The sequence below is a fragment of the Antennarius striatus genome, chromosome 6, assembly GCF_040054535.1.
Source record: "Antennarius striatus isolate MH-2024 chromosome 6, ASM4005453v1, whole genome shotgun sequence".
In the NCBI taxonomy this organism is placed as follows: Eukaryota; Metazoa; Chordata; class Actinopteri; order Lophiiformes; family Antennariidae; genus Antennarius; species Antennarius striatus.
This window is the reverse complement of record NC_090781.1, coordinates 11,337,378-11,481,556: the sequence shown is the minus strand read 5'-3', so window position 1 is coordinate 11,481,556 and position 144,179 is coordinate 11,337,378. Positions and strand designations below refer to the sequence as shown.

The 144,179-nt window shown below is 39.7% G+C and overlaps 7 protein-coding genes and 1 pseudogene across 8 annotated transcripts in view; 5 read left to right on the top strand and 3 right to left on the bottom strand.

Annotated features, from left to right (window-relative positions):
- The window catches only part of pitpnm3 (PITPNM family member 3), an 89,326-nt gene extending 49,881 nt beyond the window's left edge, over positions 1-39,445 (top strand). The window contains 16 exon segments of the mRNA XM_068317006.1: positions 7,686-7,875; positions 9,498-9,620; positions 12,497-12,684; positions 14,575-14,732; positions 15,911-16,081; positions 24,833-25,027; positions 25,171-25,319; positions 29,648-29,764; positions 32,937-33,053; positions 33,150-33,298; positions 33,534-33,683; positions 33,818-34,001; positions 34,132-34,260; positions 34,427-34,675; positions 34,677-34,837; positions 36,876-39,445. Coding sequence (XP_068173107.1) covers positions 7,686-7,875; positions 9,498-9,620; positions 12,497-12,684; positions 14,575-14,732; positions 15,911-16,081; positions 24,833-25,027; positions 25,171-25,319; positions 29,648-29,764; positions 32,937-33,053; positions 33,150-33,298; positions 33,534-33,683; positions 33,818-34,001; positions 34,132-34,260; positions 34,427-34,675; positions 34,677-34,805 — 2,398 coding nt within the window. The 3' untranslated portion in view covers positions 34,806-34,837; positions 36,876-39,445.
- LOC137596697 (MOB kinase activator 1A pseudogene) lies at positions 20,008-22,029 on the bottom strand (annotated as a pseudogene).
- A 10,707-nt stretch (positions 39,446-50,152) lies between the features above and the next one.
- slc47a4 (solute carrier family 47 member 4) lies at positions 50,153-55,148 on the top strand. Its single transcript, XM_068317790.1, has 17 exons — positions 50,153-50,298; positions 50,617-50,718; positions 50,928-50,996; positions 51,109-51,257; positions 51,591-51,633; positions 51,742-51,786; positions 51,901-51,998; positions 52,085-52,182; positions 52,286-52,399; positions 52,545-52,612; positions 52,698-52,806; positions 52,918-52,993; positions 53,069-53,138; positions 53,239-53,371; positions 53,462-53,556; positions 53,915-54,007; positions 54,578-55,148. The coding sequence occupies exons 1-17, from the start codon at positions 50,188-50,190 to the stop codon at positions 54,863-54,865; spliced, it is 1,761 nt and encodes a 586-aa protein (XP_068173891.1). The 5' UTR covers positions 50,153-50,187; the 3' UTR covers positions 54,866-55,148.
- A 6,952-nt stretch (positions 55,149-62,100) lies between these two features.
- Positions 62,101-71,137, bottom strand: slc47a3 (solute carrier family 47 member 3). The gene is made up of 17 exons (XM_068316924.1): positions 71,004-71,137; positions 70,063-70,164; positions 69,900-69,968; positions 69,666-69,814; positions 69,530-69,572; positions 69,312-69,356; positions 67,787-67,884; positions 67,595-67,692; positions 66,437-66,550; positions 66,289-66,356; positions 66,071-66,179; positions 65,661-65,736; positions 65,418-65,487; positions 65,189-65,321; positions 64,961-65,055; positions 64,824-64,866; positions 62,101-62,366 (listed from the first exon to the last, which is right to left on the bottom strand). The coding sequence occupies exons 1-17, from the start codon at positions 71,133-71,135 to the stop codon at positions 62,155-62,157; spliced, it is 1,656 nt and encodes a 551-aa protein (XP_068173025.1). The 5' UTR covers positions 71,136-71,137; the 3' UTR covers positions 62,101-62,154.
- Positions 71,138-77,867: 6,730 nt separating this feature from the next.
- On the bottom strand, positions 77,868-85,082 carry slc13a5b (solute carrier family 13 member 5b). Of its 2 annotated transcripts, none has more exons than XM_068316922.1 (12): positions 84,840-85,082; positions 83,734-83,862; positions 83,517-83,653; positions 83,094-83,314; positions 82,816-82,996; positions 82,588-82,710; positions 82,298-82,510; positions 82,106-82,212; positions 81,878-81,999; positions 81,147-81,308; positions 80,006-80,143; positions 77,868-79,283 (listed from the first exon to the last, which is right to left on the bottom strand). In XM_068316922.1, the coding sequence occupies exons 1-12, from the start codon at positions 84,936-84,938 to the stop codon at positions 79,158-79,160; spliced, it is 1,758 nt and encodes a 585-aa protein (XP_068173023.1). In that variant the 5' UTR covers positions 84,939-85,082; the 3' UTR covers positions 77,868-79,157. The 2 variants fall into 2 exon arrangements, with proteins under 2 accessions (XP_068173023.1, XP_068173024.1); XM_068316923.1 differs by having other exon boundaries at positions 83,517-83,610.
- Positions 85,083-92,267: 7,185 nt separating this feature from the next.
- Positions 92,268-106,321, top strand: wdr81 (WD repeat domain 81). The gene is made up of 12 exons (XM_068317675.1): positions 92,268-92,469; positions 93,070-93,550; positions 94,358-97,920; positions 98,002-98,109; positions 98,194-98,393; positions 98,515-98,696; positions 98,974-99,139; positions 100,157-100,322; positions 100,410-101,237; positions 101,357-101,502; positions 101,663-101,845; positions 104,614-106,321. The coding sequence occupies exons 2-12, from the start codon at positions 93,189-93,191 to the stop codon at positions 104,938-104,940; spliced, it is 6,231 nt and encodes a 2,076-aa protein (XP_068173776.1). The 5' UTR covers positions 92,268-92,469; positions 93,070-93,188; the 3' UTR covers positions 104,941-106,321.
- Positions 106,322-106,846: 525 nt separating this feature from the next.
- Positions 106,847-110,249, top strand: serpinf2b (serpin peptidase inhibitor, clade F (alpha-2 antiplasmin, pigment epithelium derived factor), member 2b). The gene is made up of 10 exons (XM_068317669.1): positions 106,847-107,017; positions 107,416-107,520; positions 107,634-107,698; positions 107,793-107,867; positions 107,997-108,282; positions 108,433-108,576; positions 108,748-108,936; positions 109,058-109,200; positions 109,319-109,523; positions 109,632-110,249. The coding sequence occupies exons 3-10, from the start codon at positions 107,645-107,647 to the stop codon at positions 109,982-109,984; spliced, it is 1,449 nt and encodes a 482-aa protein (XP_068173770.1). The 5' UTR covers positions 106,847-107,017; positions 107,416-107,520; positions 107,634-107,644; the 3' UTR covers positions 109,985-110,249.
- Positions 110,250-110,950: 701 nt separating this feature from the next.
- Positions 110,951-138,596, top strand: rpa1 (replication protein A1). The gene is made up of 17 exons (XM_068317410.1): positions 110,951-111,083; positions 111,388-111,435; positions 111,613-111,691; positions 112,912-113,020; positions 113,124-113,212; positions 113,307-113,381; positions 114,359-114,473; positions 114,979-115,081; positions 115,207-115,275; positions 115,594-115,786; positions 117,482-117,618; positions 118,160-118,308; positions 125,837-125,963; positions 132,241-132,417; positions 133,750-133,857; positions 134,137-134,223; positions 137,925-138,596. Exons 1-17 carry the CDS (start codon positions 111,054-111,056, stop codon positions 138,027-138,029), a joined length of 1,800 nt encoding a protein of 599 aa, XP_068173511.1. The 5' UTR covers positions 110,951-111,053; the 3' UTR covers positions 138,030-138,596.
- The last annotated feature ends 5,583 nt before the right edge of the window (positions 138,597-144,179 follow it).

Sequence of the window (144,179 nt, the reverse complement as noted above, 5' to 3'; positions counted from 1 at the left end):
GGGTGCATGTTGGGGACGGTAGAAATGGGATTGACTGGAAAGCAGAGGCAGCTGTGGCAACAGGTGAGGGGAGTTTGTTGGCTGGCAGGTGAGGAGGGGCAGGTTTCATTCATAACATGAAGAACAACGTGAATCAATAGTTCAGGGTATAGGTTAGTGATTCTGTACAACATGAATACTTCATAGAGACAGCACTACTGATGTGAATCCCTCACATTTCTTCTGATTTGTTTGTTCAGCTCTTGCCATAGGGGCATAAGCACCGTTGTACACTTTGATATTCTGGTGTTGTTCTCCTAGAGGGAGCGATCTGTACATTTCCTTTCAAAATTGATTGCTAAATAGTACAGTGTGTCTAATGATAGAGCTAATGGTCAATCCACCTCAGCACAAATTGAGTTTTTTTCATAACAGCAGCCTCTGTGAAATTGGGCACAGATTTTCCAGATAATAATAGTCACAAGGATAACTACTAATTGGAACATTTCACAATCGAAAAAGCGACTTTTAAGTGCTCCCCTCTTTTATCAGACAAAGTATACTTTTACCCAATCGACTCCAGGTCGTGAACATAACCTCACAATATGTTCAGCATGTAGATATTCATCCATACCCTCACAGCAGCAAACAGAAAGTATATCCAACTACATGTTCTCCACTTACTGTAACTTCTAACTCTTATAATGGTGTTGTTGGACTTGAGGTTGTGATGAGCCTCATTTATGCGCATGCATCAGATGAATTTGCTGCCCTTCAGGGAAGAATTGCTGCTTTGTGGATCATTTGCTGTTATTGTAAGTAACAGCTTGCAGCAAATCACACCATAGAGTGGAGGTAACACACACCCTCATTGCCTTCGAGACAAACTTTCACATAAACACAGCTTTTTCCATGTTGGATCATAATTTCTAATGTACTGTGAGGTGTCAGAATAGAGAATGAGTTTGGGCTTGTGTTGTCATTCTTGCCTTGTGCGATGAACGCCCGCTGTGCTCTGAGGTGCTCTGAGTGCTCATTATTTACTCTGCCTGCTAATCAACGTACCTGGCACTGCTGGTAAGGGGCCGGGTGTCAGGACAACACACACATATATTCCGTAAACACACTCCCACAAATACATCTGGTTGGAAAAGAGCACCAAATGTGTTATCCCACTGTAACACGTCCAATTAATTGCGACAGGGAAAAGGCTCCGATTTGATTCCTCCTCTCAGCCAACAAAAGATTCTGTCATGATCTAGACACATTTTTTTAAATAAAAGATTACATTTGAACATCAGTAAAGGAAAAGAAATGGAGCTCATTGTCGTGCAAATCTTTTTTCTCAAACCAAAGACAAGGAGGAGGAGGAGGATGATGATGATGATGATGAGGAGGAAGTGCATTTGTCGTGCACAACGAATGACCTCAGTTCAGGAAGATGGAGACTCATTACTGCGGTGCTGCTACAGCCTCTGAGCCTTCTCTCTAATTAAGAGGAGTCTGCAGGGGCCTGTTGCTGCTCATGTTAATTGTACAAACACAAACAGTGTGCAGTGTCACGCCAGCCATTAGAAAATGGGAGAACAATTAAGCAAGAATGTGACAAACTGACAGAGTTTTCAGTTTGACATTATATGGTGTGGGAAAGATGACACGATAGAGTCTATCCCAAGGTTACGCTGCGCAAGATTAGGCTGATTCGATTTTTAATCGGCTCAGTCTGCCTTATCTTCTCCCTGCTGTTGTTAATGAATCTCTTCACCATCCCTGAAAAAGCTTCTAGAAACACTAACGTGTTAATCACAGGAGAATCCAGGAACTGTAAATCTGAATGATAGCCTCACAAACCAACAAAAGCTAAGTGCTGCTTCTACTGAAGCAAATGAGGATTTGTGTCCAGTGATACTTTAAGGACAAAATGCTGCTGCTTCACACATCTTGAAATAAGAGTCAGACCCCTGGTAGTGACATGATGCCACCTTTCAGGACCCACAGGTGAGGCGTCTCTTTACGGGGACTAAAGGCCTCCCAGGTAGCATATTTTAATGTATTTCCATGTTTTCTGGCTGATGAATTTAACACTTGTCGTACCTGAAGCCTGTTAGATGGAACAGTGTGGATCTATACATGTGCTTGATTAAGATTTTAAACTGATGTAAAATCCACCTTATTAATTAATTCAATTATCAGTTTTTTCTTTGTGAAAGCTACAACCTAAATACCACAGCCACTAATATATTGATCAGTGGCATTTAATAAAATTATTATTTTCTATTACAAGATATAAATATTTAATATAAATTTCTATTTAATCATATCCTTTAAATGCAAGGATTCTGATGGTTCGGTGGAGCAGCCGCTGGAATATTTAACCAAAAGCGATTCCGACCAGTGAACACTCGTCTCATGTTGACCTCCATGACAGATGTGCCCCTAAAAGAAGCCCTGATAATAATATGAATTGTAAATACAAATTTAAATGCAAATTTCCTCCAATGAACATAAAATTGTGTGAATGAAAAAAAATGTATTACAACGTGAACTGATGATTCATCTATTGGGCAAATTAATGTTTTCTATTGACTCCAAAAATCCCCGACTTTTAACATTACTTATCAGAAACATACAATCCAAACATAGGAGGAGTAATAATGAAATAAATAATTTTCACATTATGTCACCATTTGAATGAAAGGATCTAGCGGACAATACTTTGCCTCTTGGGCACCGACTGGTGGCCGCTGGTTCAAGTTGTTAGTGGTGGTCACTGATGGATTAGTAATGTCCTTCCATTCGCCTCTGGGAAAGTCACACAACAGTTTGACTCATGGACACACAAACAAACCAATAATTAGTTGAGCTGTTCTAAATGTGAAACAGTGGCTACACCATAGTATTTATTCACGTGTAAATAATCAGTGACTGACTTGTTCTGCAGGTGTTAAAGTTCTCTTTCTGCCCTGTGATTTGTGACCTCCATACTATCCTCTATTCTGTTGTATAGGTGATTGGGGTGTAAAGTGAATATTTTACACAGTTGGTCCTTGTGATATTCTTCAGTTGAACCTTCTAGTAATTCACTTTTAACCTTTCCCTGTTTGAATTCCACCCAACGGTTTCTGCTTTGAAACATTTGAAAGAATTCTACAGAGTCAATAATCCTATGAGGCCAAACATCTTTCAGGAAAAATCTTGAAAAGTTCTTTCACCTAGTTTTCTTTCACTGAGTTATTCAGGCTGTTTAGACAGAACACATTTTAATAGAACATGTTCCAACCAAGAATTTCACCTTTACACTAAGATTTTGTCACATATTTGAATCTCTATGCATTTGACGGTAAACTCCATTATTGGAGTTTTGATCCCTGATGGAAGTGGCCTAGTGTCCCCAAGAACACTCTATTTATGGAATGAAACCAAATATGTATTTACTGGTATTTTTCGTGGATTTGGACTGATAACCCATTTTATCACAACCCTGCTTTTAACCAGCAGTAATTTAGATTCCAACAGCTTGAAATGAGCAAGGAAAAAAGCAAGTACAAACAGTGCTGCAGGCGATAAACTAGACTTCAAATCAGTTAATCTACAAAGCTACAGAGAGTTAAACACACAGACTTTAAAATGTGTTTCTTTTGTCTCTCGCAGCTTCGCATGTTCAAGGGGGGATGAGGAGTGAGGAGTATTTGGAGAAATTTTAATCTTAATATTAATTGCTTGTTTTTCTTCATTTGTTCAGGTCTGTATCTAAATTGACACGCTCACCAGTCTGTTAAGAGTTGTTAGTGCCGCATTCTGGAGTCTGCTTGCATAGATTCAACGGCAATGGAATACATGCAGTCCTTTCTGGATGTCTACAGATGTGACACGAGGACTTATGCCTGTCGGGGGACTCTGCTTACATGTGGACGTGGACAGTTTGATTTTGGCTGAATGGAATTAGTGTGGCGTGGTTTGAATTAGGGTTGGCCAGAAGAATGAACAGAAATGCCCAGTAGAACAGTTGTTCCAAACTGTCAGTGGTACTTTGTTTGGATGACGTTATTTCTAATGTCAGGTCCAAAAACCACCTCATAGAGCTGCCTCCAAGACCTCCATGCTAATTTATTCTGAGTTGAATATTTCACACAGTGGCTCCTGTACAAAGAGTGACATTTATGTAATGCAAAAACCTGTATTCAGTTCAGTTCAAGTAAATACGTAGCCACAGATTTCCTTTTATCCCGTTTTCTTATTTTCTAAATGTAAGCGGCTCAGCGTTTGTCAAAAAAAAAAAAATGCTGTCGAGAGCAGAGAACTGACTAAAACAAAAGTAAAGCAGAGTAAACAGAATAAAATTATGATTATTATTGTAACTGAAGTAGGAATAATCCCAGTGCCTATTTGCTAAATGTGATAATTGTGTTACTACATTATGATCATGTAATGTAATCACATGTTTTTCATCTGTTCCTGTGCCTTTAATCTGACCATATCATTTAACCTACATTTTAAATTTTCAAATCTAGTTTCTATGATGAAACCTTGTTTCAGAAGTAGCTTGCAATCTGTTTTAAGGTTACTCTGGTCACTGGTTACTAAATGTCACACTAGTATGCAGGAACAACATGACTTTTATTGACCGTTTAACTTCATTGAAGGAGTTCTGTCACTGAATGGCTTCCAACAACAACATGCTCTTTTCTCACACTTGGATAACTTGACATAAACTCAACTTTACCCTACTGGGAGAGGAGGGACAGCGTGGTGTGTGTCAGAAGCAATCAAAGCCAGTAGGAGCTCAGCGTCAGTGATCGCTGATATATTTCCTTGCAGGAGCCTCAAGCTCAGGTTAAGGTACAACAATGTTCTGTCATTTCATTAATGTGACTTTTACAAGCAAAACAAAGATAAATTGCTCTTGTTAAAAGGTTTACTAATCTTTATGGTTAGGATCATAGCCTTGTTTCTACATATTTATTTCAAGCCAATCTAGCTGCATTAAAAATTTGTTTAATATACAACACAGATCTGTGACTGTACCGTTGGTAAGAGGGATTGGACAAGCTGTTTTTTTATGCTGCAGATGTCGCAGACTGGGCTCGACTGGTTTCTCATGTCTGAATCATCACACTGTAATTGCAACAGAAATGGCCCCTGGCTGCTACAGCCACGTGTTAATGCAGAATAATGGGTGCAATTAGGAAAAAATGGATGATAATGGCTTAAAAAAAATTCTGAACACATTCTGAAATTCGAGCAGGTATGCTGTATATTTTTGGTTTGAAGCTGTTCAAACCTGAAAATATTAACATGTTATGACAAATGTACACATTCATTCCTTATCGCAACCGCTCAAGAGAATGGCTGAATCTGTCTGAGACTCAAAGACTGCTATGTGTGAAGTTAAAACTAAGTTGTCCTGATCCTGGTCATCTCGCTAGTATGGGAGATTTGGTTTTTGCTTTTTTTGCAGATGGACCACAATTGATTTTTCACTTTCATTTGTGACATAATAATATGTTACGATAACAACAATCACAATAAGCAATAATAACAACCATGACAACATGACATTGGTTACTGCCCTGACAAATTGTTGCAGTGTGATTCGAAGAAAGAAGAGCATTCTCCGTCCTTATGTTCCAACAGCATGTTGCTTTATTTACTGAGTGTTTTTAACCAAACATTCTTCCTGAGAATCACCTGCGGGCTTTTTTTAGTGTTTGTTGAAAGTGAAATGAGCCACCAAGTTAATAATGGTGGCAGGCCTTGTGTATAGCAACAAACCCAAACTCCAATAAGCTAGCTGCATGTTATAATGAATGAGGACTACAGCTGTCAACAGAAATCCAGCCCCTGATAATATTCAACATGGTGCTTTCATTCGGTATACAATAAAATTACTTTGTTTAAGGGTAAGGGATATAAATGATATAACTTCATGTAACACATCTTTACTAAAACTTAACATGTGTAGGGTATGTTTTTTGTGACTAATGATAACTTTTGTCTTATGCTGTACATTAATATAATGTGAGTCAGGCTGAAGGCCTTTAATGCCACTTTGTCCCCATTTGATACATAGTTTCTGCTAAACTATCCTGTTGACTTAAACATGGTGGACTGATCACTCATTTTTATGCTTCTGCTGTTTCCTTGTTCATAATGGGTAACAAATGATATTCACCAATTGATTTTACCATTGTGGATAAATTTGAAGTGACACAGTAATTTCAGCAGCATTGCAGTTGTTAAGTGTAAGGTGGTCATAAATCTCATTCATAGTTGGTGTAACCCTAACCTTAAACCCAACCCTACCCATACTGGAATAACTGTTAATGCACCCATAATATAAAGTGTGGTGTGTCTTGTGATTCCAGACTGAATAAAAATAACCGACATTACTTATCGGAAGTAATGCATGGGCAGAAGAACAAATGCCTTTCATGGTGAATGAAAACATACATTTGCAACTTAGTTTTGATGTATTCATTGAAGTTGATGACTTTAAGAAAAATATTGAAGAGATTTGGAGTTACGGGGGAAGCAGAGCCATTTCCTCCCTTTGCTTTCAGTTTTGGTCTTAAGCCCATCTTTTCCTGTATCGGATAGACTAGACACAGATTAAATTTTTTATTGATCTTGTAATCCAAACAGTATCCTGCAGAGCAGTCTTGTACTTCCCAAAAATACACACACATACATTTTTCATGACATGAAAACTGCCTCTGCACTTGTTAGGCCACGCTCTTTTGGTGTAGCGAGAGGCGTCCACGGTCAGTGACATGTTTCAGCCTTGTGGTGTGGCGCTGCTGCTTCATCGTGTAATCAGTGTGTGATGGATGTGACAGCCTGGCAGTGCTGCTCAAGGAAAGAGGGCAGGGCAGTACCATATTTTATCGCCTTCACATGGAGTGACTCACTTTATCACCTTCCACACTATAATTGTCTCACACATACGCAAATCAACATTCAAACATAATCATTAAAGGTTAAAGAGCTGTAAAGACTGTCTGCTATCCAGCTGGTTTACTTACACTCAGTTTCGTGAGATAATGTCCTCCTAGTTTTCCCACAATGTCAAAGACACGTGTCCTCAAATCAGAACAAATAATTTATATGATTAAGTTTTGATTTAGTCATCCTGATTCTGATTTAAAGAACAGAATTAATTCCTTTTCATCTTTTTAACTTTGACTTTATAGAATTCTGTCGAGATATAACAACAAATTAACTGAAAATAATCATTCCCAGTTCTGTACTTTAGTTTATTCAATAATATTATTCAATAATATATTATTTCAATAATATTTGGTTAATATGAAACTATTTTAAGCTTACAAACCATTAAATTTTATTTTTTTAATGCTGTCTTCTGCAATGCGGGTAATGGGGGTGCTATAGGCTAATAATATATTTTGTGTTTTTATTCTTATTTATTCTACATTAACATTATATTTTGTGCTTCTAATGTTTTAATAGTGATTATACAACTACAACATTTATGGGGGACAGATGTGATTAAAATGTCTATTATGTCTATTAAAATGACATAAACTTGATATTCATTTTTCTGTGTTTTTTTTTTTTTAAATTGACATGGATTTGAAAACAACATAACTCGAAACGACTTAAGCCGAGGTATGCCTGTAATTTATCACGTGTTGTGCTTCTTCTTACGACCCTTTTCATTCCTATTTCTCTCTGTCCTCCCCCTCCAGTCTCAACCCATACAGCTATGATGAGAGTTGTGTGTCCAGCAGCGTGGACCACCTGCCCCTGGCTGCGCTTCCCCTTCTCGCCATTGTCTCACCTCGCTATCAAGATGCGGTGGCAACTGTGATTGCCCGAGCTAATCAGGTCTACCACAGCTTCCTGCAGTCAGAGGATGGGCAGGGATTCACCGGCCAGGTCTGTTTCACCTTGGGAGATTAGGGGGAGGGGATGGTGGGAGAGGTGAGTCTTGTCATTAACCGAAAGGCACTTTAATAGAAGTCAGTCACTGTCAGAGGAGGTGAAGGTGGGCTTTGAGTGGGTTGTGTAATCTGTGAGTGCTCAGGCCCTCAGAAGGGCTCCAGGGCTCTAAGGTTTAAGTGGGCCACCTTTCAGTTCTTGTACATAGCAACCACTGGGCTCTTGGTAACTCGCTGTATTAGTTTGATAAGGATTCGTGACAAGGCTGTTCACAGTTTAATTGAATCCAACAGTGTTTTGTTGTGACTCTGAAACAGCTTCTCTTTGCTTGTCTTAAATCATACATGGTTCAGATACACTGTCGTTTTCTGTACAGATTCATTCATGTGATGCCAAATTTGTTGGGAAAAGTAGTTCCTGGCCCATAAAATTTGTATGAATGCCACTTCAAATCAACAACAGAGACATTTAATGAAAACCTTCATACACAACTTGCCATCTTGCCTTATTAGGTTGTCACGCTGACTTGTTTTCTACGTAATGTACAAAAGTTCTTTACGAGCCTTAACCCTAAAGACAGTAGATCTATGTGGCAACAGCTCATGAACATACAAGAATTGTACCAATGACATTCCAACATGGATGTGACAGTCATGCACTAGTATATAATGTAGATACAGTATTTGTCCTCTATTGTAGCTTGTAAAGATGAATAACTGCAATATTTTGTCTAATTATTTATAATTATTTGTGTGTTAAAGTGTCTATACTACAAAATTATTGCATTTATTTTACATTCCATCACTCTAGACTTTAAATTGATAATTGCCTGATGGTGTTCAACAGGGATCCAATTTAAATGGTGTCTATAGCAGAACATTCTGACTCACACTTAGAACTGAATGTGTAAATGAAATGTTAAAATAAATCAACAAAAAAATGACAAGAAAACAACACCAGAAAGACACAAACACCAAAAACTATCTACACAATAGCTTAAAAGAAAAGCAGGTATACCTCGGCTTTCATCGTTTCAAGTTACGTCGTTCTCGATTATAATATGGTTTTAAAAAAGAATCCATGGAAAAAATGGAAATCAAGTTTTTCTTGATTATATCTGTCTGCCACAAATTTTGGAATCATAAAATCACTAATATACCATGAAAAGCACATAATATCATGATACTGTAGAATAAATAAGAATTAAAATATATAATATCATATCATTAGCCCTTAGCAGACCACCTTACCTGCAATGTAGAAGAAGCAGCTGAAAAAGAGAAGGTGATGTTTACAGATATTATATAAAAATAAAATGGTTTTTCAGCCTAAAATAGATTCTTATTAACCAAATATTCTTGAAAATACATTCATAAATAAAGTACAGTACAGAACTGGGGATGGAATTTTCAATTTAGCCTGGAGACAAGTTAATTAGTTAACTTACATTGCGCCTCCTGGAATCAAGCCGAGGTTTACCTCTACCTGGTAAGTAAACGATTAGTATAGGGTTAGGGTTGTAATCTTTCCAACATCATTTTATTGATCCTCCTGTTAGACTGTTACTTACTCATGACACCACATGCGTAGGCCGTCTAATGGATGTGTTTCGTGAGCAGGTATGCCTGATGGGCGACTGTGTGGGGGGAGTGCTGTGCTTTGACGCATTGTGCTTCAGCAACCATCAGAGGCATGGCAGTCCCAACAACTGCAGCAGGATCAACAGCACTGAGAGCCTGAAGGTAGGAGCTCACTGTTAACACTGGTGATATGATGGAGATGATGACGGTCATTCGCTGGTTTAAACACATATATATATATATATATATATATATATATATATATATATATATATATATATATATATAAATATATATAAACGCACACACACACACACACACAACCCTCCTTTTGAGGGTTGTTTCTGGTCAAATTTATGATTTAAGTGCCGTTGGAATGTCTTGCTTTCTGTGCCTTCCACACTCCTAATCATGGCGTCAGCATCATGGTTTCTGGCCTTCACATCGAAACATTTTCCCCATTTCTCCAGCTTTTGGGTGATATCCTCCTTGAGCCGAGCATTGGACTCTTCATGCCGGTCACTCATCCTGGCTATGGCATCATTCAGCATGATAGCCATAGCCTCCTTATAGACCCTGGCCGTTGCCACTGCTGCTCGGTCAGAATCCTCTTGTGCTTTGGTCTGTTGTAATCTCATTTTTCTCAGTTTGTGGTGCAGCATGAAAACAGCAAACCCCAGTGCTGTTATCCCGGTTGTCATGAAGGTGAAGATTTACACATCCTCGATGTCTTCCACATCCAGTGGGGCCAGACACATAGTTTTGAAAGTATCCCAGCTGTCTAGCATTTAGCCAGCCAAAAAAGTCCCATCTGGACAATGGCACTCACCAGTTCCGACAGGTCTGGTGGAAAAAATTCTTTCGATCACGTTAAGTGACCAGCTCAGCAGATTCATCTTGGTTAGCAGACTTCGTATGATTATATAAAATAGTCTTTTGTGGGTAACACAGTGTCTTATGTAGTCTCCCAGCCACACAGTGTCCTTGTTTACTCAGCATACCTTTCCTTTCCACTTTCGTAGCAGTCATAAAATCTTGCACGTGCTCAGTTACTGCACAAAGGTTACAGTGACAATTGTTTCACAGGATTGACAACATGAAGTTTAATTCGCCATTTAGCACTGATATGTCTGTTTTCCACAAGAACATCTCTTTCAAGATCTGGCTTTCAGAAATGTCACTCTAAACTGGAGGGTATGTCCTCAGTGCAAAGCATGAAAGACGGTTTATATTGAAAAAAATACTATCGTCATGGCTTTGTCCTCTGTTGATGTTTACCTGGTTTATTATCTAAATGTGTTGTTTATTTTTACCATGTCTTGTCATTGCTTTTCTCATAATGTATTTTTCTATTTATTCTCTGTGTTCCTATTTCTTGTGTGTTGTTTGAACCTCTTGTGCTCTGTCATTTCTTTCATGTCTGGTTCATGTTTCTTGTTTTTTGTGTTCATCCTCTAACTTCCCTCTTTTTAGTTTCCTTCCCAAGATTCCACCCACTACTCTTCTGATTGCTTCCGCTTGTACCTTATTTTCTCACGTGGCACCTGTGTTCTATCATCTTATTATCCCTGCACGTCAGTTTGTGCAATTTCCTCCTTTCCTCTGTTAGTTTATTGTTTGATGTGTATCCAATAAATCATGTATTCCAGCTTCTTTCCCAATCCCTGGTGTTGCTCAATTAATTCCCAGTTATCTGTTCAAGCCATTTCAAATTGTTATGTTTACCCAACTAATTTTGTATCCCTAAATTCTTTGCCCCTTTTCTGCATTTGTATTTTTGAAATAGTAATTATTAAAAAGTAATTTTAAAATAGAGCACACAGAGGCTTTTAATGGAGAGGTAAGTTTTATGGAGGTTCATACACTCAGTGCCTCAAAGTCAGCCATGACTCCAGTAACAATTTACAATTACAACAATTACCTTGGGCTTCCATCGTCTCATAGTCACAGTTCCAGCGAACAAAGTTACCTCAAAGCCAGGGTGGTTTATGGTTTTTGGACCAGTCGACACCTGTTTGTGGCTCCCCGTTGGTGGACAGGCTGATTCGTGTTCCTCCTCTAGTCAGGACCAAATCCACCAACTCCTGTCCCTGTTTTCCAATGGAAGATGTCCCCGCTGACCCCTGTACTTTCCTTGCAGTCAGTTGCAGATAATTGTGCCGGGCCATCAATCTTTATACATCTTTGTATTACATTTTTATTCCTTTCTTTTCTTTGTCAGTCTGTTTGTTGCAGATCTATTTATGTTGCTTTCCAGCTTCTCCCCTCATGCTGTTGGTGTTATTGTTTTGTTTGAAATTCTGCTTATCAGTTTTTCTGGAGGATTTTTCAAACGGACTTTGGTTTTCTCTCTTTAGGTTTTATTATTTGGATTATTTACCTTTTGGACCCTTTTTCCATCTCTTGCCAGGACGTTTAGTGCCTTTATATGCTTATAAATTTCAACTTATTAAAGCACCAAACTGTATGCCACTAATCTTTTCCCATTCTATCTACCTTTGGTTTCTCATAGTAGCGCATGAAGTTTTATGTCAATCTGATAGTTTAGTAATTTGACAGTGAAGAATAACATAGTGAGGCATAGCAATGAACTCTCCCTCTTATATTACAGGCTACAAATTAGAGGTCATCTGTATTATCCTCCAGCGACAATAAATATTTCTTGATTTGAGAAAGCTCTTTTTTCTTTCATATTTTAAAGATTTCCTGAAGATTCTATGCAACATTTCCATCATATAATGTTGAGCTGCTATCCTGAAGCAGTTTGTAATATGACAATCATTTCTCTTTACTGTGCACTATGGGATTTCTCTTTCTGTCTATTGCTCCCTCCCTCTATTATCCACCTGTTTGCAATTCAGATCCACTTGCCACTTCTAATATATTCAGTCTCAAATTGACAGGTTGTTCCCCCGATTTAACTGTTCACCTGTGAAAATGCATCAGCTCCCGTTAGACTATATGTAATTTCCTGGTGCACTGACTGTTCAATATATCAGGCTTCACCTTATGTTGCACATTCTCCTCCATCCTCTCAGGATTGCTCGGTCCTCCTCGGGGAGTCCAGCCAGGGTCTGAGTTCCAGCAAGAGGCTGAGTAAAAGCAACATTGACATTTCCGCCCCGAACGAAGGTCATGGCCAGAGCAGGCCACCACTGAACCGCAAGCAGAGTGACTCGTATGATGGAGACACCTCGTCCACGGACAAGCACAGCTTTTTCTCCAGGTAGAGACATTGTCATGAACATACCCAGACTAATGATGATATAAACTATGAGACTTCATCCACGATGATGCAGCTGCTTTTTTCGACTAAAGATATGTGTATTTGTGAATTATATTGACTTTAGCTCAGTTGCGGAGGTACAACTTCCACATCAGCTCACCTATTAACTCCCAGCCATCAGTAGGGATTATTAAAGCCCTCTTTATCCATCCTGTCAGAAAAATCTCTCAGTTGTCTGTTTCAAGTGTTGATGAATGCTTTGTTCTGCTTTGGTTCTTGTTGTGAGTTCGTTGTAAGATCATGTGTAAATGGTCACAGCTTTACTCACATTTAAAATTCTAAATGGATATGTTAAGGTGCTCAGAATACAATTCCAGTGAGAGCTAATGAAGGGCTTAAAGCATGGTTAATGACCATGAAATCTATTAGCAATGCTTTATCTAAGAGAGGGTGTCTTTCTGCTGTTCCTTTAAAATCTCAGCAGTTGGAGGTGCGAGATTGTTGCTCGTCAGCCCTCATGAAGTAAGAAAGCAGCCAAACTTTAATTTACATCTTTCAGGCAGGTGCATTAAAGCATGTCAACATGAGGCCTGAGCCCTTTTGCAGATACTGACAGTCTTTTAATCCTGCTCATGCACTGATCATACAAAAACAAATAATTTAGTGGTTCACTCCCTCTTCAGCCACACAGACATCACTGCAACTACCTCAATCTTGCAGGTTGGAGAAAATTTCTAATGCTGAGGGTATTTTTACAGCAGTTACGAAGTAAGGCAAGCAGATTGACATGGATGGAAAACATGATGAAGGAGACACATTAAAAAAGACAAGACAAAAATTGAAATGGAATGTAGTCACGCCAATATTGATTTGGCTTCAAAGATGATTGCCGACTGCTGACTTATTTGTTCTCTCTGAGCAGGACTTGACGGAGAAAATGTTGCCTTGCTAGAGAGCAAATAGGTTTCATCAGTCAGCATAAGGTTGCGTGTCTGCTGTTCAAACAGCTGTGAATGTGATGCAGCCTGTGAAGGTTGTGTGAAGAGCAGCTCAGTCTGAGTCACAAAGGACCGGAGCTGACATCAGAATGTTGAAACAAGGCAACCATTAAATCAGAGAAAACGAAAAGCATCGCTGACTCACCCATACCAAGAGAACAAGACATTTCAGATTCAGCACAAAAATTTATGATTATAAGATTCCACATTTGCCCTGCTATTCTGTTCCAACACAAAACAAAACTTCTACAGTAAGTTTCTGTGAGCAGGCTTTTTTTTAACACTGTTCATTATCAGTGTTGTTCATTCATCCTTTTAAATGATATTTGAAGAGTGAGGCCAATTGATGTGTCAAATTTTTTTTTGGTCGGGCAGTGTATGTTCATCATAATTTGAAGTCGCTTCAGTGACAAGTTCTGTGACTGAGGTCATAAAATCAAACATTTCCCCATTTAAATTATTTTAATCCATTCCAGCCTTGTAAAAAAGCCCCAAGCCCCCTAAATTATAAAAAGAGAAGTAAAATTATCAACCGTAGACACGCATACTTTATCTGTAGATAATAATTTTATATGTAAGTTCCATAAACAGTGATAAAGTATGAAAAGAAACACAAAAGTCAGGAGAACACACGAGCTACGTCTTTACTTAAATGAGAACAAGATCCAGTCTCAGGTGATGTTGTATTCGTCCACCAACTAGTGATGGTGTTAGGGTCAGGGTTAGGGTTAGGAATAGGGTTAGGGTTAGGGTTAGCACGGCTCGCATCTCTAATTTTGCTTGCATGTCAAATAAAAATATGGACAGAGCGACAGCTTGTATCTCAAATAACTCGTATTCGTGCAACTTGTATCTCAAGGTACTACTGTTTGTTTCCATGTCTATTTCCCAGTTTGATGAAGGAGAGTGTGGAGGTGCGTGGCGGCAGTAGCACCAGTCTGGTGTTGAACCCTGGCTCCTTTGACTTTGAGGTCTCAGACTGCTTCCTGCTGGGATGTCCACTTGGCCTTGTGCTGGCCATGAGACGCACTGTCCTTCCTGCTGTTCAGGGTAAGAGCTAGATGAAAGCATGGCAGGAAAGTCTAGTCTATACTTGCAATTGACCTTACACTTTTGCAGATCTTTACCCCAACAGAACTGTAAGTGGAGCTAAAATAAAAGCCAGTGGGGATGCCCACCTGAGTTGTGACAGATGACATTAACTTCCAGTTAGTTTTTGATCTACACATTCACGGATCGATCTATAAATTTACGAATCTCAGTCGTCTTTCTTGGTATGTACTTGAACAATACACTGCCCGGCCCCCCAAAAAAGTCACCGTTTGGGTTTCAATAAGCAAATTACAGTGTTATGATCAGGGGTTGCTTCAGTTGGTCAAGTCTAGGCTCAGCAATATTATTCAGCAAAAAAATTAAGTCAGCTGAGTATCTGAATGTACTGAATGACCGGGCTATCCCACAAATGGGATTTTTCTCCCGGATGGCACGATCATATTCCAGGACAACAATGCCAGAATTTATCGGACTCTAATTGTGAAAGAATGGTCCAGGGAGTTTGAGGAATCATTTTGACACATCGATTGGCCCCCACAGTTCTGAGCTTAACCCCATTCAAAGTCAATGGGATGTGCTGGAGAAGACATTGCAGAGTAGTTTGAGTCCTATCGTCAATACAAGAACTTGGCCAAAAATGAATGCAATTCTGGACAGAAATAAATGCTGTGACATTTTACGAGGTTGTCGAAACAATGCTGCGGCAAATGCGCACGGCAATCAAAGCTACAGGCAGTCCCACGAAATATTAGAGTGTGTGACTTTTTTTTGGGGCCGGGCAGTGTATAAAGCAGGAAAAAAATTCCATGGTACTCAGTATAATACATACCTCCAACAAGACCCAATGTTCAAGGTCAAAAACAAACCTATTGCAATGTTACAGTCAAAAAAATCAATGATCCTCTCCTTGTCTGCATGCAAAACGTAATGGATTCTTCTTTGGCCCATGCCCAACCTTAAGACAATGCAAACAAGCAACACATACAGTTGAAAGGATTTAAGAGAGTTAAAAATAAATCAGTGAGTTATTTTATGATTTAAAATTATTTAAACGCAAATTCCACTATACCCATTTTATATGTTTCCAACATTATCGCTCATATAACACAACACATCTCACACTGAAATCCTGTTCCTAAGAGCTTTTCCTCTACGTTCTAATCCCTGACCTCCAGTGAACCAGCTCCATCCAGCCTGCTCTCAGATTTTCAACCTGTTTTACCCATCGGACCCTTCAGCTTCCAGACTGGAGCCTCTCCTGCAGCCTCTCTTCCATAAGCTGCCACCCTTTGCTGTGCCGCGGTACCAACGCTATCCTCTAGGAGACGGCCGCTCAATGCTGATAGGTAGGACAGATGACCTGACCCTTAAATTTCCCCCAATCCTGGATTCCATCTGTATGATCTCATTTAGCAGAGAATAAATCCTTCCCCTGACGTGTTATGTTTAAGTAATTATCCTCCATCTTGTGTTGCTCTACCTTTAACCTGCCACCCCTCTTTGTGGATCAGTCACAGATGTGGCCCAGTACTGTTGTAATCCCTCTGGAGGGCTTGACTGTTGAGACAGTCCTTACTGAACCACTAATTTATTTGAAGCAGGTTTAACCCACTTTTGAAACATGGAGATTCACTCTAAACAAGAGTCATGATGCATTGCACGGCATTTTTTGTGTCCCTGATAAAAAGTAGGACAAAAAACATGGACTTAGACTTAGACTGGAGGAGCTGTGCTTTTTGTACCGAAGGCAATGGAACGCAAATTAGATAGATAGATAGATAGACAGACAGACAGACAGACAGACAGACAGACAGACAGACAGACAGACAGACAGATAGACAGATAGACAGATAGACAGATAGACAGATAGATAGATAGATAGATAGATAGATAGATAGATAGATAGATTGATAGATAGATAGATAGATAGATAGATAGATAGAAAGAAAGATAGATAGATAGATAGATAGATAGATAGATAGATAGATAGATAGATAGATAGATAGATAGATAGATAGATAGATAGATAGATAGATAGATAGATAGATAGATAGATACTTTAATAATCCCAGAGGAAATTGCACATATCCACTGCTCAGCCAAACACCAGGAAAAAACAAAAACAAAACAGGACATACCAAAAGACATACATTACACTAACAGATACATGTAGCATTAACAGGACAAATACTAAACTATAACTAAAATCTCTCATGCAAGAAGTCTCTTGGATGAGAGACAAAACACCTTTAAGAACTTTCTTAACGTCCAGTGGATTGACTCAACAGCTTTTGGACAAGGTTTGCTTGTACGTACAAACTTTTTTGTCTTTTAGTTGGTGCAGCTAATATTCAGATGCGCTCAATAGTCCGGAATTTACGATACTTAAATTATTTTCACATATCTACAATGCAAATAACATTGTACAACCAGGATATCAACTTTTGATTCTGCATTACAATTCCATTTATGAAAAATGTCCATAAAAACTACACGACTGACGCAAACTCACGTAGACTTAGCTCCTCCCGTTCCTCCTGGAACATTGGGCGAAGAGTCCCCTCCATTTGTTCTGGTCACTGGTGGCCCTTCTTGCTCCATGCCAAGACTCTTTTAGGTCGTCCTTGGCTGTATGTCTCCACATCTCCAATAAGCATCTTGATGTCATAGCTGGGGATCTCATCAATCACGGAGCTGGCTGTAGAAGGCGTCCTTGTCCTGCTCTGAGGCAAATTCGGTTGGGGCATAGACCTGCACTATGGTGACTTTGGCATGTCTAGTGTAGAGCCTCACTGCGATGATGCAATCCTTCACCGGTTTCCAGCCCATTAGTGCTTTCGGCGCACAGCTGGAAAGGATGATCATGATTCCATGGGTATGGTGGTCTTGCTTCCCCGAGAAAAGAACGGTTGCTCCATCAATCATGTGCCCAGTCCACCTCATTTCACTAACGCCTAAGATGTCCAGGTGATAGTCCGGCATAGTCTTCAGCACCTTGTCAATGCGCCCACATTGAAAAAGCGTGCGCACATTCCAGGTGCCTACTCTGGTGTCGGCTTTGGCATCGAAGATCGGGGTCATCAGAGGTCAGACTTCCTGCCGGATTTCACCCGGCCCCATCATAGATACATCCAAGGATGTGCCCTCTCTTCTCCGCCGCGGTATACTGGAATGGTTCCTTCTCGTTGTTTCAGTAACATGCTGTTTTCTTACGGGGGGAGGTTGTTAACCTCATGCCCAACCTCCAACCTAGAAGACTAGGTGCTGACTTTCGTCTGGCCTCAATCCCGAAACCTGCCAGGGGTGTGATTCCCCCGCCGGTATAGCTTTCAAAGATCATTGAAGCACCCAAGCCTCTCCACCAACGGCAAGGTACCAGCACAGGGAGAGGACTGAAGCAAAAAACTATTAAATATGAGTCCCTACTTCGGTTCATGTCTTTTGACAACAGTAAATTTGGGCGCTGTTGCATGTTATGAAATAAACTTCTGAATTTCCTACTTAGTTTCCCTAATTGGTTCAAAATCTATCAGACACACACCTGATAAGAAAGCAGAGGACTCTGCTTGTGTTTGTACACAGATGTTGGGAAACAGCTAAAAAAGAGAGCAGAGAAATAAAACACCGACATGTTTTATTACCGAACACCTGCTGAACAATCAGAAACACAAGCATGTGGTTCTTTGACCATGATGAATGTTAAACAAGTTATGCTTTCATCTGACAAATTTTAATCAAATCCCACAAAATGGTGTAATATCCAATGTAGCTTATATAAAATGACAGATTAAAATGCATTTTAACATGGCACCACTTTAAAATACATGATTACTTGAGTAGCATAATCCATCCTCCTCTACTGACTTTAGCTGTCTGCCCAGATGAAGCTGCTTCCTCCCTGCTAACATTTTCACTCTCTTGCCCAATGGTGAAGCTAACGGTGGGACATTTCCCAAACCTGGAAGTTCAATTGTCAGGAGTGAGAGCAGATCTCATGAGGAGTCACAATTCTTTACTCGTGCTCTCTGTGCTGGTACCAGATGTGGACATTTGTTTTAGACTTTTATTGTCATGAAATGCTACAAGCGAAACAGAGATAGTCTACATCAGATCGACTGCCTGCTCTTAAAAGTCTAGAGAGCCAAATGTAATCTATTATGAGGATATTAAGAGGGTGGAAATAATGATGATACCAACAGGCTCCACTGCCCCCACTGATGCCCCACTGATGATCATCATCTGGCTGTGTGTCACAATCTTTTAAGTTTTGTTTTGTTTTTTGTTTTTTCATTTTCATTCAACATTTAATAATAATAATAAATAATAATAAAAGACCTTTATTGTCCTTTATTATTATTTATTATTATTATTAAATGTTGAATGAAAATGAAAAAACAAAAAACAAAACAAAACTTAAAAGATTGTGACACAATACAATACAATTAAATACAATAAATACAATTAATACAATACAAATAAATACAATTAATACAATTAAATTTAATTTAATACAATGAAACCCATACACATATGTAAAAATTATGTTGTTGCTCCAACACTATCTGCAGTCTTCAGGTAACCTGTTTGTTATTTACATGAAAATGAAAATCAGCACAGATTTTTCCTCACAGTGTTTATTGGGTTGAATACTGTCATACCTGACATTTTAATTTTCAGAAGGCACACTTTTGTTCAGCTAAGACACTGATCTGACTTACAGCAAATGTTCAGACACATGATAAGTCATCGAAAATAATGACCAAATTAATCATTATCAACCACTAACCTAAATGCATTACACTTTAAATCAGCTTGTGAAAGGAAAGCTATACTTGTTCATTTTTGTGCTTACACTCACACTGAATACATGATCCAGAAACATTGTCATAGGTGTGAAGTCCAACCAGGACCTGAAACTGCCTTTTTTATCCTTCTGTTGCGCTGCACTATACACAAATGACTTTTAAAAAAGCTAAGACTGACGTATTTGGTCAGTCATGTAATTACGGTAAGTAAAACTTATCAAATATACATTTAATAGCAAAAAAATGACATGTCTTAAGAGAGAAAAACTGGATTCCACTTATCTTCCAAATGTACTTGGTCCAAAAAAAATTCAATTGATTGCGGTAAAACAGCTGCAAACCCAAACCCTGTGAAAAAGGTCTTTTTGCACTACACTATTTTATATGATGAAGAGTGGCAAAATTGAAAAAAGGCTCAAGGACAACATTAAAGACCACAGATTAAAGGGAAAAGTACAGTACAAACATCATGAAATGAAAAGGAGAAGGCACAGATTCCAACTGTGGGGACTGGAAGTCGCAGAGGTAGCAGAAGGAGGACACAGGAGAAAAAGAAGCCCTTTGGATCCAAAGACAGACAGACGTCTGTCTTTGGATCCAACCTTCTCGATCAAGTCCTGCAGGGGAGGAAGCTCTTGCCTGTCAATCAGGTTGAACTTCTGAACAAAAAAAAGCAGTACTTGATGGAGGTGCTGAGGTGGGCCTCCTCCTGCAGCAGCACCAGAGTCAAAATGGTGGTGGTAGATGTGAGAATAAACCCTGAACAGAAACTTCAGGATGGTTTTGGCCACAAACATGAAGTTTTTCCATCAGTCTTGGATGGAAAAAGCATCTCGTCATCAAGTTGATCCTGCATCCAGGTCATCGGGTAATCAATGTACTTTGGCGCAGAGCATTTGATAGGCTTCTTAATGTTGGTGCCCTCATCCCAGTGATACTCATATCTTGGTCCTGCAGACATCACAGAGCAGCTGATCTTGGTACAGAACTCACTGATGGTGTTGATCTGGTAGAAGAAATCCACCGTGTTGACAGCAATCCTCTCTCTCAGGCAGTATGACAGCCTGCCTTAAGTCCCCACTGCCCAGGGTTGCCTCAGCATGTTTCAGCAGCTGGTACTGGTGGGAACCCTCTGGAATATCTCTCTTTGGCTTGAAAGTCTTTGATGAGCGACCAAACCAGAAAAGCTCATCTTGGCGAAACAGTCCTCAAGGGGGCTAAGATAGAACACCTAATCCTGGCTTCTAACCATTTTCTATTACAATTACACACAATGTGGGAATTTATCAGCAGTCCTTGCTGTAAATTTCGCTCAGGGTAACATAAATGCCAACGAGGAGCAGGTGGTATTGATGTCCGCTTTGTTTCGGCGCTCCGATACGTGCCTCGGACTCGGTGGGTGCTCCTTTGTGAACCACTGCTTTGAGGCCTGGTTCAAACATGGAAAAGACACGTGACTGATGACGTTTTAGACACTCAAGTGCTTCAAAACTCTAAGCGCTTCATTCCACAGGTGACACACTGGCACTTCACTCACCAGGTGAACCAGTTTAGTGGTCCGAATCAATGGACGGGGCTTCAAAACATCGGCCGGTCCCAGATGTTTTAAAATAGATGAAACAGAATGATGCACTGCGTGTCATGTCAATACCTTCTGGATTGATCAGATTAGCATTCAGATGGCTGATGGTTTGCTTTCTAATTGCTTTGCAATGGAACCAACCAGAAGGTTCAGTTCATCAAACTGTGTCTGAGATGGGTCCCTGAGGCAGAAAAATCTTTCCATATCTAAACTAAGCAATGAACATTTTTGTGATGGAAACCAGGGTTTCACCGTGTAAACTGTATGCCCTTACAATAATTTATTAAGTGGATTATGTTTGGCCTGTCAAAAAGTTGGATGCTAGTGATGCTAATAAATAATTTACATTTCAAAACAAGACTGTATACCATATCCTCCTGATGGTTTGCATCTCTGCTCTGTTGATTTAGGTTTAGCACACCAAGCAGGGGCATACAGAACATATGAAACACCAGCATTCATCCCCCATTTCCTGCTCTGTAATATTGTAATTAGTTGTTATGAAGGCATGGAGAGCCAATCAAATCAGACTCCTGTGGGTATGACTCTGACATCAACACCCATCAATACTGCAGGCTTTTATTATGACAAATGCTGCTAATACGGAGAAAATGAGCCTCCTTCTTATTGATTTCCTCGCTATACTGCTCTGGGAAATATGATCATCCAACACAGCAAGTGCATATGGATTTACAGTCGTTTTTATCAGTATTGATCACAAGACTCAGAGTACTTAAATATAAACTTTTGGTGAATCGTGTCCTTTGACATGCAATGACTATAAAATGAGGTATGTTGAGGGGTAGAGCACAGACGAAACTGCAGTAGGCTCTAATATAAGAATCTCTTCCTGTGTCTATTTGTTACAAGGACGTCCCAAGGCCACAGGACGATCATCCTCCCTCATCTTACAACGTACTGATCCGTCCTTCTTTTCACCACCGCCGTCTCCTGTTTCCCTTGCCCCTGCCCTCTATTTAAATTGGAATTATTCTGTCTTCTCTCTGGTTATTTCAGGGACTGTACTGAAGCTCTTCATGGAAGTGCACCATGAACCTTTCACCTCTCCCGCTAGTCATTACAGTTAGTCGTCTATTGCTCCCTGTGTTTTCATAAAATGCATCGGTGTCAGTGGCTGTTTCTCTACTCCCTCTCTGCCAGTATAATATCTCCTTCCCTCTGCTTGTTGTTCTGATAGAAAGGCAGAGATGTGCATCTATTTCAGTGGCTGAAAGAAAATAAAGCTCCTGTGAGTTGCGTGGCCAACGTTAATGACAGCAGGTTTCAGTTTGTGACTTCAGTGGAAGCTTACAAATTACTGCAGACAGTATGCTGCATCAACGTCTCCAGCTCCAAACATTATTTTGATCCGAGGACATGTGCATTATGTTGTGACATTAAGTAAAGTCATTGCAACAGTCTAGAGAGAGCTGCTTTTAATCATTATTATTATTAAACATTTCCAGACCAGTAAATTCTGTAAATTATTGTGAAAATTATCATTTTGAATATGTAGAAGGAGCATTTCACATTTACTGTACTTTTCAGTCTATGGATAAAGCCTCCTGTGGTCGCAGGTGGTCCCATAAATGATGTGTTTTCAAATAATTTTGTTTTTGGGTTGGAGCTCATCATCTGAAATGATCAAAACCTTCTTCATAAAATGTATGATCATAGTTTCTTATTTAATTCCATGTTCTCTGTTAAGACTCTAATCTCGTACTAACTAAAGGAGGAAGCAATAATGAGCAAAGTCACACTGAATTTAGTTTTTGATTACAAGGGATGGAGTTTCAGTTGACAATTATGTTAAAACATAAAAGCACATTTGAGACACTGGAACCATCAAATGTAAAGCAATGCTATGAAGAGTTGCTTATTAAATATTTTTTCAATTAACTCATGAATTAATCATCTCATTGTTGTATTTCTACTGCAAATGAATTGTGTTGTCTAACCGTCATTTCTAAAAACCGAAAATATTTGGTCTCCAGCGATATTATACCACAAATCCTTAAATACAAGAAACATGTTTTTGCATAAAAAATGATACCGACTGTGTGAGGATATCAATGAATATCTGACCCACTTTGAGTGTTTTATGAAAAACAAGCAGCAAAATGAGCTCTGTATCACATGAAGAGGTGAAAATAATGTGAAATGTTTGACTGCTTTCACTCTCAGAAGAGAAGTCTCTTTCAAAATACATCAGCGAGCTGCCGAGTTAAAGTCCAAACGTCACGCAAGCATGTTGCTCTTCCTGTAAATGTTCCGTGGTGAGTGTGAACATTAACTTACAAGCTGCCAATGTGTAAATGAGACAATACAGGCTCCGAGGTTTTTAGAAAGAAGAAAGAATGAAGAAAGAACGAAAGAAAGTCCACTTTTATTTTATTTTAATGGTATCAACAGTATTTTATAATCAAAGTCTGAAAATGGATTTACATGCATTAACATAACGTGAAAAGATCTTCTTTTTTAATTTACTCTCTTACTAAACCATTATCAAAGCGTCACACTGGAAGAACTGATGCAGCGTCATTCATTGTATTTCTTCTGGAGAGGCCCTGCACCAGATTCTTGACTGAAATATTCTGTAATCCACCCATATCTCCAGAACCAACAAAATATTTCCTGTCCCCAAAAAATAGATCCATTAGATGAAAAAATATTTAATCTATTCTCCCTGACTCTCACACAAAATCTGACAGATTTTATCACCTGCATCATCCTCATGTGGGTGATTGTTTGCTGTGACTGCGGGGAACTATTGACCACACCTGATCCACTCTTCCTGTGAAAGAAGCTGTTCTGTGTTCTGCTGCTATACTAATCCTTTATAGACCTAGACATATCGTACAACTTATCTAGAACCACTCCAACAGCCATAGACTGGCTGTGTTAAATATGAGTAGAAATAATACAGAGAATTGATTGAGTTCATTCATTCATTCATTCATTCATCTTTTACCGCTTCATCTGCTGTAGTGGGTCGTAGGGAGCTGAAGCCTGTCCCAGCTGACCAGGGGGGTAAGGAAGTGGAAACTCCGGGTGCGACGCCAGTGCACCGCAATGATTAAAGTTTTTTTTTAAATTCATAATACTGTTTAGTGGAAATCACATTACATTCTGTAAAAATTTGTAGTCTCCAGAATGTATTGTGGAGTTTCAGATAAATGTGATAGTAGATACTGCCCTCGCTGATAATGTAATCTTTGATGAAATAATCTTCTTCTGGGTTCTGTCTCTTACTGAATAACGAGTAGATCCATTATTTCTTTTGAAGCAGGTTCTCTGGAGAGGTTATTTTTACATATTATGTAGTGTTTACCTTGAATAATAGAGAATAAATCATATGTAAAGATGTTGTCTTGTAAGAGAGAAGATGCCAAATTGATAACATTATTCTACTTGTAAACAGGAATCCAGAGCAAGATGGTTTTGGGGACTTCCAAAGCCAAATGAATTGTAACCATGGAGAGTAGAGGCAGCTTCTGTCCTTTTGCTCATACTTAACAGTTGTCTTCTATGTTTCATTTATAAAACAGAAAGCAAGTCAATACACTACAATTGATTACCTTATTAGCGAAAAAGTAATATTGATTCAAACACTGACACCAGTCAGTTGTTGTGTGATCAAAACATTTACTTTCCCCTTTGTGTTTACCCTTGCCTTGTCTGTTTCTCCACCCCCCACCCCACCCCCACAGCTGAGAGTATCCAAAGCCATAGAAACGTGTTCCAGGAAGGTGATCATACTTCTGGAGAGTCACCTTCACAGCCGTCCACCGAGAAAAAGACAGAAGGAGGAGGAGAGGAGGGAGGTCGCAGGGCCAGTGTCACCAGTATTGAAAGTGAAACTTCGGTTTGTTCCATGGGCCAGCTTGGAAACGCTATAGCTAACAGTGAGTGGGAGGGAAGCTGCACCTTCCAGTCTAATTGATTCGGTTATCTCTTGCCAGTGAAGTTGGGTTCATGAGGCTTCACAGCTCTCAAACTGACCTCAAATGTCCTCAGTCTATTCTTGCACATGTGTTTGTGTTGGCAGTTTCCAGTACCTGGTGGGGCTCCAAGAGGCTGGATTATGCATTGTACTGCCCTGATGTGCTTACTGCCTTCCCAACAGTGGCTCTGCCTCACCTTTTTCATGCCTCCTACTGGGAGTCCACTGATGTAGCAGCGTTTGTACTCCGGCAGGTGGGTACACCTCACGGACAGCTCTATATTCTGTTACCAACAGTTTTTACAGATTGAGATTCATCCTATTTTTTCTGAGTTCAAATTGTGGCCTCCAGTCTCTTCCTAATGCCACAGGTTTCTGTATGCAACTTGTTGTTATTATAACCAAATGAAAGCAGCAAGAAAGATCTTCCATCTGTTTGGCTTTATACAGTAGCTTCACATTTACAGGTAAATGTGTGAAACTAAACCAGCAACAATATTGTTGTAAAAGGTTTAAGGCCCTGTCCACACGGTGCCAGATCTTTTTGAAAACGCAAAGTTTTTGTTGCGATTACGCCTTCCGTCCACACGACTACGCAGATATGCAGGACGAAACCTTAACTTTCGAAAACGCTGGGTATGTGCTGTCGTGTGGACGCTGTATCCGAAAGTTTTTCTATCCGGGGGGCGTCTCCCTGCGACAAAAACGCTGTGATGTCAGTGTGTGTGAGTCGTCTCGACATGTACACACAGAATGGACGGAGTTAAAACCGGCTATTGTCTGATGTATAACAGCTCCATGTCGAAGACACTTTGATAAATTGACAGTTCAATATTTGCTCGTCTGTTTCTTTCTTTATGAGTCATAACGTTTATATATTTTTTAATTTATTTATTTATTCATTCATTCATTCATTCACATTCCTCACCAAAGACGCCAACGCCAGTTCTGGGTCGGACCGGGATGTGCTGCCTGCTGGGGGGAGAACTTTGTGATGGAGGTCGTCCTCCAGGAGAACGGCGTGAATTTCCACATGTCCTGGTCCACCTGTTGTTTTCGGCGTTGTTCTGCTTATAAAAGCGTTGATCAACGCACTGATGGGGTTACTTGTGGACGGAGATTTTTTCAAAAACGCTGTTGTGTGGAAGCAAAAAATTTTTCTATGCGGGGTGAAAAAAGTTGCCTTTTAGAAAAGATCCTGCTATGTGTGGACATGGCCTTAGTTGGACTGACTGTAGAGGTGTTAAGATTGAGGCGATGTGGGCTGTTAGTTAGTAAAAGTGGTTTCATTTCAGAGACTTGTATTAGAATTTGCCAGAACGGTAGTTGTATAGCATTTTAAACTGTTACAGATCGACAGGACATGACAAGACACGGAAACAAACCAACTGACAGACTGACATAAAATAATGTCTAGCTGTATAAACGTGTGTTGCTTGTAGTGAAATTAAAAGGGTCTTAAGATTGACCCTTGAAGAATTCCATTTCATTCGGTCTATTTTATTACAGGAATGCTTTAAGGTAGGATGTGAAGCAGTTTATTTGAAGACATCTTAAGACACACTAATTATATAAACGGGATTTTTATCTTAAATCAGACTTTATAATTTATGTGACGTTTGTAAGGGATTTGAGGATTTTTAGGACTCACCTCACACCTTACAGTTGACTCCAGCTAAATTACACTTATTTTCTCAAACATGTTCAAATGTCTCCAGCTTTTGAACCAAGAAACATGTATTTTATTTTTGACATTAAGTTAAGTCACAGAGAGCAGCTTTTAATCATGATTTTGTAAAAATGTCAATATTAATATCTTCTTCTTCATCTTTTCCTTTCGGCTTTTCCCTTCAGGGGTCGCCACCGCGAATCAATTGCCTCCATCTAACCCTGTCTTCTACATCCTCTTCTCTCACACCAACTACCTTCATGTCCTCTTTCACTACATCCATAAACCTCCTCTTTGGTCTTCCTCTAGGCCTCCTGCCTGGCACTTCAAAACTCAGCATCCTTCTACCAATATATTCACTATCTCTCCTCTGGACATGTCCAAACCATCTCAGTCTGGCCTCTCTGACTTTATCTCCAAAACCTCTAACATGTGCTGTCCCTCTGATGTACTCATTCCTGATCCTATCCTTCCTGGTCACTCCCAAAGAGAACCTCAGCATCTTCATCTCTGTCAATATTAATATATCTGTCGATAATATCAGTCAAATAATTGTGAAAATTCTCAGCATGAAGTCTGTGAAGGTTCTCATTCATCCAGTCATGATTATCCAAAAGTAGTTTACTCGTAAATCAATCCGCTGGACTTGACCAAAGTACCTTGAAGACATTTCAGCTCTTATCCAAGAGGCTTCTTCAGTTCTGGTGGTGGTTGGTGTTGCCTGAGCATTTAACCTCTGTCAGGTCTGGTTGGTACTGTTCATATCCCACAACCATTGCCAACACCCACGTGGCTCCTCAACAATGGTCGTTGGGAACGCCAGGGGGTGTCAATGGGGGTCATTGAAATGCAAATTTCACAGATGTCACGCAGCCCTCGTATGCTAATGGTGGTCATTAGCATGAGCACTTCCCACGGGTCAAGGGAAGAGCCATGAGGTGCTGAGTAGCTCTTTTGGGGAGTTTTGAAGGAACCTGATTGTAAATTGGCAAAATTACTTTTTCCATTCTAATAATTCACATGCGTATATCGGTATATCGGTACAGACACACACACACACGCATGCAGGCATGCACGCACACACACACACACACACACACACACACACACACACACACACACACACACACACACACACACACACACACACACACACACACACAAGAGGCCTGCAGGCATGCAGATAATAGGAGGTAGACCAGCGGGCAGCTGTCATGTGGGGGCACACCAATTGAGCAACTTGTTGGGGTCGGAGCCTTGTTCAAGGCACCATGGCAGTGCTCAGAAGGGGAACTGACCAAACTCACAAGGAGTTTTTTTTTTATTTTTATTAAAAGGGATAGAATTTCAGTTAATGATCATTTTAAAACATATTAAACCACATTTGAGACACTGGAACCATAAAATGATATAAATCAATATATAAAGATTTGGTTATTAAATTACGTTTCAATCAGCTCATGAATCAATCATCTCATTGTTGTATTTCTACCGCAAATTAATCGTGTTGTCTAACCATCATTCTTAAAAGCATAAAATAGTAAAACTGCAGCGATATGAAATTGTAAATCTTTAAAAACGAGAACATGTTTTTGCATTTTAAAATGATAGTAACTGTGTGAGCAAATCAAATAATATCTGGCCCGCTTGGACAGCAAAATGACTCTATATCACGTGAAGTGATGAAAATAATGTTTAAATTTCCCCACTGTGGTACTAATAAAGGTCTATCTACTTATTTCATCTAATATATTTACTGCTTTCAAAATACATCAGCGAGCCGCCGAGTTAAACATCATATGAGCATGTTGCTCTTCCCGTAAATGTGCTGTGGTGAGTGTACATTAATTTAAAAGCTACCAATGTGTAAACAAGACAATACAGGCTCTGAGGTTTTTAATGGTATCAACAGTGTTTTATGGTTGACCAAATCCGTTCAGATGTGTATTTTGTGCTGGTTAACAAAAGTTTAAAATCTGCACAAATCAGAATTAAATGTGCACACCCCAACTCCGGTAATCAGTTGGTTAAGGTTCCCTTCCAGTTCTTTTCATGCAAACATTATCAAATTTTCATCATAGATTCATCAGAGGATATAATGTATTTCCTCGTGGGAGTAAAGCCTTGACCCTTATAATGAGCTGCTCATGAATGCATTGCTCCTTAGACAGTGATTACAGTCGTGTGTAGTATATAGGTGTATCCATAATAATGAGGACTTACACTGAATCCTCAGATACAAATAAATACCTTTAACAAAAAGAAAAGAGAAGTTTGTCATCACCTCACATGTAGTTTAAAAAACTAACAGGAACACCCACAGTCTTTTTGCTTGATCATTTGAAACCAGAATTCCAGGAGAAGAAGAACAAAATGATTTTTTCACCCTGTTACTGTCTGCTGCTCTTTGTGTGAAAACGTGAGTTGACTAAAAGGAAAGAAGAGCAATCGACACCCCCCGGGAAGCTAATAAACCAGAAGATCATTATTTTGCCTCAGTGATTTTCAGCTCTAGTCGATGCTTTATCATATTAAATTGTAATGGGATTGAAGGGCTTCACAGAAAATATTTTCTTTAAGCTGAATCATGTACAATCCATGTTGGGAAATGTGTTTTTAAACAAGCAGTCTCTCTATATCCCGTCAGGAAAGATAACCATAGCCTCTTTTCTCCAAATCTCCTCATAGGCCTCAATCTGTGTCAATGGTGCTCTTGTTTCAAAAGCGTTCCATAAGAATAGTGATTTATGATCCTTAAACTTAGCTGATGACTCAGTTTCAAGCCTTCAGATGATTCCACTGTCCTACTGTCTATTCTTCTCTCCATCAAAGTGCACAAAGTGTTCAGCAGAGTCAGTTCTGATGGATGGGATTTGATGTCAAAGCCTGTGTTTGTTGTTTGTTTATTGACAGCTCATGCGATGTGACTGCGTGAAGACCCAGGAAGCAGACAATTTGGACTCGGCTCCCTTTTCTCCCTCCAGTCCACGAGAAAAATGGCTCAGAAGGAGGACACATGTGAAACTGAGGGTATTGAATTATTTGTTGCTTTATTTCTATAAATATCCTCATATTCCTGTTTGCCCTGCTGTCAAAATTGCTGCAGAAAGTACAGAACTCAGTTAACTTCTCAAAAGCACATTTTCCAACTTTATGTCAATGATTTTATGAATAGTTTAACTGAATACTTTGACTTTGATGTATTACTTTATATTACACAATGCCTCTCACTGTTCTACATCAATAGCCTTGCCTTCATTCAAATTAAAAATACATTTAAACTAACTAACTAACCGCTGAGCGTCTAGCATTTTAGTACTGTCATCTGAATTTTCTTCAAATACACCCACGCTTTCCCCTTCAATGGCTTGAGCAGACCGATACACACAATTACCTGATACCTCTGAGGCCTGTGGAGTCACACAATCAAGGTCATATAGCTCTCCATGAAATTCTCCTTTCATCTACTGCTTTTCAAAGACAAGAATTTAGTCAATGATTGTTTTTAGTGGCACTAAAAATAGAACTGTTCAACCAGAGCACCATGGAAACATACTGTATGTTAGAGGTTGTGAAGGTTTTTTCTTTTTTATGGGTAATTGTCATGCATTATCTTGGTTAAGTGATGCTTTGCTGTTCTTAGTAGGGGAGAGAATAAGTTTTACTTTTAATTTACGTACAGTATACGTGACTGGTTCTCTGCATTTGACCTATCCCTAAGGAACAGTGGAGAGCCATTACAGCACGCTGGGGGCAGATTGGGGTTCAGTGTCTTGCAAAATTATACTTTGACATATAGACTGGGATGGAATCACTGACCTTATGATAGGTTGATGTCTACTCATACCACCTATGCTGCAAATAAGTGTGGCAAAATAAAAGCAGAGCTGAGAAGTTGCCCCATCCTGATGATGATTCAGTTTGTGGAGAATTCAAGCCACTCCATCTTGACTGACTGGATCTGGTCACAGCCAGCAAATATGTGCAGAGTGAGGTTTGGCTTCTGTTTCACAAAGGTTTGGCTTCCATTCTTGATCTCCCTCGAGTTGGTAAGAGGTCTTGGTCACAGCTGTCGTGTGGCCACTGATGTGACTTTGTGTTTCTTGCGCTGCTCTTTCCCAGGCAGGTCTGTGTCCATTTCATCTCTTCCACACCATATGAGTGGCTGGTGATTCTGAGGCACATGTTGCTTTCTTGTTTTCATGTGTGACTGCACAGATGACCCAGTGAACCGTGTCAGGGTAATCTAACTACGTGTCAGACACTGTCAGGCGTGTACTGTAAAAATTTAGTATATTTATTCAACTGGATTAACTGGTAATATCTCTTTTATGATGCACTTCAGCACATTTTTTTAATTCCCATCACACCGTCCTTATGATATCATTGCAATGAGCAAAAATTTGGATAGCTAATTTCATTTGTTGCTTTTTGTTTACTCATGGAAGTTTATTATAGTATAACTCACGACATATACATAGTAAGTATCTTATTAGCATAGACATTTTGGCTGAATGGGAACGTTAACTTTTTATTCACTATCTTCTGTACAGGCCTAAAAATGCGCTTCAAGTTTCTGTGACACAGTCGAACTAAACTTGAAGCATTGTTTCAGGTTCAGTGACTTGTGTCATCCTTGCTGCTTTGAACGTGCCTTTTTTTTTGCCTAAATAACAACACAGGACAGAAGCATGCGGCTGTACATGACATGTAATTTTCCATAAGGATAAACCTTGAGTGCATGTCAGGAATTTTGCACAGGGAAATCAGGACTCACATGCACGACAGACATGGGTGGAAAACCCAAAAGACAGGTTTGATTCAAAGCAGAGGTCGGTACACAGGAAGGCAGTCAAAGCCAGACAGAGGCGTCACAAACATCAGGCAAAAGGCAAGGTCAAAAAACAGACAAGGATCATACATTCAAAACTATGACGAGACTATGACTGAAGACTGGAGAGCAAATGGCTACAACCAACTGGCAACGAGACAACACAGTGTGTCTCCCACAGGTGTGGGAGACCCAGTCAGGGATCAGGTGGACACAGGAGGTGCGGGACAGACAGGAACACATAGTAAAACATGGCAGTGCATTCATTTATTCATTCATTTTCCAAGCCGACTGGGGGCGCAAGGCAGGGGACACTCCGGGCACAACGCCAGTGCACTGCGGAGCCACATAAAGACAAGCAAGCATGCACACACTCACATCAATTTGAAACCGGTCAATTTGCCTGAATTGCGTATTTTTGGAGGTGGGAGGAAGCCAGAGAACCTGGACAAAACACACGCAGACACAGGGAGAACATGCAAACTCCGCATAGAGCGGGATGCAAACCCAGTACCGCCTTGCTGCACATCAACAGCACATCTTTGATAAACGTATTAAACTTATTAAATGATACTAGTGCAGTGCCCATTCTTAAGGTGCCTATAAATGTACTCATCAAGCAACAGGATGGAGTTTTCTTCACTTTTTCATTTCACATCAGTTTCACATCATTTCACATTCAGTGTTTCCATGACTGAATTGCAGCCACAATCCCCCTACACTTTCTGATAATATTGCTCTCAGCAAAGCCCCAGCATAGCCCCATAGTTGAATGTATTAATATGTCCCATAACATCATGTCAAGTTTGAAAAAAATCACATGAACACGATAGACAAAATACAGAAAAGTATATTTCACTTGCATGATTAGCAAGATTAAGTCAGTGAGAGGTTCTAAATGTGAGTTTTGATGCCTTTCTGGTTAATTGCACAACTCTTAATATGTTTACTTGTTTGTCAGCAGAATATGTCAAAATGATCATATGTCAATAACATTTCGTAGAGAGGTGGTTTTTGGAAAGGATGATCTTTGGTAAGACTACGATGCGTTCCTAGATCCAGTTCAAAGACTCTGGAAATGTTTTTGCAACCTTCTTGGAGGTGTGCATTTACAGTTAATATTGCAATATTAAAACTTTATTGTTGATTAAATATTGTTTTTTTGCTTTTCTTTTAAAATGTTAAGATATTTTAACATTTTACAATATTAATATGTGTTTTCTTTGGTGTTTTCTATGTCACCTCCCAGGCTTTATTAGGCAATACTGTAATTGATGTAATATAACAATGAACTTTATTTATAAGCACTTTTAAATCATAAAACCCTGACATAAGTGTACTGATCTCTCTTCTTGATGTTACTGCCTGCAGAACGTTACCTCCAATCACAGAGTGAATGACGTTATTGCCACAGAGGATGGACCTCAAACTCTGGTTGGTCGTTTTATGTACGGTCCCTTGGACATGGTCACTCTGACTGGAGAAAAGGTTAAAAGCAGCAACATGATTAATTACCACAGATATAATTTTTGTATCAGTGACATACATTAAGCTCGACCTGTTGACCCGTCCTGTCTCTCTTAGGTTGACATCCTGCTGATGACTCAACCTCAGTCTGGCCGTTGGGTGCACTTTGACACAGAGGTGACCAACAGCAGCGGCAGAGTCACATATACCATCCCCAAGAGCAAGAAGCTTGGTCTGGGAGTCTATCCAATTAAAATGGTGGTCAAGTAAGCATCCATGCAGCACACCAATTACAGGGTGTAGCATTATCAAAAAAGAGCAAGAAAGATAAAAAAGGAAGGGTTATGGAATTCACTGCTCTGAATCCTTGTGTGAGATTTTAACTAGGTAGTGCACTATTAAAATTCTTGAGGAGAATAACAACCATATTTCCTCCAAGAATTTTAATATAAGAATCAATTTGAAGAAACTGTAGTTAATCCATTTTTTTCTGCTCCAAAGGGGGGATCAAACAAGTGCAGAGGCCTATCTGACTGTCTTACCACGGGCTATGGAATGTGTGGTGTTCAGTATTGATGGCTCATTTGCTGCCAGTGTGTCAATTATGGGCAGTGACCCCAAGGTTCGACCCGGAGCTGTTGACGTTGTCAGGTCAGTGGTAACGGACTGGGAATGTGAGTTTGATTATGCATACATGTCAAGTTAGCTCAAAAGGGGATATACAGTATATCCCGTTACCACTGTTGTTGATTCAAACATGCAACTTTTGATGGATTTCTATGCAGGCATTGGCAGGACTTAGGATATCTGATCATCTACATCACAGGCCGCCCTGACATGCAGAAGCAGCGTGTCGTATCCTGGCTCTCGCAGCACAACTTTCCCCATGGCATGATCTTCTTCTCTGAAGGCCTTGTCCATGATCCCCTGCGACAAAAGACCATCTTCCTAAGGAACCTTATCCAAGATGTATAACGGTTTTTTTTAACAGATCTTTGGCATTGAATGGGAAGTTAATACTTCTTTTGTAGCCTTGGGTTAGGGTTTAGATGCTGCACTGAATGCCACAACCTCTCTAACTGATTATTTCTTCTGCCAGTGTCACATTAAGATCAACTCTGCCTACGGTTCCATGAAGGACATCTCTGTTTACAACATGCTCGGTCTCAGCCCCTCACAGATTTATATTGTCGGCAGACCTTCAAAGAAGTACCAAAATCAGTGCCAGGTAATTTAAGTTCCATTTGTCTTTTTTTTTTTTTTTGCCTATCATTATGTTTGTACCTTCCTGTTTCATTTGAAAAATGTTGGTTTTCCACTTGATTCTTCTCATTCACTTTAATCTTCTTAGTAGGCTGGGATTTTCAAACTCCTTCTCTTTGTGGTGTATTTAGTTCCTGAGTGATGGCTATGCGGCACACCTCTCCACTCTTCAATTTGGCCACAGAGCCAGACCCAAGAAATCCCCCTCGGTTCGTATGGTCTTAAGGAAAGGCTCATTTGGTCTCTCAGCCAAGCCTGACTTCCTATGTAAGCGGACTCATCTGCGCAGAACCATGTCAGTGCAACAGCCCGACCCCCCATGTACACCCAACCCTAAGCCTGAGCGAGCCCAGAGCCAGCCGGAGTCGGATAAGGAGCATGGGGGAGGAGTTGGAGGAGGAGGAGGAGGTGGAGGAGGTGGACAAGTCACATGGGGACGGGCCTCCATGTATCGTGGAGACACCACTCCCTGACATCAAAAAAACAGATGGAAGGACTGCAGGAGGATAGAAGACAAAGTGGTTTGAGTGTCTGGGGCCAAGGTGAGATATTATTACTAGTAGTATAGCAAAAGTTGTAATAGTAGTAACAGTAATAGTATTGGAAGTAATGGTGTTGGCAGTAGCAGAGGTATCAATAACAGTGTAGTAGTAGCAATAATAGTGGTAAAAATATTTGTAATAGTAGTAGCAGTAATCATAGTAGTAGTAATAATAATAGTAGTAGTAGTAGTAGTAGTAGTAGTAGTAGTAGTAGTAGTAGTAGTAGTAGTAGTAATAGCATTAGAAGTAATAGTAGTAGCACTCTGCCTACGGTTCCATGAAGGACATCTCTGTTTAGTAGTAGTAGTAGTAGTAGTAGTAGTAGTAGTAGTAGTAGTATTAGAAGTAGTAGTAGTAGTAGTAGTAGTAATAGCATTAGAAGTAATAGTAGCAGTACTGCTGCTAGTACTAGTAGTTTTGTAAATATGGGAGGTTTGATGTAAAAGTCCAGGTTGGAATAATGTTTTTCCTCACAGTAAGTTAATGATTTCACTCAAGGAAATTAGTGGCATCGCCAACTTTCACTGTTAAAATAGATCAGAACAGCTGTGGTCAGGTCATCCAATGCTTTCTTCACACAGTTAAAAAATACTGTTTGGGCTAAATAATTTACTACTGATTTTTAGAAAGTTTCAGCTTTGACCTTGAATATTTGTTGTATATTTGATGTGTGCACACAATTTAAATGCACCTGCCTTCACTTTAAGTAAATTTGAGACTTGAAAAAATTGTTTGAACGTTCACAATTGTTTTTTCCGATAAACAATCTTTCGTTGCCCATCATCACTTACAAAGGTGCTTGTCTCAATGTAACAATGAAAAGCTATTTGTTTAAAACAAATGCTAAGTAGATTTCAAGATTGTGTGTAATTATTAGTTGTACCCATTAGCAAACTACGAATTAGAAGATTCAGATTGTGACAAATAGGGAAAATAAAAGCTTGAAGGTTGATTGAATGTTGGCTGAAGACATGGAGGAAGCAGCTGAGACCTGCTGTTCTTAAAATGCAGGTTGATGGAGGCTTTAATTAGATGCTGTGAAATCACTTCTCATGTGAAACTCAACACCTCGTTTGTAACACAGATTTCTGTCTGATGCACAAGCTGAGATGAAAGTAATGTAGCTTGAAAAGCTCCGCTTAAAGCCATATTAGTTCTCACAAGTTGTGTAGCATTATTAGCAAACTTCAAAAATTTATAACTGCCCCATTAAAAAAATGAGACGGTAAAGCGTCCTGCAATAAATTATCTCTTTTTATTTAATGGAATAGATGTTTTATCAAATTTGGAAACATCTGGTGATGTGAATGCACAGCAAATGTTCAGTGTCTTGCAAAATAAACAAAAAAACAAGTAAAGTGAATACTTTTTTGTAGTTATATAGTGGCTTTCTGACCTCCTAGATCAATTGTAGGTGGTCAGACTGTGTCTTATTGTTTCCCCACTTAAAAATGATTGATTCATGGCAGGAATGAGTGTTGGCCTTAATAAATCCTTGCTGAATATAAAAGTGTTATGTTAAGCCCTTAAGAGCTTGAGGCCATGCAAACACAGTTTGATCTTTATCTGTCATGTCTGGAGTTCTAGTCGATTAATTCCATGTTCATAAAATTACATTCCATAATGTACCTGAATTATGATCTTCACACTTTAAGTCACAGAGGCATTCAAAATTTGCGTAATGCACAGAACACAGAAGACATATTAGAAACAAACAATTCAAAAATAAGGAGAAGCACTTCATATTTGACATCCCTGAGGCAAATTCGTTAGAGGATGCTATTATTAGCAGCAGTTGTGGAACTGGACTGAATGGAAATTATGATTAGGCAACCACTACAACTCCTTCATGTCTTCCCTAGCACCAACCCAAGTCATTTCTATATTTGGAAATATATAATGCATAGTTATGGAGGATGAAGCTGCGTTATCATGAGAACCTGTAGAAAAAATATGCTGATTCAGAACTCCTGAATCAGTGTGTTAACTCTTCCTTGAATGTTTGTGACGTAACTAATTTTCCTGTCTTCTTTGGCAGCGTCACCTCTACCTGTTGACCATGCTGCTGCTGGTACCCCTCACAGCTCAGCTTTACCTTCTGCTTGGCCCTCTACACTTAACACCCATTTGACCATTTTATCTTGACTTGGGTGAAGTCACTTAATGTTTGTGCATATAAATCCAAGACATCGAAAGAGATGGCAGCGATTTTTACGAGTGACTGTCTCAACACAGCTCAAATTGTGTCTAATTACAAAGTGGAAAGAATTTATTTCATATTGTGGATATACAGACGTCTCCATGCCACACAAAACTGCGTGGCATGGAGATCATCAATAATGTGAGAGTGGTGGTGATTTTGATCCTGTTTAGTCTTTAGCAGCAGATTACCAGACACTGCGCTTATACTGAGAGGGTCCTGATGATTCATGAGCTAATCTTACATCTATGTAAATAGTCAGTGGCCATCACCCATGTGTGGACTGCTGTGACATTTAGGTTCAATCTCTGCTGGAGCTCAAATAAGCCGACCTTACATAAAGCCACCCTCTGCCCCCATTAAAAATCCCACTGTGCTTATGGTCTTTCTTGTTGTGGCTGGCAAATTACTTTCACCCATCTCTCCTTCACCTAACCAGACAGGCAGAACGTGCCTCTGGACAACTGCCAGAACAGGGCCCACAGTCACTGGAGCAAGGCAGAGAGCACGGCTCAACCCCTGAGGTTGCATTTGCACTATTAAAGTACAGCGCAGTGGGTCGCAATTTAAATGTGGGTCTCGCTTCAGAAACAAAGAAGCATTTTTTAGTTTACGCGCTGGTTTGACCAAAAATGTTTACAGATGGACAGACATAGTTGGAAAAAGGTGATCAGAGCTTGTCTGTATGATCAAAATGACTTTGTAATTGGTATTTTTGCAAAGTTAGTTTAGTTGCTTGGTCACTACATTAGGTGGAAGAATATTGTTAAATAGACCCCATTTCAATTGAATCTCTACCAATATGCATACATTTGCAGCTGCACTGGAATCAGTAGGTTTGTGATTAAATCATGGTTGAATTGAGCATAACTGTGGCCATGCTGAAAACTGTGCAAGTCAAACATATTTTTCTATGAGGAGATATTGTAAAAAGGAATATTTTCAATGTATGTTTTTGAAATTTTTGTTGTTTGACTTGTTGAATTGTTCATTTTTGCCTTAAATTGATTTTTATGTCCTTTAGACATTAAGAAAGTTGTACAAAACTTTGCTTGACCAAAGTATCCAAGTTTAATGTTACTTCACAGCAAAGTGAATTTCCTCCAGTCAATGTTTTACTATACCTTTTGATGCTGTAGATTGTGTGTGTATGTGTGAGTGAGTGTCTACAGTCATTGTTGTAGAGTTGTAAATACTGTGAACATGAAGACAGTGAGGCGGTGCCTCTGCAGAGGAATTGGGGGGTGCAGGGAGGTAGGTGCTAACACACCTGTGTGTTCTCGCTATAGCTCACACTGACTTTCACTTTCCAGAAATGAGTGTATTTTTACGGGTTTGGAATGAAGAAATGTGTCAGAGAAAAACTATGTCAAGTTATTTGTGTGTGGTACAAAAAGAAAAAGGCTTCCGATTTGTAGTCTTGGATTGACTTATAACCTGCAAAGAAATGGAGTACTTTCAAACTGCACGGGAGCCGTCTAGGTGATCCACTTATAAACCTAATGATTAATGCAAAATACATATGATTTCCCTGCAATCAATGCATTAATTAGAATCATTTAGTAAATGTGTATAATATTGTACAAACAAAACTGTAATACTTCACTTTGTTCTAAATTTAGATTGTTGATACTGAGACATTGTTGTCCTTGTAAATCAACACAATCATTCCTATCAATGCACACAGAATAATCATATTGACTCCGTAAGTCTGAGTAACACATAGTGATGATACGCTGGAGGAGTGACATTATTATGTTGAGCCAAATCAGTGTTTCTAAATGGCAAATAATATTCTGATGGTTAAATGCTGATTGTTCTGTGCATGTTAATTATTTGATATTGTTAAGTGATGACTATTAATTGTTATGTTTGTGGTCCTCTTGGCAAAGTAAAGTTGTTATTTAGTGGTAGAGTAGTAAATAGCAGTGAGTGCTAAATATAAGTCATGATCTGAAATCCAATCATCACATGTTATAACAATAACAACTAAAGGAGGTGTGACATTACCTCTGACTCTTACCTCTGACTTTAAGCATTTAGCGGGACAAAGGGATGAAGTATATCATATAAATTTATGTATTTATAAAGAGCGTTATTCTATTATTGTTGTCAAATGATTACTATACACCAAATCATGACTTAATTATTGGGCACTGACCTAATTTGCCATTTATTAACAATTCTGCAGACTTGTAAGTTAACTAACACAATGTGACAACATCCTCTTCAAAATAACTTACTGACTTTATTTTTTGGTCTCATATTAGGTCTTACAAGTATTTAACAGTAATTGTCCCTTTGACCAATGAGGAAAAACAAGAGGAGATCTTCAGTGATGATGATGATATTATCATGTTTACTGGGCTCATTCCATCTTTCATTGTTGCCTAAATAAAGATATTTAACAGTAAAAGAATTTAATAGCAGTGTTTTTATTTAACTGGCCTGTTCATCTTTATCATCATGTTCAGCAATATTTTATTTTTAAAAAATCTCCTCCTATCATTGTGTCTGACCGTCTTTCCTCTTTTAACCATTCATTACCATTCATCAGATTTTGGCCTTACTCTGCTTTACACAATCATCTGATGAGAACTGCTGCTTAGGCAATAAATGACTAAACATTTTTACTTATTACTACAAAAAAATCATTCATCTATACACAGCTCAATGCTTCATTACAGACTGAAATGACAAAGACAGAGCATCAATGCCAGACATGATTAAGTCTCAGTTGCTTTAATATTAAGGTGTGTCATTTACAGTTAATTCTTGACCTAGAAATCAATTGAAAATAACAAAAAATGGTCCATTTAATTTTATTTGCTGCTATTTTAATGGCAGAAGTGTGCTTTTTTAAGCTGCTTCTTTCAAAATTTTCACTTTTATCAATTTATTGTGCTTAATTAGACTTTTCCATTAACAGATCCTGAATGCATCAGTAGCAACTTGATAAATTCCCTTAACAGCAGGGAAGGTGATAAAGACAATCATTTTTGTTTTGAGTCCTGAAACTTAAGAGTTTTGTCCTGCCACAGGCATCTACCATAATGAATTAGGGCAAGGGTCCCAAACCCCCAGGACGCGGACCAGTATTGGTCCGTGTGTCATTTGGTAATGGACCGCACAAAAAAAATGAAAAATTACATCCGGTTTATTTGTCTGAGTCTGAAAGATGTTTTAATTTGATAAACTACCGGATTCTCTGTTACATCCGTCTATGTCAGCAGTCCCCAACTACTGGGCGGCACAGAATGTTTGACTTTCTTCTTTTTTATTGATTACCAGTCATAAGATGTATTATTTTGAAAAGTGATGTCTGTGCAGAATGACGCACGGACGAATGCATGCGTCTTTCCCGCTTCACAGGTCTGGGTCACGTGACAGGTTACCAGCCGCTACCCCTTTATTTAAGCACACACCACTGCGCCAGTGTTCTGGATTAAAGTCAAAGCAGATTATCCTGAGATTGCCCAAAATCGAAAACCCTGCTTCCATTTCCAACCTCCTGTTTAGTTTAGTTTAGTTGAGTTGAGTTGAGTTGAGTTGAGTTGAGTTGAGTTGAGTTGAGTTGAGTTGAGTTGAGTTGGGTTGAGTTGGGTTGGGTTGAGTTGAGTTTATTTTCTTCTTTCCAGACATGTTAGTAGAACAGCAACAATCTGAAAAGAAAAAAAAAAGGGTTGACGGGTAGAAGCCATTGGCTTGTAAGGTTCCCGTCGCCTAAATCATCAACATCTCTCTCATTACAGCACATTGTCAGCCAATTCATACATTGCATGTTGCAAATCAATTATCTGTCTTTGTGAAGCGGGATTTTCTGCAGTGACCGTAAAGAAAACCAAACTGCGGAGTACACCGAACGTCCAAAACACACTTCAGGTGTCATTGTCTCTCGTTACCCCTAGATCAGCAGTCCCAACCACTAATTCTCATTATTGTAATTATTATTATTTGACTTGTTCACCCTTTAATTGGAAATGATCAGTATTTCTCCTACTTTGAATGCACTGATTGTAAGTCGCTATGTTTAAAATAAACCTCATCAGTGCAGTCACTTGAATCGAGTTTTTAATGTAATTATTTATTACAATTACAATCCATCACCTACCGCTTATCCGGGGCCGGGTCGTGGGGGAAACAGTCTCAGCAGGGATGCCCATACTTCCCTACTCCCAGACACCTCCTCCAGCTCCTCCGGGGGGAGCCGGAGATGTTCCCAGGCAAGCCGAGAGACATAGTCCCTCCAGCATATCCTAGGTCTTCTTCGAGGTCTCCTCCTGATAGGACATGCCTGGAACACCTCCCCAGGGAGGCGTCCAGGAGGCATCCGGAACAAATGCCCAAGCCACCTCAGCTGGCTCTGCTCAAGGTGGAGGAGCAGCAGCTCTACTCTGAGCTCCTCCCTGGTGACTGAGCTCCTCACCTTATCTCTAAGGGTGTGCCCAGCTACTCTACGGAGGAAACTCATTTCAGCCGCTTGTATCCGGGATCTTGTCCTTTTGGTCATGACCCAAAGCTCATGACCATAGATGAGAGTGGGAACATAGATTAACCGGTAAATCGAGAGCTTCGCCTTGCAACTCAGCTCCTTCTTCACCACAACAGACCTATACAGCGACTGCATCACTGCAGAAACTGCACCGATCCGTCTGTCAAGCTCACGTTCCATCCTTCCCTCACTCGTGAACAAGACCCCAAGATACTTAAACTCCTCCACTAGGAGTAAGGACTCTCCCCCGACCTGAAGAGGGCACACTGCCCTTTTCCAGTTGAGAACCATGGCCTCGGATTTAGAGGGGCTGATCCTCATCCCACTCGTGTCACACTCGGCTGCAAACCATCCCAGTGCACGCTGAAGGTCCAGGTTTGATGAGGCCAACAGGACAACATCATCTGCAAAAAGCAGGGATGAAATCCTTTGGTCCCGAAGCCAGACTTCCTCAGGACCCTGGCTGCACCTAGAATCATGACCGACCCAAGACCCACCTCTTCATTAAGCTTGTGATAAATCAGTTCATTGTTTTTCCTGTAGTCAGTATAAACAAAAACAAGGTGAAAACATAACCTCCGGGGCTGTACTAATGGCCTAAGGGCAAACTGGAACAGCAGAAATGTCAAATGTTAAGTTCAAGTTGGGTCTGAATGCATTGTAAGTTGTTTTTAATGCTATTCATTGATGTTGTAATTATTTTCAGAAGCTGTTTCAGCTTTATCATTTGTCATGAGACTGGTTTTGGGACTTAATGTAGCTTATAGCTTGACTTTAGTCATCTGCAGCCATGGTGATATCGGAATAAATGGCTCAGTTCTTTGGTGGATGTCTCTGAAGTGACCACAGGGGTGCCCTGCAGCACGATTAAAAATAGGTCTCAGAAAGATTCTCGAGCATTGCCTGGAAGCTTAGGTGCTTGGATGCATACAAAATCCTGTTATAATAGTATACAACAGAACCGCATTCAGATCTGGAGGAAAAAATAATGAAAAATTTGGAGACGTGCTGCCATATAATACTTTCAGTGGCAAAAACAGATTGTAAATTGGATTCAAGAAAGCAATTATTTAAATGTGCCTGTGAGGACAGGGTTAGCGCTAAAGCCACACATCACACTCTCTCTGGCATCAGATGTGACAGGCTACATCCCTTCATAGCACAGCTAACATCTTCCACTGTTCTAAATGTTTGATATCTGTTTGATATCCCAAATCACAACAGTCAAGAATCTTGGAATTACGTTACATTCAATCTCTCCTTTGATCAGCATAACAAAATGTGACAAAGATTGCCTTCTTTCATTTACGCAATATCTCCCAAATTAGGACCCTCTCTATCTATGGCTGATGCAGAGATTCTTACACATGCCTTTGTGTCCTCTAGACTTGACTATACTAATGTTCTGCTATTGGGGTAGCCTCGGTCTACTATAAGAAGCCTTCAGATACAATGTCCTCCGGGATTTATACAATTTCCTCCGGGATTAATAAAGTATCTATCTATCTATCTATCTATCTATCTATCTATCTATCTATCTATCTATCTATCTATCTATCTATCTATCTATCTATCTATCTATCTATCTATCTATCTATCTATCTATCTATCTATCTATCTATCTATCTATCTATCTAGATGGTTCAGAATATGGCATCAAGAATCTTTCCCAAAACGAGGAAATTTCACCACATCACCCCAGTATTAGCTTCAGTACATTGGCTTCCGATTCATGTGACTTTAAAGTACTTTTAATGATGTATAAAAGTGTTAATGGACTTGCTCCTGCCTATATGTCTGATCTGCTTAAACCTTACACTCCCATGAGGGCTCTCTGCTCCCAGAATACAGGTCTCTTGTGTGTTCCCAAAGTAAATTAGAACCAAGGCAGTCACAGACAGCAACATCTCCTGACATGGGAAACACAATCCTGAAGTCTGCTTTTCCCTGAATTCAAAATTTTACCCTGACCTTCCCTGACATAATGTCATTGATCAAAGCACTCACACTGGCCTTCTCCCTCATCTTTCTGTCTTATCTGGTTCCTGAGAGTAAAAAAATTTAAATTTGACCTTGGCCTACTTTTCTCAAGGTCAAGGTCATCATCTCACTGTCATCCCCTTTGTCGCCCGAGTAATGTGCTTTTTGTTTCATCTTTCTATCTGCAATGTTTGCGAAAATATTAGGTGGATTCACTAACTAACGAACGAACGAACGAACGGACGGACAATCACAATACATCACCGCTTTGAAGCAGGATGTAATGAAGAAGGATGTAAAAAGAAATCAGCATGCCAGAGGGCCTTCTCTTATTGTGCCCCTTTCCTCTGGAATAATCTCTCCATCAATATTAGAAAGTCTGAATCCGTAGAAATCTTTAAATCTAGACTCAAAACGTATCTGTTCTCTCTAACATATAACTAATACCAGAGGGGGGCAGTCTCAATGTTTAGGTACAGCCAAGTCCTGCCGACGAGCCATAGGATTTCTTTTCTTTTTCAGGCCCCTGCCTCTCATTAATCCTCTGCCATTTTGGTCCCTCTAGCACCACTCTCGCTATCTCTATCTCTATCTCCCTCTCCTGTTTTCTCTGTCAGGCCTTTGTGTGATGCATCACTGGCTATCGGTGACCTCTGTCTGCTTCCTTGGCTGGTGGTATCAAAAGCTACACAATGGATCTGCATCACCATCTAGTAGAGGAGTCTGGTTTCATTTCATTTGGTTTCAGAGATGGTTTGGGTTTTGGCAGGGGTAATCATACACTTTTTTTTTTAAGAACAATGACTTAGGCATTTATTTGGTCTGTCCTCAGAGTGGTGGATCCTCGACAATAGGAGACCTCTGTCGGCTTCATCGGCTGTTGGTGACTCACTCTACTGGACGGATCAGTGTGGATATTGCTATTGTATCCCGCGAAGCGTCAGTCAGTGTTGCGTGTTCGTCTATCTGTTCATCCACCCAATATCTTCACAATTGTTGCAGATAGAGAGATGAAACAATAAGCACATTACTCGGGAAGCAAAGGAGATGAAAATGAGATGATTACCTTGACCTTGAGAAAACTAGGAAGTGTGCTGCATTCTGTGAGTCTCAGACTTCCGTGAGACACGAAAGTGCTTTAAACAGTCGATTAGAGTGTGGGGAAAGATAATACAGATAGAAGGTGGTTTAATATCAGTATGGGGAGGGTTCATAAACATTTAAATTATTGTAAATGATAAGATAAATAGTTTTTCGCTCTATCGCAGAATTTGTTAATTACGTGTGCTTCCTGGAACGCATTAACCGAGAGGAACAATGGCGCACTGTATTACCTTTTTAGGTACACATCTCTGAAACCTGATGTGATATAATCACAACACATTTTCGGGAAGCCAGAGGCACAAACGTGTAGGTCAGGGTAAAATGTTGAATTCAGGGGTGTCGAGGGATGTTGCAGTCTCTGACTGCCTTGCTATTACTGTCTTTCTATGTCAATGAAAGATGTTTAAATTGCGACTGATGGTAAATGATTAGCATCATTAATAGTGTTTGCATGACTGCTGCATGTAAGATAATTGACAGTGGTGAAATACAGGCTTTTACTACATGTCCAGATTATTATTTCAATGTACAATTTTTTTCTCTGCTGTAGTATTTCACTTCAAGTCCATAATAATAAATATAGGCATCATTGTGCTGTCTAACTAAAGTGCTGTCTGTTTGATAGCTAGTCTAAAAAAATGCTTTACCTGCAGCAACGTAAGAATCACATTATGAGTCAATAAATTAAAGGAGGGCCGATTGAATAAAAGAAATTACGAGCCTCAGATGTGTAAATAAATTCCATATCACTGGAATTTATAAATTGACAGCGTTTTAGCTCTTGGTATTTTTATCCACCTACTGTAACATCATGTAGGCCTTGTCTGTTCAGATACAACTAATTTAAATTGGACAAAAACAAGTGTCTTAAAATATAACTTAAACATACTGTGCTACTGCATTCTGCAGTTCTAATATCTAAGCGTCACTCCTGGCGTCACACAATTGATCCAGCAACAGTCAGAGTACAGCCAGTCTATGGTACTGTGGCACTTAGCTTACTTTTAGAGTGAAGGAAGAGGAGGAGGAAGGAATTATTGTTGGTCAGAGACAGACTTGTCATCAGAGAGATCGTCACCGCTGCTATCTTCACTAGCTTTTGCTTTATCATCCATGGTAAACAATATCCAAGGTATGAAGCCTGACGCACTGAGATGCTCACAGAGGCAATGATGAATGAGAACAAAAGGGAGACTTGAGTGTTGGAAATGTGTGAACGCAGCGGTGCCCCTTGGCAGGGGTCGTGGCAGAAAGAGGAACTGCAGTACAATAGACGGATATGGCGGAGCATGTTTGTATCTCTGAATGTTTGTAAGTTGAATATTTGTAAGTTGAGAACTACCTGTAATAATGAAATGTTTAACATTTATCGTCAAGAATATCATATATCTTATGCCTGTGACAATATTAAACCAATAATGCAAGTAAGTGGTGCCCTGCATGGCGTACTGTACATGAGTCATCCACTCCAGCACCCTTCTAGTGATAAGAGGACTACGTAAGAAGCGTACAAGTGTTTCATTCAGTCAAACAAACATTATCTACTTACATGGTCTAGGAAGAGAAAACCCTATTAGCAGTTTGATATCAGTTACATGTTAATGGAATTTTCTTGGAAGCATAGTTTTGCATGGCAGTCAGTTAAGGAGTGAACATTCTTTGAATTATGACAGCATTTTTAGGAAGAACAATATCCAAAGGCTTTGTGTGACTGGACTAGTGAGAGAACAAAGAATTCTTAAAGCTGACATGAGGATTTATAAAAGATATTAAAAAGCATTTTCAAAATAATAAAACAAGCCACTGAGCCACTGCCGCCCCGGTAAAAAAAGAAAGTATGTATGGAGCACAGGGTGATAGGAAAAAGCATGTACGGTAATATGAAGAATAAAGCTGAAAATTGACTATAGCAAATTTAAATGCCCTTTTTCAGTTCTCCAAAACAATGTTCAGACTACATAATGGCAGTTTCATTAAAATGGATGGGCTACACACACACACACACACACACACACACACACACACACACACACACACACACACACACACACACACACACACACACACACACACACACACACACACACACACACACACACAACACACACACACACACACACACACACACACACAAACACACACACACACACACACACACACACACACAAACACACACACACACACACACACACACACACACAAACACACACACACACACACACACACACACACACACACACACACACACACACACACACACACACACACACACACACACACACACACACACACACAGCCAAGCATAGGAGAAGTCATTGTTGTGATGGATGTCAATACAGCAAGCAGTTAGATAACTAAATAACCAAAGGCACCCTGACCATCTTTGATTCCAATCTAGGTACATGTAGTTTACCTCCATCTGATGATGGGCTCTGATTGGCTCATAAACCAAGAGCTAATCAGAGAGCTAATCAGAGGTGTAGTGCAGAGCCACAAAACATCAATGAACATGCTGCCACCAACAACTGGTATTTAAGTGTTGTTGTTGGTGTTCACCTGAATCTGTAACTCATCAATCCTCTTAAACTAATTACCTGAGATATTTTTTTACAAAAATTATTTTTTTTGCTTAAATTATCTAAATCATCAACAAATGGTTCAGTTTTTTGTGTTTCCTGTACAAATCTTTTTTTAAAATTACTTAGACGATTATGTTAAGAAGGCGTCACAATTCGCTTCTTACCATACATCTAGTTGAATGAAACATTGTTGCACCAAGCATAGCTTGATTAAAATTTGTTAATAATAGTTTTGTGTTTTGTTCAAATTTACTGATGGCATCACAGTGCTGGATTTGAGTTCTGGGAATGATAAAACTGCAAATATATTGTACGTGTGTTCATCTTTGATAGACATAAATAACCTGGAATTAAACACCTCTGGAATCATGGAACTAAAACTTACACAACAAGTGTCAGATCCACCTACACATAGGTGTAAGATGTCAATAGCTATGAATTTGTGAGAGTGGCAGCATCCTCCACCTTGAAATGCAGGATGAATACCAGTGTTATTTCAAAGAAAGATCATCAGAGTTTTCTTTTTCAACCAGTTAAAAAAATGTGGTGTATCGAACAAAAGATTGTTGTGCTTTCACCAAGTGGCAGTTCAGAGCAGAGTAACATGTGATGAAAGTGTTTATGTGGCTCTGTAATTATGAGAAAAGCTTTGTCTGGGGCAATAGGCCCTGTCAGGTTCTCCTGAGGAAAATTGGACTAAAGTGAGGGGAGAGAGCAACAGTGATTCCTCGTGAATTAGTGACATGGAAGTTTTGACACCTCACTCATATTATAGATCCCCCTGGGACAAACTCAATTGTAAGTGATGGGTAGCACAGTCCAGGCAATGAAACAAACATTATGGGCGTAACTGTAACCTTTATTTTTTCAAACATGGGAATTAGAAAAACTCTGAACAGGAGATAAGCAGACAAGATCCAATAAGGAACAGGCAAAGTTTGTGGTCGGGGACATAAGTTGAGATATCCAGGATTGAAACAGGAGCGACAGTCAAGAACAAAAGAGTCAGAACCAGGAAGACAACCAGAAATGCTGGAAAGTCACATGAATCATGATGAAGAATATGACAATAGGTGCATGTTGGGGATAGAAGAAATGGGCTGGACTGGAAACCAGAGACAGCTGTGGTGACAGGTGAGTGGAGTTTGGTCTGATGAGGAGCGTGGCTGACAGGTGAGGAGGGGCAGGTGGGGAAAGCAGGCTGTGATAGACATACTTGTATGTGCATGTAATTGTAATGGATAAAATTGTAATTGGTGGCCTGAGGTAAATCCTGAGGTTTAATCTTCTCCTTCTTCTGCATCACTGGTCTCACCACAGTTTTGTACACCCTTCCTTTCATTTTAGCTGAAACTCTTCTATCACACATCACACCTGACACTTTTCTCCACCCGTTCCATCCTGCCTGTAATATTACCACTTAAAATATTATTTCATTTTTCTGATAAGATGTTGGTAGTTATTCAAATGTTTCAATTTAATTGCTGGTCAGTGAACCATATCACTTTCACACAGATATACTTTGGGGAACATTAGGCTCCATAGTATTTGCTCCATTTATCAAAGGTGGTTCCCCATCACTTTTAATTAAATTGCGCATTTTAAAAAAAACATTGTTTAGCTAGCAGCCAAGTATACCCTAATTTATCCTAAACAAATGGTATGCTATAAAATTATTACTTTTAACAACATCAAATTATTTTTGATTTATTTATCCAGTTCATGCAACACAAATGTTTTTAAAATTTCAAACAAAACTAATGTGGGTCACTTGCTTTCATAATTACAGCATGATTTTTGTAGAGGGTATAATTGAAATTTCTAGATTTTGAAAGGCATAGGCAACGTCAGGACTAACAAAGCAATGAATAAAAGTCAATTTTAAAATTCAAAAATTGAATTGGTTTGAATAAGTTAGTGAACAAAGGACTGATGACACTGGATCTAAAACACACTAGTGGGGTTCTTGATTTCAGAAAAAATCTCAGAGGCAGTACACTGTTTTATTTGTAGACTAACAGTATGCTTGACTTATTATATTCATAATAATTACTGCAAGATTGCAATAAAAGGTGTTCCACCTCTGTGATTGTAATGAGATCATCCTCTGCCTGCAGCAACCAGAGTTTCAGTAAATTGGGGTTGGTGAGATTGTATTTTGATTATATCCAAAAATGTATTTGTGAGCTCCTGCAACTTGGCATAATGACATTTATTTGAACATGCAAGGTAATTATGTGACCATGAAAATTTAAGGGATTCCCATAATAATGAAGTAAATTTTCTTTGCGCGGTGAAGTTACTGTAAAGAGGATAAGATCTACATATGAACGGCATCACCTGCAAAAATTCTTCATGACATTGAAAATATATTAAAATGGATATTTACACCGAATGGAGCATGATGTAAGATGACAATGATGTATTTAATAGCTTATCTTGTGGATCTTGAAATCTCCAGTGGTTTATAGATGTGCTTCCTGTAGAAAACCACTGTTGATGATCAGTTTAATTTGACCAAATATCATTGAAAAACTAGTTCACCTTTCAAAACTTGTACAAACTTAAAAACCTGATCCTTTAATGTGGAGTTGTCGTGCGCAGCTTGGAGGGAACTGTGGTCGAGTTTATTTTCAACAGTGGCAGTTACGTAATTACTTACAAATTCACTGAAACACAAACTAAATTTTAACAATATTTGAACGGGAAGTTAACCTGTAAATGACCACAAGAAATTAAATAAGGATGCAAGACAATCTCTGAGACATGTTACACAATTGCATAATACGTTAAGATGTTTAACATTACGCAAATTATTGTCACATATTTCCAACAGTACTAAACCTCAAGTGTGTTCTGTGAACTGATTTCAAGGGAATTAATCAGTAACCTTTTAAACTGTTGAAGTACAGCTGTGGTGAATTCTATCCATGTTTCAACAGAAAGGATGGAAGCTTCAGTGGAAAGACCTGCTCTTACAATAGATCCAGCCAACATGGAAGAAGGGCCCAATGTGAAACTCTTCTGCTGCAGCTGGGTGCGTCGCATGATCCCACAAGCCATCAGAGAGGAACTGTACCAAATCCTGAGGATGACGTTGCCTACGGTAAAGGATCATATGACTGCATACCCATCTTTGTCAAAAAGGAATTGTTTACTGAGATCATGAACTCTTAATACCATTCAGACTGACAGTGCTTTTTTATTTGTAGGGAAAAACATTGATTTGGTACCAGAATTTGGGAATCAGTCAAAAAAGCTGCGTTTCCGAGGTTTTAAAAAGAGGCAAAACAATGTCTGCAACTTAAAAGAATCTTATAGAAGTCGTGCCAATGAACTGCATCCTCTATTATAATTTACAAAATAACATTTGATGAGCTGGCAGTTAAACAAAATGCCCCGCATTTCCTGTTTGTCTTTCTAGCTGGTCTCTCGACTCCTCAATTACCTGCTTCCATTTGTGGTTACGATGTTCTGTGGACGTCTGGGAAATGAGGTGATTGGTGGTTACGGATTAGCTTTTGCTGTAAGTGGCCATCGGTATCTCTGGACTTATAGGAGCAAACATAAATGACTAACAGCAGGTGATTTAATTTGAGGGGGGAAAAAATGATATTCTGCAGCTACAGATTCACCCAGAGAGGTTATTCTCTTACAAACCAAATCATTGGTATAAAGAAAATTTACTGGTGTGTCAGAAATATTCCTCAGACTCTTTTTTTCTCGTCATTTCAGGTCATTAATATTACAACTACATCAACAGGTTTCGGTCTGGTGGCAGCTTGCGATACTTTGGTATCTCAGGTTTGGAAAACAATTTTCGCTAAGGAATTGTCAATGAAACCACAATACAACTGTTCACCCCTCTCCCCTCTGACATCATTAATGTGTACTGTGTTGCTGTGTTGCGGTGCAGACATTTGGCGGCAAGAACCTTCTGCGAGTGGGGACGATCCTTCAGCGTGGCATCATCATCCTGATGATATTTTGTCTGCCCTGCTGGGCCCTCCTCATTAATGCTCAACCCATCCTATTATGCCTGGGCCAGGACCCTGAGGTGGTCAGGTAACTGAATATGCATGTTAAAACTCCTGAGCCTTTTCATTCTCGACACGAGGAATCGTATTAATGCATTCATTATAGACAAAATCTATACTCTGTGAATTAAATTGTCTTCTCTTGAGTCTGTGTCAAGGAAAGGTAGCTTTACATCATCACTAAAGCAACACATGTCCTCCTGTTAACCAAGCCTATGTGTACAATCTGTTTAATATTTAATGCTACAAACATTTCTTGCTATGAATAGATTTTTCAACAGCAGTGGAAAAAAAATGATTTTATAGTCTTTATCACCTTGAATTCTAATGTTCTCAATCTAAACACAGCATCTTATTTCAGAATCGCCCAAGTTTATATAACAGCATTCCTCCCAGCTGTACCAGTGAGTTGTTCTCTCATCTTTATGCACCGATCAGTCATATTTTTCACTTCTGCTTTGAGAACGTTCACCTTTGTGACTTAAAATTAAATATCCCTTTTTCTATTTCAGACAATGTATCTACACCAACTTCAGATGGTGTATCTGCAGAACCAGGTACACCAATGAGTTTCACGCATCCATTTCTTTTTGTTCATATCATGTTTTCACAATGAATAACAACTGCATAGGAAGGCGGAACTCACATGCATTGCCTGTTTCTGTTCTCAGGGTATTACAATCCCTCAAATGTTCACAGCTGCCATGGCCAACATTGCAAATTTGCTGACCAACTATATTTTGATTTACTGGTTGGATCTAGGTGTTGGGTATGCCCAGTAACATGTCAGAATAACTTTTTCTTTCTAATAAAAGTACTCCACATTGCTAACTCATCTGACTTGGTGTCTTGCAGCGGATCTGCAGCGGCCAATAGCCTGTCTAGATTTTATAGCTGTATTTTTCTCTTTATTTTAATTTGGTGGAAGAAGCTGTATAAACCAACATGGGCAGGTGAGGGGATTGATTTTCATGGCATCCCAAGCTTTCACACATCACCATGCAGTCCAGCTTTTCAGACGACAGTACATTAATAAGACTCTGCCTCCCCCCTCAGGTTGGTCGTCAGAATCGCTGCAGGAGTGGGGTGCATTTATGAAACTGGCTATTCCCAGCGTATTTATGAAATGTTTCGAGTGGTGGGTTTATGAGTTGGGGGGATTTTTTGCAGGTAATCATATGTTTATATACAGTTTTTGAGTCCTTTCTATGAACATGATTAACGATCAGGGTAGAACTATATTAGCGTAGCCTCAAGCCATCCTCATCGTTTTACTAAGCAAACATGCTCTCTCTTCTTTGCCTCTCATGCTCAGGAATGCTGAATGAGGAAGACCTGGCAGCCCAGCATGTTGTTGTAATGCTAGCTTTCATGACCTACATGGTATTACCTGCAAATTTCAACATCAAGCTTTCTGTGTTGCTAAACATATTTAAATTTAGTAGACAATTTGTCTTTTCCACATTAGATTCCTACTGGAATTCAAGTTGCAACATGTGCCCGTGTGGGTAATGCTCTTGGGGCAGGGAATACTGCTGGGGCACTCCTCACCAGCAAGGTGTCCCTCAGTCTAGCAGGTCAGCCTTTTTCTGATACTGAACACAGTGATGAATACATCTGCATTTCATGTTTCACTTCTTCAGTGCGTCTGGCTGTTTGACAGATTTCACTGCTCCCTTGTGTTGCAGCTGGCTTTGCTACCATTGAAGGTATTGTGCTCGGCTCTTGTAAAGATAAAATTGGTTTCATCTTCACATCTGATACGTGAGTCTCTGCAGCCATTTGCACGTTTCACTAACGGTATGCTACACACGGACATAACCCCTATTATAATTGCAGGAAGATTGTGGGTCTGGTCTCCCATATGCTAAGTGCTTACTGTGTCCTTCAGGTGTTTGATGCTCTAGTGGTAAGTCTACAAAGCTCTTTGTGTGCAGATCATAATCTATTTGCAACCTGGTTCTAAAAAATTCAAATTTGAAATATGACATTTGCTTTCCCCATCTTAGTGTATTTGTACAGGCATCTTCATGGGAACAGGCAAACAGAAGATACCAGCTGTGGCTAATCTCGTTGGATACTACGCCATAGGGCTTTCACTGGTTGTTACTTTTATTTTTGTAGTCAAAACAGGAATTATAGGTAAAAACACTTTGAGGGATTTTTTTAGCCATTCTTAAACTAAAATTGCGTGTTAGAATAGTGTGTCCTGATTTAGCTTTCCCTCCACAGGTTTTTGGCTGGGCCTTCTTGTGGCAGCCGCCTGTCAATCTATCTGCTATATAATTGTTATCTTCAAGCTGAACTGGAGGAACATTACAGTGGAGGTAGGCTAATGGTTAATCCATATCCACAATCAGTCAGGTCTCCACTGAAAGAATGAAAGTATTTTCCGCACTATAACTGGGTTATAAGGCGCACCTCCAGTGAATGGCATATTTTAAAGCTGTTTTCATAAATAAGGCGCATGGATTTTAAGGCACGCTGGACTATAAAGTGCACCTTCAATGAATGGTTTATTTTTTTTAAATTTCATATAGCACATAAAGTTTTTGAGAAAATTAAAGGCTTTTAGTTGCGCCTTATAGTGCGGAAAATATTGTATTGACATAGCTTCAATTTTGCAAATTGTTATTATCATGGGTGAACAAACAGAATTTGGCAGTTGTGTTTATTTTTTTGCAGGCTCAGGAACGAGCTCAGAAAGCGACACACATGCCATTATTAAATGAAGCTGCAGGTACCAACACCACTGACCAGACGGCGAGTAATGGGATTGTAAGTGGTCTGTTATCATTGACAACAACTTTAATGGATCGCCATTTTTTCTTCCCACTGTTCTCTATCAATTCAGCTGCTGTTCTGTTTAGTATTTCATATAGGACGCTTGAAGGGATAGTTGTGTCTGGGTGTTGATAGATTTTTAGAATTAGTCCAGTGGATTACCTCAAACTGTTAAACTGGCTGCAAAATAATCTTTGGGGGTAAAAATGCACTTGTCAAAGTCTCTGAGTCCATACTTTGCCACTGAAAGTCTCTTCTTGGTTTTCTCAGTGACTAAGAAGATTAAAACGGTCCCAACTGGGTTCTTTTTTGTCTTTGACTGTTTTTAAAAAAAAAAAAAAATTCTGTTTGACCAGCCATTATATAGCGTTGTGTTTCACTACACCAGAGCTCTTACATAAAAACACTTCTGTCTACTACTGATCTACCACTACCTTAACCGGTTTGTGTGCTCCTGCCATTGTGTGTTTTTGCACAGTTATACATCTCATAATGTCTCTTAAAGTTTTACTAGGTTTGCTCTCTGAATAATAACATACACAGGAAATTATTTTTTCCAACCAGCAAGCGGACGACACTGTGTCAGCAAGTACAGAGCGTGATGAAAGGAACAAGACGCAGACTGCTTGTGGGGTCCATCAATCACAGAACGGTCATCTCTCTGTCACACAGCTGATTATCAGGCGGGTCTTCACTTTGCTTGTGGCTGTTGCAATATTAGCTGTGGGTGTGACTGTACATTACATCGTGCCCCTGCCAGAGCCTCTACCTACAAAAGCCAACTTGACTGTGGACTGGATCAATACCACATCTACTGATCGCGTTTTATCCACTGTGCCTTCCCCGATGTAAAAGACTGCATAAGCAAGAGAATCAGTGTCATCAAACATTGACTCTGGTTCTTATGACATGTGGTTAATCCTTTGCCGACCATGTCATAACAATGACAGTGTGTATGGATGAATGATTGAGCTCTTGTTTTTAGTTGATATATTTATTGTTTGATCATTGATATTTTCAGGTTCTCTTTTTATATGAATGCGATGTTGACCTGTGAAGTTTGCTTACTAGATGTTTTTCTGAAAAGAAAAAAGGTTTTATAGCATTTTTAAAGGCTTTAAAAACTGTTCATATGTCCATACTTAAACAAGTATGGACTTAACCTTTTCAAGACTCATCTTTATGATGATGGAAGCATTAATGAATGTTCTATTTTATTAAATAGTTTTGTAAACTTTTACTGTGCTTTTTTATTCATTGGTTTTCATAGGTTTGTTCAAGCAATTTCTGTGTTTTGTAATGTTTTGTCCGGGATAACTCAGGAATGTTTTGAAGCTTCATTCCATACCTTAAAAACGTCATAAATTCAAACTACATGAGTCCAAACTGTGGTGGTGGGTGGCAGTGACTGAAAAATCTCTGCTGTGAAAGGGGTCAGCTATAAGTCGGCAAGACAGACAACAGCAAGATCAAAGGTCAACAGTTCTTTGCGCTGAATAAAGGCTAACATCTGATAAGAATCACCCATCTACAGATCATCGGCTCAGCGAGGAATGAAGACTGAATATGTGCACGAAAACTCATCAGCAGGCGGTAGATGTCCTGACTGAACTTTCCTCGGGAGTATCACGAACATCGTTCATTCACTGTGACACACTGACACGGACATAAACTGCGTTTATGGTATGTGGAGGCGCGTGGGGGCACCTCCTCGGTTCACCTGAGAATAAACACAAATTATGCGACCTGCTTATTATGAATGTTTGCGCTGTGAAAAACTCCGTCATTGTAGTTGTAAGTAGCCTACAGGTACCCAAATGATTTTCTGACAATGTCCTACTGTGTCTTGGAAAATCTTCAGTACATATTTAAAACAGTTGTCAAATATTTTTATAATCAAATGAATAAGTCTCAAGTTCGAGGTCGACAAACAGTTGCAATGTGACTTTCCTCGATAGTAATAATCACCTTATTGATCCCTCATGGGGAAATTCTCTTTACACTCTCACTCTCACACGAGTACATATAGTATATGTGTTAATTACAGCACGTGGTTACAGGTTACAGGCCCCTGAAACAGGCACAGCACACTAGAGGTCTGTAGGCATGCAATTAGTAATACAGTAGAGGTACATGGGAGGCGGAGTGATGGACCGCGTGAAGAAATCACGTCCCAATGAGCATCTTGTAGGAGGGAAGGCACCTTGCTCAAGGGCGCCTCGGCAGTGGCTGGGAGGTGAGCCAACGCCTCCCACCGTCAGCTCACACTCCGATGGATGTCCTGGCGGGAGCAGGACTCGAATCACCGATGGCTGGGCGATCCGTCTTCATGACGATTGCTCTACCACTGAGCCACTGCTGCCCCAATAAAATACTGTATATAAGAAAATATACCACACATTTATTATTCGCTTTAATTTCTGCTAGTTTCAGGGAATAATCAGTTCTTACTAGCGGAAACCCGTGGAAATTCCATGATAAAACAATATCAGACTCCATACCAAACATGAAAACAAATCTACAGTGTGCCCTCGCACGATCGCATTTCAACGAGTGCAACTCCACCTCATCGCGGATTTTTTGTCTGCAGTCACATGATAACATAAGCGCATTCTATTGGCTGACGGCATCCGGAAGTGCGGTCGTTCCATCAGTCTCGGCCTTTCATGAGACACAAAAGTGCTTTAAACAGTCGATAAGACTGGGAAAAAATAATAGATAGAAGATGGTTTAATATCAGTATGGGGAGGGTTGATAAACATTTAAATTACCGTAAATAATAAGATAAATAGATCGTGATCTCGATCGTGGATTCCTCAATCGTGTGTTGTTCCTGGAATGCATTAACCGCAAAGACCGAGGGCGCACTGTCATGGTAGTATAAACCAAGGAGCTTACTCAAAGGAAAAGGCATCTGTCGAAAGATCAAATAGAAAAGAAATTTTAGAAAAGTGATAGTTCTGTTTGCTGACTACATGAAGAGAACTACATCGATTGATACCACATCGATTGTCCCATTCCAAACGGAAACCATAGATGGACAGACTGTTTGTGCTGGCCAGCTGGTTTCTCTCAGAATTGATTGCCGTTTTCTGTGTTGTTCCTGCTGTTTGGACTTTCTGCTCAAAAACATGAAAATTGTTGGAACAGTTATGACATTCTAATATTATTTTATCTGGGAAGTCCATGTGTAGTTATTTTTTTCTCCTAACATAGCAGATGCCTTAGACCATATTGTTCACGTGATTCCTTCTGGCAGATGCGCCGTGATTGGTTGGACGTCATGATTGGTTGGGCGCTTGATTGACAGGTAGGGGGTGGAGTTGGTGACAGTGTGACAGCGTGAGACTTTTCAAGTGAGCTTATTCAAATATATAGGTGTGGATCCTGTACACATGACCAAACTACCGTTTTCTTTTTCATTGATGGTAGGTGGAATTATAGCATGTGCAGGGAGTAGCGGCTTATACGCACTGGAGTGGGTTGGGTTTTTTTCCACCAAGCACGCGCGCACATGCACGCTCACACACACACACACACACACACACACACACACACACACACACACACACACACACACACACACACACACACACACACACACACACTTCACCAAATTTGATCACAATTCTGCTTTAGCAGCAGAACCCTTCAATAATGAACAACATGGCGCGTCAGTACCTGGATCCACAAAAAAACTCCTCCTTAGCCCTGGGCCTATCCCAGCCTTTTTGCAGCAGCCAGATGAACAAACATGGATGGTGCAGAAACACATAATCACAAGATCATTTTCCTTGAATGTTAAGTTTAGATGACTTGTTACATGTGAAATAGAAACTTTAGAAGAAATATTTTGAGTCAGAGTACAATTTAGGGCAAAATTTTGCTTCAAAAACAATATAAAGCTGTGTGAGACTGTAAAATCTCTCTGTGAAATGTGCAGAATTGCAAGGCACCTGCAATGCCATCTGGTGCTGTAGACATGTAGGGGTCCAGTGGCAACTGGTGCTGCAAGTGTTGCCTCCAGTCATTCTCCAGGCTTACAAGGAAGAACTGTGCCACATCCTGAAATTGGCATGACCTTTGATAATTAATTACACACCTTGCTCTTCCGCGGTGTACTGGCATCGTGTAAAGTGAATTGCTGTGTCAAGTTTACTTATGTTTATGACATTCATTGCAAGTGAGTGCTCAAATCTTCACTTTTTTGCTCCCCTTTGTGGTTACAATGTTCTGTGGCCATCTGGGAAAGGAAGTGATGGCTGGCTTTTTCATACTTACCACTAAAAATGTGGTTCTTTGACATAATATCGATACACGTGATCATTACCAAAAGTTACTGGTATATTTTGAAGAAAACTCCTTGCAGATTCAATGCACAAACAAAACAACTTATATACATACGATTAAGTATATGATTTATATGTGTGTATTAGTGTGTGCGTGTGTGTGTGTGTGTGTGTGTGTGTGTGTGTGTGTGTGTGTGTGTGTGTGTGTGTGGTGGGATTTGTAAAAGAAACCAGGAAACAGGGGGCAGGCTTTTTTCTTCTTTTTTTCCTACAATAAGATCTCAACAAACCTAATTTTTTTAGGTTAGTGATAGGCCCTATGATCCTAAATTTCAACCAGTTTAACATGCATCCATTCATCCATTCATTCATTCATTCATTCATTCATGTCACACAAACTTAAAAAGACATGAAAATTTCATTTTCTGTGCTGGCCACGATGTTGAAGATGTCTAAATTAGGCTTTCGGGTCCATGGATTAGGCCCAATCATGCTAACGTGGCAAGACGACTTAGCCAAATGCAAACGGTCTGTAACACATAACATTAACACCTGGTGGCTTAATATTTTCATGTCATAAATAAAAATAAATCTGTAAATACAGTATGAGACTAAGTGAACAGTTTGCTCTTATGTTGGACTTCATGTGGCTTTTTCAGTTTTCCTGTTGACGTGTCATCTGTGGTGTTTCGTTTTTCTTTTATCCACATCACTGAACTTCTGAGCAGGGAACAAACACACAATGTGTATCCAAAAGCTGTTTAAGTCAATCCACTGGATTGACTTAATTGGCTTAATCCACTGGATGAGAGACGAAACGTCTTCAAGAACTTTCTTAACGTCCAGTGGATTGACTTAAACAGCTTTTGGATAACCATGACTGAGAACCTACACAGACAACACACAATGTGTTAATGTGTATGGGAACTAAATGGTGTAATGGGTCTCCTGAGGATACTTGGTGCTCAGGTATGTGTAGGAAAAAATTGTTAAGGGTAGTTCAAGTCTGGACCCCAAGGAGCAGAGACTGACACATGAGTAAAATTCAACAGCTTTACTGCTCAGGCTAAACAAAAACGCTAGTTAGCTAAATAACAAAAATCAGCGGAGCAAAAACGACTAAACTCCAACAAACATAGAAAAGAACTGGTAACAGAGGGAAACACTCGACACTGGCATCACAGAACAGGACGGAATAATCTGGGACCCTCCAAGGGAAAAGCCAGGCCTTTTAAGATGAGGCTGATGAGCAGAGTGGGAACTGGTATGGCTCGTCAGCTGCTAGGAGCCAGCCACACCCTCTGCCACAGCTTGACCTGTCAAGGGATAATGAGCCTCACACAATAACAGACTGGGAACATATCAATTGAACTGAATCATGACACAAATGTGGGTTACGTTTCTGCCAGGAAACCTTAACAGTTGAACAGGGAACAGATTTGAAAGCTGAACTCTGAATGTTTTACAGTATTTTCCGCACTATAAGGCACACTAGACTAAGAACTGCCAGGCAGGAGGCCTAGAAGAAGACCGATGAGGAGGTTTATGGATGTAGGAAAAGAGGACATGAAGGTAGTTGAGAGGTAGGTGAGAGAAGAGCATGCAGAAGACAGGGTTAGATGGAGGCAACTGATTCGCTGTGGCGACCGCTGAAGGGAAAAGCCAAAAGGAAAAGAAGAAGACTATAAGACGCACCTTCAATGAATGGCCTATTTCAAACCTTTTTCATATATAAGGCCCACTGGATTATAAGGTGCACCGTTGGTTTTTGAGAGAATTAAAGGCATTTTTCGTTTGCGCTAATAGTGCGGAAAATACCCTTTTTGATGTTTGCTATTGGTCAACTTAATTGAGAAACTTAATGGAAATTATAGATGATTGAGTTTTAACAAATTATTCACTCTAGAAATACAATCCAACCAAATACTACTCATTTATGTCAAGATTTCCTTTGTTCTGTTAAGGCACATTTGTTAAACTCATGGTCCAGCCAAATCAACAACTTACTTTATTGAGAAAATAGTAGTTGTAGTCTTTTCCAATTGAACTTTTTAATCAAAATATTGCAGGCAATTGATAGATAATAAATGTTAAATCTGTTTGGTACACTCCATAGCCTTTGTCTTGAATTTTAGCACCCTGTGTGATCAAGTTTGACACCCCTGTTTTTAGTTAGATATCCAGCTGTGGAGTGATTGCTGTTTTCTGAAGCCAAACTTGCAGATGGTGCAAACAAAGGGTGCTTGTGTTGGATTAGTTTTCAGCTTTATGAATACTGACTTTGTGGTGAAACAGTAACTTTCCAGTCAATGGGAAAACTATTGTGTTAGATTAAGAGACAAAATAAATTAACATATCAAGGAGTGTCGTTGTTCTTTTAAAAGGCATGGCGACAACTCCACAATTCATGTCATGTTATGAAGCATCTTGTGAAAAGCATCTCATTTCATTTCATTGATTTTATTAATTGCACCCCAACCAAAACCTTGACGTGTAGCAAATTCAGAAACAACATGTTCAGTAGTTACTTTTTTAATGGTTGATGTTTCATTCACAGAGTTAAACTTAGAAATTAAGAAGAAACGCACTTTATTGTCGCCATGGCGAAATTATCTTCACACTCTTTCTATATACTGCTCACAAAAATCAAAGAGCTCTGTGCGTCCTTCCATGGATATGCCTCTCCAGACCATCACTGACCCACCACCAAACCTGTCATGTTGAATTACATTGCTGGCAGACACATTAAACCGTCTTGCTGCAGCACGTGTGGATGTGCCATCCTGGAGAAGTTGGACAACCTGTGCAACTTCTGTAGGGTTAAGGAATTGCCTCATACTGCCAGTAGAGATAATTACTCAAGCCAAAACCAGCACGAGTGGAAAACCAGCCAAAAAAGATCAAAAGGGAGAAACTTGAAATGACCTCCACATGTAAAACCAGTCCTGTTTCGAGGGTTTTCTAATTGTTGCCACTGTAGTGCACCTGTTGTTCATATCATGAACACCAATACAGCTGAAAGTGATTTAACAATGCCCTCAGCTGCTTAACCAATCAGAAAATTATCAGACAGGCCCGATTAAAAAAGTGTTCCTTTAATTTTTCTGAGCAGTGTATATTTTTAAAGATGCATGTGTGTGTTTATAGGCCAAAGAAACACACACAGCACAGTCCTGTGAGCATGGAATTTTAAATACAGAGGGAGGCAGAGCGATGGGCAGCTATATCAAGGTGCAACCCAACAAACAGTTTGTGGGTGTGTGTGGGAGGGGAGGGGGTGCCTTGCTCAAGTGCCCTGAGCACTGCACCTCAGCAGTGCTCAGGAGATGAACTGCCACCTCCCACTACCAGTTCACGCTGCGGATGCTTTGGCTCACTCCGATCTTGAAATGGCAACTTCTGGTTCCCAGCCCAAGACTTAGTGGACCGACCTACTGGGCTACATTTTATTAACAAGCTGAATCATTGTTTAATCATGAATGATCTATTTTAGGAAGAGTCAACTATTTGTCACTCAGTTTACTAATTCCTTTTCAGTTTTATTTTGTTTTGAATCAGTTTTTTGTTAATTTCCTTTCAACCACTATTAAACTCTAATCAGCTAGTGGCCAAATTGTTTCTTTCATTATTGATAATATATTAAAAACAAATTATATATTTATTTGAACATTTTAGTAAATGATTTGTATGCCATTTATTTCATAGTTCACGTAGTTCTTTTTTTTTCTTTCCTGTTGTAATCAGGTCTTAGTCATACGTTGAAAGTCCAACCAACAAAGCGTCTGCTCCATACTGTGATCATGAAGGTGACTCAGACATTTCTCCACCAAGTGCGATAGACTGCAATCCCATTCACGTGACAAAGTTCTTTACCACTAGGCTTACAATGATCCCTGCAGCCAGGATGAATAGCATGGCAACCAAAACCAGGCCCCTGCGCAAAACCACTGTCCTGAAAGGGAGCATTCCCTCCACAGCATTCCCTGCAGGTTCAGCCTGACTTTCATTCAGCTCCATGGTGTCTTTTTGGCCCTGTAAGTCCGCTGATTCATTTGGTTGGGTGCCTGGACATAGAAATACAAATGTCACTAATGTTTTTCCAAATATAAATTCTTAACTTGTAGCATTGGAACTACAATATCTAGCTGACTCAATTTATTTTCACAAAGTATCCACCCATCCATCCATTTTCTGTTACCGTTTTATCCGCAGTCGTGCGTCATGGGAGATGGAGCTTATCCCACCTGACTAGGGCGTGAGGCAGGGAAAACTCCAGGTGCGGCGCCAGTGCACCACGGAGCCATACAAAGAAATATACAACCACACATACACTCACTCACACCTACGGTCAATTTGGGACTGGCCAATTAACCTGACGTGCATGTTGTTGGAGGTGGGAGGAAGCCAGAGAACACAGAGAGAACACACACAGACACGGGGAGAACATGCAAGCTCACTGAGCGGGATGCGAACCCGCAACTGCTTTGCTGTGCGGCAACAGCGCTACCCACTGCGCTACCGTACTGCCTTATGCAAACTATTCTTTGAAAAATTATTAAAATTAATTCAGACTTATTCTTATTTTCAGGCATTACTAGAGAGTCGTAGATAATGTGAAACAACTCTAATCAAAATACCACTGGCATTGACAATATATTACCGTATTTATATTGTATATTAGACATTTTGGTTTGTGTGTGCATGTGTGTGTGTTTATACCTAAATAACACACAAGTTTTTTGAGTTACAAGCCGTTGCTCAGGCCACAAAACATACGAGCGAAAATCCCAGTTACAAGCTATGGGGTCCTCCCTAGCCCTACCAACCCTGAGAATGAGGAGAGGAAAACAGGTCGACTACCTAAATCAGCTCCTTTTTTGACGTCAAGAAAGTAGGGATTTGCATAGCTCCGCCACATCTGCACAAAAACATTCCCATCTCCCTGGATAAGGGGGTATTCTTCCCCAAGGTTAAGTTTGGTGTGTCCAGCGGAAAGGTAGCAGTGTGTCACAATGTTGTCATTTAGAGCTAGACATTCAAGTTGCTCAGCTGTTGGTTGTGCAAATCAACGTAACTGCTTCTATTCTTTCCCAGCCAAAGAAGAACAGAAGAGAGCGTAGTTGTGTTTCATTTTTAATGACAATGTGCTGGCTACGTTGCCACAATGTTGTTTGTGCGTGCGAAAAATTTCATATCGGCTTGCTTCAGCAATGAGGGTCAGTACAAGTCGTTCCCATCCACATGGGACCCAGAAACTGCAAACGTGTCACAGGTGTCACTATTTGTTTATGGTCTTTACTGTTGCCTATGAGTATGGTGAAGTCAGCTTGTATTTGGCCAACAAGTTTGTTATATTTCGATCTGCCCTGCAACAGCATTTGAAGCCAGTTTTGTGTCAATAAATTGAGAGTTGACAAACATCTCTGCCCCTCACCTTTCTGTGTGTGTGCATGTACATGCAGCCTGCCTACGTGTGTGTGTGTGTGTGTGTGTGTGTGTGTGTGTGTGTGTGTGTGTGTGTGTGTGTGTGTGTGTGTGTGTGTGTGTGTGTGTGTGTGTGTGTGTGTGTGTGTGTGTGTGTGTGTGTGTGTGTGTGCATGTGTTCATGTCAAGTGTGTCTCTGGCATCATAGCGAGCCATAGCAATACATCCACCATAAATATTAGCCCACGATGCCAGTTGCAGCTTCCTCTCTGTGAGAGGGCTGTGTACCACATAGTGCGGGTATTGACAGATGGAGCTATTAGCATTTAATGACGCAGCCTCTTCTCAGTAGAGTTCATCTGAGCAACTTTTAGATCGTTGAATTATTTTTTTACATATATAAATACTTCAATAATCGTCAAAGGGAAATTAGTGGCACACCCTAGTTAATCAATCATACACACACACAAACACACACACACACACACACACACACACACACACACACACACACGCACATATATATATATATATACAGTATATATATATATATATGCATAAGTGTACAGGCCCTGGACACACACACACACACACACACACACACACACACACACACACACACACACACACACACACACACACACACACACACACACACACACACACACAAGGGGCCTGTAAGCATTCAGTGGGAGGTAGAGTGGCGGGCAGCTCCTTCCTGTTGTGCCCTAATGAGCAACTTGTAAAGGGGGACGGCGACTAGCTCAAGGGCTCCTCAGCAGTTCTCAGGATGTGAGCTGACACCTCCCAATGTCAGCTCACAGTGTGGGTGGCTGGGAGGGAACCGGGATCGGACCGCCATCTTGTGATAACTCGACGACCCGCTCTACCACTAAGCCACTGCCGCCCAATGGCCCAGGTTATTACCTTGAAGACAATTTCTGGTCTCCCAGAAATTCAAGACCATGGATCAGTTTGGGGCAATTAATTTCAAATCCAGTGTAGTTTGATGTCTGATGGCTGTGTGAAATTGATTAAAAGAGTATAATTGGGGACCTTTAACTACATTTCTAACATTTTAAAACAATCTCCCTTACCTGTTTCTGTGGGGTTCCCATGCACTCCCACCCTTTTTTGGGCCTGTAGGAAAAACACCATATCAATGTTGACTTTTTTAAATTATTCGTAAGGAATAAGCTGTAGAACATTATAAAGTTTAACTTGGCATACTAACCTCAACTGTTATTTTCTTCCAATTCAGTCGTATCAGATAACCCAGAAGAAATATAGTCTGCAGAGACAACCCAATAAAAAGACCTGTCCACAGACCTAAAGGTAGACATATTTACTTCTTACTTACAGAATAGCACCTACTGCAGATATTGTTCTGCTATATCTCTTACATGTTTGTCACCAATTTGACAGAATGACCAAAAGAAAAAAACAAGTAAGTTGTTCCTACCCTTGATTCCTTGTCTGACAGTAAACATAAGTGGTATGCCAATGGGAAAACCAATTCCATAAAATCCAACGAAGTAGCAAATGGCTCCGACTCTCTGTTTCCCTGTTCCTCTGATAATACCCCCTAAGGCGGACTATTCATTTCAAGAGAAAAAAGTGGTTTGACAAAAGTAAACTCAGAGTTGAATTTTTGAGATGATCTTTTTTAATGTAGTGACAAGGGTACTTACTGCTGCTGCATCTAGAAGAATGAATGGAGCATACAAAGCTATTACCTCAGAAACCCTTAACCTGATTTGTCTGAAAGAATAAAATTTAAAGTATGTCTGTGAAACAGATGAAACAACACCTGAACAATATAATTGGTTTTATATCACATTTAATGACTGTGTTAATGTAAAAAGGAATAAAATCAAAGTTCACGTGTTACTTTAAATGACTGTCACACATACATGAGTTCAAAGTATACTCACTCATCATTTGTAAAGATGTAAGAAATATGGTCCTTCAGGCCCCCAATTAGAATGGCCAAAAACACAGAGACTAACACTGTGGGAAATGATAAAAGACTTTATTATTCATCCAGTAGCCCCACCAAAAACATCCTGCTGTCTGCGTTGTACATAAGTATGTCTCCTATTCTTTGGAAATAAAACTCGAAATCTCAAGCCTTGTTCCAGAGTAGGTGAAAGGTGGATGATGCAAGAAAACAGATCGTCCCACACTCTTTTACAATACCAAGAATTTTTTCTTTAAGAAGTATCTGCATTTGTTTTTCAAGTGAAATTATAATTCTGTAACTATAATTCTGTATTTTCATCTTCAGTGGATACCATATGAACTGGATGTATGAAAAGTGAACTGCGTGTGAAAGCATACTTACGTGAACAAAACAATGCCATTTTAGCAGACAGCTTGGCCTGATCCGTGTTTCCAGCTCCCAAGGCATTTCCTACTCTTACATTTCCTGCTATAGCGTAACCCAGTGGAAACTGCAAACAAACATATTCATTAACTGTCACACAACATCCACAAATTACCATATAATGTACAGTATTTTCATAATTTTGTGCAGGAACATTATTTGCCAATCTGAATTACCGTGAATGTGACTGTTGCCAGTTCGTAAACAACTGACTGCGCTCCAAGTTCCACCTCACTTATTAGACCTGTCAAGAACCAACTGATGTCAGACCAACTTCGGTTCACTTAAACACTTTAAAAATGAGAGGTGCCAAAGCGATGTTACCTGCAAGAAAACTTCCAATCTCATATGTCCACCACTCAACACACAACATGATCATGCTGGGGATCGCCAAGTGGATGTAAGTGCCCCAGTCCTGCAGGCATTCTTTTGACCATCCTGTGTGGTCAACAAATAATGAATTCTTCAATCAGTCTCTTCCTATGTCCACCATGAGCAGGTATTTTTTATTTCCATCAAAAATGTGAACAATATTTTATCCAAAAGAAACATTGCACTAAGAAAAAATAGTTAATTTAAACAAAAGTGAAACCTGTTGCTCTTTTTTATTGATTTTATCAATTTTTATTGTTGATTCTTCAATGAACTTTGTATAATTCTGTACGGTGTCCTTGAATGTCAAGAAAGGCACCTTTAAATATTTTTTTTTTAATTATTATTATTATTATTATTATTATTATTATTATTATTATTATTATTATTAAAAGACTGATAACCAACATAAAAGAGAATAAAAAATGTACATAATTATATGAAATTGTACATCCAGATTCTATGGACTTCAAAGAACTACATTGTGAGCATGCCTAAAAAGAGCTTTGGCAATTTGGTTTCTTAAACAGCAAGTTAAAGAACAAATATATTAAACATGTCATGTGTTTGTTTAAGTTCTTTGTAATAATATAAGTAATCAGAAAAATGTATATACTAGTGACTATAAAAGCAAATAATTGGTACTGCACTCATGAGATCACATTTGTACTAATAGGAATAGGAATAAAGATGACATGAAGTGTATTCACCATCCTCCTTTACGAAACACAATGTGGGCTTTTCTCTATGTAATAGTATTTTACAAACCAAACTGTGACATGTGCATGTGTTTTCTCTGATAACAATATTGACTGAGTATTCTATCTTTATTAATGGTAATGTAGTTTTCAAAGTACTCTGACAAGGTAAGCGATGTGTTTTTGCTAATGTTATACAGCAGCACTTGACAGTTTTACTATAAATCATCAAATAATCTGTGTGGGCGCTATGTATTGCAAGAATTCTTTGCTTTTTTTGTTAATGAGCAAACCAATGCTTAAGGTAAACTGTTTTTTATGACTCCAGTGTTATGTGTTGCTGCTGTTATTCATTAACATGTACTGAGGGAACTAACTACATCTGGTTTGTCAATGTATGCGTTTTACCCACCTTCCCAAGTAGTCTTATGAAGACCTCTGCAAATTATGTAACAAAACAGTATTCCAAACATGGAGAACTGGGAGAGGCAGTTGGCAAGAGCAGAACCTCTGTAAAAAGCATCACATTGTACACTATTGGCATTGCAAGAAAGCAAGAATGATGTTACTGAAGTACTCGTGTATTTCAATAAGCACTACTCACGCCACTCCCATTTGTAATGGGAAAAGAGCAATGTAGTTGAAGAGAGCATTCAGAAGATTGGCCACTATGCCTGTGACTACCTGTGGCCAAATAATACCCTACAAAAAAAATATGATTAATGACAATCATAATATATGAGCTGAATGAGACTCAAAAATGTGTGTCATATTCTAAACAGACAGAAGACACAAGTCACCATTTAACAGGTACTTTCTCGATAAAGAGCCAGTTTGAGAGCATTTCATTTGCTCTTAATATGAATAGTAATAACAATAAATAAGAAATATCAAAAATAAATGATGACATTTAGTTCTATTGAAGAATGAATGACATCTTTGAACAATCAAATATATTTCATGGATGTTGAATAATAATGGACTTGACCTTGCTGCTCTCTGCCATAGAATCCTCATCCTCAAGAGAGGAAACTCATGTATGCGAGTTTAGATTCTTTTTTTTTTTCTTTGATTGATTTTGCAGAAGGCTCAGTTAACACTGTGGTTTTTTTAAAAAGTATTTTTTTCTTGGAATGTCTTCAGGGTTTAGTTGGGGTGCTTCTGGTAAGTACTGAAGCTGCTCTCAACAACGTGCCCTTACTTATTTTGAGTTGCATTACAGTCACCTATGTTGTCCTCTTGGATCCAACACTGCTGCCATTCTTGTTCACACTCACAATATGGTCCTTCCATGTCTGATCTATTTTACATCTGTACACCTACTCGTACCCTCAGCTAGTTTTCCTCCATCAGTCAGATGGAGATAGCATTCAGCCATGTTTCCCCCTTTCAATGTTGCCTGTTCAGTCATTACATCCCGCAAAGCGGTGATGTATTGTAATTGTCAGTGTTTGTGTGTTTGCCTGTCCGTTCGTCCACCAAATATCTTAACAACTGTTAAAGATAGAAAGATGAAAGAAAAAGCACATTACTCGGGCGGCAATGGGGATGAAAATGAGATGATGACCTTGACCTTGAGAAAACTAGGTCAAGGTCAAATTTAAACTTTTCCACTTGTCGTGGATTTTTGGAAGGCAGTCACGTGGTACCATACACGTATTCTATTGGGTGAAGGCCTCCTGAAGTGCGCAACGTTCTGTGAGTCTCAGACATCCGTGATACACAAAAGTGCTTTAAACAGTCGATAAGTGTGGGAAAAGATAATACAGATAGAAGGTGGTTTAATATCAGTATTGGGAGGGTTCATAAATTTTTAAATTAACGTAAATAATAACATAAATACTTTGTCGCTCTGTGTCGGAATTCGTTAATCGCATGTGATTCCTGGAACACATTAACCGCGAGGAACGACGGTGCACTGTATACCTTTTTAGGTACACATCTCTGAAACCTGATGAGATATAATAACAAAACATAAAGCAACATTTTCAGGAAGCCAGAGGCACAAAAATGTGTAGGTCAGGGTAAAATGATGCATTCAGAAATGTTGCAGTCTCCGACTGCCTTGTTGTTATTGTTGTGGTAAAGACAGTAGTTAGTAGTATTGTCATTATTATGTTATTACTTACCTGGTTTTGCAGATATCTTGATAATAATAAAAACATGAAGGTAGCCTAGACAGAGCAATAAATTAAAACTGATTAAAAAAACAGAACACAGATTACATTGACATACACTGTGTATAATTCTGTTGACCTGCTTATTCCTACTCAGAGTAACCAATCTAAAAATGTAGTATAACTATAAAGAAATTTGTGTTTAACACCAGGAGATTTGAAATACTCACAGGAAGTGCAGGCATGTAGATCTTCACATACAATTGAGACAAGCTACAGAGAGATTTTTAACAGTAGATAAGTAAAGAAGAAAATTAAACATCAATGGTAAACAAGAGAAGACAAATTTAGTGTAACACAACTAACCTAGCAACCTCTGGTTTCTGCCTTACAGCCAGCAGAATGAGTTCTGTGTTGACAAGGAGCGCCCAACAGGGGAAACATGCCAGTAACTGAATTAAAACTGCTCGCTGTAATATTAATCCAACTTTGAAAAGATTATTGCTCCCAAAGGTCTGAAATCAGAGTGTTTTATTTAATGTGTGTCCAATATTCATTTAATAAGACTCTTATCAAAATGAAAGATTGTGATGGTCTAACCTGAGAGACAAGAGTATCACATGCTGCTGACAAGCCACTGCCAATAGATGTGCCTGTAACATTGATCACCTGAGGATATAATGGAATTAAGAATTATTTTGTGTTCCTCTAATGCCACTTACGTTGCTCTATTTCATTTTTACAGTTAGGTCGTTGCACTTACTGCTGCAGCCAAAGTCACTGCTGCCAACTCTTTTTTCCCCAAATGTCCACAGAAAATGGTACTGACAAAGGTCACTGTAAAATTCAAGACTTGGGAAATGGTCTGATGAGAGAAAAGCAAATAATGAAGATGATAAAATAGTAGCTCAGTGGTTTGGGTCTATTTGAGGGGGACTTGCTTCCAGTGATGAATGTATTTATTTACTCAAATTAGGACTTAGAAGTTAAACGGACCAATAGTTTGTTCAAATGTCATATGTTAAAAAATAATAATCACCTGTAAATGTCTTTGAACGCTTATTGAGTCATTTTGTGTAGAAACATGTCACAGTTCTCAGATTTCGGGATTTGTTTTTAATACTTAACACGTTTTGCCTATTAGACATAAACCAAGATAAGAGCACTGGCTGTAATCCTCCGCTGACGCTGGAACATCGCAAAAAGTTTGTGAAAGACTTTTATCCTACTTTTTGACAAACATACTTTGCATAGTCGTATTGCCCCATGTCACAAAGCTACAGAATCCTCTGAAAAAATTTTTTTTTTGATTTTTTTCATGATCCAGCCAAAAGCATACAAACAAACACAAAATAAACACCCATAACAAATGGACAAATTACACACCTTCCTTGGCCGAGGAAACAATGTTATTTTTGATGATCCCACTGTGGGCTATAAAGAACTGATAATTGAATTTTCATTACTATCTAATTGTGATTAATATTTCTGTTACTTTGAATATTTTTAGTACACATTTTTGATTCTGATGTATTTTAAGTAGAAAGTAAGTAAATATCATTTGTAATGTAGGAGTTAAACAAATTATTTCACATAATGACAGAACTCATATCCACAAGTCACAACCACCAACCAAGTGTCATTCATAGTAGTCTTTCTTCATGTGGTCATTGAGATGAATTGGATTATTTACAGTGTGCTTACCATTGGTCCAGCCAATACAGACAATTCTTTTATTTCTTTCTTGAAATCAACAGGGACCAGCCCACGGATCCACCTTAAAATATGCCAGTCGCTACATGAGGAAACAGGTGTGCTCTGCGTCCTTTGCTCCATTCCTCCGGTGATATCTTTGGCTTCTCCTGTGATCAGCGCGCTCCTGGTTTCTGACCGGGAATCAGAAGAGACTCGACAGTAATGAGACAGAACAAGGGCGGTGACTCGCGTTACAACCTGGTAGAAAATTAACTTTAAGAATAACTGATGATACATATAAACCCAACAATACAGCACTGATAACGGAAAAACCTGTAAGGCAGTGACTTGTTGAAATAAGCGCACGGAATATAATATTGATATGTCTTCACCTCCAGCACATTTTGTGTTTGTACATGAATTATGAATTAAAGTTGTTTCAGTGAAACACCCTGACATATTTCATGACAGGAAGACAAATGACAGATATTTGGTATGTCGCAATTTACCATCCACCCATTTTCTCAATGGTCTTATTTATTCCGTGACCTGTTTATCCTCCTTGCGAATCACGACCCTGCTGGAGCCCATCCCCGCAGGCTCCAGGTGACAGGTGGGGTTCACAAAGACACGTGAGACGAACGCACGTACAGGTACGCAGGGAGAATGTACAATCTGAGAAACACAGCGAGGACCTTTTTGCTGCGCCACTGTGTGGCCTTCTTCACATTTTGTTTAAAAGATATTGTGAATTTATAGTGCCTGTTAGTGGAGGTCCTTGGATGCCACTGAAATATCTTATTCTAAAAAATATTTAATAGTTACACAAATACAAATCCTCAAACTGTTTTAACAGAAAAAGATAAAAACAGGTTTTGACAAAGATTATGAAAACAGAACAGAATGAAAATATTGTACCTATGTAAAAGAGTTATGATATTTATTGACTGTGGTTTGATGAGTTGTGAATTGAGAAAGTATCAAATCTGAATTTATTACAAACAGCAAAAAAAAAAAAAGGCTTTTGTTCATAATTTGATGAGGCAAATCTGAGAGTTTGTTTTTGACAAAACTAAACATAATATTTCTCTAAAGCAAAAAGAACTTATCAGTTCTCTCACAAAAGAAAGAGCACAGCCATAAATCATTCATAAAAGGGCAATGGCAAAAACATTCAACAAGCAAGTTTGAAGGAAACAAATTCATTTGTTTTTTGTTTGTTTGGGGTTTCTTTGGGGGCGGGGGGTGTTGGAGACGGGGTTGAAAGAAGAAGGAAAGAAAGAAAGAAAGTTCCCTTATTAATCCCAAAGTGGGGTTTATATATTTTTCAGAAACGTGCAGACCATGGTGAGCATAGATGGCTAGCACCGCTGCAGGTGTTATAGGAATTGTTGTGCATTAGAAATTCTTAATAAGTCAAATGTTTTACATGGATCCAGACTTGTAGTGGTTGCTCTTGCAGATTTGCATTTTATGTTAGGGTGGACTGCGTGTTTAGTTTTCTCTATGATTTTATAAATAAAGTGGTATTTATACGACTAATTGTATTTGAAATGACATCACTCATCATTATACATAAGAATAATGATAATAATGTTGTATTTATTATTCTTGAAATAAATTAAAAGCAATACTGTTTTTACTCTTTACCTTTTACTAACTACACATTTCCAAAAAAGTTGGGACACTGTAAAAAAAAAAAACAATTTAAAAAATTATATATATATATATATATATATATATATATATATATATATATATATATATATATATATATATATATATATATACACACACAGTATACATATCATGATGACTACATGACAGGATAGAGAGGAAAAATATATTAACAATCACCCTCACATTCTTTGATTCTGTATCTACTTGCATTTTACTGTATAAAATTTAAACGAGTTTGTGATTAAAAGAGACTTGTTGCTTTCTTCTGCCTCAGATGCTGCTGTTAAACAGGAATCCTGCCAACAGATGGAACCATTTTTCAATAGCACAGCTAGCAAGCTGATTAGTAAGAAGCGCTTCACTGAATGGTGTCACATGTTTATACCAATTGTTAACAAGCTTAATAGATTTATTGGCTTTATCAGTCCCATTAAAAAATGGTTCATTAAAAGACACCAAAATATTCTGAAAGGTTGTGTAGATTAACAATGAAATGATCCAAAGACCTCCTGACTCAAGGTGCCCTTAAATAATATTAAATATACAGTATTGAGAGATATCCATATCAGGAATGTGAATAGTTCCTCCATCCCCAACCTCCCCAAATTATATTGTATTGTATTTTAGCCTTTATTTAGACATCCGAGTTGTTTCTTCCCAGCAAAATAAAACATGGCGTTAAAATGCCATGATTAAAAAACAAAAACTGCGCTCATCACAAAAGTAATCTCATAATACCTGTGATTGTATGTTCTGTCCAGGCTTGTCGTTTATTCTGCATACCGAACACTAAAACAAACACAATGAACAGATATTTTTCTAACACAAAATGTTTTTCATGTAAGCAATCTCACTAACGTGTGATGTTGTCCTGTAAGGCAGATACTAGATCACAAGCAGCATGAACAACACGCATATTTTGGCACGCCGGAGAAAAACAGACTGTAAGTCCAATTCCACCCTTTATTGACCAGGAAGATTCTTCAAAACAGTCTATCGAGGACACGAGATAAAGGGACACAACAGTAGAGTTGTTTTGCTTTAACCTCTTATTAAACTTAAAAATGCCCTTTTTGCAAGTATCTTAAAATGCAAAACACACGAACTGTGGTCATACGGTTTAATGACTCACACATTAGTCTGTTTTTGAGCATGTGTAGCACACAATAAACAAATGTTTAAAAAGGAATATTCTCAAAGGTAAAAATATTTGCAAGAAATGATATTTCCTCCAGGTGAGTCAGCTTTACTTGTCTAATGCCTTCACTTACAAGATATGTTCTCTTGTTCAAAGATATGTTCTTTGGTCTGTTAAAGATTCCCCTTTTAAGACGGGACTGTGACAAAAAGTCTTATGATGGTCTGTTAATGGTTCTGAGAAGAGGTTCCTTTCAGTGAGCCCCATATTTATTGTCAGTGTTGTAGTCAAGATCAGGTGGTTGACTGACAGACTGGCTGTGTTGTCCCACAGAGATGTGCTGGAACTGAAAGCATTATTAGTTTTAACAGGAGCAGTTTTAATAAACAGTATTTTCAAAAGCTGCTCATCAAGCCTATGTATGTTCTTTGTTCAAAAGAGGAAAGGCCCTGTTACATTTTGGCTCAATTAGAATCTAGGATTGCTAACCGAGACCATCACTACACACAAGCCTTTATGGGCCAGGAAGTATTGATTGCATCAGACAAGCTGCACATTGTTACAGCCTGTAATTGATACAGAAAAGGTGAAAGGTGAACAAGCTTCAAGACAATTCCCTTCACATACTCCAAATACATTCCAAATGCAGCAGGTGGAAGGACACAAAATGTTCTTGTCACCTTTGAGTGCCTTGAAAATGTTCTTGAATTCAGCTTGATAGTTAGTATATGTGTTAATAGTCATTTATTAATCCCTGTCGCCATGCTTGCTCAATAACTGAAAGGATTACAATATAATTACTTCATAGAAATATTATGTTGGATTCACTGAGGTTCCATTTCTACTGAAGACTTACTAGTACAGTATATATAGTCGATAATGGAGGCTATGATAGACAAAGATGTGTTCCAGTTGGATAATGAGCAGGTATCTGAGAAACAGCAATAGGAAAGAAAGGCAATATGATTGCACAAGTTTTCTTTCTAGTGGGGGTCAAAGATTGATCTGAGCTGCCCCGTTCACCCAACTGCTTGTTATCCATTATAAACCCTTTAACATTCGTTCATTCATTCATTCATTCATTCATTCATTCATTCATTCATTCATCTTCTGATCCACTTTGTCTGCCTTTGTGGGTCATGGGGGTTGCTGAACCTCCTCCAGCTAACACACCGGCGAGAGGCAGGGGACACTACGATCAACGCTGGTGCACTGCAGAGCCACACAAAAGATTAACAACCACTCACACACATGTTCTCAAACATGCAATTAATTCACCAAAATTGCATGTTTTTTGGGAGGAAGCTGGATATAGAGAGAACATTCAAACTTCGCACAGAAATGAGTCAGGCCCTGAATGCCCTTCAACATTTCTACTACAATTCGTGGGATCTTTTCATTAATTTCTCATGGATACCTTTGCTACACGACTACAATTCTTTAATTGTTCTCGGTGTGTCCATCAAATCAATTAATGGATGTTTTCTCCAGCTCCAGATTCCTCTTAGTCAATGAACAGAGTTTAAAAACTTACTCTTGGGCTATAAAGCACAGAATGGTCTCAGACCAAAATACATCCTGAACTTATTATTATTAGCTCCAGCGCCCTCAGGTCATCAGGGACAGGTTCATTGTGTTCCCGGATTCAGAACCAAATATTGTGAAGCCGCATTGATCTATTATGCTCCTCACCTGTGGAGCAAAATTCCATAACACCTGAGGTCTGCTCACACTGTCAGCTCTTTAAATCATGCCTGAAAACCGGATGATTCACGGACGTTTCTCTTATTATTAACTTTTAATTAACTTTTATCGGTGAAACTAATCTTTATTTCTATGAGTTTAATGTCTGCCTTTAATGTCTATCATTAACTCATCTTTATAATTTATTTTAAAGTTCTGTGCTGATTGTATTTCTTTGCCATTGCAAACAAACTTGAATTTGTTTCAGGTACACACACACACACACACACACACACACACACACACACACACACACACACCACTTGTACATACTGTACCTATCTGCAGATTACCACATATTTCTAATACCTGTTTATTCTCTTTGTATTTATTTACAGCAGCAATTGATTTTTTTGTTTTGGTTGTTGCTTCTCTTGCAACATTTATCTAATTTTTCCCTCCTGTGCCTCTTTTGACCTAGCTTTGTTTAATTTTCTCATATCTTCTTGAAATCTATTCAAAGTACAGTGAAAGTATTTAAAGTCAAAATCTGTATGTCTTTCCATTAAATTTTCGTTCAATGGAGACTTACAACTAATGATTTCTTTCCCCTGCTGCAACATATAATTCTTATCATGGCAGTAAATGGTCCCAGGGTTGTAATAAAATTCTTTGGGGTATTTAAACGTAGACACGTGAAACATCTTCTTTCTGCTCATAACATTTATGACCAGTGACATGCGGTGAGGTTCATGGCTGGTGAGGCACTGACTTCATCATAATCAGATGAAAATGTTTGCAAACATACTAACCTACAGTGTAGATCATTCACCATTTAATTAGCAACAGTGAGTGTGTTATTTTTAAAGTCTCATAGCAGAATTATTTACACATACAAACTGTAACACAAACAAGCACATTTGATTAAAAACCTTGTTACCTACACGTTTTTATGTGTTATATTTACTGATAAATGAAGTCCATGCACAGCTCTTTCTGAACAAAAGCATCGAAAAAATGTTGAGTTGACAAAATAATCCTCCATTTTTATAGTAAGGCAAGGCGAGCGGAAAACAAATGAATGGCTGCAGTTGACTCGCTGACTATAGATTGTAGTTTGCTGCCACTTCTTCTACAGCCGAGGTAGAAGGGATCCCAGGGATCCCCAAATCCCTGGGATCACCACAGGCGAGGCACGAGTACCTTTCCCCAGTGGTTTCAGGACCACTTAACTCAAGCAAGACGTTACATACATACAGCTGTTGACAAAAAAACACTTTACATTATACTGTATACATTAGCTAAATTATGGAAATTTAGTTCATAGAGCAAACGTGTTTGAGCATCTCAATAGCGACATATAGAGAGATAGCATTACGGTCTCACTGTATGGCATGCCAGCACAGCTAGTCGAGCCATTGCGCAATCCATGGTGAGGCTCGGCTGTCTGGTGCCTCACCGCAGGTCTCCTCTCAGTACAGCGGTAAATGTGAACATTCAGCGATTTTGTGTAAATATAATGTAAAACACAAATAAAAATTGATAATACACATCACTGGATAAATATAACCATTTAATTTATTTTTTCTATCTTCCATTTTTTTCTTTTATGATGGCAGGTTAGGCCGTACCTCATCTGCCTCCCCTGACCGCACATCACTGTTTGTGACGCATGAAAACCAGAGACAATCATTGCCTTGACCCTTGTCTTACACAGTCTTGGCAAAAGTACAATGACACAGAGTCTTTTTCAACATACATTAGGTGTGTCCTTTCAGTCCAGGATTAAGGTGGCGTGCTACACTGTGTTTACAGGATTATATCATCTTAATGCACATGACAAGAAGGCACTACGTAAGACATAGAGGAACACGTGTGCACTTTAACACATGGATAATTGTCACATGAAGTTGGGAAAGTGCGGAGTGGTGATGAAAGAGGGTTTATTTTCTTTTTGATGATGTTGCATTTTTGCAATGCAGTTTTTTCCTTTCAGTACTGCACATTACAGTCTTTTACATGCTTATAAATCAGGAAATTTAATATAAATTTAAGCTTTTATCAAGAATTTACTGTAAATATTTTTGATCTTCAAACAATCAATAGCATTTTGTTCTTCTAGAAATATGAAAAGATGGTATGTGGATGCAATTTTAAAAAACCCTCTTTCGGTGCTCTTTTAACGCTTCCTATGACTGTAAATTAATGTTTACTTCAGCCTACCTTTAATTTCAAAAGAAGATCTTTTATTCATCAGTTTCCAAGTACAAAAGCATAGCAATATCAGTGAAAAATATACATTGATTCTTAAATATCATTTTATTAAAATTCAGACAGAATTCACTACTGCAATGAGATATTTCTCACTGTGATCTCATAAGTTAATGATCAAAATATTCATTTATTGAAGTCAGTACAAGTTTGTAAAAACATACAGTAGAAAACCACCATAGCCCATGATCTATGAATCATAGATGGGGCTAATTTGGAGGCAAGAGAGGTAAACTATACTGTTTAGTTATATTAAAGTGTTGTACTGTCATATATTGTACATAGTGTCCCTTTTTTGTATACAGGAATGGTGAAATAATGAGCTGCTTTAGTTGTATTATTTTCTGTGTTTTCTTGTTGCTTTTGAAAGTTTTGGCAGAAAATGTTTTTCTTCAGGATTTTTGGAATAGCCGACTATTATGTGATCAGACTCAAACTCAAGGTAAAAGACATATAATTAACAACCAACAATTGGTAGTTGTATTTGCAATCAGAGCAAAATGATCCAGAAGCTACCCACACACTTTACTAGACTGTCAGACCACCTTAAACGATGTTCAGTGCTGCCTTGCCTTCAATGAGATATCAAATTAACGAACATGGATATTCAAAAACACCTGAAAGCTCACATGAATACTGTACTTTTAGTTCTGTTTAGGTGGTGTGCTGTGCACTTAAATCTGTCATAGTCAAAATTAAGATGATAAAACTTTCACAGAATGAATGCAAACTTGCTCGAAAATGTTTTTTATCATTTACTTCCCACGGGTTCTGTTACTAAATCTTACCATTTAGAAAAACAAAAATTGTGCTGTTTTACCCTAACATGAAAAATAAACTAACACTACAACTGTTAGATAAATGTAATAAATTCATGAATATGTTTCCCTCTGTAACCAGAAGTGTAGTAAAATGTCCAAGTCAAAGTTTTATATGTGCAAAAGTTCTGTCGTTATTGCACACCACATGGATTATTGCTATGAAGATAAGGCTACATGTGACTAGATAAAACAGTTCAAATAATTTTTTCCTAATTAATAGGCCGTCCTATTTTTTTTCTTTGATTGTGTAAAGGAGTCAAGTTGAAATGACTTTTCAGGACTGTTATAAAATCTCTATTAACGGGGGTTATAAATAAATTAAATTGTAACTTTATTATATCATAATGTAAATAAAAAAATGTAATTCATTGTCGGTAACTCTCCTTCTTTTCCCTGTTGTATATCTCACCACTTTCCTTCACAGGATAGACTCTGGTGTTAAGAGAAAGCAACCAGCAACCAGTTGTAGACTGCTGCTTGGCCAAAGTGGTCTCTTTGACCAGTCTTTGTCTGACCTATGCATAGGGAGGGCAGGATGTGTTTCCATCTCCTCTTGTGGTAGAACCAGGCTCACACCCCGGTGACATTGGCCCAGGAAGGGAAGGAGTCCAGGTCAAACATTGCCTTACCCCAGCTGTTGATGGCTAGTGTAATACAAAGGATGCCAATGATGTTCATGACTATTCCTGTCTTGGCCTGAAAGAAAGGAAGAATGTATAGGGATTATATAGGCAGACTTCAACCAATTGTGAAATGTTTACTTTCTTGATGACAGAGATGCTACTGGTTACCATTTGGCAAAAAACCCTAAGACAGGGGAAACAGCTTGGTTCTGTTCAAAGGTAAGAGGAGTCAGCTCCTCCAACATCACCAGGACATAATATCTTGTTATTGTTGAGTTTACAAAATAATCTAAAAAAGAACCTGGGGTCTCACGTGCCAAACAGCATGTATTATTACAAATGCAAATTAAAATACACACGAACCAACACTTTGATTTGATACGAGCACAAACCTATTCAAGATAACCTTGTTTTTTAACTTTTTACATATAATGGAAGACATCTCACCAAGACATGGAGAACTTGGTGAGAGCTGAAGTTAATCGTAGGTTGAGCCACCACCAAAAGTACACTTTGACACACACATTTGATGCTTCTGTTGTTTTTGTTTGTTGATTGTTTGTTTATTTTAACTTTTTTAACATTTAAGACACCCCTTAACAATAGTAGGAATATTCTCTGTGAGAGACAGTCAATAAAGTAGATTTTCAAAAGCTTTGAGTTTAACACCTTCAAGTCATAAATGAACCAGAACATATAAAGAAAATTGAAACAGTAAAGTGGTCGAGCATGTTTTATTTATAATCAACTGTATGAACCCAATAAAGTAGTGTTTGTTGGGTCCATGGTACTCACCATGTCAGAAACTTTGAGGTATCCATAAGAGAAGACTATCGCATTTGGAGGTGTAGCGACTGGCAGCATGAAGGCAAAAGAGGCACTCAGGGTACAAGGAACCATGACATAGAGTGGATTGACTCCAATGGATTGAGACTGCAATGATCACACAGACAGCTTGAACGGTTTGAGACAGGAATGAACAAACATAATCCTCCACTCCCACATACGGCTACATAACTGACTCACAACTAAGCAGGAAATACAGTACATGCAATTCTGTGGAAAATTCTGTGAGAAAACTTTGATTAGGTAGATGGAGTTTATGTGATTCCTGCAAGCTCCGGGCTGACTCATGATATTTAAAATAGAAAAGCACTACATATGTAGCAATAATGGCAGACTACTGAGATGTAGAAAACATTACTCTGCTGAATTGCATATCCCACAGCACAGTAGCTTACAATTTGCACAGTAATTTCTGTTTCTTAAAATAAACAGAAAATAATTAAACTGTAATGCTCAAACTGTTGGCTGAACATCAGTTCACTAGCATAACTATGTTTGTTCTTGTAAGGTGTTTTCTTTTCGTTTCAAATACTAACAGGATGTCACATTTAGTGATATATCCTAAAGTATCATCTCCTCCCTTTTATTTGTATAAAACTGACTGACTTTTCTTTTTTTTTCTATTTTCTTTTTATCAAAAGCACAAAACCAAAGTTGGACACCCATGTGAAACTACTTGTCTTTGCCCTCCATAAATATCAATCTGAATACCCTCACTTGGCACTAACTTTCACAACCCAGCATTCCCTGCTCAACAAGGGGGTATAGTAAAGCCATTCTTCAGCAGCAGGAGAATGGGCAGCATTACAAGGCATTGGGCTGATTTTGTGTGTTTGGCAGGTTATTAATGGGGGGAGGGGCCCAGAGAAGGGGACCAAACATATTCAGCCTGAATGACCAACTGGATGGGTAACCAACAAGGGAAAGTAGGCCGGCAGCCACAGGAAGCAATGTCAGCTGCACTCCAATTGGGGAAATCAGTTCAATATAAACAGCACTATAAAGCTTTACTACAATGATATACAGCTGCCAGCCAAGTTAGCCTAGTTTTATTCATCTAACACATTTCACTTTCTCTCTGGAAACTCACCATTGAGGCTAAGACAGGTAGAAATAGTGTCGCAGTGGCAACGTTACTGGTGCACTCTGTGAAGGTAGCAATCAGCAGGCATAAGATGATAGCAATTGCCCAGGGAGGGATGTTTTGCAAGGGAGTCATTTGATTTCCCATCCACTTGGAGAGCCCTGATTCCTACAGAGATATACATAACAAACTTAGACAAGGTTAGAGTCTTTTGAAAAAGTGCACAGTATTCATCTAAGGCTGCTGAGTTAACATTTGCTCCTTTACTTTGAGTCTACTATAATTAAGTCCGTGCATCACAGGATCCTTCAAAATGTGACTCAGTGCTATTTGCAGCATATAAATGCAAAATAACTTAAAGAAAAGCCACTCATTAAATCGAACATCCAGACTTCCAGCTATACATAGAAGCAGTGCAGTTTAGCTTAAATAACAAGTTGATTATGGCTTCATTAAATTTAGATTTTTTTCTGAAAAAAACAACAACACACCAAACAAACAAGAAAAACAGTTTATCGAGAGTTGTTACAAAATGTGAACAAATCAAATGATGAAAATGACAGACAATAAATAACACTTCAAAGTTCATAACAAAATGTGATTATATTAAATTATTTTAAAACTATAAAGAACAACAACCATGAAGCTACTACTGCACTTCTCTCTCCAGACACATTAATTACACCATGTTGTGGCTTTCAGCTCTATATTCATTAAAATCTCGACTTTTCACTTACTTCACTGCCCTTAGCCAGTGCAAAACCTCCACCAAGGAGAAGAACAATGCCCCATGGTAACTTCTTTTGGACAACTTTCCAGGTAAGCAACGGGGGAGATGGGCCAGCAGCTTGATGGGTTGCTGCAAATTCAATGACTTCAGTGTCAACATTGAAGGATTGCACATTCACTGCTTCTGAAAACACAGTTAAGGGTGTAACTTATATTGTGTCAGGATGTTGGCTCACCTGCTTCGAAACTTTGACATCTCCTAGAACAGAACTGTGGTGGTTTAGACGGCAGAACAAAAAGAAGGATGGCAATGAAGAGTGCTACTGTGGCATCAGTCACATACCTGTGGAGCGGAGCAAGGATGGAATTAACAAACTAATTTAATTCACAACATTTGGTTTAGAATGCAAATCATTCTGTATACAAACTCTGCTTTGGAGTTGAAGATATTTGTTGCCCAGCCATCAATAAAGCCTGGATCCCTTAAGAACCACATCAGCACCAACAGAGTGAAAAGACACAGGACACTTGTCTCCCCAAAGGACATGGGCCCTAGCAAACGATGCTGCTCACGGATTACATTATAGGCAGCGATGTCCCTCTCTGTCTTCACTGATCCACAGCCCCATGTCTTCTTAAAACTAGTGCAAACATGAAAACACTTAATTTCTTGACTCTCTGTGAGTACGATGAGGCATTAATAATCATAGAAACTCACTTGAAACCCATGAAGACAAACTGCAACCACAGCCAGGCTAAGATGAGCATGAGGATCATGTTGGGGAAGGCAAAGCCAAACCAGGAGGCAAAGTTTATCACATCTCCATTTTGAGGAAAAAGTCTAGGGGACACAATTAGAGGGGGTTGGGTTTCAATTTTAATTAACAAGAATGAATGAAAGAGCCCACACATAAACAATGCTATGAGAAGAAAAAAAAACCCTCACTGGTTCATTTGGCCCTTGAGCACCAGATTGGGTCCGGTTCCTGTCAGTGTGGCAGTGCCTCCAATGCTGGCAGCATAACAAACACAGAGGGTCAACCCTTTACACATTCTCCTCTTATCTGCCGCCTCTTTAAGCCTCGCAGCTTCTGCTACAGGATCTAAGAAAGTCACCACCACTGAGCCTTCAAACAAAGGACAGGGAATGAAAAGACACTGTTGTTTTCTTCAAGGTATTTTTCTTGGTCAGACATATTGTTCTTGAAGGAGAGCATGACTCACCTTGTTCCTCACTCTGTTTCTGTGTCTGTGGTGGCTGTTCGCCATCAGCTTCTGATGTGTGGATCTGCTCCTCTGAGCTGATGATCTGAGGTACCTCCAGCTCACTGTTGCTGAGCTGCTCCAGCACGGCTTGGACGATAGGCACCATCATGGCTGTGGTGGCCGTGTTACTAATCCACATTGACAGGAAGGCCGTCACACCCATGAAACCCAACATTAAACTGCCAAGAACATAAAACAAAGAAGTGATCTGAGATTGGAGGTATATCTCACAGCTATCAAACGACTAAGACCCTAGAGGTGTCTTTATCTATATATCAGGTGTTTTTATGTATGACCTGATTAGATATCCTTCAAAAATATCCATCTTTATGATGGCGGGCTAACGACAGGATGTGCTGTGGAGGTGTTTGCGCCACTTACAGTGCTGGACGCACACCAACCAAGAGCAGCACCCTCAAGGCGATGCGCTTGTGCAGATTCCAGTGCTCCACAGCCACTGCAACCATCAGTCCCCCTACAAACAACAGGTTTGTGTCCTTCAGGTACTGCATGCACACCTGTGACAGCAGTGGCACACAGTGGGAATTTCATTTTTGCTGAACAACACTGTGCATACAGCTGCAGTTATTTTACTTACGTCTTTGGATTGCATTATGCCAAACAAAGGGAAAAGGAGGGCTGGGAGGAGAGCTGTCACAGCCAGTGGCAGGACTTCTGTGCACCAGTAAACCGCCATTAGGATGATCACATAGGCACATTCTGCCTCCTGTATGAAAACACATAAAATCATGACAAAAACCACAGAAATACAAAATGCCCTCTAGAAAGTTGTTGTGGGAGTTGTAAAACTTTTCTCTGAGGAAAATATTACATAACCTTTAATGGGAAGGTATTATGGTTCAAAGGTGTAAAGATAAGCTGCTTGTTGCTCTATTGTTAAGGTCATTTACTTCTACATTTGTCCACATCAGTCTTCCAGGCTCTATAAATGCCCCTTGAATTATAGCTAGGCTTGGACATTAGACGAGATTAATAGCCCTGTTTGAGTAATTAAAAATGTTAGTGCTTTTTTGTGGTTAAAAAAGGTCATTGGCTGCCTTCAGATGAATTGAAAATAGACAATACATGTAAAAAAAAAAAAAAAAAAAAGTAGTAATAGTAGTTATACAATAATTTGAACAGCATAGAACATCCTTTAGTTTTAGACCATCCTCTGACTTGTCTTTGTTCACGGTTGCCCCCCGTGTCTATCATAACATGCGTACATGCCTGTGTGCATCGCTACGTCACATGTAGGTAGCAGCCATCATTTCTCCTCTGTTCCCACGCTGGACGTGACCCTTCAGTTTAACAACAAGGATCTAAAATAACATGACTTCAGGGCGCTACCGCCTCAGGCAGCTGCAACTTCGTGCACATTTTTGCACGAAATTGCAGCATCAACAGGTGTTAAGACAAGAACTAGTGAGGCGCATTCCTCTCATCGTTCTGGAGGACATATTTGTAAAGCTCATTGAATTTGTAAATGATTTGAACTCCTGCACATCCAAAGCCAGATTTCACCGGAGACGATGTACTGTAATCACATTAACGGAATAATCACACTGAGTTAACGGGTAAAAAAAAAAAAAAAAATTTTTCTATTGTTGTTGACATGCAAATTACTTCATGACGAAATCTCACTTACAACACTTTGGAATTTAAAAAAAAAAATCTACTGTTTTAATTCATTGAGTTACTTACTGGTGTCCCGATCACCAAAGGCAGAGGAAGGAGTAGAAACGGAGCAGAAAAGAGGATAATCTCATTCTTAACGGAGCGGAGAAATTTAAAGAATGCCATCCTGAATTAAAATGAGACAAGGAGGCTTTCGCACTTTTGTAATCGCGCTTTTGTGGAGGTGAGAGGAGGAGGAGGAGGAGGAGGAGGAGGAGAGGGAAGAGGAGAAGGGGGCGTCAGGCAGTTAAAGAGAGAGAGAGAGAGACAAATCACAATGAAGTGAGAGGGGGGGGGGTTACAAAATAATCATGTTGATACAAAATATAAGAGATTCACGTAAAGAAGATTTTCAATAATACTGTGCCTTTTCCGAACAATGAAACATCTAACCTTTTTACATTTATCAAACTAAAATAAACAGACAAAATTAAGAAGAAATAAAAAACAATTATCATGTTCTCCACAATCATCTCTTCTACATTTATGTCTTTTACTTTTTTTCTTAGTTTTTTCAATCTATAAAACTCCTTGTCTGTAAAAACTGGCTCACCACTACTTGTTTTACTTTGCATACAAAAGCTGACGCTATCCAGAAACATGTTGAGTCAGAGAGAGAGAGACAGAGAGACAGAGACAGAGAGCGAGAGAGAGAGAGAGAGAGAGGGAGAGAGAGAGAGAGAGAGAGAGAGAGAGAGAGAGAGAGAGAGAGAGACACAGAGAGAGAGAGAGAGAGAGAGAGAGAGAGAGAGAGAGAGAGAGAGAGAGAGAGAGAGAAGAAGCTGCTCCAGTCAATAAAAGACCTGAATACAGAAGACAGGGTTAGATGGAGGCAACTGATTCGCTGTGGCGACCCCTGAAAGGAAAAGCCAAAAGGAGAAGAAGAAGAAGACTGATTATCATTTCTACAGATCAATAAGCAATAAACTCCAAAATAATGAAAAGATTCCCACTCAGTCTTGACAGACAGACAGACAGACAAGACTGACAGAGACAGAGCGAAAATATGAAGTTCCTACAGCTGCTAAATCAATTTTGATTTTTTATCAGATGAACTCATCACTCCATTAATTCATGAAGTGAAATGTAAAGAACTTAGTTATTCATGCTGTTCTTGGAATTAAGATAATATTAAAGGTGACTAAACTCCTTGCATCAGGTCAGACTGCACCACAGTGTGAGTCAACGTAATTAGAAAAAGTTTTGCAAACTGACCAGAAAATATATTACAACAACGCCTCGTGTTACCTCAATCACATAAAACAGTTGGGTTTCTGTTCATTGTTCATTATCAGAGTGAATTTAAGCACATGCTGGGATTGGACCTCAATGAAATGAGATGTGTTGAGATCAGTGTAGGTGTCTGTCAGAGAGCACGAAGTCACAGAACTCAACTAAATATTTACAGAAGACAAAAAGATTTTAGGATTGATTGTTTTTCATGACATGCATGGACACAAATTAATAATTCACAGGAATATCACAGGTCTGAACTATTTATCATCATTCGAAAGGTGTAATTTACAATAATATCTATACAGTCTCTGCAACATGAGGAATCAACAACACACTACCAAGAGGAGATAATGTAACGGTGTCATCAACAGGATGTGGGCGCCCACCTTAAAAATATGTTGCAACCCTGCAGGTCTTGCCATGTGTCTGCATGAGGATACCAGGATTCTGTCAACTAATTGAGAGACTTCACAAATATCTCAGTGAATATTTTCACCTCTTTCCTCGTGGATTTCTGTGTTTGTGCAATATATCCGCTTTTCTATGATTCACCTGGAAAAATCCATTTTCAACCTTTTAAATACTGTTTATTGAAGAAAAAAATCAGTAAACCAAAAAGGGAATTTATAGATGTTTATATAACAACTGCAATACACTGGAACTTCTGTGTTGGATAAGTGGTTATCATTCTCAAATATATGAGCTTCAGCAAATTAGATTGTCATTATTCGCCATGACTGATGCTGTATTGTTTCCTGGGTGTTTCCTGGAATGTGTTAAGATAGGACCTTTGAATTTTTAGGTACTTGATCATAACCTTTTTTTAAAATTTCATACCATGGAGAACATGTACATGGAGAACGGCCCCACCTCAACCACTGGACTTCTAACCTCGCCACGACCTCCTGCTCCCACCACGACCGAGACCGTCATCACTGCAGACCTGGTGACGACAACACTGCAGAGGCTCCGTCCCTGTAAGGCGGCTGGACCAGATAAGGTCTCCCCAAGGGGACTAGGGGACCCCCTGCAGTGATTGTTCAACCTCAGTCTGCGGCTGGGGAGGGTCCCGGCACTGTGGAAGACCTCCTGCATTGTTCCTGTACCCAAGAAAAGACTCCCTACTGAGCTCAACGACCACCAACTGGTCGCTCTTACCTCCCATGTAATAAAGACCCTAGAGCGACTGGTCCTGGAGCTTATGTGGAGCGTCCACAGGTGCAGGGTGCAATGGACCCTTTCCAGTTCACCTATCAGGCCAAGGTTGGGGTTGACGACGCTGTCTTGTACCTACTCCACCGTGTGCTCTCCTATCTGGGCACCGGGGGCTGTGCCGTCAGGGTGCTCTTCTTTGACTTTTCGAGCGCCTTCAACACCATCCAGACCCGGCTCCTGCAGGATAAACTGACCTCCATCGCTGTGGACCCCTACCTCGTGAGCTGGATCACGGACTACCTAACGGACGACCCCAGTACGTCCATATGGGGGACTTTTTGTCTTCTATGGTGACCAGCAGCACAAGGGCGCTACAGGGGACCGTGCTCTCCCCCATTCTCTTCACCCTCTACACATTGGACTTCAAGCACAACTCGGATACATGCCACATACAGAAGCACTCTGATGACACTGCGATTGTGGCATGTATCCCGGAGGGTGATAAGGGGGAGAACAGGGCATAGGTGGCTGACTTTGTGGAGTGGTGCCAGCAGAACCAGCTCCAGCTCAACGTCTCCAAGATGAAGGAGATGGTGCTGGGTTTCCGACGGGCACCTCCCTCTCCACAACCAGTGATCATCGAGGGCAGTGAGGTGGAGGTGGTAGGAAACTATAAGTACCTGGGACTGCGGTTAGACAGCGAACTGGACTGGTCACTCAACTCGGACTGTGTGTACAAGAAGGGGCAGAGTAGGATGTACTTCCTGAGGAGGCTGGCCTCCAATAACATCTGTCCTAAGCTCCTTCTCATGTTCTATCAGTCCGTATTTTCTAGTGTGCTGTCATATGCCATTGTGTGTTGGGGTGGTGGGGCCAGGAAAAGAGATATGGACCGTCTTAACAGACTCATCCGCAGAGCGGACTCAGTGGTCAGGCTGAGCCTGGACTCTGTGGAGACGCTTCTAGAGAGTAGGACCATGTCCAAAGTCAGGACTATCATGAACAACACCAGCCACCCCCCTGCACACCACCTTCTCCCAGCAGAGGAGCACCTCCAGCGGCAGACTGCGGTCACACAGCACCTCCACAGAGAGGCTGAAGTCCTCCTTCGTGCCCCGTGCCATCAGGGGGTACAATGACTCTCAGGAGAAGCGGCGGGGAGGTGGCGAGGTCAGCACGCGGTTGAATGGATTTTATTTAATTTTATACTGTTTATATTTTAATTTTATACTGTTTATATTTTAGTTGTAGTTTAGTATATGTCCTGTTAATGCTACATGTGTCTGTTTGTGTAGTGTATGTCTTGTGGTATGTCCTGTGATGTCAGTGTTTCTTTTTTTCCCTGGTGTTTACCCAGTATTTATTCATTTATTCATTATGTAATGTCTGACCAGTGGATATGTGCAATATCCTCCGGGATTGTTAAAGTATCTATTTATCTGTCTATGTAACATTTGAAAGAAAACATATTTTTCAAACCAGGCACCATTTTATGAAAGTATTTTAGCACATATATATCCACTGAACAGAATTTATTTTTCTACCCTATCACAGGACAAACATTAACAAGTTCAACAGTAATTATAGATTTTAAAAAATGAGACAAACAGAAAGTGGGCAGTACAGTGGCTAAGTGGGTAGCGCTGTCGCCTCACAACACGGCGGTTCCGGGTTGTGCGGAGTTTGCATGCTCTGCCCGTGTCTGCGACTCTGCTTGGACTCTCCGCGGTGCACTGGCGTCGTGCCCGGAGACCCGCCTCACGCCAGCTGGGATAGGCTCCAGCTCCCCATGACTCGCTATGGCGGATACAGCGGCAGAAAATAGATCGATGAAAAAAAACCCAGAAAGTGTCTTTTTGCTCGAAAACACCAATAGTTAGCATAAATTATTTTATTTTAAGTTTATATTTTATGTACAGCATTTATAAATAAATTTAATATGCTAGTGGTCATATTTTCATTGCTAAACTTAAAAATCTGCAATAAAACACATATATTCTGTACATTATTGCAGTTATAAACTATGTGTGTGATTGCTTTAACCACTAAATCAACATTGTCCACTGTGATACAGTGGAGCATTGTGGTGGGGTGGAATGGGTAAATTTAAGAACTGCACAATTTCAACGTTGCCAAAATCTGGTAGATATTATTTAGACCTTAATTAACGACAGACACAGATACATTTTAAGAACAGTTGCTCAAAAACATTAATTTACAGCTCACTTTGTTAACACTCAGTAAAACTTGTTTGTATGCTTGTTTTCTTTCCTCAAGAAGTTTTTCAAGACCCCTGCTTTCTCTTTCCCTCTTTTTCTATGCCCTCTTCCCTTTTTTTTTTGTTACTGACACTTGGCTCTCTCACATACATTAAATCCTTTATGACCTTCTTTGTGTCTTGCTCTATATCCGTTGTACATCTCTGTTTCTCACTTTCTAAATACGTTGCCTTCTTCCAGGATCAGCATTGCGGTGTGTTCGACATCACCTGTCTCTCTGCTTCACTTAACAGACTCATCTTCTTCTTTTCCTTTCAGCTTTTCCCATTAGGGGTCGCCACAGTGAATGAATTGCCTCCATCTAACCCTGTCTTCTACCTCCTCTTCTCTCACACCAACTACCTTCATGTCCTCTTTCACTACATCCACAAAACTCCTCTTTGGTCTTCCCCTAGGCCTCCTGTCTGGCAGTTCAAAACTCGGCATCCTTCTACCAATATATTCCCTATCTCTCCACTGGACATGTCCAAACCATCTCAGTCTGGTCTCTCTGACTTTATCTCCAAAACCTCTAACATGTGCTGTCCCTCTGATGTACTCATTCCGGATCCTATCCTTCCTGGTCACTCCCAAAGAGAACCTCAGCATCTTCATCTCTGCTACCTCCAGCTCTGTCTCCTGTCTTTTCCTCAGTGACACTGTCTCTAGACCAAACAACATCGCTGGTCTCATCACAGTTTCGTACACCTTTCCTTTCATTTTAGCTGAAACTCTTCTATCATATGACACTCTTCTATCACAAAAATCCTCCTGAAAACAGAACAAAGTGTTTGATTTGATGCTGAGGGAGTGAACTGTGAAAGTGATTAAAATATTTCATAATGATTCCTAATGAAGAACAATGCCATGCCACACACTCCATCACAGGCTTTAGTGTGATGGGTCAGAATGCAACGGGGTGGAAATTCTAAAGCAGCATTCAGAAATTCGGGATGTGCTAAAAGTTAACACGAGAGTTAGTATGAAACTACACTGAAAAATGGAGGAATTTTTGACAGGAAAATCTTCCAAAGATGTCATAAAAGAAAATCAAAACTCACCACATTGTTTGAACATCTGTTCTTCAAACTCTTGAATAATGTGACTTCCTGTTAGTGGCGTCATCTACAGGTATTGCAAAGTATTGCGTTTTGAGGCAAAGTTGTATTAGTGTGATGGAGTGGAACATTAAATTGAAGATTACAGATAATCAAAACATTTTAACCAAAAACATGTCAATTTAATATGATTATCACATTGCAGAAAGTATTTCTAACCACAACAATGTGTGAGATTTATTTGATATTTTTTAAGCTTTACATTACATGAAAGACAAAAATGCTCAGAGGACATGAGAAAATGATTGTAGTTTAACACAAAAAAATGCCATTTTTATGTATTTCTTTAATTTTATTTAACCTCACACTAACAAGTAAATTTGAAACAATGGTTTCAGACACAGAACATATCACTGACAGCTTTATTAAGTCTTCCGTTCCTCTTTGAATTCTGAGGGCCCAAACTACACAGTTTTCATGGAATGACCAAAAACACATTCTGCCCAGCACTACTAATATGAGCACTTATACAGTAAGTGTTTGACTATGGTTTTTTTTTTTGTATTATATTGTAGATGTAATTTATTGCTTTTACTGCTTTTTATACATCATGGCCAGGGGACTACAGATGGAAACTAGCCTTGTGGCTAATTCTGGCTTTTTCAACCATGTGTAATCATGTGTTTTATGAAATTGTTAAACTAAACTAAACAGTATTTGTGTTGCAATGGTAACATAGTGAAATAAAAGTTTTTTTTATTTGTGTGAACTGATTTTTAATTTCATTTCATTTCATTTAAATAATTTCCCTTAGAAAATAGATTATCAAAGGGCAAAATACTGTACTGCGAATTGTAAGGTGGGAGATGTGTTAAAGTTACACAGGTGACGCCTCCTTGTGGACATTTGTTTTATTACACCTTAGCTTGGGTGTAAATGCAAGTTTATCATTATGGAACATCAAAAGTATCAAAAGTAAGTGCAATTACAGCTTCATTTCAATCCCTAAATCAACTCTGCTATACCACAGCCTGGTTTGTCTCAGGATTCATGGTGTTTATTTGTTATGTATAGGATCTTATATCTAATGCAATTTCCTCCGGGATTAATAAAGTATCTATCTATCTATCTATCTATCTATCTATCTATCTATCTATCTATCTATCTATCTATCTATCTATCTATCTATCTATCTATCTATCTATCTATCTATCTATCTATCTATCTATCTATCTATCTATCTATCTATCTAATATGAAGGGACAGACATCAAACAACAAAAGAAAACATTGACCGATTCTTATCTCTTAAGCTTAAAAATGTCCCACCAGACATTGTTACCAAAATTAACTCAAATGTATTGTCACATACATGTCACATGTATGAAATGATAATTTCACGATATTTATTGACACTTCTACAACGCGCACAGTAAAAACACCATTCAACACAATTTGTCCTGTATATTCCAATAAATGTGAAGTTCTAAGTTTTTGGTCTCTGTGCAAAAGAGAACAAGAACAACAGTTGTAGATTCAGAAAATTAAGCACACACTACGTAGTAAAATATGTAAACACAAGTTAGATAAATACATATAGCCAACAGTGAATATGTTCTTATTCTTCCTTAGGTATTAAGACAGGATATTTTGCGCCATTATCTGTTGTTTGGGGCTCGCGGGACAGGAGGGCGGGGGCAGTCACATGAGAATGGGCTGGTGTTGTGTCACGTGAGGTGTCGCTGAGCAAAGATGGCTGTGACTAACCCCGAACAAAAACACCGTCGGCGGATGAACCTGTCTATCTGCTGACACACGTCTCTAAACATTACAGGATGGAGGAACCACTTACATGTCAACCCGCAGAATGTTTTCGTGTTATGACGTTAATTCAGCATGCGTGAACCCGGTCTCTGTCCTAAGGCTTGCTAGCTGCCAACTACTACAATTGGTGAGCCGAAAAAACAAGTGCATGTTATTGTTTATTGTGCCTCAATTGCATTGAAGTTACGATAAAAAAAAAACAGTTTTATATATATTTTTGTCAAGCGTTGTGTCATTAAGCTTGCTGGGTCAAAGTGTTTTTACGTTAGCCACTTCGCTAGGCTAACTGTTAGCGTTAAGTTACTTTTACTTCCTCAATCAGTTTTTTCAGTCTCAAGATGGTATCCGGTGTTTAAACGTTGTATTTCAGGCCAGTAGCTAAATATTTGGGACAGTTATACTTTACTCTAGATTTGGCAGACTGTGTTGTTTCTTGGGTGCTGTCTCTGACAACTCTCGAGCAACCATGGCTAAAATGAGTTACGGTCAGTGTTTTAGTTTTCTTAGGGTAAAGATACATTTTAACTCAATGTAGTTGGGTTAATTGAGTCATGTGCGTTCACTATTTTCACATTACTGTGTCATTACAGTGACATACTCCTCTCCTCGGTGGTAAACTATTCTTTCCAAGTTTTCTGTCCATGTAGTACTGCCTTGTACAATCACTATTAAAGTCAGTTGTTGCTATTCTTATTGTCCATTTGTTTTTGTGTTTTGTTTTTTTCAGCTCTTTCCTCAGTGGGGAACAGTTGATTGTGGGTCTGCCCTTGATGTCCTTGGTTTGGAGACAGTGAGGCATATGCAGCAGGACATTCTGTGACTATTAACAAGCATTGAAGACTCACCATGGATTGGCTGATACATTCGGTTCAGGAGGACCTGGGAATTGACAGATGGCAACAAGGCCCAGGCCCCCGCCCCAGGGAGATTGTTGCTCTCGTTACTAACCGATGGGTGATGGGCCTCAGGGAGAAGAGGGTCATGCGCTGTGCTCGCTTTGAAAGCATCAGTGAGACAGAAATTCACACATACCTTCAGTGCTGCCAGGCAAAGTTGCCTCCCGGGTGGACACGCGTTTGCATTCAGGGTCTGAGGAAAAGCAAGCTGAACTACAGATTAGCTATAGACCCTTGCCATCAACAAATGGAATTCACGCCACAGGATTCCTATGTCAAAACCATGCAGTGTGTATCATTACACAATGTCAGGTACTATATATGCTCTGTTATACTACAGTACTGTAAAATCTGTCACCTTATATCTGTACCAAAGTAGTCAGAGTAAAAATTTTCTTTAGAATATGTCATTCTCTAAACAACTGATACTTTTCATAGCAATAAAATGACAATTGCAGGTTGTACACAAATGGATCAACAAAACAAAATGCATGAGGATAGTACAGTTTTACTTAATGGCTAATGAGGAAATATGTTCTACATGAAATGGAACAGAACCCTAGTTAAAGTCAATAATTAAACCCGTGTTTATCTGCTATTTCATGTAATTGTGACTATGGTTAAAAAAACAAACTTGTATTATCTGTTTATTCATGAATATTGCTTTTACTGAACTCTTGTAAGATCCTCTAACATAATATATTTCTTTAGATGCAAAAAAGTAATTTGATTAATTGATACACACAATTAATGAACAACAAAATGTATGGCTTTTCCAAAGCCTTTAATATGAATTATCGGAGAGTTTTTTAGGGTAATTCTTGACAAAAAATTCTTTGATTAAAAATTAAAATTATTGTTAGTTTCAGCCTTGTTATCAGAGTAGCCTGAGCTTCACCAATTAAGCAGCAGCCTGCCTTTGTGGACTACTATAATCTCTAATCATAATTATCTGTAATCATGCATTCTCAAACAACAGACATTAAACTCTTACTTGTGTCTTTTGGATTTAGGTTGTGAATGTAAAGTTTCCATTTGTGAGATTCAAATATGAGCTTTATGTTTTTGTGTAGAACATGTTTGACGTAGTAATGCATCAGACTCTTTCCCCGTTTTCAGGAATTTATGGCATGAAGCTCATTCCAAACTTGTGCAACCATATGCAGGAGCCAGTGAGCAGATGTATACTGCAGCTGTGGATGCAGTGCGTCACGCTTTACAGAAGCTTTTCAATTCCACATTCATCTCAGTTGAAAAGGTTTCACCATCGCTTTCACCGGCCAAAGAAAAGGAGAAGGAATATTACACACCAGGAAGTTCAAATTGCTTTTCCAAGTCCCAGTCAGAATATCTGTGTCCTAATGTTCTTCCTGCAGAGTGTTTGTTGGAGACAGCAGAGATGCTCTATGTGATTCTACCCTACAGTCAGTATTCACTTCATGACGTGGTCTCCTTCAGCCCAGCCAAGCTTGCTAACAGCCATGCCAAAGTGTTGTTCATTGTATACCAAGTACTAATAGGCCTGCAGGCCTGTCATGCAGTAGGCCTATCTTGTGGAGAGCTGTCTCTGCAGGACATAGTAGTAGATGAGCAGCTCTGTAGTCGCCTGAAGCTCAATCTAGCCCATTATGAAGAACTGGGGGTGGAGGATGAAAGAGACTGCACAGTTACTGGCAATCAATTGCCAAAATGTGTCCTGCCAAGGGACAGTTCATTTGTGGGCCAAGAGAACAAAAGATATTGTGAAGACTGCTTTGGTGAACTCAAGAAATTGGTTCTTGACTGGGTACATGGGCGTGTCAGTAACTTCTGCTACTTGATTGAACTAAACAAGTTAGCTGGACGGCGAGAAGGAGACCCTAATTATCATCCTGTTCTGCCTTGGGTAGTGGATTTCACTGTACCGTTTGGAAAATTCCGGGATCTCAGAAGGTCAAAGTTCAGGCTCAATAAGGGAGATAAGCAGCTGGACTTCACATATGAAATGACCAAAGAGGCTTTGGCAGCTGCATTGGGTAATGTAGGGGGTAGTGGTTTAGGTGGAGACCTCAGTGCTTCTCTTGGCACTGGCAGTGCTGGACAGACTGACCATCTCCATGTACCTCATCATATCTCCGATATGCTCTCAGACATTACTTACTATGTCTACAAAGCCAGACAAACACCCAAATCAGTGTTGTGCAGCCATGTTCGATCTCAGTGGGAGCCTAATGAATACCCAGCCAGCATGGAGCGTATGCAGAGCTGGACCCCTGATGAATGCATTCCAGAGTTTTACACAGATCCCTCTATTTTTCGCTCAATCCACCCTGACATGCCCGACCTGGATGTGCCTTCCTGGTGCAAGTCATGTGAAGACTTTATTGAGGTCCACCAACGCCTTCTGGAGAGTAGAGAGGTGTCCCAGCACTTGCATCACTGGATAGATCTCACATTTGGTTATAAACTCTCTGGTAAAGAGGCCGTCAAGGCCAAGAATGTATGCCTGCATCTAGTGGACAATCACTCCAATCTGAGTACCTATGGTGTAGTTCAACTCTTTGACCAACCACACCCACCCCGCTTATCTCCTTCCCAGTATGCCCCAGTAGAACCTCCTCTCCTTGGTCTTGCTGCTCTTAATGTGCCTTCTCTACACATCCCTCAAATCAACACTGTGGCTGACAGTGTGGATGGCATGGTTCTAGAGTCAACTGGGTGTGAGTCCAGTGGCTGGTCCATGGTAGACAGAGATGACGAACTCGAACAAGGTATGGAAGCCCTAGATTCATTAGCATCAGCTGCCTCATCAGCTGCTTCCTCCTCTGTGCCAATTCCAAACATCAGTACAGCAAGTGGAAAGATTGGAGGAGAGCACACAGCACTTATTGTATCTCAGTCACCAAGTTCATTCCCTGGTGATTTCACAAGTGGTTTAGGCCCTGGATTGCGTAGTGCCATGATACAAAAAAGTGGGCCAATGAACAAAAAACACGGGGAAGGCAGTGTTCCTGTCACCCAAGCTGAGGAAGTCAAGATCATCCTCCCTGAAGGCTTCAATCCATTACAGCCTTTGGAAGAATTGGAGAAGTTGAACAATTTCCTGGTGAAGGGCCTGCATGCAGAGGTTTGGCATCCAGCAGCATTAAGTGATGGCAGTGTGAGAATTGAATCGCTACCCTCACTTACAGATCTCTACCAAAGAGACATGCAGGCCCTTGGTGTTGCTATTGCTGAAATTTTCTACTCCTCTAAACACAGAGGGCTGAAACCTGGCTGCAGCCTCAAACAGCGTTTTCAGGCTGTTTTGAAGTTATGCTCTGGCAGCCTTCGTGATGTGCCATTGTCGTTGCATCATGCTCTTGAGACACTGCTGCTATTGGAGAGGCAGTCTGGACATGCTCACAGTGAAGTGCCAGATTGCCCACATCCACTCCTTTTCAAATATGACACTGTTTGTGATGGTCTGCCTCCACCAAACCCCTGTCAGTTATTGAACTCAATCACTAGCCCCTTTCCTTTCCCGTCCTACTTTGCAGCACTTCACAGCTTCATTTTTTCCTACCATGCTAAGATGGAGACTTTATGTAATCTTCAAGGAAGAGATGTTGTGTTTCATCTGTGGCAGCAGCTTGAGACACTTTTGCGAGGTAATATCACAGCTGAGGGTCTGGAGATTCTCTTGCCCTTCATTCTATCCCTCATGCTTGATGAGTCAACTGCAGTCTATGCGGCTTGGTACCTTTTTGAGCCAATTGCCAGGGTGCTGGGACCCAGAAATGCCAACAAGTACTTACTGAAGCCGCTGATCAATGTTTATGAAAACCCACACTGCCTGCGAGGCCGTTTCTATCTCTATACAGACTGCTTCATTTTGCAGCTGATTGTCAGGCTGAGCCTGCAGGCCTTCCTCTCCAGTCTACTCCCCCATGTATTGCAGGTCATCACTGGATTTGATATCTCACGCTCTGCGGTGGAGACTTGTAAAAGACTGAGGGGTGGGACATGCAATTTAGAAGAAGAAGAAGAGGAGGAGGAGGAATTTCAGTGTGGTGAGGTTCGCTCATCGTCTGGGTCTGTTAGTGGGAATATAGGAGGTAGTGGTGGAGCCAGTGGGGGAGTTAGTGTTGTGGGGGATGCAGGGCTGGTGGATTATTCCTCTGGAATTAGTCTCAATGACCAAGTGTTTCTGTCAGAAGCAGAAGACTTTCAGAATGGGTTCTATGTCAACAACGGAGCCGGAATGGCTGGTGGAAAACAACATAGCCAGAACTCTGCGTCCAAGGATCAAGATCAGGAGTCTCTAAGCGTAGGGAAACTAAGTGATAAAAGTAGTACAAGTGAGCTTTCACTGGGTGATGGAGACTCAATGCGAGATAGAGCCAGTCTTAAATCAGCTGACAGCAGCCAAGACCTGAAGCACACTAGTGAGGGAGAAGAGGGAGGAGAAATGGAAGAAGAAGAAGGGACTGAGGCTAATGAATGTAAGGATGGGGAAGATGATCCATCTGGTCTCAACGCGGATCTTACACTCTCAGGCTGCACAGAAGGGTCAGGAACCACAGTTGCCACTCTGGAGGGTGATTTTGTGAATGGAACTGTATTAGAAGACAATAGGAAAAATGATGTGAGAGGTGAGGAAGAGGAGGATGACCACGATCCATCAGAAGACACCGAAGAGAAGGAGCAAAAAATTCTTTTAGGTAAGTGATTGAAGGTTCGGTAAATTTATTTCAATTCACTGATTTATATTATAATGGTTATAATCATCTCTCTAATCTCAGACACAGTCTGCAAAACAGTTCGATGGTTGTCAGCAAAGCTCGGCCCAACAGTGACATCTCGATATGTAGCCAGAAACTTGCTGCGATTGCTCACAAATTGTTATATTGGTGCGTAAATGTATAAATGAATGGTTAATTAATTCTTACTGATTATATGCTTGGACAATACTTTGAAGTTTTCTATGACTGCAGGGCCTGAGAAGCACCAGTTTGTGACCCCAGGGTCTGAAGAGAGCAGTCTGGAGATTGTGGGAATGGGCAGTGTATATGAGAAGAAACCAGTGGCTGGTGACCAGACAGCGGGGCCTGTTTTGGACTGTCTCATTTACTTAGCTCAACTTTACGGAGAGCCTGTACTTACTTATCAGTACTTGCCTTATATAGGATATCTGGTAAGGTGGGAGAACAAATAATCACAAATTGAATCCCTTTTGTCCTTTTAGCTAATTGTATACCAACAGTCTGTTCGACTATTAACACTTTTCTGCTTTGATTTCACAAATGTTTTTCCAGGTTTCTCCTCCTTCTTCGCAACGTCTTAACACACGTAAAGAGGCAAGTCTACTTGGGGCTGTTGCTCTTACCCAGAAGATTGTAGTCTTTCTGTCTGATACGACTCTGATGGACATGCTAATGAAAATAAATCAGGATGTGCTGCTGCCACTACTGGATCTGCTCACCACCCCTCGTTTGGGGTAATGACAAACCTTCCCACCACATACTTAGTCTAGCTGGATAAATAATTTACAGTCATGCCCCATTGGTGATTTATTCAAGGCAGGTCAAATAACAGAATTTTGGTTGGTTGACACAGTTTTGGTTGTTTATTTGCCAGACATGAAAATTTTTTCATATTTTGAGGTTTCAGGAGTAAGGTTTCTTCAATCCTTGTGTTGAGTGTGATCACGAAACATGTTGCAATAGATCTGTCATTCTCTCCTTGCTTAGTTGTACCCATTCCGCTGTGTTCAGGTTCCCCAGTGGGGTGCAGACACGCTCTGCAGTCTGTCTCAAGACACTCAGCTTGATGGCTCTCATCTGTCTTCGCATTGGGAGGGAGATGGTGCAACAGCATATGGCTGACACTCTTCGTCGTTTTTTTGCTGTTTTTTCTCTGTTACATTCTCTGCAGCCCCAGGTATGCGCAAGCAAACACACAAAGAGCACATTACAGACTTACAAGGATTGCACAAAGTCTATTTCTAGAATGCTTTTAACAAACAGATATGCCATTAAAAGATTCACAAGAACAAATGATGCAAAGGAGGAAAATAGGTGAAATTTAAAAAAAGAGCTTGGATTATTTATTTATTTATGTGTGTATTTATTTCTGTACATTTTAATTATGCAGACTTCACCTTCATCACTTTTGCAACATCAATGGCATTCGAATAAGAAAAAAAGGGTTTGACAAGTGTAGAAGCCATTTGGCTTGTAAAATTGCCGTCTCCAGAATTACCAACTCTTTCATTATCGACCAAATTCATACATTAAATGTTACATTTAACAGTGACATTTTTCACAGGCATAGCACATGTAATTTAATAAGCCATAACAATGTGAGATATTAACCATCATTTACGTCAGAACTATAACCTTGCAAAGTCAAGTTTTTAATAGTTTTTTTAAAGGCAGATAGAGTTCGTAGACTCCTAACTTCATTTTCCAGTTTGTTCCCAAGTTTGACACCAGTAAAAGATAAAGAAAATGTTTTTAATGTAGTTCTTGCTTTCTTCTGTAACAATACTGTGTTTCCTCTCATTTGATAGCTGGATTCATTGTTCTGAATTTGTGCTAATATATTTTGTGGTAAATAATTATTGGCTGTTTTATACATGAGTTGGAGCAGTTCTATAGCTTATAAGGTCATGTATTTTCAGTAGTTTAGATTTAACGAATAATTGATTTGTGTGGGCTCTATAATTAGTATTGTGGATAATTCTTATGGCTCTTTTCTGGGTCAAAAATAGAGGTTGTAAACTACTTTTATATGTTTCCCCACACCTCAGCGCATTATAAATTGACACAGACAGGGAGAAAACGAAAGTACAAGCTGAAATGAGTTTGACACTATAAAAATGTGTACATATAGTTGTCTGTATTTCTCCTTAAAATGGAAACTACAAATGCAGCAATTGTCACTCTTATGCCATAGGTGGACAAGGCCACCCACAGAGTTGTGGGAGAAGTCACTGTTGTGGATGTCTGCACAGCTGAAGGGTTGACTGTCACATATGAGTTGGCTGTATTGGAGGAGCTTCAGACTGTGTTTAACCCTGAAATGGCTCATGCCTCCTACATCCCCTTCTATTGCCTCATAGGTAGAGAACACTTTATCTCACATTAACATTAAGAGACCCTAGTTAGCTGTGCTGCAAACACATTTATGCTTTTTGTGATTTCTATAGGTGACACAGCCATTCGAAAATTGGTTCCCAACCACGAGTTGATCTGGGAGTTGTCCCAATCCTTCCATCATAGTGTCAGTCAACGTAAGCCAGAAACAGATCTCTCGTCAGTGTGCAAGGCGGACCTACCTCCTTCTTCCATGGGTCTCACTTCGGAATTTACAAGACGTGTGGATTGCAGCCCATTTCCAGCTCCCATAAACTCCACCCAGCTAAGAGACTCCCTCCCTGAGTCAGGCATATTTGGGAGTCACTTGGTAGGAAATCGTATTCAAGTATCCCGTGAGACTGATTATAAAAGTAGCCCTAAGCAGGGCTTGGCAAACTCATGGGGACGCTCCAGCCTTAGCACCCCTACCATCAACACTGGTACCACCTTTACCACTTCATCTGTTGGAACAGCTTTTTTGTCTTCTTCTTGGGCTACATATCCAACTTTAGAGGAGAGTGCCCTGAAACAGGAACTCCCTCGCAGTAGCCGCTCACTGCAGGGCAACTGGCTGGCTTATTGGCAGTACGAGATTGGTCTCAATCAGCAGGATCAACATTTCCATTTCCATCAGATCCGACTGCAGAGCTTCCCAGGTCACTCTGGGACCACAAAGTGTTTGGCACCACTAGCAGGAGAAGATTACTTTCTTTCTGGTAGTAAAGACAAGACAGTTAAGCTTTGGCCCCTTTATAATCATGGTGATGGGACACAGGAGGTAGAACCCAGGCTGACATACAACGACCATCGAAAGTCTGTTTTCTATGTTGGGCAGCTAGAAGCTTCACAGGAGGTAGTCAGCTGTGATGGCACTGTGCACCTGTGGGATCAGTATACAGGTAACTGAGATTGGGTGCACTGCATTCGTGCTGTTGATATAAACTGTGTTTGTTACTGGACACTTGACTTAATGGAGGGAATAAAATAAATATAATACACTCTTACCTGTTGTCCGTAGGCAAGCAGATCCGCTCTTATGAAGCCGTGGATGGGAAAAACCCCATCACAGCTGTCACTACAATGCCAGCCCCACACTGTAGTGTTGTGTTTGGTAGCGCAGATTCTGTTCTTCGCTTCATTGACCCTCGCAAACCAGGACTGCAGGTAGCAATTTTTTAATACACTCATTCTGTGGAGAACCACTCACGAGAAACCACTATTTACCAGGAATGGCAGTGTTTTCAAAATAGTTGCATTTTTTTACCTCTTGTCCACTAAGGAACAATTCCAACCATGACAATCACAAATCTTTTTGTGTCCCCAGCATGAATTTCGTCTGGCATACAACAATGCAAGTGCTGGGCTCATCCGCTACTTGGCAGTGAGCCCTTCTGGCCGCACTGTGGCTGCAGGATTCTCATCTGGCTTCATTGTTCTGCTTGACGCACGCACTGGACTTATTCTGAGGGGCTGGCCGGCTCATGAGGGAGATATCCTCCAAATGAAGGTATGCTTTTTTTCTCTCTGTGTGTGTGTGTATGTGTGTGTGTGTGTGTGTGTGTGTGTGTGTGTGTGTGTGTGTGTGTGTGTGTGTGTGTGTGTGTGTGTGTGTGTGTGTGTGTGTGTGTGTGTGTGTGTGTGTGTGTGTGTGTGTGTGTGTGGTTGTAACTTGCATCTGTATAACTGAAAATTGCTGTATTAAGATTATGTAGTAGTCAGTAGTGCTAAACGTGTGGTCATTGTATTGAATGGAAGATGAGCTACCAGTGACAGTCAAACACATCTAATGAAGGTCAACAGTAGTTACTGCTGCGACAAGGTTGCATTTGGCCATTAAAGTGAATAGCAGATAACAAAGTCGAGACAACAAATTGGAGAGATGTGATATAATTCAATTAAAAATGGAAAATGCAACTGAATTTATAACCCTATAGGCCAGGGGCATCAAACTAATTTTCACTTAGGGCCACATCAGCATAGTGGCTGTCCTCAAAGGGTCAGATGTAACTTATAAAGGTAAATAAATGTAACTAAATGTAAAGTAAATGTAACTACTGATTAATGTTAACTGAATTATTATTCAAGTTACAAATATTACAGTTCCACAGAAAAAATAATTTGTCAGGTAATGAAACCCACAGAACTCCATCAATCAAGGATCCAACTATCCAAGTGAATAAAGACGAACTACAAGTTAGGATGTTAACTTTGTTCGAAACGTTTTTGTCAGTGTTAAAATGGGCTTAATTACCGCATTGTGGGAAACGTAGTTTTGGTAAAAGCACACTTTTGACCTATTTTCTTTTAGACACTCTGACCTTTTGTGCTCTCGCGGGCCACATAAAATGATGTGGTGGGCCACATTTGGCCCCCCAGCCCTGAGTTTGACACATGTGCTGTAGGCCATTCAGGCCCTGCTTATGCATTTCCAATTAAAGAAATGATCGTTTCAGCACTTTTGGACCTTTGTGCTAAATAAATTAATATGTTAAAAATGACAAACTGGATTAGGTAATTAATAGCTGAAGTTACTTCAAATATTGAAATAATTAAATAAATTTGGCATTTTAGAGTAATGTAAAAAATTTGTTATGAGAAAAATTAGCAGAAAGGAAAAAAATAAACAAATGTAAGAGACTGCCAGCAGACACTTTTTTGTAATATCTTTGACTGCACTAAGATGAAGAACATAAAGTAGTATTGAAAACTTTAAGTTGGTGAATATTGGATATTTTTTCAGGTTTTATATGTTCAGGTTTCACACACATATGTGACTTGCAACATTTTGCTTCATGGATTGTGTTTTGTTTTAGAAAGTGATACAGCTGGATTAAATTACGCCCACACTCCAACTTGAAGTTGTTGACACAATGCATGGGGAAAGAGATGCAGGTCACGCTGTGTGTCGTATGAATGGGCTGCAGAAATCTGAAGCCAAACATTAGGCAGTTTCCATGAAATGGGTAGTTTTTCAACAATTCTCAGGAGCGTATTTATATTGTGTTCTGGTCATCCAAGTGCTTTATTGCATCACCCTGCAGAAGTCAGTGGGCATGAAATCCTAATCAGAATTCTTGCTAAACTATTGAATTTTCTGGAGGATGGCAGTTGCAGAAGTCAAAACCCATTCAGTGCCAGTTTATCACTCAGAAATGTTAACTCTTCTATACACCCACCATTGAATCATTGTGTCATACGTTAACCTTTTGCTGAATTGTGGGAACGGAGTGCTGGATACTCTGATGCTTGACAAGTTTTTTTTGAAGGAGACTGTGCTTTCTGTAAAAGAAGTTTCACTACTAGTTTGTATAGCCTACGTTCCCTGTCTGCTGAAAAATTAAAGAAGTGTGTTGTGGATACATTGGATTTGCACAGGAAGACTCTTGCTGTTTGATGTGAATTCAGTCTGCAGGTTAAAAGGTATTGTATTAATTTACAGTAGTCTTATTTTAGTGTCACGTGCAGTGTGTTTAGAAAACAAACGTAAAGCAGCATTGTCCCCCAAATATTCCTTCAAATGTTTGTAAAAGCATGTTGCTGTATTCCTAAACCACGCCACGTACTCCAGCCAGAGGGAGTGGCTGTAAATGCCAGCCAGCATTTAGTAAATATTCAAGACAACTTTAAGCCAAATGGCTTTCATTTTGACAGTCCCTAATGGTAGTGCTGAAGAGGAACAAAGTGGTGCAGAGATGGTGAAAGTTGTACCGAACAAATCTGTTGTAAACAGAGAGCAGGGACGAGCAAACTTTATTTAACCCCAAATTAGGTCAAGGATTGTATTTCTAGCTTAAAAGGCTCAAGTTCACGCAAATATGGACACAAGTTACTCATTAGAAAGACCACAGTGGTTCTGATTGGCACATTCATATTACGCAGATTTACTAAATGACTCAATGTTTCTGTGTGTCAAGCATTGGCTGTTTCACATTAAACTGATAAAGAAAAATCCTTGTCATTATTTTCTGTAATTTGAAGTATTTTCTATTGTAAAGTAGATTTGACTTGTTCAACTCTAAGATAGATGTTCTGAATGTGTGGCTTGTTCAACAGTCTGGTGCTAAAAAAAATTTAGCATCAGAAATTTAAAGATCTATGTGGATATGATTGTATCTATGTTTCTCTAGTTCAAATATTAATATTTTTATTTTCGAAGAATTTACAAGCAACTGTCAATTGCATGACTGTAACCACAAAGCCTAAAAACATTTGGATTGGTAGTATTAGCTGGGTTCTGATAGCAGTGACTTCCTGTCTTTGCATTTTACTTTTCAGGCTGCGGAAGGAAACTTGGTCATCAGCTCCTCCACTGACTACACACTCACTGTGTGGAAAGATCTTGAACACAAGCCTCTTCGCCAGTACAAGTCACAGTCTGACCCCATTCATGCCTTTGACCTTTACGGTTCAGAAATTGTTACTGGAACAGTGGCCAACAAGATTGGTGTGTACTCCATGGCGGATATCTCTGCGAGTCCCGTTAGTAGCACAAAGCTGAGCTCGGAGAACTTCCGCGGCACTCTGACCAGCCTGGCAGTCCTGCCCAACAAGAGACTGTTGCTGCTGGGCTCTGATAATGGGGCCATCCGTTTGTTAGCTTAGGGAGAATCAATGACTCCCATTTACACAAATCAGTCTTAACCCTGATCTAGAAAGTGTCCTGTTTGTGGAGATACCAGGTGTCTGATTTGTCTGTCTTTCTCTTGTGCTTGAGATAAGTTATACTGAATATTAGACTAAATTGCTTTTTGAATGAAGCGGCACAAGCATACTTATTGTATAAGCTTCATAAAATAACAAATCAATGTCCCTCTTGGATGGCACTAAATTTGAATAACAGGTCATGTGCAGTAAATCCCATGATATTTTAAAAGCCTACAGTTGTTTAAACGATATACATATATATATATATACAGTAATGGGAAAATTCTTATTGCCGTTTGTTCCTTTTACCATGTAGGTCAGTTCTTCTGTTCAAAATCGTGAATCAGAAGACCTGCTCAGGAAGGTGGAACCAAATATGGTTCTTCTGTAGTGTTTACCTTTTCCAAATAGATGCATAAAAACACCAAAAATACTTTGACCTCATTTCCCTTTATGTTAGAATACATGTGAATCCAAATGCACTGATTAAACTATGCAGTATTTGTAGATGAAATAATTTATTTGTGTTTTTTTTACATTAGATTGTTCATACTTCATGAGTAATAAAAACACGTTTTTGTGGACAGTCTCAGTGGAGACTCTTCAGTTGTCCTTACAAACAGAAATACAGAATTACTGCACAGCCTTCATTCTACTGCACAAGTACGGCTTGAATTGTAACATTTAGATTGTCTCTTCAATTTTAAAGACTAAATGTTTTTATTCACTCACAAATTACTTGAAGATGCCGAGGGATTTTTAAACAGATGATCAGCAGTCAGAACATGTAGCAGCAACATACTGGAGTATGCCAGTTAATAAATTCAACACTTCATAATTTCTTACTACAAAAGCTAATATAGGAGAAGTCAATGCCAAGACAAAACATTTTGTATTACAGCATTTATATGATGCTTAATAATATGTTTACAAAATGCCAACAAAAAAAAATAACTGTAGAAAAAAATGTGCTTTTACTTGCTGCATAGATTTGTGTCCACAAAGCTCTTAATTTATCCATCAAAGTTGTTCAAGGGCCATTACCCATCCAGTAATGAAAGTGCTGCACTTTCACTTTTACCACTTTCATGTTGTGAAACAAAGTTTGAGTTCTTTTCCAGCTATTTGCTCAAAGCTCATCTGCTCTGTATGACACTTTTTGATACATGCATTTTTTTTCTAAACCTACAGTGAAAGCTCAAAGAATTAAATATTTGTTATAAAAAAATATTTTTAGTTGCATACTGACAATTGGCTTCAACTGTTTGATTGTCTCTGCAAATTTTAAGTGAAGTCAATGAAACACCAATTCATTAAATGAATTATTAATAATAATAAAAAAAAGTACTTCCTAATGGTTTTGTGTTTGAGTCTCTATGTGATTCACAAGTTTGTCCGGACTCCTAGCCCAGCCTTCTGGTCTGGGCTCAATCACGAGAGTTCAAATTGGACAAAGTCCCCTCTTGTGTATGCATATATCTGTTTGTGATCTAGATTCTAGGGTTCTTCCTGAGGAATGCGACAATGTCTTCATTTATTTCTCTCTAGTTATTGTTCATAATGTGTGTTTTGGGGTTTTTTTTTTATTGGCAGGACACACAAACATGACTGTTCTGTATAGTTTGGAATCTGTCAAAGCCAGGGCTTTCTGCGAAACGTGGGCTTATGTCGTCTAATATTGAATGTCTGACTGATGTCAACATATTACATTGGTTTCCTCATAAAGTTGGATAATCCACATTTTTGCAACTAATTAGTCATGTGTCCTGTTAAATACTTGCATCATATTATCATCTGCTGACTGAGATTAGAAAAAGCAAAACGTCTCAGTCTGCAATATTTAACCATGGATGAGTCTCAGTAGCTACAATTACAAACAAATAGTGCTTTAAGGCCCCAAATCAATGCAAGTTGATATTTAACTGTTAGCTGAGCAAATGCCAATTCTTTGCTCACAGGAATTCTGCCATCAGTGGTCACTTTGTTGCACCTTTTTTTGGACAAGGCAGCAGGTTTTTTCTAATTTACATTTAAGGTAAGTTGATATACTTTCATTAACATAATATGTTCTGATTACTGTCTATGATTAGGATTTTGTGGAATGTACCAAAATAGTGCACAGCTGATGGATTTTTTTTTGTTTGATCAAGTTCTGTGAAGGGGACCATGGTGCTTTATCACTTCTAGACTTTTTAAATATACTGATTTGAAGACAGAATGTGTGGATACCAGAATGCACTACTATTTCTTCCAGGCCAAATGAATTTAGTATTCAAAGTTAACAGCCTATAAAATGTTTCACTGAACAATAAAACTGAACTATTAGGACGAGGGTTCAAAATGGCCCATATATCTGATGAAAATTAATTTTCTTTGCTGTGTGGAGATCGTGGAGTATATCTGCAAAATTCTTTTGTCCTGCTCATGTTTTAGGTATAATTCCCGATGATCTGGGTTCCTATAAAAGAGGGCAAACAAGTGGAGTGACAGCATTTGAAAACCTGCAAACATTACAGTATAAAAATTGTAAAATCAAAGGTGAGAATTTTAGGCTTAAATATGTTGTAACATAAGTTGTGTATTTATTGTTCTGCAAAAGAGGCAAGGTTCCAGTGTTTCTTTGGCCCACATAATGTCTCTTTTACAATTAGGTTGTAAGGATATGGACCTTCGTCTGACACTCCTGTTGATCTGTCTCTGCAGCCAAGGAGCTATTGTAATGCACTGGAATTATTTCAATACCTTCTTAAACTGTTTTCAATTTCATTAATTCTGTATGGATAATATTTCACCATCTTTCTACTCAACAGAGTGTTGAGGACACAAACAAAGAGTCAGTGCCATTGGTGCCTCTCATTCCATTAATGCCCAGTAACCCCATAGAGGTCAGCAGGAAAAGTGACATGCTTGGAAGAATTTATTCTCTTGTGATTGTTGTTTTATAACTGTTGTAGACATTTACGTTCATGATCTGAAAATGTATCTTTAACATTTTCTCTTACTCTTGCTCTTAGAATGTAGACAACCAAAATATCCCACAACTAGAAAATGAATATACCACAGAAGCACCTATACTTGCAACAACTGCAGCCATTAGTACCAATAGGGGCCCATTAGAAGACGAGCAGAATGAGGAGTGTTGGTCTACTGGGAGAAGCCCACAGTCCAGGGAAGTCCTTGCTGCTGCCATTCAGAAACTTGGTGTGCAGCTGCTGCAAAACCTGGAGACAACACCAGAGCAGCCGAACATTATCATATCTCCTTTCAGCATTTTGTTAGCCCTTTCCCAATTGGCTTTAGGTAGGAATTCCTTCTGCAGCTTTCACATTTTTCCTTGAGACATTACACACAAGAGACTGTTTTCTACACATACTTAGAGAATTGTGTCAGCAATCGGCCAGTTTTGTCCTCTGTAGACAGTCATTTTTGCACCCTTGTTATTTTTTACAGGTGCAGTAAATGAGACACGAGAGCTGCTGATGCATCATTTGAATGAAAACACTCTCCCCTGCTACCATGAGTCTCTGAATAATATCTTTATGCAGCTCAGAAACAATGACCTCCAAATTGCTACACGCATCTTTCTTCGCCAAGGTTAGTTCCGAGGAAGAGCTAGGAAACCATTTTTCACAATATTAAAAGTTGATGCTGCATAATTTCTTCCAACAGGAACTTAGATTTTAGAACAACTTCCCTTAATTCACCTGCAGAACAGGTTTAAGATATATGGAGTCAGGTAAAGGATCTGTTTATTATGTATTTCAGGGTTTCAACTAAAGCAAAACTTTGTCGATAACTCTCGGAGGTTTTATGACTCAGACCCAGCAGTCTTGGAGAGTTTGCAGCAGATAAACGACTGGGTGAACAATGCTACAAATGGAAAGATTACTGACTTCCTTACTTCTTTACCACCCAATTTTCTCGTCATGCTCATCAATGCTGTCCACTTTAAAGGTAAAATATCCTGTTGGTGAAGAATATACACTTTTTCACGATTCACATTTAGAAATCTTCAGAAGTTTTTCATTTCGGAAACTTACCACATGTTTTAATTTTTCCATGTTACCTGCTGCAGGAGAATGGAAGTCCCGATTTGACCCACGCTTTACCTCTAGAGGTGTATTCTACCTTGATGACAAACATATGGTTGATGTTGAAGTGATGGAAAATGCTAAACACCCCTTGAGTTTGTTCATTGATAATGAACTAGAGGCTCAGGTAAAAAACACTTCTCTTCATATTTTTGTTTAATCATTCCTTTAAAATACTCTTGCCTCCAGTCAAGCAGTTTGGAAATATGGCCTCCATTTTATTCATACTCACTCCTCCTGTGCAGGTAGCAAGATTCCCTTTCATGAAGTTCATGAGCTTGTTGGTGGTAATGCCGATGTCTGGCCGGGTCAATATATCATCTCTTTCTGAAAAACTGAATTTCTCAGATCTGTATAATCGTCTGCCAAAGGAAAGAGCTGTTCAAGTTAAGGTTCCCAAATTCAAACTGGAGTATTCTCAAGAGCTGCAGGAAGTTTTTATCAAACTGGGTAGGAGCTTTTTATTTTCCACACTTCTGTGGTACATACCCCACATAATCACATGGAATTTTTAGTATTCTAAAGGCCTGGAAATAAACCTGTATTTCTTTGTGTTAGGCCTTGGAGAGATATTTTCTAAACCCAACTTGGCTGAGATGGCAGACGGCCCTATGCTGGTGTCCAGTGTGATGCACAAGTCCTACATGGAGATAAATGAGGAGGGTGCAGAAGCTGCTGCTGCCACTACTGTGGTCATTTCACGAGCATCTAACCCCGTTTTTCAATTAACGCGACCTTTTGTCTTTGCTCTAATGGATGATATGACTCAAGTACCCATCTTCATGGGTGTCATCAACAATCCAAATCCTGGAGCTCCTGTCTTGCAAAGAGGAGAACATGGCAGCAAAGACAAAGTGGGATTCCCAATGGATAAGAATCATGCTGGTTCATTTGGAGGCCCACCTAAGTAGGGGCGAATACCTGCACTGGTGTGTCTGGGGAACCCAGGCTGTGAGGTCTATGAGTATACAGATTAAATGTATGATATCACTTGGCTGGATCACAATGTGTCTTTATTTCATTTTAGAATGAACACATTGAAGCCCAGTATCCCATGTAAAAGACACATCTCTCCAAAAATATTGCAGTATACTGGACATATTCAGGCCAAGCAACTCTTAAGATTATTGTAAGATACAAGAAATGCCTTAAATCTTTATTAAAATCTGTTCATCTTGAAGTTGATTGTATTTTAAAGTTTCTTAAGTCTTTCTTTCTTAAGTCACTATCACAGCATTAACACACTGCACCATGTTATTTGTAAATGTTTTAGAAGTGTGATCTAATGGGATAATAAACTATTATTGTAACATGAAGGTTCGCTGTTTAACATGACGGTTTTACAGTTAATTCACGGAATGAACAGTAAAAAGAAGAAACAATGAAAACTCTGCCGACATTAATGCAAATTGTTTCTATGCATATGAACAAATATTGCATGATGTAATAAGCAATTTAGGCAATTGTGTAACTGGCTGCAAAAGAACAAATTTGACTGATTAAATTCTTAATATAATCACTACTGTCATGTTAAATTTACTCAAAAAATATCACATGATTCTTTAATACTTGTCAATTTTGACTATCTAATATATTATTTTCACAACAAAAAGATATTAAATTTAACTAAAAGAAGACAATACTTGTTTTATCGTTTTTCCCAGAAAAGGTTCTCAATACGATACACAGTAAGTTCCTGATCGCGCTGAGCGCCTGGATGTGACGTAGATGGCGCTGTTATTCAACTGGTCTCCGGTCAGTTTTGCAGTGCTCGTAAAGCCTCTACGCTCACTTTACTATCCTAAAAGAAACTGAACTAAGATCAGTTACCGGAAACGGAAAGCGAACGGCTTGGCGCGCGTTTGTCGAATACTTTGGCGCCTGCCTCACAAATAAACGAGTATTACCTGAGCAAGGACGCTGGGCTGTGGCGGTCATTGTAGCGAAGTTTCTGTGTTTCCAAGTCTCTTTTTCACGACCATGACGAAGCTTTCACAGGGTGCGATAGAGGTAAGAATAATTTTTAGCTTAACTGCATTTGATAAGAATTGATTTTCGGAATGCAAATCTGACAACGTTGCACATTGAGCCACAATTAGTTGACGTGGAGTAGCTAAAAGCTAAATAACACGAAGCTATCACAGCCTGCTGGACAGACATGTTTTTAACCACAACCTTAGCTAGCTCGTTGATTGTCAAGCGCAGTTGAGATCGAAGGTGGCTTTATCTGATCATGTTAGCTTCAGTTTTTGAACAGTATTCAGATGCGCATTATGTCAGTCAATGAAACTAAATCCAGTGTCTTTCTTCACAGGCTCTGTCAAATGGCAGCGGTGGAAACGACCTGGTGCTTCAGTTGACAGTAAGTTATGAAAACCTTCGCCATCTTTATTGGTTATTTGTTAGTAATCAAGAAACACACACAGTCTGCCCCACCTAGTTAACTCAATATCAGGGGCGGAACTTTAGTTTATTGATAGAAGAAAGTAGACATGGATATCTTGCTGTAACCTATCGTTTTTATTTGTCCATCTTGAAGAACATTCGTAAGATTGAGGGAGGAAACGGTCCACCTCGCTTTCGTGTGATGATGAGTGATGGACGCCACACACTGTCCTGTAAGTGCATCATGTGTCACAGAAGGGCTATTTTATTTGTCACTAATATTTTGGTGTCATTATATGATTTTCTATTGGACATTTTTGTCAGTATACAGTAGGTATGTTTTTTATGGATTTTAAATATCCCTCAAAAGTGTAATATTTTTTTTTTCCGTGCAGCACAAAGCTTTATGAATGAGCAGGATTTTTGATTTTGTTAAAGCACATAGTAATGAATCTTTTTTTCCATCCACCCATTTTCTTGTTGACAAGATGACTTCAATAGTCTTGTCTACAGTCACCTAGCCCAATTGTGGGTCACAAGTCTCAGCTGGCTACGGGCGAAAGGTGGGGTACAGCCTGGAGGAGATAGTAGCAAGCAATTTCCCCCCAGGGGATTAATAAAGGATTCTGATTCATCACAGGGCCACACAAAAGACACACAACTGTGCATGCTCACAGTCATACCTATTGATAATTTAAGGAGACTGGCTCATCTAAGCTGCATGTTTTTTGGAGGTGGGGTGAAGCCAGTGGATCCGGAGAGAACCCACAAAGACACAGGGAGAACTTACAAACTCTGCACGGAAAGGAATCGAAACCAGAACCTTTTTGCTGTGAATCAACAATGCACGACCATACCACCCCTGAAATCTTTTTTCATTATACGGTATACCCTCGCTTATTCGCACTTCAAGATGAACAGATTTTTAAAATACAGTATATATACTAAATATTGATCTGGATGAGATGTAAGTTTCATCTCATCGAGGACAAGGGAGAGAGCGAGCATGTGTCTCCCATGAGCTGTAGTCAAGTTCTAGTGTACATGCATGTTATTGGCTGACAGCATCTGTGTGTACACTGCGTTCTGAGACCCACGGTTCCTTCAGTTAACACAAGTGTTTTAAACAGTTTACAAGAGTGTGGGAGAAGGTAATACGGATATAAGGTGGTTTAGTATCAGTATGGGGAGGGTTCCTAAACGTTTACATTATACATAAATATTAAAATAAATGTGGTTGCTATATTGCGGATTCTCGATTTTCGCAGGTGGTCCTGGAACGCATTAACAGCGAGTAACGAGAGAATACTGTAATTTAATTTTATTAAACACTGAGTGTGGGTGGATGAGTCAGAGACTGGCCTTTTTGGGAGCTCTTATTCTCATGACCATTTGTTTGTCTGAATCTGAGATGCCTTTCTATTAGTTTCTGTAAACTTTTATACCTTTGCAGCTTTCATGCTCTCTACTCAGCTGAACTACATGGCTGAGGAGAATAAATTGGCACCAAATTGCATCTGCATACTGAAAAGACATGTAACAAATACACTGAAAGATGGACGGTAAGCATGTCTTTCACATTCTTTTTATATATTTGTATCCAGCGTTGCAAATATCTCTTGGACTTAGCTGTCTTCTGCCCTTATTGGTTATGTTGTATTACAGACGGGTAGTAATCATTTTGGAAATGGACGTCATTAAGTCTGCTGAGGATGTCGCAGGAAGAATAGGTGATCCTACTCCTTACACCGATGGTAAGGTTTAAAGCAAAATTCATATTGAGAATGTCAGTTACACATAGTTGCGTGATGTCAGAAAGGTAGGAGTCATTTTAAATCTGCCTTGCAGGTCAAAGTAAAGTCTCACAGGCAGTGCCAAACCCTGAACCCGCACTTCCACTTCAAACACAAAACAGAAATGAAGGTGAGACCACATTCTTCATCTCTTGAACATTAACTAAAATAATTAAAAGGCGTCTGAACCATCCTTCGACGAATGTACTGTTAGTTACCACCAGATGGCAGCATTTCTTTATTGCTGATTATACTTTGGTGGCCCATAGGCACAAGTGCATTAATTTTTGTTTTACACACATATTTAAAATAACAGTACAGGATGACTGGAGAGTGTAAATTAACCCTCATGAACAAGCAGATGTATTTTGAAACAAAGTTGTTCATGACAAAGATGAGACAGGGATCACAGCGTGGCAGATGTCTTGGTCCAGAAGTGATGTGCTGTCTGTCAGAAGGGATTTGCTGTCTTCCAGGTTGGGTCATGGCAGATATGATTTCCTTCAATCTGCCTGGTGGGGATTTACGTTGTGGCAGGCATCCTTCTCATCAGCACAGTCATTGTTCATTTCTCTGTATGTGCTTCTTGATCTGGAGGCTTAATTACCAGGAGTGCAGTGGTTGGCAAAGTGGGGAGGACTTAAGTGGACACTTTGAACTCTAATCCTCCGTGTGAGACGTACACAAATCAAATATGCAGCACTTGTTCAAATGGAAAATCTCAGTGAGGCAGCACCGCTCTCCTGAGGCAGAGCGGCTACAGTTTGTTATATCATTTCACACTACCTTGATTTCGTGAAATGTGAATCATCCTTCTCGACAAAATGTTGGATCTCTTCAACAACTTGATACGACCAGATTTTTGATTCCTTTTGAATCTTTCCTCCTGCTCAACTTAGTGGTAAATTTATTATTAGGTTATTAGGTTTTTGTATGATAAAATGTCCCTCATAAAGTGAGATAATTAAAACGATCGAGGAGTTGTAATCCAAAGAAAATTAATTTTTGTAACTTGGCTCTGATGAATAATGTATTTGCCTCACTCTCGGCTTCCTTCCATCACTGCTTTTCATGGTTAATTAATTTCTTTCCTAATGCCGTCAACAGTGAACAGAGGTTTCACTAAAGACTTTGGGAAGAAGGCCCCGTCCGCTCTGCCCAGCACCCCAGGAGGCCTCTCTAAGGTTGTGCCTATCGCCAGCCTCAACCCCTACCAGTCTAAGTGAGTAGTTTTCCCATTGGTGGGAAATGGAATGCCAAAAGCTGTACAACTGCAACCCAATAACAAGAAGTGTGACATTAATCAATATCCATTTACACAAACAACTGAATTCTTCTTTGTGCCATTGACCAAGTCATATCTTTTCACAGAAGATATGTAGATTAACCAGAGGCAGGTTTTCCTTTTAAATCGGTAAACGCTGTATCAGCCAGTGCCGGCCGCGTGCTGCTAACTTCTTGAATTTGCTAATGTCACATCTGCGCTTTTCTCCGATGAGTCAGTCAAATGTCTGAAAATATTTTAGCAGATGGGCAAGAAAAGGCTAAATATTCAGTGCTGTCTTTCCACATCGTGTTCATCCAAACCTTTTTTAGAGAGCTGATTTATTTAATTGCCAAATTGTAGTTCATGACCAAATAAAGCTTTATGTTGGATTGAATATTTGGCCCATATACTTCTCTAAAGTAATAATATGAATAATCAAAGCCACGTGTCTGACATGTAGGTGGACCATCCGCGCTCGTGTTTCCAACAAGTCTAACATCCGTACGTGGAGCAACTCTCGTGGTAATGGCAAACTGTTCTCTATGGAGATTGTGGATGAGAGTGTGAGTATTTCTTCAGTAAATGTTTTATTCATTTTTAAGTAAACAATGAGTTTATCAGTAGCTGAAAATCTTTATCCCATCTCTGACCTACTTTGTATTCACCCAATTTTCTTTTGTTATTACAGGGAGAAATAAGAGTGACTGGTTTCAACCAAGAGGTGGATAAGTTCTACAGTCTTATTGAAGTTGGCAAGGTGAGACGTTTCCCCAGATTAAGATTCAGTATGTTCTGATTATCTGCCAAAACTGTCTCTCACTGTCCTGTTTAAGTCAGATTTGGCTGCAAACTGTTCTACCAACAGCTGCCAGCACTTTGTGAGTTAAAACCACAGAGACTGTGAATGAGTCATCTGGCTACCCTGTACCCATACAATAAGCGGCTTATGATCATCTGCCAGCCTTTGTTGATCCCTCCGACTGTCTGAAGTCGTATCTTGTTTGCACCATTCATTCAGATGAAATGCTCCCCTGATCTCTGATTAACACATGGTTCATCCATCTGTACGGGTCAGGTCTACTATATCTCAAAGTGCTCCATGAAGATGGCCAACAAGCAGTTCACATCAGTGAAGAATGACTACGAGATGACATTTAACGGGGAATCCTCCGTCATCCCATGTGAAGACAGCTGTGACGTTCCCATGGTGCAGTGTGACTTTGTCTCCATAGGTGACCTGGAGAACAGAGACAAAGATGCCATTATTGGTAAAGTTGCTGCTCGTTCTATTTTTTCTTTTTTCTAAATAGTCTTATACTATTAACCAACATAAAAAACTAATGCTTTAAACTTTAACCATTGGGAAACCTGCCATGCCCTACTACACACGCTCACATATATTACTCACAATGGGGCCTTGTAAAGAGTTTCATGGCGACGCTTGAGGCTCGCTTTGTTCCTGTGATGCATCATCAGGGATGATCCATCTATTATGAGTTGTTTGTCCTGATGGCCGTTATTTATTTTTTCCAGCAATGACGGGGGCTTTGATGCTGCCTTGATGATATTGAGCTGTGGTGTGTTCGATGCCCAAAACAAAATGTGGAGTTGTGTAATGCTGAGCAAAAAAAAAATTACATCTTATTACTGAATGTACTGCACACCAACATACCTCGTGTTCATTTTCACCGTCCTCTAAGTGTAACAAGTTGGTTTCCTAATGGTGAAAGGCTTGGGCTCCATGAGACAAACATGGAGAAACAAACAACATTTAGTACGTTTTACCAAAAAAGCACAACCGACTGATGGATGCTCAGAGTATTCCCAACCAATATTAAGCTATCCTAAGCAGAGGATGGAGTCAGTCGTGTATAGTGGAGAGTCTTTTGTCTGGGATGTGTGTGTGTGAAGTAAATACAAAACCACAAAGCACGACTACAATTCTGTGACCGTTGTGACCACGACATGTTTGGAACGCTCCTCTTTTTTATTCAGAATCCCTGTCTGTTCTGAATGGTCACCACGTGATCACGGGAGGGGATGCAGATGGAGATGTAACAGCCTCTGCAGTGTTAAGAGAGCAGTGTTGAGTTTCACTTTGAATTCTGAAAGCAAAGTCACTGTAAGCTGATGAACACCTGCCTTAAAGATGATTACTTAGTTCTCCTTTTGAGGGTGATATTTTTTCATAGATTGAAAGGGACTTAACCAAATTCTTTATCTGTAAATGTGCATGGTAAACTTCCATTTCTGCAATTTTTATGTACAAACAATACATTTTTGCTAGTTCAAAATTAAAGGTTATGTTTTTACCCTTTTCTAAAGCAGCCAGGAGAAATCTCCAGGCATGATGTACAGTACATTTTCTTTTAGAATAGAATGTTCCAGAAATTTGACTGCACAACATTCCAGTATACACAGTACTACCTTGAGATACAAGTTTGTTTCGTGGCTGAACTTGTAAGTCAAACAAATCAAAATTTCCCTATTTAAAATAACTAGTCATTTTAATTGGTTCCAATCTTGTAAAAAAGCCTCAAAACACCTAAATTATGACAAATTATTTAAAAAAAAAATTGAACCAGTAGACTCATATTTCAAGTATGAAAAGAAATGCAAAATCCATGAGACCAAGAACCTAATTCTTTCCTGAAATACTTTTTCAGCTGATGTTGCATCCATCCATGTGTCCCGAAGCACGGCTCATATCTCAAAATTCTTATGTTGAGCAGCTTGTAACTTAAGGGACCACTTTATTTGGTTCAGTGGAAATATGACGTAAACTGATTTCTTCAATTTAGTCAAAAAGCACATTTGTACATGAAAGGTGTTCTTTAATATTTTGATGATTTTTAGACTAATTTATTTTTTGAAGAGTAACATTTTGTCATTTTCTGTAACAAGGACGTTGAGATGCATTGGTGGTGGGAGGTTGCGAGTATTTGATGTTCATTCTTTTGCAGATATAATTGGAGTTTGTAAAAGTGTGGACGAAGTAACTCGCCTCACCACAAAGAGCAGCCGAGAAGTTTCCAAGCGAACGCTCAATCTGATGGACATGAGTGGAAAGCTAGTGACCGTCACACTGTGGGGAGAGGATGTGAGTATAGCTCATTAGAGGAAGAGTAAAGGCTAAATGGGGTGGAGGTGTTGTGACTTTTACAATCGCGGTAAAATTCAATACCCGTCTTACTATGCATGTTTTAATGGAGACACTTTCTTTGTAGGACATTAGTCTTTTCAGGCGTTGATCATTGCTTTGATGCACTGCTTTTGAGTATAGGAAGTTTAAAAATTAAATCTTTGTTTTTTTATGTGTTGGTAGACAATAATTTCCTGATGTACACTTATGTGAAGATATATATATATATGGCTTATGTATTTTTGAGATTTCTAGTTCTGTTTGAGACTGTTAGAAGAGTGGCTCACCACATTTTTGTACAACTTTCAAGCAGTTTAAGTGTCAGACATTTTTGTTTAATTTGTTTCTATTTTTTACGTTGTGAGGTTACTACCATAGAGACCACTGTTAAAATAAATACATCAAATGAAAATAAAATTTTTAAAAAATCCAAAGAATCAGACACATGTAATCCAAACAAATCACCGCATTGTTTCAATCTATCTCTTCTGTCACATAGGCTGAAAAGTTTGATGGTTCTGGTCAGCCCATTGTGGCTATTAAAGCGGCGAAGCTTTCAGACTTTGGAGGCCGATCCCTCTCTGCATCCTTCAGCAGCACACTTATGATCAACCCCGACATCCCTGAGGCGCATAAGCTTAGAGCCTGGTAAGTGAGCCAGAGGATAAAAGGTAGTGTATGCAAAACAGTCTACTTGGTTTGACAATCAAGTATTTGGAAAAAATGGTGTTTATGAAATATTCTTTACTTCTGATGCCTGATAACTTTCTGTTACTACCTTGTTCTTATCCTAATTTTATTTTGCCACTACCTCATCCTGAAAGATAACATCTGAGATACAAATTTTTAAATGAATGTTGAAGAATGTGAAATATTAAAAATGCAAGTTTCCATTTCCAAAGTTCCAGGAGTGCATGCTCAGATTCTCATAATCGTGATTAGTCTTACCCCATTAACCACAATGTGGGTGTGCCTCGAAGAACCGTTTCACATAAATGGAAATCATACTGGCACTTGTAGAAATGCGTTTTTCACTTCTGTAATCGCCTCTCCAGATTCAATGAAAAATGGAGTAATTTCTGTTTGATTAGTTTGACTGCAGCAATTTTCGTGTGTGTGTGTGTGTGTGTGTGTGTGTGTGTGTGTGTGTGTGTGTGTGTGTGTGTGTGTGTGTTGGTATACAGACTTAAATGTTTTCAACTAGAAGTCAGGATTTTCAATGAAAGACAAACTATAGACTTATCTATAATGTGGAGTGTGTAACACTAGACGCACTAGAGCACAATACATAGTTGGAGGATTGCATATTTCTACTCTATAGTATTCTGTATTTTACTGATGACCTTAATTTATAGAATTTTGTTCTTAAACAGAGATGTCACTGGGTAAGCTCCGTTGTGGTACAGGTTGGCTCATGATTGACAGATGATGCAGTGGTCATATTGACCAAAGATGAATTGATACCCGGACTCCCTCCAACTCTGTGGCGCCCTAATTGATCTGACCTTATGGATCCTACGTAAACAGGCCACAGCCACCCCTTCTCTCTGACATGGAAGCAGTTGTCAATATGAGGGCAGAGATCCAATTGATCTCACCCAAAGCCTTTCATTTGTTCAACCCTATACACAGGGCCTTTTTTGCTCTGTGGAGTAAAACCCTTATTTTGTGACAAGTTCAGTGTAGTCCTCTTGTCCGCTGACATATGTAGCTGTTCACACGCGATGTACTGTACATAAAGGTGGATGCTGCATCTCCACCAACCACAAAGACAAAGGATCCAGAACATCAAAGATGTTTGTAGAGCCCCCTTGCACTGGTGAAGATGCTAGAACAATCTTTACAGTGGTGGTCAGGGTGTGCAGTTTTGAGAATTTGCCAACATGCCTGCTTGTAACAGGCGGTTCTCTGTAATCAATCAGCACATTCATTATATCCATTTTTCTATCAGCAAATAACTAAAACAAAGCATCAGAAAAAAATAACACTTTAAGAAACACAAGTGGGAAAGAACTAACCAAATAACACTTGAAGTTAAGTTGACATGAAGATTGAAGTCTTGGTTCTTAAAGGCTGTACTAATGTGAGCAGAGAGGTGTTTATGACCTTTACTGGACCCAACCACTATAGGACTGTCCAGATGTGTTGACTTCACATTTGACAGCTTTCTGTCTGTTTTTATTTTAGTCAGTCCTGCATGTGATCAGAGGACCCAATCTGTATTATTGCATTGAAATGTAACTCAATTTTGTGTTCACCATATTACCTCTTTAATCAGACGGTTAGACTCATGGTACTGTGGGACTGATAGCTCAAACTTAAACCAGCGACATTTATATATAAATATACAGTATATCTCCAAGTTTTCAGATCTTCGTAAATTACTGTAAACTGTTATTTAGTAGGATTTTATTTTTGCGTTGTGATAAAGTCTCCGGGCCATGCCTTCTTTTACCTGAACGTTAAGATCTAAGGCCCCGTCCACACGATGCCGGAAGTTTTTGAAAACGCAACTTTTTTGTTACGTTTAGGCCTTCTGTCCACACGACAACGCAGATATCCGGAACGAAAACGCAACCTTTTGAAAATGCTGGCCAAGGTGCAATTTTTTGAAAACGCTGGGTCTGCGTGCCCTGTGGACGGTGTATCCGCAACTTTTTCGATCCGGAGGGTGTGTCCCTGCGAGGAAAACCGCTGTGACGTCATGCATGTGATCCGTATCTACATGTACAAACGGAGCTAAAACCGGCTATTTTCTGATGTATAACAGCTCCACGTCGAAGATTCGTTGATAAACGTGCTTTGCACTTAAATATTTGTTCATGTTTCTTTATTAATGTATTTATTCATTCACATTCCTTGCCAAAGACGCCAACGCCAATTGTGGGTTGGACCGGGACGCGCTGTCTGCTGGTGGGAGAACTCTGTGATGGAGGTCGTCCTCCAGCAGGAACGGCGCGAATTTCCACAAGTCCCGTTCCTCTCCCGTCGTTCTCGGAGTTGTTCTGCTTATAAATGTGTTGATCAACGCATTGATGCGGATACGTGTGGACGGAGATCTTTTTGAAAATGCTGTCGTGTGGACGCGCATTGTTTTCAATGTGGGGTGAAAAAAGTTGCGTTTTCAAAAAGTTCTGGCATCGTGTGGACGGGGCCTAAATCACCTTTTCACAATCTGGCTGTTTAATCAGATTTTTATATTTCCTGTACACTTCTCTATTCTCTGGAAGGGGTCTTAACCTCCTCTACGTCTTAGTTGCACCGCAAGAGATAGTGTTCCTGGCATCTGTGTCTTGGTCCATTCTAGTGAGAATGAGTGGGTGGCCTGTGTGACTTCTCTATGGACATTGAGTTTCTGAGGGTTCACAGGAATCCATTAATGAATAGTTTAAAAGTCACACATATAAGCAGACCAGACTTGATTACTGATAATTGAAGAGTCCAAGTAAGAGAAGCCTGGTGAGAATGAAACTATAATACAGCTGGTTCAAGAGCTGCTGCCCAGCGAGCCTCATTCTGCACAGCAGGAGAAAGTAACCATTCACTTATTTTTCTTCTTCTTCAGTTTACAACTTCCTGATATTGATGAGAGTGATTAGAAGTTAGCCTGTAAGCGTGACATAATTGATGGACTACCTTTTGTGTTTTGTGCTCACCATGGGACCAGTATTGTCGCTGTCCACATGTTGTGTCTCTTTTGATGACTGCCATATAAACCAAAAATGAGAATTAAGGATTATGCAACATAGACAATTCAATTTAGTATATTTTTCAGTTTTCGGTCCCTCTCACAACCAATCAAACATGTCTTTAGTGTAAAGCCAAGTTTGCTGAATAATAATAGTTCTAGCCATGCATGGGCGTCTCAGGTTGTGTTGTGGTTCAGACTGTGGGGACTTCCTCAAATGAAAAGCTGTCCTCGGTGGGCTGTCGACTCAAACCCATGCACAGTATTAGTGGTTCCACTCAGCACTTTCCAGTTTGCTTGGAAGTAAGAATGCTGCCCTATGCACTAATTATGTTGATGTCTGAGTAATCTGTGGTCTTGGTGTGTTGCCGGCGTTCATATTCTGTGTGCCCTGAGCCTCTTCAGTTATTTTACACAATTGCTTTCATTCATTTGTACCAACAGCTGTATGATATGGAAAAATAGACGTCATCCCTGTTTTTACATTCTTCTCTACTGTCTGATATTTGACAGGTGTTCATTAATGATGCCATTGGTTTACAGCATTCATAGAGAATCAAATTAACCTTTAATGCTACCAAGGTTTTGTCTCTCAAGGCACTTAAATTTTCAATGAGCTTCTACAAAACACATTTGAATCTTTATGTAACCATTTTATTATTAATTGTCAGGTAAGATTTCATATGGGTGACCGCACCCTTGCTCTGTCTGCCTTCAGTGAATTTGCCGTATAGAACGTACATCTGATTCTTTCTTACTTGTCATTAACTCATCAATTAATGCTTATCTTGGTGAAACTCATTAATGCCGATGTCTGACCTCATGTTCACACAGCTACCAGCAGTGGCCTATTAGATGGAAACACATTTGGAGACGGTGATGATGCCCTCTGTCATGTTGTTACAGTGCAGTCCCTTCTGTGTAGAATACACTTCGTCATGTTTATTCAACACCACCTCATTTAGTCACAAGTCCGAGCTGACGTCCTCAAGTTTCTTATCGTGACTTCATTTAGTGAACACACAAAAGCCATAGCATACAGTTAGGGCAGTAATTATGTCAGCCTGGAAACAAATGAGTTTCAACTCAGTCATTTGGTGAACATGATACCTCATTAGTTGATAGACCGGTATTTTACCCAAATGGTTCTCTGTGGTATTTTGGGGGAAAAAAGGCTTCCTTTATTCCTGATGCTCAGAAATGAGCTGGTTGAATGACTCTGGCGATAGTTTTGGTTTTTATAAGACCTGTTTTTAAGTCAGTCAGTCAGTCGTTACCAAATCTCACTCGCAGATTAAGACACTCCAAGTTTGCGCCGTTTATGTCATTCACACTCCAGGCATCACAGTTTGAGCACAGAGCATAGAATACAGCTTACTGAAATTTTGCCATCATTCCCCTCATCTTTCCTTGATGCCACTCTGCTCCTGACCCATCCCTGTTCATTGAGACGTTGACTTCTCACTTGTCTGTCTTGCACACACGTCTGCCAACCTCCAGTCATCTTGGCGGTCTTTCGGATGGTTTTGTCTCGCCGAAGTTTAACAGCTCTATTCTTGAATCTACCTGCATTCAGATGACGGTTGCACATTTCCTGCCAGATTTCATTTGTCCTTTTTGTCTCATTTATCTGGATTTCTGTCTACCATGCCAGTTCAGGATTACGTGCTCCTGCCTGTTGCAATGATTCAAACAGTGGCTTGGCAACTGGAAACTGTCAAAGTGGCATCTTTTGGAGCATTTTAGTTAGTTTTTTGGGGGGCGTTTGTCAATTCAGACATTTAGACATGTAACACTTGTGCTTCAGTAGTCAGCAGTCCTGTAATTTTTTACTTGTGATTCTTTTTATGACAGAGTGATTATTTTTATAACGACAAGTGAGATGACAAAAAGCTGCACTTAGTTTTGATTGACGTTATCAAGTTAAGCAGACTAGATCTCCAGCTAACAAAGCATTGACTACAAACAACACTGGGCTTAAAAAAGTGTGATTAAACGAAAACACTGATCAGCATGGCTGGGCTTCCTGTGGATCTGTTTCCACAGCTGGTGTTTTATGATTGTCTTGATAAGGCTCAGGATGCATTTCAAACTTCTATATGTTCTTTGACACAAGAGGAGTTGGAACAAAGTCTAACTTTGTGTAATATCCAATTGATTTGCTAAAGAGAACAACAGTGATGACTCTGATGCCTTCCTGAAAAGTTCATTTATTTTCAATTCAAAGTGGGATACATAACAAGGACTAGCGCTTGTGTAGGAAATAGAGGGAGCAGTGGTTTTGGATGAGGTTGATACAAACATGCTTCCTTCAGATACGGAATTATTGGTGAAAAAGATTGATGGTCCAAAAATAAAACTGAGCATGGACCCTTAATCTTTTTATGTTCTTTCTATGAGTGTCGTTGAGCCCTGCCGGTAAATTAATTTGATCGGTCAGCATAAGCTTCTAGTTTGGTACTGACACAATTAAAGCAAAGCAATACAGGTGCACTAATGAGGAATCTGGTGCCACTGAAGAATTGCTCACATTTGTCAGTGGGAGTGGGAATTTGGCAGCCCGTGTGGTTCCCTGGCCACCGCCTGAATTGTTAATGGGGATATTTTCAATTAGTCATGCCTCCAGGAACAAGGCACGCTTTACAACCTGACTTCCCCACTGTGTGCCACTCTGCCCCGTGGCCAAGAGATTAGTAAGCTATATTGATCTCTCTGACCATTTAAAACTATAATTTTTCTCTTCCCAATTTGTATTTCACCTCATCGTATTATTCTCATTTGTCACTGCCCTCCCCATACTTAATCTAGCTGGTCTTCCAGAATTACTTGAACCATTGGATGAAAATGGATATCTGATATACCTGTAATAGCCTCAACCAGCTCATCGGTGCCCCATGGTTGATTAATTTTAAATGACCCTCAACTGAACCATTTGTACTTCAACAAACAGAAGTGGATGCTCAGCCTGGAACAATATTTTTGAAGACAGCTGGTCCTGTGGTCTATGAAGGCCACAGCTCCCTGGGTGCATTTATTTTGAAAGTGCTCGCAGATGACCTGGCACCTGTGTGGCAACCTATTTTTCAGTGTTCTATTGTTACTCACATAATTCAAGAATTGTAGAAGACCTCACATATAATTCCTCTTTCAAAGAAAACATGTCCTAGGGACCTAGGTAATTGTCTTCCTATGGCCTTGACTTCTATTGTTATGAAGACCGTAAAAATAATTGTGATCAACAGCTTGTCAAGTCTAAAATGACAAACTGTGCATATTCCAAATCACGTATAAGAGAAATTGCAGCACACAGTATGCAATTGTAACATGAATACATCTAATAAAACATCTAGACAAGCCTACATGTAGAGCAAAGGCTCTTTTCTTAGATATTACATCAGCATTCAACAATTCAGTGTGAGCTCCTGTTGGCAAAGTTATTCAGATGGAGCTTAATCCCCAACAAGTTCACTGGTACCATTCATTTTTCACAAACGGAAAACATGTAGTCAAGTTGCTCAGACCCTCCCGACTTCTATTTTGACCAACTGAGGAGCACCCGAGGACTTGGGTATCTGTGGAAACTACTTTATCATGGAGTGCACATATAGACTATGGGTTGATGCAACATACAGCAACACATTTACTTTCTTAGGAGACGAAGGTCATTTGGAGCAAGCAAACACATCCTGCTATCATTTGTCCAAGCTATGATACAGTGTTATGCGGTATGAAACAGTGTTTGATGCAGTTATATCTCTATTCAACTTAAAACCAAACTGATGAAACCATTAAAACCTCTGCTCAAAGATTATGAGTCAAACACTTGAGACATATTTCCAGGCGGCATTCACTAAAAAAATGTTGCGGCTTTCAGGTAAAATTTAATCTGATCCCTCCCTTAATTTATTTTAAGTATTTAAGCATATGCCATCAAACAAAAGATTCAGAGTCCCACAGGCTCGACTGAGCAGACTGAGGAGCTCTTTTTTCCATGTCTGTCAAACTATTAAATCAGATTCAAGGCTCTAAGTAGGCCGCAGGGCTTCTGCACAGATGGAACACTGGGTGTTGCACCATGGCCACTGTGAGTGAAACAGCCACTTTGTAATGCTTGGTTTGTGTGGTTTTGGTTTGTTTAAATGTAGTTTCTGTTAGTTTTGTCATTTATATGGAACTCTGGGTGTCATGGGATGCAATACAAATTTCACATAATGACAAAGTGAAATTTTATCGTCCAGTGTTTTGACAGTTGGATGATATTAACAGCGTCATGATGTGTCTCGTGAGTCAGAATGGATAATAATGCTGCAGGTTTGCAAGTGATTTTAAATTTTAGCTGAAACTGTCCTTTCCAAATTCCCAAGGTTCACTTTCATTGTCATATTGTCAAACTATGCAGATCAAACTATCATGGGACCGTTGCTTTTAGGGGCAGAGATGTGACGGGGGACCAGAGCTGAGCAGTGACTAGTGTGTTGCTTCACACAGGTTTGACAGGGACGGTCATGTCATGGAAGGGCAGAATCTGACGGTGAAAGGTGGCAGCGGGGGCGGAAACACCAACTGGAAGACTCTGTCTGATGTTAAGACGGAGCACCTGGGCCATGGAGAGAAGGTATATATGTGCTTGGGTTTGCTTTAACTCAAACACTCAAATAATGTGACTGTGGAAATATATTCAGGGATAATTTTCTGGGGATATTCAAATACAAACTGGAAGACTTACATTGAATCCCTAACACCAAATATATAATTGCTTCAGGTCAAACTGCATTTGTATGTGTAGCACTGAGAATCCCTCTGGTGTAGTCTTGTCATTTGCAGCCCTGCTCAGCAAAGGTAATATTCAAGGTTGTAGGCGATGTGATAAATCTTTATTCTCACTCACTTAAAATCACTGCGTCATCAGTTATGCATGCTTAAATTTGGTTAACGTTAAGGTTCGTGATCTTCCTCATTAATCTCCATGTGTTCATGGTGAAAGTCATCCCTAGTATTAACCCTTACAGCCCTGACCTGTTTTGGCCGTTTTTTGGTACATTTGATATTTGTCTCTTTAAACCACATTAAAAGTGATTTAACATACACCATGCTTGGTATGTTTATCTTTAGCAAAACTTTAGTTATATGAAAAGATGAAGATGAAAAGTTTTTATTTCCCTATAATTTATTATATTAACACACTGGGGCAAAATAGACACACACAGTCAAATTCAAAAATGGAACAAATGATATTTTATTGCACATAAAAACCAAAAACATGCTCATCAATTTGATTTTGACTCAAATAAAGTTTGCCATAGGCTTCTAACATAACTTTATTCAGTTTGTGTCATTTGTGCCACTCTTCAAAGGAGTTTTTCAAAATAAGACAACGCATGTTTGTCATGTGAGGCATGTTTGCATCACATGACAATATGCACCAATCACGGTGCACATTATGAACAATCGCACGCCACCACATCAGACTAGTGCAGTACCCATTTCTGCCACAAACCCTGCCGAGCAGCACCTCTGCGTGTGCGCATCTGCCCCATCTTGGTCTTGTACTTGTCTCTGAGAGCGTCTCAGCAGGTCAGGTCATACTTCACTGTTTAACAAAGCAGAAGCTGGAGCTAGTGGTATTGGCAAAACATATGAGGTAAGTGAAGATAGTGGTAGTGGTGACAATCTGTCCGATGACAACTGTACATCTGACCGACAATAATTCCTCCCTCCTCTTCCTTCACTCTAAAGGTATGTTACGGTACTACAGTAATGTACACGTATGTTTTTGTTTTTTTGTTTTTTTATTGTACAGTACCATGGTACTATGTGCTTTTAATGTTTTTGTAGTGATTTTACAAGTCCAATATTTGGGGTGGACAGACGTTGAGTTTATTTTTTCCTGTATTAATTTATTTTCGGAAACTGACGTATAATCGAGAATGAAGTAACTTGAAGCAATCTGCAGCTGTATTTTGTTTCACTGTGTTTTTATGTTCTGTAAGTGTTTCTGGTAAGCCTTAGGGAATAGTTCTTTTGTATTTAGAGTAAGTAATGGTATTTCAATAACCTCAAGTCAGGATCTTAGATTGAAGTTTAATAAGTAACGATTTACGATCAATTTAGCTTATGAACAACGTCTCCGAACCATTTGTGTTCATATGTTGAGGACTACCCGTGTCTTGTTTTGTTTGTAAAACAAAATATCTTATTGGTCGTCAAAGCTGCAAGGTCATGTAGCCTAGCCGTCAGAGGGAGGGGTGATATAGAGCTGTGTATATTGTTGGTCGGTCTTTGCTCTCGTGTCATTCCATACTGCTTTGCATGCACCTTAGATTCTGGTGAGCGCATACTAACAGGGTAGGAACAAATGACTTGACATCTATTTTGGTTAATTAGCCAGCCATAGATGGAGCCTTGTGTTTCTGCCCTGGCTGTATTTTAGACACAACGCTGCAGGTGGGAGCTACATCTCTTTGACAGAAGTTCAAAGAAGAATTGAAGGCCAGTCACCATCTCTGTCTGCTGCCTGAGGTTGTGAATGACCACAACCTGCCTAGTGCCCCTATAATTCTCTCTTCTGTAGCCAGAATTACAAGATTCTCAGTCACAAAATTGCTTAATTCACTGAAATGAGGCCTAAGAAGGAATAATGAGCCATTTACTGTCATCTGAAAGCCTACAAGCTTGGCTTAGGCTTCATTCATGGTACACACTAATCAGATTCATTTCTTAAATCAGATTTTTAAGACAAAGTGTCCTCATTGTTATTTGCAAGTAAGTAATTAGATTTGTGTGTTCAGACATCACTCACCTACGAGCAAAGATTGCCATGGTAATGACAGTTCGATATTGTAGAACAGTTTTGGGCTGATAGTGAAAAAAGAGTTCACCTTCTGTCTGGAAGTCGACTGCTTAAATCCTCACTGCGATTTTTACCAGTCCTTTTTGGTCCAGGTTCGGGTCCAGGATGGGATTCTTCAGGCTTTAACTCCTTCCTGACGTAGATGTTTGATTCAGGGCTGAGAACACTTGTTTCTTTTCACTATGGTACATGATGAGACAAACGAGCTGGGCTCTAGCTGTCTTCAACCCCTCTCATCGTGATGGGGTATGAGGGTCAAGCTTCTCAACAGCCCCCGAACAAAAGTATGTCACAATTAACTGTCCCTGTCACAAACTTTGTGTCACAATCTCAAATTTCCACATCACTCTCTTAACAAGTGGTTGCCCAAATTATTAGGGACTTCTCCTTTCGGCTTTTCCCGTCAGGGGTCACCACAGCAAATCAGTTGCCTCCATCTAACCCTGTCTTCTGCATCCTCTTCTCTCACACCAACTACCTTCATGTCCTCTTTCACTACATTCATATACCTCTTTGGTCTTCCTCTAGGCCTCCTGCCTGGCAGTTCAAACCTCAGCGTCTTTCTAACAATATATTCACTATCTCTCCACTGGACATGTCCAAACCATCTCAGTCTGGCCTCTGACTTTATCTCCAAAACCTCTAACATGTGCTGTTCCCCTAATGTACTCATTCCTGATCCTATCTATCCTGGTCACCCCCAAAGAGAACCTCAGCATCTTCATCTCTGCTACCTCCAGCTATGTCTCCTGTCTTTTCCTCAGTGACACTGTCTCTAGACAAAACAACATCGCTGGTCTCACCACAGTTTTGTACACCTTTCCTTTCATTTTAGCTGAAACTTGTCTATCACACATCACTTTTCTCCATCTGTTCCATCCTGCCTTTACAAGCTTCTTCACCTCTTTTCCACGCTCTCCATTGCTCTGGACTGTTGACCATAAGTACTTAAAATCCTCCATCTTCTTGATCTCTTCTCCCTGTAACCTCACTCTTCTACTTGGGTCCCTCTCATTCACACACATGTACTCTGTCTTACAGCGACTAACCTTCATTCCTCTCCTTTCCAGGACAAACCTCCACCTCTCTAGCTTCTCTTCCACCTGTTCCCTGCTCTCACTGCAGATCACAATGTCATCTGCAAACATCATAGTCCATGGAGATTCCTGTCGAACCTCGTCTGTCAGCCTGTCCATCACCATAGCGAACAAGAAGGGGCTCAGAGCCGATCCCTGATACAGTCCCACCTCCACCTTGAACTCCTTTGTCACACCTACAGCACACCTCACCCCTGTCTTACAGTCCTCATACATGTCCTGCACCGCTCTAACATACTTCTCTGCCACTGCAGACTTCATACAATACCACAGTTCCTCTCTGGGCATCCTGTCATAAGCTTTCTCCAGATCTACAAAAACGCAATGCAGCTCCCTCTGGCCTTCTCTGTACTTCTCTATCAACATCCTCAAAGCGATTATTACATCTGTAGTACTCTTTTTTGGCAAGAAACCATACTGCTGCTCATAACTTCATTTTATGGCTCATCAGCTGTATTCCTCTGTAGTTGCCACAACTCTGCACATCTCCCTTGTTCTTAAAAATGGGCACCAGCACACTTCTCCATTCCTCACGCATCTTCTCACTATTTAAGATCCCGTTGAACAGCCCAGTCAGAAACTCTACTGCCACCTCTCCTAGACACTTCCTCCACAGGTATTTTATCAGGACCGGGTGCCTTTACACTCTTCGTCCTCTTCAATATCCTCCTCACTTCATCCTGACTAGTCTTTGCTACTTCTTGGTCCACAACAGCCACCTCTTCTAGTCTGTTCTCTCTCATTTTCCTTGTTCATCAACTCTTCGAAGTACTCTTTCAATCTTCCCATCACACTACTGGCACCTGTCAATATACTTCCATCCCTATCCTTAATCACCCTAACCTGCTGCATGTACTTCCCATCTCTGTCTCTCTGTCTTGCCAACCTGTATAGATCAGTCTCTCCCTCCTTACTGTCCAACCTAGCGTACAAGTCATCATAAACCCCTTGTTTGGCCTATACTCTTTGCGTTCCTCTTATCTCTTTTTTTACAAACACACTTTCCGCCTCTCCTTCCTCGATCACCAGTAGTCCAATTTGTACCTGCACCCTGTAGGTGAACAGCACCGATAGTGGTCGTTGTTAACCCAGGCCTCGACCGATCCGGTATGGAAGTCATAGATTTGATTCGCATGTTTAATTTGGAAAAAGTTTAACATCGGATGCTCTTCCTGACACAACCCTCTATTTATCTGGGCTTGGGACCGTCACAATAAGACACTGGCTTGTGCCCTCGTGCGGCCACATTTATTAAGGACTTGACAGATGTGAGAAAGTAGTACCTCTGTCCTCGTCCCACGATGGCTGCCCTGCTGACTGGCACACTAATTGAGGAGGTGTTTACTTGATTAATTGGATTTCTTGGAAAAGCTGATATCCTGGTTTTTGGGGGACTAAAATACAAATTGTAATTAAACAAAAACCATCACCGGTGTCTACTTGTTTGTCATTTTGTTTCAATTATTTATCACACTATTCAGAGCTTTTTATATATCCAAAGAGACATGAAACATCAATTGATCTGTTTGGAAATTGATTTGTCAATTGATCTTCACATATAGGAGCAATGGTCAGAGAGGAGAGTGGAAAATTGATTGTAATTGTACTCAAGAGAATAAATTGCTTGAATTCTTTAGAATTTACAAGGTGAGATGCATCAGTGCTGTGATGGACAACTGTGCAAATTTAAAAAAATTAAAAAAAAAGACAGGAAATGCAGGTGAATAATTATGTCCAACACGTGTGTTATGTGTGATCAAACATTTTAAAGATGCATTCAGGAGGAGAACCCCTGATGACAAATCTTTTTGGCTCTCGGTTAGGGTGTGTGCATTTACCTAGTGACACTCAGGGCTGCCTGATGTTCTTGGGATGGCTTGTCTTCAAGGCGGCCATTGTGGTTTCTGCAGCCTGACCCTTAATGGGCCCATTTTGCCTCGGTGAAACTGAGGCTGTAGTCCGAGCCACCACAAAGTTAAATGGAGAGAGACTGAACAGTCAGCTGTTCGGGTCAATCAACAATCAGGGAAACGCAATTCTTAAATTGTTCCATTACTTCCAACAATAGTCTTTCACAGCTGTGAAGCCTCATCTTTACTTCAGTGAGGCTCAGACTCTCTGGATAGTGTTTTGATACCCAGTCATGTTCCTAACCTGTTGCAAGGTAACCTCATTAATTCTGAGCTCTTCCATCATTGGGGTTTTTTTTTTTAATTAGAAGTTTCCAGTCTTTTGTTGTTGCTGTCCCAGCTTATTTGATATGTTACTGCTGTCAAAAACCCATGAAAGTTCTCATCTTCACCATTTGTTGTTTTTGTGCTATTGTCAATTAAACAATTTCAGTGATTTGCAAATCCTAACATTCTCTTTCTCAACTTTTTAAACGGGTGAAGTGTTGCTGTTTAGTGTGAGTGCTGCACTACCCTCACAAATCAGTTCCACATTTTTCAAGCCGTCAGATCACGTTAACTAACATTTAAAATTGTATTTTCCCAAAATGCCAGATGCTGAGGGCGGATGGGCTTAGAGTTCACTGGCGGAAACCCTGATCTCCTCATTACAGCACATTCAATGCTTCTTTTTGTGTTTATTTCCATTCAATGTGAAATTCATGTCACTTTCTCGGGTGGTTTCTGCACGACTAAGAATGATTCCCGAAGGCATTTTATATGCAGCCGCTTTCTGAAGAGGCCACACAAAAGCTGCAGCTCCCTCACTCGTTTGTGTTTGTGTCATAGCCGTGAGGATTCTGTTTTGGAGTGTAACGTATGCATCTGCTACACAAATGTTATTTTCTGACTTTTGGGATACAGTTCTATATGCTTGAAATCCTCATGCCAACTCCATACATTTTATTTCTACTGCCCAGCCATCAACATCTTTAACGCAAACAAAAATTGTGAAAGGAGACATTTGGTAACAAGTTTATTTATGTTCCCAATTAGGCGGACTACTACACCTGCATAGCCACAATAGTCTACCTGCGCAAGGAGAACTGCCTTTACCAGGCCTGTCCCAGCCAGGAGTGCAACAAAAAAGTTATCGACCAACAGAACGGCATGTTCCGCTGCGAGAAGTGTGACAAAGAGTTCCCCAACTTCAAGTATCGCCTCATCCTCTCTGTAAGTGATGGTACTGGTTTCCCTGAACCTCCTCAATACATCCAGTCACTGACAGACATACCAACAGAACTCCTGTTCCTCCTCTAGTCCTTATTTGTCTTCACTGAAGTTCTCCTGACTTTGTGTCTGGGTTTAAAATTAGATCCAGACAAATGTGATTAAAAATTTACTTGAAGAGTAAAAATAAAATAAATGAGTTCAACCACGTTGTGGGGGTGTGGTGGTGAAGTAGTCCTTCTATTATCCAGAACTACTTTGCATATACATGAACCTTTATACACACACAAACACACACACACACACACTGGAATGCTGTTCATACATGCCTTCCCCCACTCATCCTCTGATTAGCTGGTACTCGTGGTCGTCTTTGATTGGGTGGGTGAGGGTTACAAAATCAGAGGCAGACTTGTACAAGTAATGCCTTTGCCATCACAGAAGTGGAAAAAAAGTTTTGATATGGAAGGCGATGGTGCCTTGAATGTAAATTCATGACAGCACTAGGAGAGCTCAGTCTTCAGGATTTTCTGCCAGAGAGGGCTTTCTAAGGAGGACAGAAGGATTTTAGGAAGGCAGGTAGCTTCATAGAATGAACAGCATGCTATGAATTTGAATCCTGTGTGAAAGGTTTTGGTCATTTGTTGAGTTATTTTAGGTTTATTTAACTGTTTAATTCTCAGGTTAGGTTTAGTATTAAAATCTTTATTTTTTATGTCTCGTTTTGTTGCTTTAGGCTTAGGTTTATAAAATACATTGGTTTGAGTTAATATAGACCTCAGAACATCGGCCACAAGTTAGAAAGACTAAAGATACATAACATAATTTTAGGATTTTTTTGTTTTGTGTTTAATACTGCCAGTTGGTGAAACATGCAGCCAGCCTGTCCTGTGACATAGTAGCACCTTTACATGAGAAAGGCAGGACAAGCCCCCAGATCATTGACAAGCATTCTAAAACAAATCTACACCCACAACACACGGACTCAGTCAGAAACAGAACGTCAAGCATCTGAAATAAGTGTTCTTTGTTTTGCAGCAGTTATCAGTCAGTATGTTGTAATTTTCAAACTGCAGTACAAGCTGTGAATTTGTTTCTGCTGAATGCATCAGAAGTGTGCTGTGACACTGTGTGGTTTGCCAGGATTGCCAACAGGATAATGGCTAATTAGAGAATGAAGTCTTAAGAGCAGAAATATGGGTTGAGTTAAAATACCATAAGTCACATACAGTCTGAAAACATGTAACGTGTAAACAAAAGTGCATTGATATCTACTTGTGTATTCATCTCACTTTTCTTATTACCCTCATTCTTTGTTGTCTTTATTATCCACAGGCCAACATTGCAGATTACGGGGACAACCAGTGGGTGACTTGCTTCCAGGAGAGTGCAGAGGCCATCCTGGGCCAGAATGCAGCTTATTTGGGGCAGCTTAAAGACTCGGTGAGACCTCCCTTTCTGAATATAATGCTGGCCCCAGGAAATAGCTGTGGCCTGTGCTAAACCTCAGAATTTGTCACTGCCAAACATGCACACCCACACATGCACAAAGAAATCTGTATTTCAGACACATGCTGTGCTTCTTTTTTTTCCTTTTTGGATGCATAATTACTTGTGAAGTCAAATGAGTAATTTTCAATGCTGATTTGTATTTTACACTAAAACTATGATGAAATGTTAAATAGGTATGCTTTAAGCCAATGAAGTGTTTTTCACATTCAGAACGAAGCTGCCTTTGATGAGGTTTTCCAACAAGCCAACTTCAACACGTACGTCTTCCGCAGCAGAGTCAAGCTGGAAACATATAATGTAAGTAAAGCAGGAATGATACAGTCTCCTAAAATATGGAAATCCTACTTGGTTTTCTTCGGAAGAAAACAATGGTGCAGCCTGAACCAGCACTGCACCACCACCTTTAGCAAGATGAAAATGCGCGGCACATAAACGGGCTCTTTGTGTGTTCTCCTCTGATAGTTTTCTCATTCCTTAACAAAGCTACTCTGCTTTCATTTTGACGGACAGAACCATCTCTAAAAAACAAACTCTGAGTGTTTGTCCAGGAATGCTCATTTCAGCGTCTTTGTGAAGGCTGCAGACACAGATTAGTCGTGGTCACTGTTTCCTGTAGGCAACACAGATAGAGGCTTGTTGTGAGGGAAGCGCATAAAAGAACTGATTGGGCTGGGACTCCGAGCAGGAAGTCTGGCATCGAGCCAGAGGCGGTATCCGCCTTCGACACACAGAAAAGGCCACTGTGTCTGTCACATTCATCAAGGCATCCAAACTGCCGATGGCACTGCTATGAGCCTGCATCGGCCTCCAAGCCCCATATTCGCTCAGCAGAGGCACCTGCAACCACTCTCCCAGTTTAGCTTCTGCTTCTCAGTGTTACAAGCCATCCATTGTCCCATGCTCTCACGTTGTTATCCTGTGAACAATGCTGAGCTTTATATGGGATGGATCAGGTTAGTAACATCCATCCTTCCTGTAGTATTGTATTGAGACTTGAGTGTTTTTGAGCTTCATTTGTGGAGCTTCTATAGTCACAGGAAGGGGGGGGTGTCAAAGAATCCAATGTGACATTAAACAGAAAGCTCACTCTGGTGGTACTTGACATGCTTGCCCATACAGCATTAATAACAGAAAACTTTTCTTATCGTGCAGTGTCATTTTTAAGTGCTGTTTTTTTGTGGCCTTAAAACATCTATTTCTATAAACTGTAGGTGAATGACACCTTTATTCCTGTCTGTCGCTATGACACTTGGAAGACAGCGAACCAATGGAAGGGTTTGAAAGTTTTAATAAAAGTTTTTGTGGCTTGGAAACAAACTGCAGCAAGATGAGCCACATTCCTGTTTATTCAGTCATAAATAGTAGGCTAAATGTAGTTAGCTTAAACATTTTTTAAAGATGGATATCTGTCTGATCGAGACCCAGAAGCCACTTGATATCGTCTTACTTGATGCTATTAAATGAAACACTCCGGTTCACTCCAGCATATCCATCAGAGCAGGTGTGATATGCAGCTGGCTTGTGTGGGCGAGGTACATTTCAAATATTCACATTTTGATATGAATGTAATTTTCATTTAACTCTTAACTCTCAAACCAAAGTCAGTCATTCAATACCTCAGCCCCTGTGTGGCTCTGGTATGAGTTTTTTAATAATGTCTCATTGTCCCTGTGGGCTACCTTTCAACAATGTAGCTGCGTTTAGTGTCTCAAAAGGTAACACTGATGGGTGAAAAAGAACGTGAACATTCAAAGCCTGTGATTGCAACGCTGCCTTGAGCAGTGCAAAAAATTAGATCAGAGTGTAAATTGTTGGTTTGCTTTCCATTTTCAACAGGGAGCATTTCAGGTAACGCTGGTCCATTCATCTGTTTGTAAAAAATGGGTCTGGTTTCTGGGTCTGATACCTCCTTTAAAAAAACAACAAAAAACAATCTTGGACAGAATCCTATGAATTCCACACATGCTTTGCAGGAACCCTGAAGTTGTGCATGCCACAGTTATTCTGCCACATCAGCATAGATTGTGTGTTTTCTGACCATGGGCATCATTGTCCTTGAAGACAAATTTTCTAATTTCACTTCCAATTTATTTTTATTTACAAAATATCAAAACCTGATGAAATCTGAGCTATTGTCAAAGTAAAAGTTGAGAGCAGCCAGTCATGAAGTTGATTAGTCCTGAGTGATGCTGGCTTCCCAGAACCGAGCGGTCGTGCAGATTTGTCATCTTTGAAAGTTAAGCATCTACGATGCCGATTGAGTGTCTGTCAAACTCCATACGTTTAACGTATCAACTAAACGTTAGGTGGGAAAAAGGGCAAAAAATGGATTTGTGTTCATATTTAGCTTGTGTGTGTTTGTGTAAACAAACTGCTGCATCAAGAGCAGCATATGGCCTCCCCCCTGGTGTGGATCAACACCTGAAATTGCTGTGGGATGTTGGCGACCGACGGAACATCACACACGTTTTAGTCTGACACACATCTGCTACAACCACAGTCAACACATGATTCCACAGAACAGATTGGTTCCATGTTCGTGTTACAGTTTCTCTAAATTTCATTCATCTTTGTCAAATTACTCCTAAGTTTTCATTAACGGCTGGTGTCACCTTAAACTGTACGACAGACTTTTTTTTGGTCACATACGGGTCTCAGTGTTACACTAGACACACATTCATTCCTTCCAACAGATGTGTGGTGCTGCCTCGTTTTAATGTCCATTTTCTGGAGCCATTGTATGGTAAAAGCTTGTCGGCACACCTGCGTGATGCAATTTTACTTTGTGCTTGAAATAGAAATTATCTTTAAAGAAATAGGACCCCCCCCCAAAAAAAACAAACTATTAGCACTTATGTAGTTACTGTATATTCCAAAGAAAACCACTTTCATTTCGCTGATGTGCTGCACATGGTCAAAAACCCCACAGGCCGGATGCACACACACACAGTCCCTCTGCTGCACAATTAATAGTGATTCAATATGTTACCCACGCTGTGCGTATTTTATAAGTCCCTCTCAGGTAGCTTTCAGAAGTAGCATATTGTGTGCAAGGCATCCTCTTGTTGGATGTAAAGTTAAAGGTCTTCCCCATTAATTTTGCCGTGTTGCTCTAATTTTTCCTTGTATGTGTTTTTGTCTTTTCATGTTTCAAGCAAAGCCATTGAGAAGCAGTCTTAAATAATGTAGAATCAAGCTAAAGGAAGATGATCTAAATTCCACCTGTGCTGATAGCAGAGGATTAATGGAAGCAAAATGAGTATAACCTCTGTTTAAATGTGGAGGGTAATGGCCTTGGTAGGAATGACCTTCTCCTGTCTAGACAGCTGTGGAGGTGGTTGTGGTTGTAAAGCCAGACTTTTTTTTCAGTCATTAATTTGAATGTCGACTAAGGATGTCAGGTTTTTTTTGCATTCAGTCAACCGACCCCAATTAATCAGTGGCTAATAAGGTAATTTTTAAGAATAATTGCCAAAATAACATGTAGAACAGGAGACTTTACCTTGAAGCCTGATGCTTTATTTGCTGGATGTGTACCGTACCAGCTTGTTGGCAAGGTCCTACGCTAGTTGGACGGGCTCTGAGGGAGCCCCCTCAAAACATTTATTACTGTGCCAGCCTGAAGAACGGCAAATCTGTCAGCTTTGAAGGGACTGGTTGGTGGAGAAATAGCTTTGTGACATTGTTGTAGCAGTCTGTCACCAGAGCTAGCAGATGTTAATGCTAACTTGACTTTTGGCTCATCTGTTTCTTTAAACTGTTCTTCATGGCGTGATGCCAAACAAGGAGACAACCGGTCTCTTTGTTTGGCATCATTTCAGCTCTAACTCTAGTCCATTGTGCTTTTTCTCCATCACTAGCACGGATGTGATGTTTGACTGTGAGGCATTCTGGGACACAAAAGTTGGGATTTTTAGGTGGCACTGTTAAAGGTCTGAATAAATGAACAGGACCAGACCATTTTATCTCATTGAGTTGTCTTGTGGCTTTTCTTCCAGGATGAATCCAGGATCAAGGCCACAGTGATGGAGGTGAAGCCCGTTGACCACAGGGAGTACAGCAAGAGGTTGATCATGAATATTAGGAAACTGGCCGTTCAGTAGGAGGCGATTGTGTCAGTCATGTTTTCTGGTTTTCCTGAGTTTGTAAAAAAAACAACAAAGACAAATGCCTCTAAATGTACAACATTTTGCTCACAAAGCAAGTAGTGTTTTTTTGTGAAATAATTTTTGTTGATCATCTTGTGGAATTTTCATTTTTTTAAGGGAAGCGTTAACATAGTTTTTCTTTTCATAATTTTGAGAAGCAGAGCAGAGAGTGGGTCAGTAAGCCACCAAACAAATCATTGCTGTGTCTGTCCGAAAGCTTTTGGCTGCTTTAAGCAGAAGACCGGTGCAGCACTCTGCACTCTCTTACTTTGTGATGTGCACTGGTTGGACCGGACCTGCACGTTCCTGATAAGACCGTTTACTTGTTTCTTTTTCTCTCAAAGACTTGCAAACATAAGCACATACACACATTTAAGCTACAGACCTGATGCCAAATGTGCTGCAGTTATTTAAAAAAGATGCAAGGCAACACTCTCTATGTTTAGCACCTCTAATTGTTTTGTGTATTCTGTACTTTGCTATCTTTGTGCTAATTAGGACAATAAAAATATTTGTAATCAAGTTTTTAACCTGTGATGTGTAAATCTGTTGATCTGATGATTATCCCACCACACCTAATCCTACCAATGCAAAAATAAAACTTTGCAAACTAGAGTTTATTTTCAGAGCTGCTATGTTTAGTGGGATTCAAGAATTGGCTCACCATAACTTCCATTTCCTCAGGTTTTGCTCAGATGTCCAACAGATTGCTCTGCAATCTTTACTTTCATATTGTATTAAAGCAGAACATCAGTCATGCTGTACCTGCCTGTTTTTCTTGTGATAACATCTCTTTTCTGCTGAGCACTTCATTTGTTGCCAGTAGTGTGCTGAATTACATCAGTTTTTAAATGGAGAGCTCAGACACATTAGACTTTTATTTTGCCAGTTAGGCATGGAATCACCTTCCCTTCTCCTCACTGCTGATGCTATTAATTTAACCCTTAATCTGCCTCCTCTAAAGGTTGAAATAGACCTTTTGTAACACCACTGATCAGCTATTGCTGGTATTGAAGGTCATCAGTGATGCTTTTACCCCCTTTCCCGTCAAGATGACAACAGTAAAGAGCCCCCGGAGACAGTTTAATCTATCAGGAGTGACACCTTAAATCTCTGATGAACACAGCAGCACTGAGAATATAAGATTTTCTACCAGGGCCAGTCGAGCGGCTTCCCATAGTCTTCAGGGCTAGGGAATTATTTTGCACCCATGTTTACGTCTGTCACCCCACTAGCTGCTATTTGAAGAGGAAACAATGAATGATTAAGCCTCAGCTCGTGAAGACACTCAATATTAAAATTCTCACTTTAATTTCAAATGATGACAGTTCTAAGTGGGCAAAAATAGATTGTCATGCTTTATTAGTTGATAAATGGACTGACTAATTGGGCAGAATTACATGTTACTCAGGAACACTTTACACTCTTATTGATGTTATTAGTCATACATGAGCCTGACTAAAGGGAATTTATATTTGTTTGAAAATAGTAAATATACCATCATATAATATTACTATATAAAGCTTTAATTCTACATAGCCATACCGATGTATTTCTGCAGTGACAGATCCATGCTTTAGCCAACAACTCAAGTTCAGTTTTTCTATTTCACTGATGCATTTATGGGTTTACATTTTCTGTCTCTCGTAAAACAAACATAATATTCTGATTGCAGTCAACTGTCAGATTTAGTAACAAGTGCAATAAAATTTCATTCATGTTTGGCTTACACATCTTTAATTCTCTCTGTTTTGCATAAACTGCATTTAAGGTTTAAAACTACTGGTTTAATATGAAACCCATCATCAGTGGGATATTAGGATGTTAAGACAAACGGCTCTTACACACCGTGATGGTGTATTATTCTTCAACATTAGGCTAATGTCATCATTTAACCCAGCAGAAATGGGTAACCGGTAGGGATAATGTGTTTTTAATGAGCTTTACTATCAATATATGTGCTTGTGATGAAGTGAAGATCCTGAACAGTGTCCACTGTGGTAAAATGCAGGAAAGCTGCAGAGAAAACTCACAAGCCACTGCAACACACACACACACACACACACACACACACACACACACACTGCAATTACAGGCAGCCGCCGAATTCAACTTGAGTCCTTACTCATCCTCTGCAGACCAATGTTAGCGTTCTGAGATTAGCTTCAGCTTGTAAAGGTTTCTGGAGAATTATCTGAAATTAGAGGTCGACTACATATCTGACCACAAAGCATGTCATTAGGATAGGCTCCAGCAACACCTGTGACCTGCAATACGATTACAGTCGTATCATCTACAACAGGGGTGTCAAAGTCATGTTCACCAAGGGCCACATCAGCGTAATGGCTGTCCTCAAAGGGCCAGATGTAACGTATGAATGTACAGTAACCCAATGTAATGTAGCATAAATGTAAAATAAATGTAACTACTTAATGTTAACTGAATTTATTACTTATTCAAGTTACAAACATTACAGTTTGCAGGGAAAAAAATGTTACTCTGTTATAACATAAATCCTTTGCACAGAAAAAAATGTCATGTCAAACTATCCAGGAGAATAAAGACAAATAACATCAAACACAACTTTGTTCAAAATGGTTTTGTCAAATTTAAAATGGGCTGAATTACTGCATTGTGGGAAATGTAGTTTTGGTCAAAGCATACTTTTGACCTGACCTTTAGTTTTTCCGGGCCACATAAAATGATGTGGTGGGCCACATTTGGCCCCCGGGTCTTGAGTTTGACACGTGATCTACAAGATGATGAATTAATGTATTTTGCCAGGTACTAGTTTAAGCTCCACCCCTTTTTAAGTTTATTTTTCAAAATATGACTAAAAGTACAGGTTAGCTATAAAGATAATGGTTTACACACTCATCACAAGCACGTACCATTTAACGTTAAAACACTTAACAAATACGGATGTTCTAATTAAGTTAGGGATTGGTTCAGTTTAAAGGAGCCATTATTGTGACATGTTGCGTCCGCCATGGTTTTACCCATCCTGCTTTCACTTTATTGCCGGGGCTCCTCCTTTGCACCCATTGAGACTAAACATAGGGAAATCCCACAACCTTGACATCATGGAGACAAATGGGTAGGAGGAGGCCCCCTGGGGTGCTCCTGTAACAAATGGGAGTAAGCAGTCAGTGTGTTTACGATTTATAGATCTTTCCAGGGCTGGTGGTATGTTTGTTAATGTGTATGAGAAGAGACAGGTGCAGGAGTTTGTGCAACCAAGTGTAGACCAGGGACCATATGGACATTAACCAAGATTTGTGTTCTTTTGTTCTGACTGGCCTCTGAGAGCTGAGCTGGTGCAGAGGGTTTGTGTGTCCAACAGGCCGTGTGCTCTGTCTTCAGGACTTACGCCAACAGTTGGGAACTTAGGCAAGTGAGGAGCAGGTTGTCGCAATCAGAAGTAATTATCCAATGCTCGTGAAGAACAGTACAAATTGAACGTTGATCCTGTGTCCACTTGAATTAGTTTTGTGCATAAGTTCTTCTTTTCAAGCACTAGATCAGGGGTGTCAAACTCATTCTGATCAAGGGTCACATCAGCATAATGGCTGTCTTCAAAGGGCCAGATTTAACATAAATCTAAATGTAACTCAATGTAAAATAAAATGTATGTAGCTACTCCTTAATGTTAAATAATGCTGAATTTATTCCTTATCGCAAGTTACAAACTATTACATGTTGTAATTTGTTTATTTCTGTGTTATAACATAAATCATTTTAATTTGTCAGGTTATCAAACCCACATAAAAGTGAATAAAGAAAAATAACATCAAACACAAATCAAGACATTAACTTTGTTCAAAACGGTTTTGTCAAAGTTAAATTGGGCTGATTTGCTGCATTGTGGGAGTTTTTGGTCAAAGCCCACTTTTGACCTATTTATATTTAGACATTGACCTTTTATTCTCTCACGGGCCACATAAAATGATGTGGCGGGCCACATTTGGCCCCCGGGCCTTGAGTTTGACATATGTGCACTAGACAATAAGTCCAAGTGTTGGGTTTATGCTGTAAATTTCTCTTGTCGTCAGGCTTAGAAGTCCTGAAAAACACGACTTTGATTTGCATCCAGTTTTTCTTTTCATTTTCTGTCTCGGTCGCACCTATCCTTTCCAATTACCAGACGTGAATCACTTTTTTCAGTTCTAATGATACATGTGGTGGCAATCTTGGGTGTAAAGATCACACAACCCAGTTTTCTGTAGGTGCACCAAGTGGACGAGGTGTAATGGTATTGTCGGGCCTGGATTGAGGCTGTTTTGATCTGTAGGCGGAACACTCCCCAGCTGCCTGCTGCAGCAAACCTGTTACTACTGGCTCTCAAATTACCACTTCCAAACTTTTATTTTTTACAAGTTTAATTAGTAACTTGACATGAGTGACCTTCACCTTGACAGAGCAAGAGCAGAGCTCATTCATTTACCAAGATAATCATTTGAATATAGTTTTCATCAGATGTTGCTAACATAAAGAAAAATGGTTGTCTGTTCAAGTACAAAGACTTTATGGGGATTTGTCTTTCTGTTGTCAAGGACAAATGTGTTTCTTCATTTGCTCTTCTGTTACCTGGAGACGGGACTATTCCGGATTAATCAGATCACTTATAGCATTTTAAAAAATGCTAATAAATACATGAAATTACGTGCTAGTGCATCTTTTAAAATGTTCATACAATACATTAGGCTGGGATGATATTGAACTCACCTGAAACCGACTTTACAACAGAGTTAAACTTATGAAACAATGTTTGTGCATCACCAACATGACGGCTTCTTACATTCGACCGAGTTATGTTTGATATGCTGTCTTCACGACAATGTCTAAATCAGACTGCAGCACATAAAAACACATTATCACATCATTATAATTTACTATGCTGCCATTAAGTCGTAAGATCACTGTGATCTCATTATCATGAGAGGTTTGCTTTTGCTACAGGAAAACACAGAGGGGAATACAGCACAATCACATTTAGTCTTCTTTTAATTCCTTCGTGAAACGATACATTTGGATATTTTCCAGTTTCTTCCTTGGCACTAATGCATGTCAGCAGTGTGCAGGCACCTCAAGTTGTTGGGGATGCTTCATGGATATAAATTCATGCATTTGAAATTCATGAAAGTGGGTTTGTTGTCACAAACAACCATCTGGTACCAGCTGAAAATTCCAGATCCTCCAGGAGCACAGTGGGAACCTGGATCTCGCTTATAGGATCTCTTGTTGCAAGAAATTTGTGTTCATGATTACCCAGTCCTGAATATGTAATTGAGGTCTTTTTTATTCATAATTACAAGACATCGCCTTGTAATCACAAGTTAGGGACTCATAATTCACAGATGTCTTATGTTGACCTTTAATACAGCGTATTGGCTAGAACTGTGTGTTCCATCACTGTGATATTTTTTAAGGAATAGAATTATCACCACGGGGGAATTTTTGAAAAATGCTTGTAGACTTTTTTTCTTTTTCATTTTTTTCACATACTCATTATACTGACGAGAGGAAAAAAGAAACATCAAAGGTTCGACATGCCACTAAAATTACCATTCCTAGTGTGGTTTCCAATATCAAAATAACCTTGAAGTTTCATGCTGCTCTTTTGTAAACCTCACAAAGGACCTGACACCCCATACTTTGAGATTTGCTGGTCTTCATTCCGTATGTACAGGTGTGGATGACCTTGTCTCGGCTGCCTTTAATTGGATGACCCAATGGTTTCAATAAGCGCTGCTCATCAGTGAATATTGAGGAGCCGAATCATCTCTGAGTTCATAGAGGTGTCAAAATAAGCAGTGATTAGAGAGGGAGAGGAGTGAGATTGTCAGACCCCATCACCTCACTGAACAAACCAGATCTGTATGTCCGCTTCCCTCTCTCTTCCATTCCCGTCTCCCTGAAGGAACTGAGCGATCATCGTAAGCAGCCGTTTATTATGATGCGCATAATGTACATGCTGTGGTTGTTCATTCCATTCACCCTCTCCTTTCCCCTGCTACATCATTGTGCAGTTATTCTCCGTCTCCACATAGAGACGTTTCCAATCATTGTGTCACGTGGGACTGAGACGGGAGTTTTAGTTGAGTA

What these genes read in the sequence shown, in the direction of transcription:
- slc47a4 (XM_068317790.1), top strand. Translation starts at nt 50,188, where the DNA reads ATGGAAGAAGGGCCCAATGTGAAACTCTTCTGCTGCAGCTGGGTGCGT. An exon ending in GTTACGGATTAGCTTTTGCT is followed by an intron (nt 50,719 to 50,927) that starts GTAAGTGGCCAT and finishes TCGTCATTTCAG; the next exon opens with GTCATTAATATTACAACTAC. An exon ending in TTCATCTTCACATCTGATAC is followed by an intron (nt 52,994 to 53,068) that starts GTGAGTCTCTGC and finishes TTATAATTGCAG; the next exon opens with GAAGATTGTGGGTCTGGTCT.
- slc47a3 (XM_068316924.1), bottom strand. Translation starts at nt 71,135, where the DNA reads ATGGAGCAAAGGACGCAGAGCACACCTGTTTCCTCATGTAGCGACTGG. An exon ending in AATGGCATTGTTTTGTTCAC is followed by an intron (nt 65,737 to 66,070) that starts GTAAGTATGCTT and finishes CATTTCCCACAG; the next exon opens with TGTTAGTCTCTGTGTTTTTG. An exon ending in TGTCAGACAAGGAATCAAGG is followed by an intron (nt 65,056 to 65,188) that starts GTAGGAACAACT and finishes GTCTACCTTTAG; the next exon opens with GTCTGTGGACAGGTCTTTTT.
- slc13a5b (XM_068316922.1), bottom strand. Translation starts at nt 84,938, where the DNA reads ATGGCATTCTTTAAATTTCTCCGCTCCGTTAAGAATGAGATTATCCTC. An exon ending in TTTGTCTTCATGGGTTTCAA is followed by an intron (nt 82,511 to 82,587) that starts GTGAGTTTCTAT and finishes TGTTTGCACTAG; the next exon opens with TTTTAAGAAGACATGGGGCT. An exon ending in ATCTTCAACTCCAAAGCAGA is followed by an intron (nt 82,213 to 82,297) that starts GTTTGTATACAG and finishes TCCGCTCCACAG; the next exon opens with GTATGTGACTGATGCCACAG.
- wdr81 (XM_068317675.1), top strand. Translation starts at nt 93,189, where the DNA reads ATGGATTGGCTGATACATTCGGTTCAGGAGGACCTGGGAATTGACAGA. An exon ending in GCTCACAAATTGTTATATTG is followed by an intron (nt 98,110 to 98,193) that starts GTGCGTAAATGT and finishes CTATGACTGCAG; the next exon opens with GGCCTGAGAAGCACCAGTTT. An exon ending in CTCGCAAACCAGGACTGCAG is followed by an intron (nt 101,503 to 101,662) that starts GTAGCAATTTTT and finishes TTGTGTCCCCAG; the next exon opens with CATGAATTTCGTCTGGCATA.
- serpinf2b (XM_068317669.1), top strand. Translation starts at nt 107,645, where the DNA reads ATGGACCTTCGTCTGACACTCCTGTTGATCTGTCTCTGCAGCCAAGGA. An exon ending in TCTGCAGCCAAGGAGCTATT is followed by an intron (nt 107,699 to 107,792) that starts GTAATGCACTGG and finishes TCTACTCAACAG; the next exon opens with AGTGTTGAGGACACAAACAA. An exon ending in GGAAGTTTTTATCAAACTGG is followed by an intron (nt 109,524 to 109,631) that starts GTAGGAGCTTTT and finishes TCTTTGTGTTAG; the next exon opens with GCCTTGGAGAGATATTTTCT.
- rpa1 (XM_068317410.1), top strand. Translation starts at nt 111,054, where the DNA reads ATGACGAAGCTTTCACAGGGTGCGATAGAG. An exon ending in AATACACTGAAAGATGGACG is followed by an intron (nt 113,021 to 113,123) that starts GTAAGCATGTCT and finishes GTTGTATTACAG; the next exon opens with ACGGGTAGTAATCATTTTGG. An exon ending in TGGAGATTGTGGATGAGAGT is followed by an intron (nt 115,082 to 115,206) that starts GTGAGTATTTCT and finishes TTGTTATTACAG; the next exon opens with GGAGAAATAAGAGTGACTGG.